The sequence below is a fragment of the Prinia subflava genome, chromosome Z (genome assembly GCF_021018805.1).
Source record: "Prinia subflava isolate CZ2003 ecotype Zambia chromosome Z, Cam_Psub_1.2, whole genome shotgun sequence".
Classification (NCBI taxonomy): Eukaryota; Metazoa; Chordata; class Aves; order Passeriformes; family Cisticolidae; genus Prinia; species Prinia subflava.
This window is the reverse complement of record NC_086283.1, coordinates 56,154,494-56,298,672: the sequence shown is the minus strand read 5'-3', so window position 1 is coordinate 56,298,672 and position 144,179 is coordinate 56,154,494. Positions and strand designations below refer to the sequence as shown.

The 144,179-nt window shown below is 40.8% G+C and overlaps 1 protein-coding gene across 4 annotated transcripts; it reads left to right on the top strand.

The window, feature by feature from the left end:
- Positions 1 to 42,203: 42,203 nt before the first annotated feature.
- On the top strand, positions 42,204 to 118,183 carry SLC44A1 (solute carrier family 44 member 1). 4 transcript variants are annotated; one of them, XM_063422090.1, is made up of 16 exons: positions 42,204 to 42,453; positions 58,154 to 58,243; positions 60,335 to 60,477; positions 68,060 to 68,196; positions 83,296 to 83,389; positions 88,179 to 88,348; positions 90,144 to 90,233; positions 92,377 to 92,504; positions 93,548 to 93,734; positions 94,970 to 95,135; positions 99,439 to 99,595; positions 100,018 to 100,101; positions 101,135 to 101,272; positions 102,977 to 103,213; positions 104,808 to 104,888; positions 117,618 to 118,183. In XM_063422090.1, exons 1-16 carry the CDS (start codon positions 42,427 to 42,429, stop codon positions 117,654 to 117,656), a joined length of 1,968 nt encoding a protein of 655 aa, XP_063278160.1. In that variant the 5' UTR covers positions 42,204 to 42,426; the 3' UTR covers positions 117,657 to 118,183. The 4 variants fall into 4 exon arrangements, with proteins under 4 accessions (XP_063278160.1, XP_063278161.1, XP_063278162.1 ...); XM_063422091.1 differs by lacking the exon at positions 117,618 to 118,183 and adding an exon at positions 113,531 to 113,857; XM_063422092.1 differs by lacking the exon at positions 117,618 to 118,183 and adding an exon at positions 107,080 to 113,857.
- Positions 118,184 to 144,179: the final 25,996 nt, after the last annotated feature.

Here is a 144,179-nt window from a genome sequence, read left to right as displayed (position 1 = left end):
TCACATACGACAGTGTCAAATACTTTGCACTGTTTCAGGTAGAATAATGTCAGTCATCCACCACCTCTGTAAAACCATCATAGAAGGCCACCAAATTTGTCAGGCACAATTTGCCCTTAAGTCATGTTGGTTGTCACAAATCACCTCTGTTTCCCTTGTACCTTAGCATAGTTTCTGGCAGGATCTGCTCCATAATCTTATGAGGCACAGAGGTGAGACTGACCACTCTGTAGTTCCCTGGATGTTCCTTCTTTCCCCTTTTGAAAAATGGGGGTCATGTTTCCTCTTTTCCAGTCAGTGGAACCTTCATCAGGCTGCCACAACTTCTCAAGTGAGATCTTCATCCATCCATTCCCTTAGTACTCACAGCTGCAACTCATCAGGTCCTGATGAGGACAAAGGACTTGTGCACCTTTTCTGACATGGTCTCAAACCTGACTTTCTTCCTACAGTTGGTGGTTCTTCATTCTCACAGCCCCTGCCTTTGCCTTCTGTGACTTGTGTGGTCTGGCTGGAGCACTTGCCAGTGCAGACCAAGGCAAAAAATTTTTTGAGTTTTTCAGCCTTTTCTACCTTCCAGGTAACCAGGTCTTCTGTTTCCTTCCAGAGAAGGCCTACATTTTTCATAGTTTTCCTTTTATCACCAACATACCTATAGAGGATTTTCTTCTAGCCCTCTGAGATACCCTGCCAGATTTGGTTTCTCCTAACCTGATCTTTGGCTGCTTGGATGGCAGTTCCTCACATTCTCCCTATCTTTGTTTCCATCCCCTGTAAATAAAAAATTAAATGAGAGGTTCTTCTGTCACCTAATCCCCCAATAATTTCATGTCTTTCTTCCAGTACCAGTGGTAAAATGTTTCTGTTTTTGTTGAATTAAAACAAGATTGCTACAAAAAATTCTGCTGAGAAATTTTTATTCTGCTTTGCTTTCTACTTTTGCTAGTAATTCTCAAATGCATAAAGAGATGACAAGTAGGTTTGATATGGTCTGAAACTGGAATGGAAGCCTTTTATGCCCTGCTCACCCAGGTGTGAAGGACAATACAAGGTACAAGTAGAAGGGCTAGTGAGCCAGGCCTTCAACTAATGTGCTTGGAAGGGACCAGGATACAGCACAGTGCTGCTGCTACTGCTGCTACCAGTTTGCTAAAAGCTGAAATGGCACAGTGCTATGAAATACAAATTAGAAACATACTCAGGTATTGGAAGTCTGTTTGTAAGTGTGACTTAGTAAAAGTTCAATGGTTTTATTACATCTGGTTAGGTTGATCTTATGTTGTTAAGATAGGTGTAGAAAGTTATGTTGCTCTGATTCTTTCTGGCTCGTTTTTTAGCTAGTATTAATACTTGTTAGCCTTTGATATCCAAGAGCAAATTCAGGCCTAGTTCTCTCAGAAGTATTGTCAGTATTGTGGACTGGACCCATGAAAAGAAGTGAGTTCATTTTGTCATAGATGAAGCTTGCAGTATTACAGAAGACAAATTGCTCAAGCAGCAGGCTTGACCTGGGATACCTTCTGTGCATCTTTCATTATCATTATCATCCTGTTTTCCAAAACAAATAAGCAGTGCAGCCTGCAGATTAATGTTCAGCTTCAATTGCAGTGGTATAGCTTTTGCCTTATCATACACAAACATCCTCATATATTTTAGCCTCAAATTAGTTCAAGGTTTTCTCATCTGTTATTAATTCAAAGGCTTTGTTACTATAGTCACTTTAATTCTCTTTCTCTTTCATCACCTGTCACTTCCACTCCCACCCTGTCAGTCTTTGCCCTACCTCCTAACTGCAGGAGAAAAAAAGCCAACAACCTTCTCCATACTAGGGAAGAACACATTTTGAATGACCTACATATTTCCAATTTATCTTGCAATATCTGTTTCTAAGGTGACTGTAATGAATACACATACAAATCAAGCAACCTCAATTTTTTCAACCTCATTTTTTTCACTTTACTTTTCTGTTTTCTGGACGTGATGAATTTTAATGTTTATGGCTCCAAGAGCCCCACAGTTATGTCAGGTCACAGCACAGGATCAGTAGTGATGAACGCTCAGCTGTTTTACTTATTGCAGCCTTTGTGTATCAGAAGCTGAGCCTCAGAGAATGGGAGGAGTGCTCTTCGGTATTCAGTGATTTGGGTGATCCCACACATTGAAAGGTTTCAGTCCCAAACTTTGACACTAGTTTCCTCTGTTTTTATGGGAAATCACCAAATCTGTCTATTGTAAAGTGATGTACCAAGTCTTGCCTATCCATTGGATCTTGCAGGATCTTTGAGATAGCCATCAGTTTTTATTACTAGTCTCTCCAATGCCAACCACAACAGAACACTTATCTAGATCTGCAAGAATTACTGTATTACAAACATTGTGAATAATTGGAAATAGCCAGTAATACTGTTTTGTGTCATGGCTCATCTCAAGTAGTTTCTGTTTTGTTGTCACAATGAAGGATCAGGTTGGGGTTAGATGTCCAAAGCTGTAAGCACAGAGAGAAAATAGCTTCACCTAAATTCCCAGTGAGGTTGTTATTTTCTGAAAACATTAAGGAGAAACAAAAGACCTGGGCTGTGCTGGAGAATGAGTTTTTGGTTCTTCCTATGCTCTGCTGTGTAGGCATGAAGAACACATACCAACACAATGGAAATTAAACCAGACAAGACTGGGGCTGTTGATTTACCAGCTTAGTAGTTCTACTGAGGCCAGTGTGTAAAAACCCAAGATATGACTCAGCTGCACTTACCAGGTAAGCATGCGAGACTTAAACAGTCATAGTACAAACTGTTGAGAGAGGAAATTCCTCGTTTAATCCCTTGAAGAAGCCACCACATCATTAACCAGCAGCTATTTACATCTTTTAGCAGCTGCCTTTCATTCATAAGTGATTAAACCACTCAGTAAGTTCTCACCAACAGTAGCTGCTAGAAATAGAGTCCTTTTAAAACAAATTTAAAAAAAAAGGCCACCAAACAAGCAGTCCAAAAGACAAAAGTAGATATTTAGTACATTGCAGTTTCAGTAGTAGATTATGAAAATGTCGGTTATGTTCATAAGCTGAGAGCAACCTCCTCCCATCAATGCTGCATCCTGTGCAGCTAAATCTACCATCCAGATCTCTGAAAATCCAGCAGACTTGAAAGAGCAGATGGCTCATCTTGAAGAAGTCTCAGGCAGACGGCATAAGGAAGCACTTTGAATAATTCACCATTCATCATCTTCCTTCTAGGCCTGTATTATACAAACACCATGCAGTTTGCCTCTTCCAGTGAAGCAGTGGCCTAAAACTGAGCTCAGTTTATCAATCAAATATAAAGAAACAAATTATTTTTCAACATCACACAATAAAGCTGATACTAAACTAACTGAATCCTTCTTCTTCCTAACTATAGTGGGGTGCTCCTTTGAGATGCTCTTCCCTTTTGTTGAAAGGCTGACAGCCATACAGGTTTTCTTGTTTCCTTACTCAAATGGCTGTTCCCTGATGATTAGCAAGAAGCCACACCCATCCTGCCAGACCCAGACTGAACTAGATTGACCTGGCACCTTTGACTGTCAAGTCTAAATACTGTCAACTGTTATGCCTCAGTACAGAACAGATGCCCCTTAAAACAGTCACAGCTGGTTTTATACACAACAGACTGTCTGTTCATGCAACACAGATGGCTAAGAACAGAGCAATTCAGGGCTTTGCTCTTTTCCCTGGCTTCAGGTCAAAATAAAAGCAGGGGTTTGATCTTCATATTATCAGAGACATGACCTGTGACAGAGGACAGCTTCTGCAACATGTGGGACAGTGTCACAGTCAGAAAAAAAGGCAGAGCAGCTGGAGAATGCTCCAGGGGACTGTACTATCTACTTGGGACATTCTTCCAGAGGAGAGCAAGATGTCCCCATAGGATACTGCTCCTCTAAGCACAGGCACAGATACAGAAACAATCTGCTTCTGAGGACCCTTGTGTCCTCAGATATAAGGAGAAGGAAATCTTTTTATGATCACTTGTTACAACATTATGAAATGCTCAGATGCCATGCTTAGTGGTATCTAAGAGAAGGATTTTAAAAAACAAGCAAGCTGCATAAATATAGAAAATAATATGGCTTCAAGGAGAATACAGACTAGGCCTAGAAATCTAGGCCTATATCTAGACTTTAATCTAGGATTTATGGCTCTAGAGTCTTGTACATCTCCTCTAACCCATAACTCATGTGGAATTCACTTAGCTGTCTGTGTTGTAATCCTCTATATTCTATTTAGAAAAACAGAGTTTGAGCAACATTGAAATGTGTTTTCTAGTATGTGGATAATCTAGATGAACTAAAGAAGATAATTTATGTGCCTAAAGCAAAGCAGACGTATCCATATGCATAAATGCCTTACTGAATAGGGATTAAAGTAATCAAGACATTTTCTACAGCTGAAAGATTTGCCACTGATATGCATGCATTGTGTTCCTGAAACACCAGGGAACATGTAAATTTTACTTCTATCTTTACAAAAAGACAGAAACTACAATTATGTAGCAAATGGATCTATCATAGAATCATTGAAAGGCTTAGATTGGAGAGGATCATAAAAATAATCTAGTTCCAACCACCCTCTCATGGGCAGGGACACCTTCCACTAGACCAGGTTGCTCCCTCAACACTGCCAGGATGGGGCATCCACAGCAACTCTGGGCAACCAGTTCCAGTGCTTCACCACCATCACAGGAAAGAATTTCTTCCCGACAGCTAATCTAAACCTATGCTCTTCCACTTCAAGTACTTTCCTCCTTGTCCTGTCACTATAAGTCCTTTTTTAATATTTTTACATCTTTCTTGTAGGCTTTCTCTCCAGTAGGTTTCCCTCCTCCCTCTTCTGTAGCAGCCCTTCCCTTACTGAAAGGCTGCAATTAGGTCTTCTCTTTTCCTGAATCATCCCAATTACATCAGTCTCTCCCTATACGAGAGGTGCTCCATCCCTCTAATCATCTCTGTGCCCCTCCTCTGGACTCACTCCAAGGTCCGTGTCCTTCCTGTGCTGGGAGCCCAGAGCTGGATGCAGGGTTCCAGGTGGGGCCTCCCCAGAGCAGAGCAGAGGGGCAGAATCCCCTCCCTCCCCTGCTGCCCACGCTGCTTTGGATGCAGCCAGGACACGTTTGGCTTTCTGGGCTGGGAGTGCCCATGGCTGGGTCATGTCCACCTCTCACCCAGCAGCACCCCCAAATGCTTCTCAGCAGGGCTGTTCTCAATCATCCCCCAGCCTGTATTGATACCTAGAGTAAATTCAAGAAAACTGTTTGATGGCTAGAAAAAAAAACCAAAAAAACCCCCAATTACATATATGCTAAATCTTTGTAATTCTCATTTGAAATAACGTAAAATTTGCTGTGAGATAATACAGACAAAAGTGTACTCTTTGCTGAATTTTCTCCTATTAATGTACGAGGCCTGCTGAGATCCTATAAAGACTGAAAATTCAAGCAGGACACGAAAAATGATCCTTATTTAAAAACTGGTGTGTAATTTATGTCTGGGTCTTAAATATTTCCCCAGAGCTGTAGATGAACTGGGCTATATGAATAGTAGTTTGAATGGAACAGGAAGGATAGACATACCAAACCATGTTCCCAGTTCCTGCTGTAAATAGCAAGCAGCTCTCAGAATATTGGCCATTTTTATATGAACTCTATTCCTATAAAAATGACTTCAGTTAGTTCTACTGTCATTTCACTTAAATGGGTAAAGCAACATGATTTACCAGAAATTAACAACCTCATCTTATGTTTAAAAAAAATGCATCCACATACTAGCGTTGAGTAACCTTGACATTCACTCTCTGAATTCACTCTTTTCTTTCCTAAACCTCAGCATGAGGCAGGTTTATGAGCTGCAGATTGAGAGTTTGCCAGTACTTTCAAAAGAATATCCTCTCCTGTTCCATTCAGGTGAATTTGGAGTTTTGTTTATTTTTAACACCCTCTGTGTTTTGCACCTCTTCATAAGTGTCCTCAGCTTACTCTAAATTAATTTTAATTTTCCACTGATCATTGTCATAACTGTAGCAAGCCAAGTCTTAATTCAAAGCCAAAGCAACACTGCAGGTTATTGATGAGTAGAAAGTGTTCTGTGAAGTGTACACAGAGAGAACACCATTCTGACTGTGAACGTTTTTCTAGAGCTACAGGAGCCCACCTGGAAAAGCCATAAATAGCATGTAGCATTGTTTTTTATTCAGTCAAGACCAGAAGTTCCTTGAGAAGTGGGTGACAAAATCTTCAATCTAGTAGCCTAGAAGATATCTGTTTATTTTTGGTACTGTAATTGAACACAAGCATCAATACCACTCCTTAGGATACGAGCGTGGGTTCTGGAAATTGAGAATTTTCTGGAAATTAATGTATTTTTAAGCTTTAAAATCACTTGTATGACCTTCATGCTTTGAGTGATCATATCTATAATTTCCTTGTCTGTTTCTGAGATGCTGGTGTGAGTCTCTTCATTCTCAAGCCACACTCACAGTATCAGAGCAGAAGATCACATAGCTCAGACACACTAGGAAGTAATCTCCCTCTCAAATGGACAGCAAAGACCTCATCACTCATTCTGCACTTATCACACATGCCATCCTTACTGATGTTGCTCTATACTTTCATGAAAAACATGAGTGGAATGTAAAGCAAGCAGAGACAGCAAAATCAAAATTATAAATTAAAAAGCAGTGGTACTGAAGTTCAAAACTGCTTATTCTTTTGCCATGGAGCTTGTCTAGATTTGCCCCATATAATCAAGGTCAGTGTCCAGATAAACAGGAGAATGACTAGGAAGAGAATCAGCACCAGCATAATGGGAAGAAAAATCATACCTGTGAATTGTAGCCCAAGTTTCAAGTATCACTATATGGTTGTTTTCTGTACACAGAGGAATTATGAAACACTCTTTGAAATTCTCTGATCTAATGAAAATGTCATTGTAACACAATGTTGCAAACAAGAAGAGTAAATGAGATCTTCAGCTGCAAGTATCTCTGCTTCGGGCCTCTAACTGCTCCTCTTAAGGCAAGAACTTCTAGAACTACAATGTCATGCTGCACCAGCCAGCATTACACATATGAATCTTGTCAGATAAATCTTGTCCAATGCAAGAAAACCCCTGAACAGATAAACTGCTGGCTTTCAATAGCATTCTTCACTGTAGTCTAAGAAGAATTTATTTTATGGAGAATTCCCATAATCAGGAATTGCTCTTTCTTAAAAATAAAACTGAAAGTTTTATATCTAGGATGCTTTGTTTTACAAATAAGGTCTGAAAATATTTTCTTTTGCTGTCTCCTTGAGTTAATGTATATTGTTTTGAACAAAAAATTCTTTGGGAAACAAGTAGACTCTTAACATGGTACTATTAAGAAACATAATGGTCCTATGAGAAACAGGCAATAACGAGAGAAGGCTGTCAATTGAGTCTTCAACTTGAGACTAAACTTTTTCTATCTCAGACTAGTGACCTAAACAAAAGCAATGAGATCTACCAACCCAGTGCCCTTCTATTCTTCAAAGAGACAGTTCCCATTGCTCTTCCTTTGCTAGACCAATGTATGTTTGCTATAGCAAGAGATGACAGTTGTTGCATCTGTTATGATCTTACTGTCTTAATTTGGTACTCTAGTCCTAAACATAGAGTTAATTTCTACTCTATGAGTGTGTTTCTCCAAGGCTAATTCTTCCAAAATTTCAGAGTACTTCATGTACTACATTGTTTGCTCCAGCTGAATATTTATTGAAATATCAAGATTTTGAATATGAAGACAAGAAGTTTCCATTGATTTCTAATAAGGTGGGGCAAGAGAAAAACACTAATACATATTATGGACAAAGTAACCCTTGAGTGACAAGTCAGCTTGGCAGAAACCCACAGACCTGCACATGGGAAGAAGGATGCAAAATTCAGGTGAGCACTCACACTGCCCTGACTGAGACTGACAAAAAATACTGGACAAACTAAGGCATTCAGTGGCAGACACTTATTTGCATAATAAACTGGCAACTGCCACTAAAAAGATACGTTGCTTAGTTAATTTGCACAGGAACGTTCTGAGAATGACCTTCTGCTTTGACTGCTTTCTAGCTAGAAAGCCAAACCTTTTTTCCCCAAACACTGCTATCATCAAGCAGTGCAGAAAAAGTGGGATTCAGAGAGCCAACAATTCAGTGAATGGATTCCACCTCTAAATACTGCAAAGGAGAAGCTGTTTCCTACAAGAGCATGTTGACTCAGTGGGCAGGTGAACAAAGTTGGCACCGGCAGAAACTTTCAAGTGTTCATCAGAGTAAGTTATGAAGCAGAATTTTCTCGACAGCCAGGACTGCGCATAAATTAATGTTCAACTGTCATTTTTAAGTTTTTGAAGAGGTGAAAGTTTAGTGCTGTTACATGAAAATGTATGTGTTTGGGCACCATAAGGTAAAATGAGATTCACCCTTTTTCAGGTTTTTAACATCCTTTTCTTTATCCATGCATTTCTTCATGGATATTCCTTCTGAATTCATAATGACATATTTGGTACTGTCAAAGGTTGTGGTAGAAATAGGTAGAAACAAATACAAATAGATGGAAAACAGAGATGGGGACACAGACATCCCAGGGATGGACATGTCTTCTTCTGCCATTTAGAGGAAATGTTGCTGTATATACAGTATATTTACTATATCCTACTATATTCAGCCAGTAACCATATCCATCAAGTAACTGGTCAGACAAACATATGTTGCTTTTAGAAAGCAACTGGAGGTGGATGATTTTAAAAATAAAATGCCTATATGGATGCTCTAATTCACTCTAAACCACTAAGGCACTAGTAGCTGCATTCTGTTCCTAGATTCCCACTATCTAATGCAAAACTTACAAAAGAACCCATATATCTGGTTTCTTCACTTCCATGAAGGCACTGGGCAGAACACAGGAGGCCTTCAGCTATGTTATGCCACGTTAATCTATTAAGAGGTTTATGAACAAGAAGAGCAAAGCAGTCAGTCATGACACAAGAAAAAATCACTTTTCTTCTTTTCCCAGTTCTCTTTCTGCTGTCTGAACTTACAGCTCTGAAGCAATTCACATTTTGTCTACTGTGCTCATATGATACTGGCCAGTCAAACCTAGCTTGTTGCTCATATTCCATCACTTGATTTAGGTATAATCAGAGGCATAAGCAATTAATTCACTATCTTCCAGTTGCAGATGAAAAGCCAGAATTATACACCCAAAAGCAATCCTGACTTTAGTTTCATACTGCAATCCCAAGACAAGGAAAATGTGTCTCTTATCTCTCTGTGAATAATTTACAGTTCTTTTTTTGCAGTGCAGTTCTTTCTCTCTATATTTTCTTGTTCATTTCCTCCTTGAGCTCTCCACTGCCAATTTCTTGTCAGACTTTTCAGTCCAAGGCTATGAATGCATTACTGGCCTTCTCTGTTTTTGAAACTGTGCAGTGAACAGGATATGCCGCAGTTACTATTAAGTGACTGTTCAGTCTTGGTCTGAATACCAGCAAAGTGAACAAGGGAAGAGAACAATAACCCAAAACACCCAGAGACAATAAAGTTAAAAGTAAGCTGTCACATTCAGGTCTTTGTCCCATTCTCCTTTTCATCAAGACCTTTGACTCAGGCATCTATAGCAGTTATAATGAGTCTACCATTATTTTCATGGCACTGATGAATGAACTCGTTTTAGATGGGGAAAATAAATATTATGATGCTTGGCACTGGACCCTACAGCTTTGATGTTATTTGAAGCTTCCTGCTGCTTCAAAGCAGAAAGAGCAGTGACTTGTGCTATTGAGATTACAAAGGCCTCCCAACAAGGGTGTAGCTCACATACTGGTCTGTTAAGGTCCTGAGTGGCACTGTCATCTGACACCCAACATTCTGCTTCATTCTTCCTCATGTTTTCACAAATAAAAAGTACTGTTGACACTTTTGGGATCTTGTTCATCCAGGGCCTGCAAAGCACTTTGCAAAAGGTCAAGGCATTCAATGTATACAATAAACCCACTAAATCCTCATCAGTTTCACTGTTGTGGGCAATAGATCATTTTACATTGTTATTATATGCTGACAGCTAGCTACTATAGACTAGCTCTAAAAATACCATCTTCCAAGAAATTATAGAGTTGGTCGCAGAATAGCTATCATGACAATTAAGAGACATTGCTATTTTGTTCTTACTCAATGGAGTTCTCCATAGCCTATTGTGAAATGGCTTCTCCTCAGTATTTTTTTGGTTTCTTGGTTTTATCAGAGAACAATGAAAACTGTTTATCAAGCCATTGTTAAAGAAGCCTTTGATTTGATCTGAAAGGCATTTATATAGCTAAAGACTTTGTTTGGTATTGATACATAGATTTAAATTCAGGTGAATATTATGCAAGTATTTCAGTGACACGCAGGAGAGCTGTTAAGATCTTTGTCCTAACTGTAGAGATGAGTTTGGATGAATGTAGCTATGAAAACAGATGAAGAGAAGCTGGATGAATGTAGCTATGAAAACAGATGAAGAGAAGCTGGATGAATGTAGCTATGAAAACAGATGAAGAAAAGCTGGACTATATGATGACAATGATGATGATGATGATAATGATAACAGCAACATTAATGTTAATAGTAATGCCAAAAACTAATGCTTTTTCATCTGAATCAAACATACAAAATATTGAGCAAAGCTGACAAAGACAATTGTTTAGAGAAGGAGACAACATTTACCATTAACTGAAATAACACACATGTAATTGGAAGAAAAACAGTTAAATCTGAAAATATTCTCTAACTCTACACAGTCACCTTTTGAATAAGTCAAACTGATTGATGACTCTTTGAAATCAGTGTAATCATAAAAGTCAAACTTGACCTACAGAATTTAATCTTATGTCTCAACTTTAATCAATGGAGACAAGAGATTAATGTATGCAAAAAATCTCAATGTCAAAACCACTGACATATATATATCTTACCGCTATAACTGCCTCTGGAGACCTCGTCTGACACCCTCAGTACCAAGCATTATGTAAAAAACATTTTCTTTGATGTAGAATTAGCAGTCAAAATTGAGGAAAAAATAGTGGAGAGAGAAAAAACAAATTTCTGAAGTCGCAATATTCTTCACAGCCATTTTGCAGTCCTGTCTTCTTTGTGGATTGTTTGTGCTTAGAACCAGATTTATCGGGAGATAAAGAATCTGGTAACAGATCATCTTCAGTCCAAACAACATTACATGAAAATCCAGAATGCTGGCTGAGAGAAGAATCATATACCCAGTCCTCAGCTTCTACTGATGATATAATCCCTGAAACATCTTGCCAGGAATAATTGCATCTAATAAACTGAGAGAAAGCACAATTGAATTTATTACAATTGGGTCATCTTAGGCAGTTTCAGTTGTATCATTCTATGCAAATTATCCCTGCATTCTGATCCACAAAACAAAACCCCCAAATAAGAAAGTAAATGCAGTGTTGTGCTGGATAAATTCCTTGGTGCTGAGAAGGACCTACCACATTCTGACAGGTTGTAGGTAGGCCTCTGTTGCATTGTGCTCTTTAGGAGTGGAGCTGAAGCCTGAACCCCAATAAGCATCTCCTGTGGAAAAGCTGCTTGGGGAGACTCAGGCAAAGCAGTCACGCTCACACACCTACACACGCCACGTGGCTAGCTCAGCACAGAGAGGCAAGAAGGCCCTTGCACTAGATCAGTTCCAGCCAGGTTTATTTCCCCCAGCTGAAGGGAAATCCAGAGCCAAAAGGGCTGAACCTGTCCCAGGCTTGGGCTTAAGTATGAGCTTCAGCAGCCACTGACCTTGAGACACGGGGGCAGTACAAAGGGCAGGTAAGGTCAGTGACCTAAAGAGAAAACAGGGGCAGTCATTGGGATCCCACCAGCAATGGAGACACAGGGGAAAGGAGAAACCAAAGGGCCAGGGGCATTGGGAAGAGGAGGACAGGGGCAAACCATCATGTACAGAGCACCACTGGGGAGTTGTCTCTCTCAGGCTGGGCAGAGATTTAAAGTATATCCTGCCAAGGCCAAACCCTGGGTATTGAGTCAAGGGGTTGCAGAGACTCCACAGGCCTCAGAGAAGCTGCAAGACACTTCAGCTTGCAGCCAGTATTTAATCAAGAAGATAGGGAACCCTTTCCCTCTTTTGGAATCCTTCCAACACTACTTCGGAGCTGGGAGCTATCAGCAAGTGCTCTCTGGCCTAGGAGTTGTATCAGCTGAATACACTAGGAAAGGCCTGCACTATTGTTGGACAAGTGAGAAGAGGCAGGAGAGGAATTCCCCCAAGCCTCTGTCTCCATGACCTCACTGACCTATGGCCATACTCTAACAGGAGCACCACAAGCATGCATTTCTGCTCTGCACAGAAGCAGTGACACTCTGAGAAGAACATGCCCTACCCACAGCATCCCTTGCAGAGAGAAATAATGAAAAGATAAGGTGTCTTCGGACTCCCCTTTTTCACATAGTCTGTCCTCAATACCTCTGACCATTTCTGGAAGAGGTAAATGTTACATGTATTGTGAAACAGGAGAATTTGGCCTAAAAAGTATCTGCAAGTTCTCTATACGAATATCTCCTGGCATTGGTGGAGACAGCTTGTTTCCAGAGTGGGTTTGTCCCCACTTCAGAAGCAAAAACAAGAAGCGTTTGTTGTGAATTGACAACTTACTTCTTCATCACTCTGTGTTGTCTGTTGACAATAATTCAGCCAATTTTAAGGGGTAGCATCTCATTCATTATCCTAAAATAATTCAAGTGTATGTCTGTATAAAGGGAAGAATTTAGCAAATTTATCCACGAAAGATTGATTTGCCTTTGAAATATGACCTTTCTTTTACATTTCACTAGTCCTTACAGCCAGAATATTATTCAGGCTTTTTGAATATGTACACATTTGCTTTCAAATGGAACAACTTCCCCACCAAATTATGCTCCAAGACAGAAAAACAGAGAAATGGGTTGCATTTACTAAAAGAAATGGGTTGCAAGTTTTGAAGCAAAGAGGTTACTCTTTATTAAATCCTAAGGAACTTGTTTTGCAGCATTTGCCATATAATGGTAAGCCTTCACAAATACTCAGTATTTCCATTTTCAAATATTGAAAAATTCATTTGCTTCAAATATTATGATACTTTAAAAATGTTGGTCCTACTTGTCTGCCTTGTAGTTTAAAGTTTTTAGGTGTTTTCTTTTTCTCCAGTTAGAATCAGTACTTTTACTTTCAAAACAAAGGTATTTGCTCCAGAAAGACTTTTCTCAGCACCTACATGGACCACATACCAATTTGAAGGAGTGTACGTGGTTTGTCTGTGTGTTCAGTCCCAGAAGCAGCAGTCTCCTGTCCTTCCTTAAAACACAGATAGTCATAACTTCATCTTTTTCTTCTCTCTGGTGGGATGAAACAAAAACTGTAAGCTGACTCTGTCTAGCAACAAAAATAACCTAGGCCACAGAGGAAACACAGAATAGTTAAAGATTTGTAGAAGAAAACTCCCAACACAAGTTCTCTTAGTAGACTCTGGGGGAGTACTTAAAGATGTTAATACATCCTTGCTTGTTCCTAAACTTCTTCCTAAACACTGTGTTTTGGCTTATTTTGAAAATATAAACCTAGAGTCTGACCAAATATGTCCCTTCTGTTCTTACAGAATAGGGCGGGGAGGAGAGAAATGCTGTGGTGCATCATTGAAAAAGGGCAGATCTATCACTGGTTTAAAATACCCACTTTCTTAACTCACTTGCACATTTTGGTGTATTCATACAGGGTCATGGAGTGCTGCTTTCTCCTGCTTTATTGCCTTGCATGCATGTCTCCTTTCTCTAGCACTCTCTAATCTGTTTACATGCTTTAGCCACCACTGCAGATAAGACTGCTTGGACTGAAGAAGATTCTCTTCATTACTAACCTCATGTGAGCTTGCCCATCAAGCAGTGCTCACTTAACTAAACATATGCAAAGGCTTTCTATGTGCTGACTTGCAAAAGCATTGCAAAATACAGGAAAGAGAGGAAAGGCAATGCAATTTTGCTGACTGCACAGAAGACAGAGCTATCAGTCCTGTCTGTGAGAGCTCCACCAATATGCATTGCTACTGAGTATTTGCAGTGCAGTAAAGCCACACGTACTGAACTGCTCTGCAAGTTCTGTCATTATTTTCAGATAAAATAATGGCAACTAGCAGGAAGCAGCAGTTCTCACGAAGAGTTCAGTGGTACTGCTATACAGAACTTCCAAAGACAAATTCCCTCCTCAGAGAAGAGAGGTCTGAGTCATCTTTTTCATTAATACTCAAAATGTCCCAAAAGGTAGAAACACTATTCACGTATTCTGAGATTATATATTTGATAGTATGTTCCAACTAGAAAACAGTCACTGAGATTAGAAGCCTGAATGAGACCACAGGCCTTTTGGCTCTTCCTTGAAGCACCAGGTTAACAGTGCACCAAGCAGACAGATAACACTACACATGTGCTTGAAGTCCATCATCATTCAGCCAAGCATTCAAGCACATGGTTGAAAATAACCACCTGTGTAAAGTGCTTTGCTAGACCACAGCGTTCCATCCACCAAGGTCTGAGACTGAGTTGTCCTACCAAGACAGGTCTGCAGGAATGTATAGCAGGAAGACTTTCTCCTACAGTTATGCCATTACTTATTAAAAGTAAATATAAAGTCACAACTTGTGGAGAGCAAAAAATCCCAAAAACTTGTGGGCAATGATTTTTGACAACAACCACCTCTGAGAAGTCATCAAAAGTTCTGAAACATGGTCAAAACCCATCAATCAAAAAAACAAAGTCATATGTTCTCTACTCTAAGCTGAAAAGTCTCCTGTTCTGCAACAACAGACATAATATTGGGATACTAAAACTTTGCCATAAAAACTATTTTTAATACAGTACTTAGCAACATTTCTGCTGACATCCAAATGCTGGATACTAAAAATACTTTCTATTTCAGAGCAGAATTTTGTATGCATAAAGAAATAGCTGCTGTCTTCTTCAAACACAGAACAGGTCTGACTTCTAAGGCTAGACAGTGAAAAAAGCAGAGTCCCAGGGTTGTGAGCTTACTCTTTTATACTAAATTAGATACACTGTTACTGCAGTGGTATGTCAAATCAGGTCTTTGAATATACAAAATGTCATGACCGCCATACCACTCCAAATTCCTAATGAGGGTAAATAATATTTTTACAACCTGTGTATATATATTGACTAAAATGTTGTAAGGTACTCTTCCATCTCAATGAGAAATAAGTAACATAAAATTTGAATACTGAAATAAGAGTCAAAGTATTTTCTTATATTATATTAAGCAATAATATTTACAAAGGCACTTATTCCCCTAGCCAGCAGAAATGGAACAATTGATTCTTCCAGTATTTCAGTCAAATTCTCTCCAGCAGCTTCCATGTATGTCACAGCCAAAAATAAACCTTTTTCCCATTTCAAATGTAGAGGGAGATGCTGGTCCTGATTCCTAATGACAGGAACAATCACAATATGACTTGAAGCACAAAGATTCTTGCCTATCTCAATGGACAGAAAAGCAAACTTCCTATACAACAGTAAGGTTTCCTTCCTTCCTTCCTTCCTTCCTTCCTTCCTTCCTTCCTTCCTTCCTTCCTTCCTTCCTTCCTTCCTTCCTTCCTTCCTTCCTTCCTTCCTTCCTTCCTTCCTTCCTTCCTTCCTTCCTTCCTTCCTTCCTTCCTTCCTTCCTTCCTTCCTTCCTTCCTTCCTTCCTTCCTTCCTTCCTTCCTTCCTTCCTTCCTTCCTTCCTTCCTTCCTTCCTTCCTTCCTTCCTTCCTTCCTTCCTTCCTTCCTTCCTTCCTTCCTTCCGCCCTTCCGCCCTTCCGCCCTTCCTTCCGCCCTTCCTTCCTTCCGCCCTTCCTTCCTTCCGCCCTTCCTTCCTTCCGCCCTTCCGCCCTTCCTTCCGCCCTTCCGCCCTTCCTTCCGCCCTTCCTTCCTTCCTTCCTTCCGCCCTTCCGCCCTTCCGCCCTTCCTTCCGCCCTTCCGCCCTTCCTTCCTTCCGCCCTTCCTTCCTTCCGCCCTTCCTTCCTTCCGCCCTTCCTTCCTTCCTTCCGCCCTTCCTTCCGCCCTTCCTTCCGCCCTTCCTTCCGCCCTTCCTTCCGCCCTTCCTTCCTTCCGCCCTTCCGCCCTTCCTTCCGCCCTTCCTTCCTTCCTTCCTCCCTCCCTCCCTCCCTCCCTCCCTCCCTCCCTCCCTCCCTCCCTCCCTTCCTTCCTTCCCTCCTTCCTTTCCTCCTTCCTTCATTCCCTCCTTCCCTCCTTCCTTCCCTTCCCCTTCCCAAACTTCCTTCCCTTCCCTTTCTTTTCCTTCAATACCTTAAGTGGTGGTTAGGAACATAACACAGGAGCTTTGCCTTGGGCTCCTTGATTAGAACAAGCGGCAGTCTGACTGTAGGGACCAGGCTACTGAAGCCAAGAAAAGCTGGTGTCTGATGTGACTAGAGCTTGAATTTCATCTTTTGCTACACATGCTTTGAATTTGGGGTGGGGGGGGGGGACAATGGCAAGTTTTCATGTGAATTTTCTTAATATAAATCAAAGATAACACTTCTATGAATGTTAGGGGCATTTAACTTGAAAAAGATGCTTAGGATCATGAACCATAAACCTAACACTGCTAGGTCCACCACTAAACCATATCCCTAAGCACCCCATTCTAAATGTCTTTTTAATATCTCTAGGGATGGAGACATAATTACTGTCCTGGGCAGTCTGTTGCAATGTTTCACAACCCTTTCTGTGAAGAAAATTTTCCTAATACCAGATCTAAACATCTCCTGGTGCAACTTGATGTGATTTCCTCTCATCATACTCCTTGTTACCTGTAACTGGCTACCAACTAGATTTACCTCCATTCACCACCACATCTTGGCCAGCCAGTGCACCTGTCCAAGGCATGAGCAGACAGCTTCTCCAGGAGAATTCAGACAGTGTCAAAGGCTTTATTAAGATCAAATGAAAAACATCCACACTCCCTTCTCCACTTCACCCTGCTGCAGAAGATGATCAGGTTGGTCAAGCAGGACCTGACTTTCCTAAACCTCTGTTGGCTGGGCTTCATCACCTGCTAGTTTTGTACATGCCACTTGATGGCACAGAAGTTGATTGCCATCTCAAGATGAATGCTGTCGCTGCTCCATAATCATCCCTGGCACTGAGGTCAGGCTGACAGGCCAGAAGTTCCCAGGATCGTCCTTCCTGCCCTTCTTGTAGATGGGCACCACACCAGGTAGCTTCCAGTCAGCTTGGGACCTCCCAGGTTAGTCAAAACTGCTGTTAATGATTGAAAGTGGCTCAGAGAGCACTCCCCCAACAATAAGTGACCTTACTATTAAACATTGCAGTAATGAAGGCATTAAATACCACAGTAATATACTTTCACATATAAGAAATCCCCTTTGTTCTTGCTATGATAAATATAGAAAAAACTCGGAGAAGAATGTTAACAGCACATTTGAGTACAAAGACCAAAGGAAGCAGGAAGGAAATAAAAAATCACTTGAATCACCACGGCAAACCATTTTCCTTCAGGGCCTTCAATACTCTTAGCTAGGGGGAATACAGCTGATGAAGTTTGAGAGCATTGAGCTGCGCATGCAGAGTAATTTTCAGTGGGCTTAAGACACTGAGTTGGAATCAGGTTTCAAGTCTGAAGACACTGAGATCTGGGAACATAGAGCAGAAGTTCATGAAGACTGTGTAATAAAGAAAATGGTACTAGGTAATACAATAACTTCTTGTTGCAGCTGAATTCCCTTCCAGAATCCAATGATTTTGTTTCAAAGCTTTGAAATCTCACCCACCTCTGTGAACACTTGAAAAGAGTTTTCATACCAGCAAGCTCTCCTTAAATGCCACTACTAATTTGATGTCTGCATATTTGGAAAAAAGTTGCAAGGGGAAACAGACATTCCTTCATAGATACATATACTGGAATATTATATAGATCTGTGTATTGGGATGTTATACTTCCTTGTGGACAAGCAGAAACTTCAGTGAATGGGTGAATTGTGCTCCTTCCTCTTTCATTCTGTTTGGGGAATTATGCAAGACTCTATCTCCAAAGTATGTAGGACAAGAAAATATGCCAATTACAGGATTAAAGAAAGTGGCAAGAGTGGTTTTTTTTCTATGCTGCATGAAAGCCCTAGTGCAGAGAAATTATTTACCCTTCCCTCAGATATTTCAGTATTTCCAGATCTACTAAGATAGGAAACAGCAGTATTATTCCAGAGATCTCTTTCTCACCACTTGCTGTTTCTTCTGACCCATGCTATGGTCAAGCACAGAAGATACAGCAACTTGAACATTCATTTCAAGTTAAGAAATTTCAAGAATCAGACTAGAAACTGATTTGATCTGGAGCTGCTTCATATTCTGCAGTTTTCCAAGTTTAAATTTTCTCCATAAAATCACAGTCCTGTTAACATATTCCCTGCATATTCTTCATTTATCAGAAGGGTGCTTGGAATAAGAAACATTATTCAAATAGTCTTTCTTTTTGTGACCTAAAGATTCAAACCAACCTAAAGCACATTGACAGAAAGAGGTTACAGTTCACCAAACTTTTAAAACCAGTTTTAAAAGTTCACCAAACCTGAATATTCCAAATGTTTTAGCTTAGCTCAAAAAATATATCTCTTATTATCCTGTAATAAACGATTAGCCAATTTTATCAATAAGAAATTTTATTGAAAATTGCAATATAGAAATCCGAGAAAACCACAAGCAAAAATCAGTGCCAAGCCCGGGGTCAGCACTGGGTGAACCTCAGCTTTGGCCTCTATTGCACCAGAGCTCCCTGAGTTCACAAATTCAGTCTCTGTGGAGTCCGTTTATATACAGGGTTTTTTTGGCTGCTCAGTGTATTGCTTCATACTTCTTTTGTTCCTCCAGTTTCTTTTTCATATTTATGTAGTCTTTTCCTCGCTGCCAGTTGGTTGAATAGGTTTCCAAGGAGAGATGAATACTTGATTCGATTTCTGGGAATCCCGTATTGGGATGAGGGAGGCCAGATCCATATCGAGTGTTAGTCCCTGGGTGGCTGTCAGACCCATCTCCAGAGAGGGCCCATCTCTTTTGGTGCCACCCTTCTTTCTATTGCAAATTTTGGTTCCTTCCCGGGTTCCTGGCAGGGGCGTTCACAATTCCTGAATACTTTTATTCCCAAGCCTGAATGACTTTACACCATATATTTTATTAAACACGAACTATTTCATACCATATGTAACAATCCCTAGTGATGTTGTCTGAGCTTTGATTTCCACTAGTGCTGTAAACTAAAAACCCTATATGACATGTCTCAGAGGCAGGTTCCTATTGATAAAAAGAGCAAATATTACTCAGCAAATACAAAACCTCCCTGGAATCAGGCTTGACCCTCCCTTGAGACCGGCAAATCAAAGTCTGAAAGACTGCATTTACAAGAGAATGTGTCAAATTTGCCCACGTCTCGAATCCAGCATAAATGCAAGTGATCCATCAGCTGCAGGACAGATCATATCCCTGAGAGGGAGTCCTGCTTGTTCCTTCACACGGCTGCCTCTACTAGGAAACACATTTACAGGAACAGAACTTAAGAAGTTTGCAAGCTTTGAAAAAAACCCAAAACAATCCTGCATGGTTTGACAACGCGAATCCTGCCACCTACTGACGACGCAAATGAACCTGCAGTTTACGCTGAGGCTGAGAAAGGCCTGTCTCACCCAGCTGCTGACGGGCGGGCACTGTCCTAACTCCACCGGCACCGCGGTTCAGCCAGGCACCCTGCCCGTATGCTCACAGCGTAAAAGGATGAGGGCGTGCAGCGCAGCAGAGCATGAGAAGGATGACCAAACCAGCACGTACAAATCCAGTTCGCTCATCAGCACACACTGGAACTTCTGCTGCCTCTGGATGTTGTCTTTAAAGCGCTCAATGAGTACATTCAGCTATTGGCTGCACAGAAGCATGGTGAAGAGGGAAAGGCAGCAGACACTGATGTTCTTTCACACAAATGTTCTTTTGTTCACACAAAGGTACACAAAGTACCTTTGGCTTACTGGAGAGAAATCAGCACTCTGCATCTTTAAAGTGTGCCAGCCACACAGTGATTCAATGAAATTTTGCAATTTCCTAAAATGTCAGATGGCTCTAAACTGAGCCATACATAAAAGGGACATAATCTGAATCAGTGAAAATCATCATCCAGTGAAAATGTATGTACTCATCTCTATCCCCAAATCTTCTTACCTTGTTTTCATTGTCCTGTGTCTTGTGCACAGGTTCTAGGAGGAGACAAAACATTTAGGGTATAGGTAGCTGTGCCTACTGTAACAAAAGAAAACAGCAAATTGTGTGATGTTTAGAAATGTGATTTCCACATTAGCTTCTACATATCTGCCCTTGTGATAAATGAAGTAGAATAATTCGTGTTATGGTGTATATAAAATGTGATGTAAAATATGTTTTGTAAAATAAAATGTACAAGCAGGTCGGGTATGAAGCCAATAAATTTTAGAATGGGCAACACCCAAGGCCCACGAACAATACCCCTGCCAGGAAATCCAGAAGCACAACATTAATACCAGAATAAAGGGTGGACAGAGAATCAGTCCTCCGGGGCGGAGAAACTGTGAAGTACCTAGCCATCAGGGGTGAAATGGATTGGGGAGAACACCTCTTCATTCATGATTTCATCCCCCATTCATACTCTGAAGGAACAAACTTAATATTCATCTTCCCTCCTATTCAACAGACCTATGGCAGAAATGAATGTGAAGAAGAAGGACCAAAGACAAAGAACTGTGGGGAAATACTCTGCCACTGGCAAAATAAACTGTATAACAGAGGACCCCCAAAAGGGCAAAATTTGTGAACAGGGGGAGTTACAGTGCGAGAGAGGCTGTAGCTAATGTTCACCCAGTGCCGATCCCGGGTCTCAACACTGAACTTCCGATTGCTGGCTTGCCCAAATTTTTGTTCTGTAATTCTTTAATTAATAAAAGATATTTTATTAATTGGAATTGGCTGGACATCTATAACACCCTGGAAGCAATAAGCTAAATAGGTATAAACTCATTGCTACCTGCCACATTTCTCAGTCCTTGCCTACAGCAGAATTGCTCTTCAAGCTTTTGAGAGGAGGGTGGCAAATGCATAGAAAACTACATTTGAAACAACAAAGAAGCAAAAAGCTATGCTGCTTAAAGGATGTGTTACTAATTAATAAAGTTTGCAATTAATCATTAAAATCTTAGCAAGGGCAGACTGCAACAGAATCCAGGCTTGCCATCTCCATCTTCCTTATTCTAATGACTTGAAAACCCTTTGCCCCTAACACAGATGTGGTAAATGATGTGGGATAATTCGTGCTTATAATGTATGTATAATATAAATCAAGTTGTGCCCTTTAAAATAAATAGTAAAAATCATTTGTGACTGGGGTAGACAGATTTGGGAATCAAAAAACAACTCGGCCGGGAACTGGGGAATGACCAAATTTACAAGAGAAAAGAGAGAAGGTCCGAGGAAGATGGGTCTTCTCTAGAGGTGGGACTGCGAACAACCCAACCATTACCACTGAATGGTAATAGACCTTGCTCCATCATGGGGGACACACATCTCAATGCACGATTCCCACAAGTCCACATCTCAATGCACGATTCCCAGAAGTCGTATCTAATATCCATCTCCCCGTGGAAGAACTATTCAACCAATCAGACGGTGAGGATGAATCTACATGAATATGAAGAAAAACTGAAGGGGCAAAGAGAGTATGAAGTAATGCTCTGTCCCGCTAAAAAACAGTATATAAACAGGACTCACAACACCAAAGATGTGAACAGGGGAGCTACAGCATGATAGAGGCTGCAGCTAAGGTTCACCTAGTGCTGATCCTGGGACTCGACACTGATTCTTTGATTGTTGACTTACCCAAAATTCTGTTCAATGATTTTTTTTTTTAATTAATAAAATAATTTATTAATTTGGACTTGGCTTTACATTTATTACACAGACAATCAACTTGACAATTTGATTACTTGACTGTGCATCAGCACTATGATATATGATGTGAAATAATTTGTGTTTGTGTGATACATGATGTGAAATAATTTGTGTTTGTAATCTGTGGTGTAAAATAATTCAGGTTTTATCAGGTATACGGTAAAAGTCACTCAGGCTTGGAAATAAAAAAAATGTTCAGGAATTGTAAACACCCTTGCCTGAAACTCAGGCAAGGACTAAAATTTGCAATAGAAAGAAGGGTAGCTCCGAGAAGAGATAGGCCCTCTCCAGATATGAACTGGACAAAGACCCAACGATTAACACTGGATATGGATCTGGCCTCCATCATCTGGGGTATGCATCCCAATACAGGGTTCCCAGAAATCGAATCAAGTATTCACCTCTCCTTGGAAACCTATTCAACCAACCAGCAGTGAGGAAAAAGGCTACATGAATATAAAAAAGAAACTGAAGGGACAAAAGAAGTATGAGGCAATGCCCTGTCCAGCTGAAGAAATTGTATATAAACAGACTCCACAGAGACTGAATTTGTGAACAGGGGAGCTCCGGTGTGATAGAGGTCGAAGCTAAGTTCACCCAGTGCCAACACCCAGACTCGGCACTGATTTTTGCTTGCGGCTTTTTCGAAATTCTATATTGTACCTTATTAAGAAAATTCTTTATTAATTTAATTTGCTACGCATTTATAACAAGTACCACAGTCAAAACATTTGTAGTCCCTCACATGTAAGAGTCACTAGGTCACAACTCAGGACTGGGTACAACTTTCGTACTCCAGAGGAGGCACACTAGAACATACAAACAGAGACATGGTAACAATAAAAAACAACCACAATACTAATGAAATAGTGCTAACGTTTGATACTTCATGCCCATCTAGTTTGGCAAATGTGATGGGATAACACCTGAAAAAGAGGACAAGTCTCTCAATCCTACCTGAAGCTATCTGAGACTATTATTTTACATCGCTCTTATTGCAATTGAGTTCTCTTGTTGTTTTGAGAAATATTTTGACTAAGCAGTTCCTCACTGAAAAATGTAAGTTCCTTGAAATGGAAACTTCTTAACAATGCAGAAATCTTTCCCTAAATCTATCAGAAATTAATTGTGATATCTGAAGGACAATGTCTGATCTGTACCAGAGTCTGTCCTTGGTCATTAATCCAAACAGAACCAACTGTTCAAGGAGTGAGGCATTCGTTTGAAAAACAAGTGAACAGCAGTGCAGTGCATCTGCATTATCTCAGTAATTAGATAATTAACTAAAAAAGTAGGGGGGGATATCTTTTTAGAAGAAAAAACATGAATTTTTTTCCTACTACAGAACAAACAGCTACTGATATCTGTCTTTGCAGCATGACTGTTTATCACTGTTAAGGTTTTGTTATGTACAATGTCTAATGTGAATTGTCTGAGAACCTGTGTTTTCTCTATCTACTCATAAATCTTCCTGCCTTTAACTGTATTCCTTAATTTGCTGTTCCTGTTTTGCAAGCAGAGACTGGCCATACCCTCCAGCTGTCTCAAATGCACAGTACATTAGGAAGAAGTGAAGGAAGCTCCTTGTAGCCAGGAGCCTTTTTACAGCTCCTGTGAGTGAGGACTTCACCAACACGGAGCTGAGATGCAGAATGGCAAGTCTTAGTCAGGATCAGGGACAGAAACAGTGATCATTTGGGACAGCATCTCCTAAGGGAGATGAGGGGCAGGCCCTCACCTCTGGCCCCCTTTAGAATAGTTCTTACTAGGGAAGTAGCTGACCTTGGGCTCAGACAGTTACACTTAACTCAGCCAACTAAACTTCTGGAATGTGGATGTGTGCTGGACCCTACCTACCAAAGATCTGAAGCAAGAAGGGAGAGGTTTCCTCATCTACCTCTAAAACAAGAGGCTTTCTAAAACTGAGCTATTGCAAGCATCTATGTCAGTAGGCTTGGCAGATAGATGACACCTGTCTAAAATGTACAATGTTCCAACAGCATTGCTAAAAAACAGTTTTCCCCATTTAAATTTTTCCATTTTCAGCTTGAAAACTGTCTCCTAAAACCTTTTGAATTTCAAAGTGACATACTTTTCACTCTTCTGCAACCCCTCCTACCAGAAATAGCTATAAAAGTGTCCATACCAGACACTGTATCCTGCCTCAGAGTTTTTCCAGTGCCATGCAAATTGATAAAAGTGCACTTTGGTACACAGAGTCTGTCAGGGACTCTGTGGTCTATGCCTAGCCTCTGTAGTCTAGCTGCCTTGGTAAGATTTCTGGAACTTGGTCAGTGAGATACCAGGGTCAGTGACAGAACAAATAACAAAAACCTCTTCAGTCAGTTATTAGCACTTTTTCCACATTATTTCACTTCCTGAGCCTGTTGCCTGTGTCCCCAGTGTCTCACTTCTGTGTCATTAACAACATGTTCATTAGTCCTGCAGCAGAAGTTAAACACTTCTGCTTGTCTGCCACAGCTGTGAAGATGCCACATCAAAAGAGCTATTTCTCAGTGTCACCTGCTCAAGAGTGATGTATCTTCAAGTGAAACAACAACGTTTGGCTTGTTAGACTAATACCTATGAGCAGACTGTTTCTGGTCTTATTTTGGAAGTATTCTCCCACTTAGAAACTTATATCAACTGTCAACAAAAGCAGTAATAACAGGAAAAGCTGGTGCAGGTGACTAGAAGCTAGAGTTAGAATGGTATCAGATAGAAGCACGTATTCTGAAATATATCTAAATAAATATTTTTGGGAAAGGCAGGGAAATATAATTCCTGCTGATAAAGCCTACCTGTTACAAAACAATTTACTTAGTGGATATTTTGACAGTATTTAGGAGGATATTTTGTCAAATGAAAGAGATGTAGCTAAAATGAAATAACATAAGCTTAAAAATAAGATTGGCTGTGGTGGTGTGGATGGTTGGACTTTCCCCATTTCAGTATGTTAAACCTCAGTTGGACTCCACAAAGAAAGTTGGGACAGTGTGAGCAGGAACAAGCAGGTGCTGTGAAGGACTGTGACAAGGGAAAGAAGGATATAGGAGAGAGGGTTTTGAGGCAGAGAGAAGTTGAAAGATATATGGGTGGTTTACCAAGTAGGAAGGATTTAGATATGTGGAAAAGATGAAAGGCTGGTGGGTCCTATATTGTATGTTCTGCACAATGTTGTATGTTCTGTACACCCCCCCTTAATTTAAATTCATAAGTTCCCCTTGGTCACATGTTACCTTTTCCCCTCTTCCCGCCACTGTGTTACCCCTCCCCTATCCCCTAACTGGTTCAAGGCTTGCAACCCTTCCCCTTATCTCCCAAGTGTCAAGGTTCCATTGGTTGCCGCAAAGAGGGACTCCCATTTCTCCTCCCCTACCCCGAAAGCATATAAGCAGGTGCATTTCTTTGTTCGGGATCCAGTTCAGCCTGGTTCCACTTCGGTCTGGACAGTGCTATGTTGGATTAAAGTTGTGGTTTCTCTGGCTGGCTGGATCCTCCTTTCTCGCTCTTAGCGCGTCGCTTCAGTTATCCTACTGCCGTTCAGGTCTCTCCCAGGGTCAAGAACCCACAGGGCTGACCCCTTCGTTCCGCTGAGGGGCGGCTCAGATTCCGCTTGCTCCGGTGCCTGGGCTGGCTCGGGGTGAAGCCAAGGGGCTTAGTAGCGGCACCGCGACAGGTGGCTGGCACCCCAGATGGGACCCTGAGGAGAAGCCTTGAGTCTCCGTGAAGGCTCTTGTCTTCCCTCTTTGTGGTCCCCGGAAGGATTGGCGGTGCTCGCACCAGGCGCGAGCACCGAAGAGTTTCAGATCCAGGGCGGTCCCACCGCTGCGAGTCGAGCAGCCTCTTCGGAGGAGCGCTCCTCGCAGATCCAGGAGGCAGCTTCGTCGGCAGCACTCCCGGCGAAGTCTTCTGTGCGCTGAGGGTTCCCCAAGACCGCAGGTAAGTACCCTCCGTCGGGGGCGCGCGATCAGGACCCCCTCTCCAAGCCACGGGGGAGGGCTCCGAGGAGAAGTCTGCGCAGGACCGGGGGGTTAACGCTTTCGTTTTCGCTCCCGGTTTGGTCGTGCCCAGGCGGTTTTTAGTTCTTTTCGTTCGGGTTTGTTTCGTTCGAGTGCTCCTGCCAGCTCTCGAGGGAGGCTCGGAGCTGGGGGAGAGTCGGGTTTTTGGGGACGTTGCGCGTGCCGCGCGCCGGGAGGATCGGTGGCTTTAGCGAGTGCAGAGTTGCCCGGTTTTTAAGTTGCGGCAGTTACGGTTTTCTGTTTGAGATTTAGTTGGTCCGGTCTTGGGTGAGGGTGGTTTTTCAACACCGGCGAGATGGGTGCCTCGCTTTCGACCACCCAGAAAGGAGTTTATTATGTTCTTGTTAGAGTTTTGGAGGAGAACAAGGTTCAGTTCTCCCGCGGTTCGTTAAAAAGGCTGGTGCGGTGGCTTTCCGTGCAGTTCAGTAACACGTCTGAGGAGCTTGTGAGGAACCCCCGTTACTGGGAGGCGATCGAAAAAAAGGCGGCCAATTCGGATAAATGTCCCCAAGATTTTATGTTTTTGATTGTCAAATTTAAAACGATCGCTAACAGCTCTCCCCTGCATGAAAAGCCAACGCGACCGCCCGCCCCAGTTTCCCGTTCCCCTTCTCCCAATCCCCGTGTTCCTCGGAAGGGAATTCTGAGGAGAGCCGCAGACCCTAGGTCTGCCAGCCCAGGCTCTCGCCAGAACTCCCGGTCCCCCAGCCTCAGCAGTCTTGTCCGGACTGCTGAGGAATCCTCGGGTCGCCCTGGACAAGCGGCCCGGGGACGCAGCCCTTCCCCTGTCTCCCCAAGTTATCGACCAAAAGTTAGATTTAATCTTGCTGCGTCACAGGAGCCACAAGATGGCGCCTGCGACGCACAAGATGGCGCCCGTTCGCGCCGTTCTCCTACCCCTCCCCCGCGTCCCCCTCCCCCGAAATTCAATCCCTTCCTTGACCCAACCCCTTCATACCCGCCCAACCCCTTTTATCTGCCCAACCCATTTTACCCCTTGGTCCCTCCCACACCCGCCCCCTCTGTTCCCTCCCTTACTCCACCCATGGCTCCTCCCACATACCCGATGTCTCCTCCCTTTGTGGCCGCCCAAACCCCGCCTTCGGTCCCTCCCTTTTCCCACGCTGACACTCCTCCCACTCCTGCCCCCTGGCCCGCCCTAGGGGCGGAGCCAGGCACTTCTCCCCACCCCGGAAGGAGGCCATCTTGGAATGGTAGTTCCCACGCTGCCTCTTCCGGTTCCCACGGTAGGGAACCGGAAGACAACAGCGATGGAAACCAGGAAGTGCATCTCTCAGCTGCACCTGTCACCTACCGAAGGGCTCGCGGGGGTGGCGACCCTAAACCGAATTGGCAGCCATTTTCACAAACTATAATTCGAGATTTATGTAAGGCACACAAAGAGTTTGGGAGAGAGAGCCCGTACTTCCGCGGCCTCCTTCAGGCAGACCTAGCAGCTGCGACAACCCTTCCTGCAGACTTAAAGCAATTATTTTCTTGCCTGATGACACCGGCTGAATTTGAATTATGGCTTGCTGCATTTAGGCAAGCCCTGCGAGAAGAGCTGCCGCACCTGCCACTCCCAGCAATTGATGAGGGAGGTAATCCCCTTACTGTTGAATTGCTGGGAGGAGAAGGTTCCTTCGAGTCCCCTCAAATTCAGGCACTGCTCATTCCACCAGCAGTTTTGCCTAGGGTGCGAGACCTGGCCTGCAAAGCCTTTTTCACGATGCAGCCTCGTGCACCCCTGCCGCCATTCACCCAGATTAGGCAAGGGGACGCAGAATCATTTGTAGATTTCGTGGACAAGATGACTAGGGCTTTGGAAATACAAGTAACGGACGGGCTTGCCCGTAAGAGAATCTTGGAGGAGATTGTTTTTGCTAATGCTAATAATGTATGCAAACAAGCGATTTTAAGTCTCCCTCCAGAACCCCCACGGACTCTACAAGTGATGCTGCAAGTTTGCCAGCAAAAGGTCCCTTTCCTGCTTCAACATATGACCACCGCAAGCAAGCAGGGAACTCGGCAGGTGCATGCTGCGGAAGATGCGACTCTTCGTCGCCCACAGGCTCGCAAGCTGGCAGCGTCGAACCCAGCCAGAGCACGGGTCGAGTGCTACCTCTGCCATGAAAAAGGGCATTTTGTGAGCCAATGCCCGCATAACTTGCTGGCAAAGCCTCGGCCGCAGCAGGAGGACTCCCAACACAATTCAAAAAACTAGGGGGGGAGTGCGGGCCCACCCGGCATGATGACCCCAACAGGGTGGGCAGTGCAGAAGAGAAGGCAGTCAACGCCTTCGGGGGTCACTGGACCAAGACAACTATCTCGGACTGGCATTTCCTTTACCCTTCCCAGGAGGGAACTTTCCCGGACTTGACGTTAACACCATTTTGTAAACCTTACAGGTTGAGGCTCACTCACAGTGCGCACCTCAGAGATACCAGCTGGTACCCAGTTCGCGTGGATTGCGAAGACCTTCTGGACTGGCCTTTTCAAAGGAAAGGTAAGTTCATTGTTGTTGGGGACTGTAAATACACTCCGCAAGACATTGAGGTATACCCGGGGACCTATAAGGGTGACCCCAGGTTCCTCAATGTCTGGCTGCGTTCCACTCATCCCCCAGCTTTCCACCCAAAGGGACAAATAGTGGCCCAGGCAATTCCACACACCAGGCCAGATCAGTATCAGGTTTACCCTGAGGAAAGGCCACTTTCAGTCAACGCAGTGCATCGGATCACAGAAGAAAAACCTATAATACAATGCACGATGTCCATTGGGGATGAGTCCGTTAATAAAGGTCTTCTTTTTGACACAGGAGCGGATGTCACGGTCATTCCCACCCGGGAGTGGCCGTCACATTGGGCCTTGGAGGACGCGCCGGCGAATATCTCCGGAGTAGGGGGTTTTCAATCGGCTAAGAGATCAGCGCGCATGGTGAAATTCACGGGGCCGAAAGGGCAATTGGCATATACGCGCCCTTTCGTTTGCAAATATGAACGGCCCCTGCTTGGTAGGGAGCTCATGTCTCAATGGGGGGTCACAATTAGTATCCCAGACCCCCCTCAGGTTTTTTGCCTAGCGGTCACTGAGGAGCGCTCAATCCTCAAACTGAATTGGAAAACGGATAATCCAGTGTGGGTTGACCAGTGGCCGCTATCCAAGGAGAAATTAAAGGCGCTCGAGGAGCTCGTGGAGGAGCAGTTACAGAAGGGTAATATCGTGGAAACGAATTCCCCCTGGAACTCGCCCGTCTTCGTCATTCGAAAGAGTGACGGAAGGCGCTGGCGCCTCCTTCACGACCTTCGACAAATTAATAACGTTATAGAGGACATGGGATCCCTCCAACCAGGAATGCCATCCCCTGCCATGCTGCCCCGAAATTGGAATCTGGCAGTTATTGATCTGAAGGATTGCTTCTTCCAAATTCCCTTACATCCGGATGACGCACCGCGTTTTGCCTTCTCGGTGCCTACCATCAACCGAGCGGCCCCAAGGAAGAGATATCACTGGAGGGCTCTTCCCCAAGGTATGAAGAACTCCCCGGTGATGTGCCAGCTGTACGTCTCTTCCTTGCTGCGTCCTGTGCGCGCAGCCGCGGAGGAGGTTATCATCCACCATTACATGGATGATATCCTCATTTGCGCCCCAACAACAAGCGAACTGGATAGAGTCCTCACACGCGTAACAGATTTGTTAGTTGCTGCAGGGTTTGAGCTGCAAGCAGAGAAGATTCAGCGGATGCCACCCTGGAAATACCTGGGGCTGGAAATCGGACGGCGGACCATTGTTCCCCAAAAATTGGCTATCCGGACATCAGTCCGGACCCTTGCGGATGTCCATCGACTCTGCGGAGAGTTGAATTGGGTGAGGCCCTGGCTGGGTCTCTCCACGGAGGATCTAGCACCCCTCTTCGATTTATTGAAGGGGGGAGATGAGCTTAGCTCTCCCAGGGCGCTCACCGCGGAGGCAAGGAAAGCACTGGAGAAGGTACAACAGGCGTTGTCATCACGCCAGGCGCACAGATGTGACCCCGGCTTACCCTTTCGGTTCGTGGTGCTGGGTAAGCTCCCGCATCTTTTTGGGGTCATTTTTCAGTGGGATTCGAACACCACACAGCATGACACCAAGGGCCACGGGGGGAGAGATCCACTGCTGATCATAGAGTGGGTCTTTCTTAGCCACCACCGGCCCAAGAGACTTACGAGGCCACAAGAAATCATGGCTGAGCTGATCCGCAAGGCACGTACGCGCCTTTGCGAGTTGGCCGGTTGTGACTTTGAGTGCATCCATCTCCCCATCAAATTATCCTCGGGCCAGATCACCAAACCCATGTTGGAAACTCTGCTTCAAAATAATGAAGCTCTACAATTCGCTCTGGACTCTTTTACGGGCCAAATTTCAATTCATCGGCCGGCCCACAAATTGTTCAATCTGGATGGAAATTTTGAATTGGCATTGAGGAGTGTCCGAAGTGTAAAACCACTCCAGGCCTTGACCGTTTTTACAGACGCGTCCGGGGCTTCTCACAGGTCAGTGATGACCTGGGAGGATCCCGAAACTCAGCAGTGGGACAGTGATGTTGAAATCGTTGAGGGTTCGCCTCAAGTCGCTGAGTTGGCCGCAGTCGTCAGGGCATTAGAGAGATTTCCCGGACCACTAAACATAGTTACCGACTCTGCCTATGTTACAGGGGTAGTGTCCAGAGCTGATCAGGCAGTATTACAGCAGGTTTCCAACGACGCGCTTTATGCGCAGCTCTCGAAGCTTATAAAGCTTGTGTCCCACCGAGAGCACCCCTTCTACGTGATGCACACAAGGTCGCACACCGATTTGCCAGGGTTTGTTGCAGAGGGCAACAGGAGAGCAGATGCTCTCGCTGCTCCTGTGACAAAGACCCCACTGCCTGACATATTTCAACAGGCACAGCTCAGTCATGCTTTGTTCCATCAGAATGCACCAGCCCTGGTCCGCCGATTTCGTATCACCCGGCAACAGGCCAGGGCGATTGTGGCTTCGTGCCCATCGTGTCAATCCCACTCTGTGCCGACCATGCACGCCGGAGTCAATCCCAGAGGGCTGGGAAGTTGTGAAATCTGGCAGACCGACGTCACCCATGTGGCGGCGTTCGGGAGACTCCGGTACGTGCATGTGTCCGTTGATACCTTCTCGGGTGTAGTCTATGCCTCCGCACACGCAGGGGAGAAGGCCTCCCACGTCATCCAACACCTCATTCAGGCCTTCTCTTTCATGGGCATCCCCAAGGAAATTAAAACAGATAATGGCCCTGCGTATATTTCCAGGGAGCTTGCAGATTTCCTGCAGCAATGGGGAGTTGAGCATAAAACGGGCATCCCTCACTCCCCCACGGGTCAGGCCATTGTTGAAAGGACCCATCAGAACGTCAAACGGGTCCTTCAACAGCAACGACCAGTCCTGAAGGTTGAAACTCCACCAATTAGATTGGCAAGGGCACTTTATGTGTTAAATTTCCTAAATTGTTCTTATGAAAAACCAGATCCGCCCGTTGTGCGGCATTTCAATAGCAACCGCGACTGGGACCTGAGTGAGCAGCATCCGCCGGTGACCGTAAGGTTTCCCGAAACAGGGAAAGTGGAGGGTCCACTGACGCTTTTGACGTGGGGGCGCGGGTACGCCTGCGTCTCCACTGATGCCGGGCCGAAGTGGATACCCTCCAGATGGGTAAAGCCTTATATCGAAAGAAAAACAAAAGTCCGAGAAAACGAAAAGCCTCAAGTCGCCTCCGCGGCTCTCCGCCGCAAAAGGCGTGAGTCCAGTGACTCAGAGGAAGAGGAGGAGCAGTCAGAAGGCTGGGAGGACCCCTTTTTCTGTGATTTCCCACTTTGTAACGATTTGTTTTTCTGAGTTTCTGTTTAGATCCGTCCAACCATGAGCGCCAAGACTGCCATCAGTTCAGCCGTCCTCTTCGCCAGTCTCCTGACCATCGCCCAGGCGTGGCTCGTCCCCCAGCCGCAACAGAACGTCTGGGCTGTCTTGGCCAAATCACTGGGCCAAGACCACATATGTCTCAACCAAGCGAGTGCCGCGAATCCCATGGCATCCTGCCTCGTGGGGATCCCATTTAAAGATCGTGAGATGCCCAAGATGCTTCTAGGTTATGCTCAAAAACTTAGACAAGAAGCTGCTAAAATGGAGCATAACCTAAAGCATGCCCATTACATCGTAGCGTGGTACAATTATATTAAAAGTCTTCCAAAGTTAGAAAACGAGCCTCAGGAGCTGGAGCTTCTAGGTTCCGCCAGAGCCGAATCTTGTTTTCATATCCGCAACGACCACGTCCAGCGTCACCACCGCCATTTTGTCTCCTCCAAAGCCCATTTTAATACTCATTGGTGTAACGCTGTGTCCTTTAGTTATCCTCCAATCCCTCCCCAAAAATCAGCCCAAGTCTTTGCCCATCCCCGCCAGCTTCCTAGGGGAACATTCTTGATTTGCGGAGACCATGCATGGGCAGGTATCCCCTCTCACCTCTCCGGAGGCCCGTGCACCTTTGGGACCCTCGGATTGTTTTCACCCAACAAATCACAAATTTTGGATTGGGTTACACAAAATTCTACAAATGGTGCACATCTATTGGCACACTCTAGAAAGAAGAGAGAAGACTACTCTCTCAAAAAATTGGCAGACAATTGCGATGAGGAAATTATCCATTGGAGCAGATCTAAAGGCATCGCAATCACAGTATTTGCGCCGTGGGTCGCCATTGCTAAGACCCTCGGAGAATTAGGCCATTTGGAATGTTGGGTAGCTAAGCAATCCCGTTTGACTTCTAGGGCCCTATCAAACCTCCTAAAAGATGAGGAAATTACGAGGCAGGCAACCCTCCAGAATCGTGCAGCCATCGATTACCTCCTGCTCCTCCACGGTCACTCGTGTGAGGAGTTTGAGGGGCTCTGCTGCTTTAATTTGACATCTAGGGCCAAGGGGACTCGCGAGGCACTCAAACAAATGGAAAACATGATAGGAGACATCAAGCAAGAATATGGGGACTGGCTCAGTAATTTGTTCAAGGGATGGGGGATCTCGGGTTGGACGGGATCGATTCTTAGAACTGTTCTGTTAATTGTTTTTGTGCTTTTTGTTGCTATTGCCAGCCTTGGACTAATGAAAAAGATGTTGCAGAATTTGATTTCTTCCTCCACATCACCACTCAAAGCTGAAGTCCACCGAGTAGCCGTTGAAGTAGGCCCAGAAGTGTTCAAGGAGGAGGAGGAAAGCTTCGTTGATGAGGACGAGCAGGCTGAACAGCTTGAAATCATCGTGGAAGAAGTGCGCAGCTTTCCTCGAGAACAATGGCCTACTCAACAGCAGTGGTTTGCAGAATCATACCCACGTTCTGAACACCTGGTGGACCCCCCTCAATTCGGATATCTGGGATAGGACTCACAGGGTCAAAAATAAAAGAAAAGGGGGAGATGTGGTGGTGTGGATGGTTGGACTTTCCCCATTTCAGTATGTTAAACCTCAGTTGGACTCCACAAAGAAAGTTGGGACAGTGTGAGCAGGAACAAGCAGGTGCTGTGAAGGACTGTGACAAGGGAAAGAAGGATATAGGAGAGAGGGTTTTGAGGCAGAGAGAAGTTGAAAGATATATGGGTGGTTTACCAAGTAGGAAGGATTTAGATATGTGGAAAAGATGAAAGGCTGGTGGGTCCTATATTGTATGTTCTGCACAATGTTGTATGTTCTGTACACCCCCCCTTAATTTAAATTCATAAGTTCCCCTTGGTCACATGTTACCTTTTCCCCTCTTCCCGCCACTGTGTTACCCCTCCCCTATCCCCTAACTGGTTCAAGGCTTGCAACCCTTCCCCTTATCTCCCAAGTGTCAAGGTTCCATTGGTTGCCGCAAAGAGGGACTCCCATTTCTCCTCCCCTACCCCGAAAGCATATAAGCAGGTGCATTTCTTTGTTCGGGATCCAGTTCAGCCTGGTTCCACTTCGGTCTGGACAGTGCTATGTTGGATTAAAGTTGTGGTTTCTCTGGCTGGCTGGATCCTCCTTTCTCGCTCTTAGCGCGTCGCTTCAGTTATCCTACTGCCGTTCAGGTCTCTCCCAGGGTCAAGAACCCACAGGGCTGACCCCTTCGTTCCGCTGAGGGGCGGCTCAGATTCCGCTTGCTCCGGTGCCTGGGCTGGCTCGGGGTGAAGCCAAGGGGCTTAGTAGCGGCACCGCGACAATTGGCTACTTGTGTTCCTGTAAAATGTTTTCTGAATTTGAATGAACAATCTGTACCTCTGTAAATTCTCCAGGTGAGCCATAGCCTCTAGATAATCAAAGACCTGCTAATCAAAGATAAAGTGCTGACAAGAAAAAATGCTCAAAGAAGTTATTAGAACCTGTTTTTCTCATGAATACTGTCAGCCAATGTTTTGTCTTTGGTGTTTATGCTACAGTGGTTATTGCAGATGGCCAAGGATTGTTTTCTTCCGTCCAATTTTTTTGTGGCCTTAGACTCCAGAGCTAGTAGTATGAGACTGCATCAACTAACACATGCCTGCCTGAGTCAAAGAACATGGGCAGCCTGACAGCTGATACTGCTCAGCAGATGGACCCTCCATTCACTGGAGAACATACACTATTCACAGTACCATCCTGATCTCCAGGACCAACAAGGATGGAAACCCTCCAACTAGGCCCACAAGGTCACACAAGCTCTACAACTTGCAATTATTTTCTTAAATAAGCAATACACTTTTTTTTTTCCCAAAAGAAACTCAAGATTTACAGGACCTAATGAATGTGTAGAACTTCTGAGAGTCCCCATATTTTCTTTAAGACAGAAAAATTAACATAACACCAAATTTTTCAAACATTCTCTTCATCACTTACAGGCTTTCACGGGCTTAAATTCATTTGCTATGAATTTAAAGATAAGCATGTCTATAAATGGAGAAAACATGCAGGCTGAAATTGTCAAATTCAAATAGATCTCAATGCCTGCTTAAATATATATATGTACTTCTGCTTGTAATTGGAGTGGTGGCCACTGTATTAAAAAAATTGCTTTTCAAATTTCTATTATCCTAATTTTAAAGGCAAATATGAGTGAATCAAAGAACAACCAAACATTGAGGCTGGGACCTTTAGAATCCATCCCAGAAAGAAAAAATCCAATGAAATTACCTTCTTTTGTTAGCTGTCACTGCCAGCTGTATTGGCTATATATATACTGTCAGCTGCAGTATGGAGCTGAATTATGCAGACCCCCTGACAGTCCTATATCTCTACCCATCTTTCTGGTTTAACTCATCCTGAAAGTCCCAAAGACTATTTTCAAGGACTCACACACAGGATACACAACAATATTTTGAGCTCTATCAGTGTCTATTCACCTACACTGAGTATATGAATGAGTGTTTGTGTCCATGGTAAAGCACTCTTTGATCTTAAGCCTGCACCTGAGTTGAATGCCACTAATGAGCCCACCGCAAACATTCAGCACAACCAATAATCCAGACATGCGCCAATCTATCAATCATTAGCTGGCAATTACTATAACTAAGCTAAAAAATTCAGCCTCTAGAGAGGGATTTCTACTCCTCTCTCATACAAAATACTATGCAAAAAGAGTATTAAAACACTTTGAATATAGCTGTCTCCTTTCTTTTACTCTCAGAAAGAGCTGAACCTTCCTTGATGAGTGATTCCTTGCATAACATTAAAGAATGTAGAATGGAACAGTAAGTACCTCCTTCTACAGCCATTCTTCACACCTTCCCTAAGAAAACAAATGGCAGGTCCCCTTAGCATAGTTTTTTTAGGCAATGACTCTTCTCCACAAGATTTACAGCAGCAGCCTTGTAAGAGATTTGTTGCAGGCAGTCCTCCATCTGTAGTCTTACATCCTCACTATGGGAGCCATAACTTTCCTGGAGTGAAAGGAAAGGAGATTGTAATAGCTCATCATGTATTATGATGGTACAGTCTCTAAGGAAGGATTGTACTTGGCTTTGTATATCTCCTTTGGGTAACACAAAACTTTCTCAAAAGGCTGAAATAAATTCTATAGTTTTGATTGCTACCATGCCATCCTTGCACACCCCATCCCCACCTCCAAGCACACACAACAGTACCATCCTAGGTATTTTAAAGAACATTTTTTGAAAAGTGGATTTTTGGGGGTCTTGCATACTGGATATGAAACATTTCAGCTGCAAATTGCTAGCATGATTCTGGCTTAGGCTGGCAACAATGTAAATGTCTGACAGGTGTTTTGCTTGCATGAAATGGTCTATTCATACAGTTCTTCATGCACAGGTGATCTGACATTAGAATGCAGTCAAACAGGTATTAAATAGGACAACCCCCCCGTGCTTTAATACACAAAGAATATCCATTTTACTTTCATTATGGCATGAATGTACTACCATAGATATAAAGCAGTACCTCAACTAAATGTTTAGAAAGCCATTTTCCTAACACACTAAAATGATGATCTTCTCATGAGTCCTGTGTAGCGGTGTGTTTTAAAGTTATTAGCTTAATTTGTGTTGGTGCTTTCTGCAACCACCCCCGCCCCCCAGGTTGTTGTTAAGATGATGGTTTGTCCCTAAGTTGTGCCCTCCCTCGAACTGTCCCTCAAGTCCTACCCTGCCCCTTTTTCCAGATTGTTCCCTGCCAATCCTTCCTGAGGCCCAGCCCCTTCCTAAAACCCCACCTGGGTATTTGCCTATTCCTCGATGCCCCATTGGTCCATGTAACCTTTCCTCCTCCCCGTATTTACCCCATTGGTCCTGGAAACATGTCAGTTTGAATTAATTTCCTCCCATCCTTGTCTCAGATTGGTTGTGCCCAAGTTTCCACCCCCCCTGATCCTCCTCCATATATAAGCCAATGTTCAGTGGTGCAGAGGGCCTCTCCTGCTTTGGTCCTTCAAGTGGATAACCTTTTGATCGCACAAGCCAGAGAGCGTCCCTCTCATTCTTGCGCAAAACCTGCACCATGACTTAGAGGATCACCATGGCTCATCCACAAGCCGCTGCTTTCATCGTCTGCTTGGAAGTAGTGGCCTCCCTTATACCAGTGCTAGGGGCCAGAGCTAGCTAGTGGACCCTGGCCCAGTGTCAGTCCTGAATGTTTCTGATAGCCTCCTACAGACAGGATCTCTACTGTACACCTCTATCCCCTCACCAGAAAGTTACATCTCTGAGAGTATAATGGACCAAATTTTTGTTTCAGGCCTGGAGAAAGAAAAATTTACCTTCCTGATTCATTCAAAAAGCTGTATGCTCTTGCTCTTTCCTTGCAGTCCCCAATTTAAATTGAAACAGACCTAATACGACTCATTTATGGGGCTCCAGTACAAAGTAGAATCACAATAGGTTTTCTGACTTTGTAAGAGAAAGAAAGTCTCTTTACTGAATTGACCTGTTCTTCTGTGGTCAGACATGAAGCAATAAGAAAATCCTAGCTTTAACTGGTGAGAGCTCAGACTTACTGAGTACTGTCCATCTTTTCTTAGTCAGCAATCAAAAAGTCTGCAAGAACCCTACTACTCTAATTCCAAAGAAGGATGCCTTGAATGTTTTCACTTTGACTGACAAAAATTCACAACTGACAGGATTTTCAGTATACAGGCTGGAGTTTGTAACATACTGTTTCAGTTCTCTGTTTTATTACTGGTGTCCTGTGTGATTTGACACAAGCCTCTATGCTGTAGTTCCACAGCACTTAAAAATGTGCAATGGCATGGTTTGACTTTTCAGAAAGATGATCAATTTCACATGGGTTCTGAGATATATAGGACCACAGGGGTCTGAGTAAGACAGTGAGCTTTATCCCCTGTTCATAGAGACAGGCTGACAGCCTATTTGCCATGTGTTTGCTGCAATTCCTTCTCATTATGTGCTTCTATTAATATTGTACTGAAATCAGCAGAATCACACCTAATCCTGCATCGATACATTGTATGAGAACTAAGTCCATTCACTGGGCATGTTATGGAGTGAATATGTGCGGTTCTGTATTTAAATAAATTTTAAAGAACATTAAACCAAAACAACCAAAAAAGCCAAAATCAAATAAAACCCCCTCAGGAATATGGAGGCTAAGCACACAGGATAGGAGTGGTTTCCAAGAACACATTGATGCAAATTTATTGGCAGGTGGAAGAAGTCAGCAGAATGATAATAAGCAGAGTTTGTCAATCAGAAGAAAGAGGCAAACACAGACTGCAACACCTTGCTGCTGCAATATTCAATTTTTAGTCTGCACAATGTATTGCTTCCCATTTCATTAATGGCAAGACCAAGTTTTGACTACCCCTTGGTTGAGGACTTAGTTCAGAACTGAGTCTGTTCAAAAATTCCCTCCCCAAATTCACATCTAAGAACATATGAAAAAGAATAGAATTTTATCTCATACTATTTTAAAGGTATTTCTCCCATTATTATGGAACAGAAAATATAGATTATACTGTACTTTGTAAAATCCTTACTTTTTTAATATGGCTGAGTAAGGTCAAGATTCTGCACCTGGTGATAAATGAAAAGGAAAGTATTACCACACAATTAATGCTTTCTTTTCAGAATAGAAGCGGTTTTGAGATAACCTACAATTTTCTCAAGTACTAAAGGCATTTCTGTCATTCTAGGGCCTTCTCTCTGTTGTTGTCTCTCTTTCTCAGTATCAGATGGTACTTAAAAAACTCTCACCTGTCATTTTGAGTGTAGCAATGAAATGAAAATACAGATAAAGCTCTTGGCCAGGGCAGAAGGGCAGATTCAAATCTGTTAGGGAAAATAGATAGATTCTGATTAACCGTAAATTTGGGCAGTTCAGATTTGCTCTTTAGCAGCTTGTGATGTAACTATGCCTTAGAGCCTATTACATTCAGATTCAGAAACGTATCCAAAAAGCACAATTCAAAAAATGCACTTAGACATATGCTTAAAGTTCAACTTCTGTACCACTGAACTAAGATTCAGCAAATCTCCTTTCAGTTCCTTCATGAAATATGAATCTAAATAAATATAAAAGCTCATATAAATATGAATAAGCCAGAATCTTTTAACTTTTCCTCTCCTTTGTGTGACTGATGAGACAAAGTACAGTAAAACTAGTGAGAGCCAGGCAACTACTGCCGTTGCTATTAGTGCATCGCTACCAAAACCATAACTAATCTCCTCAGTCCAGAGGAAGAAATTCTGATGATTATTTCTAACATTCGTATCTGTTCAAATAATTTCTACAGTTGTTATATATCTGCACTAAACCCTAGCTACCTATGCTACAGCTGGTGTGTCTTTACAAGCTTTTTCATAAAGGCTCCCCTAGCCAATGGGACTGGCATTTTTTAATCACTATAAAATTACTATTACCTTTCTGCAGCTGCATAAAGCTTTTCATTATTGGCTAGAACGTTGGTTTTTTTAAAGAGTCTACACATTTGGGGGGCAGACACTGTGTTTTAACGCATTACTCTCTTCTGATAATCATGCAGAACAAGTTTAGTCTACATGCAAAAAAGTAGGAGGCAGAATTCAATTTCCATGGCAACGTTTTGAGGTCCTAAATGAAACTATGGAAGCAAGAGTCCTAAATGAATAGACTATTTTAAAAATTTGAATCTGGTCTGTTTAAGAGGCTGGCTAAATAACATCTATGGCACAGACCTAATGCTTTTGATACCCAAGCAAATGGAAAAGAGAAACACTGGGACAAAAGCCAATTTTATAAATGGCAAAATGGAGGAACAGAGATTCTGATGGCTCCAAAGTTACACAAGAATTGGCTACAAATTTCTTCTTATCAATTACTGTGTCAATCACAGAATAATCATTCCTTCTAGAGAGTGTTCCTGCAACACAGTTCTTCAATGACTGCATATTTGAACCCCACAGAAATATTTGGATAGAATGAGGTGGAACAATGAATATAGTAGCAATATACATGTAAATGGTAAAACACTATTTTAACCAGATACTATAAAATCTGAAAATTGTGATGTTACTTATGAGTCACCAACTTGGAAGTATTTAAAGGCTATGTAGATGTGGCATTAAGGGATATGTTTTAGCAGTGGACTTCGGAGTGCTGGTTTATGATTAGGCTCAATGATCTTGAGAGGTCTCTTCCAGCCAAGATGATTCTGTGATTCTATTTGCCATTTAACTGACAAGAGCTAAAAAAACCCAGTGTGATTCACAACTCACCCACATGTCAGTTTCTGGGTTTTTTTGGAAGCCTAACAAAACTGGTTCTATAGTCACAAGGTCTCTTTTGCCTCATCTTGCCTGTCATAGGATCATTTTATATTTAAGTAATTGCAATGCTATTCTTAATCATGGATATTCTACTATCTTGATAGAATAGTAGATAACTCTGCTACTGAGTTAAGATTCAGCAAAAACAAATTATACAGAGTATTGCTTCATATATTTAGATTGTGTTCAAACACAACTGCTGGGCCAGTAAACATACCTTAAAAGGGACTGAGGTTAGCCAGTGTGGCACTCAACTACAAGGACAGTACAGAGGATCTGGGAAACTACAGGTCATATTAGTATGACCTCAGTGCCCAGGAAGGTTGTGGAACAAATCATTTTCAGTTTGATCATAGAAAATGCGCAGGACAATCAGGGGATCAGGCCGAGCCAGCACGGGGTTAGGAAAGTCAGATCCTCATTGACCAACATGATCTCCTTCTATGACAAAGTGATCCACTTACTGCATGAGGGAAAGGCTGTGGGTGTTGTCTATCTAGATCTGAGCAAAGCCTTTGTCTCTGTCTACGACAGTATTCTCCTAGGGAATCTGGCTGCTCACAGCTTGGATGTGTGTGTTGGTTGCTGGATAAAAACTCGTTTGGATGGCTGTGCCCAATGAATGGTGGTGAATGGCACTACATTCAGTTGGCAACTGGTCACTCGTGGTGTTCCCCCTGGGCTAAGTACTGGGGCTTGTGTAATATATTTACCAATGACTTGGACAAGGGGATCCAGTGCCCCTTTAGTCAGTGTGCAGATGACCCCAAATTGAGTGGGAATGTTGACACGCTGTCTGCAGAAGGATGTGGACGTGCTGGATTGGTGGGCCAAGGCCAGTGTCAAGAGGTTCAACAAGGCCAAGTGCCAGGGGTTATTGGATCACAATAACTCCAGGCAGTGCTGCAGGCTAGGGAAAAAGTGGCTGAAAGCTGGTGGAAGAGGGCTCAGGGATGCTGAACATGAACAGAGCCTGAACACGATTGAGCAGTATGCCCAGGAGGACAAGAAGGCCAATGACATCTCAGCCTGTATCAGCAATAGGGTGGCCAGCAGGACCATGGATCATCCCCTTGTACTCAGCACTGGTGAGGCCACACCTCAAGTTCTCTGTCCAGCTCTAGGCCCTGCAGGACGACATTGAGGTGCTGTAGTATGTCCAGAGAAGGGCAATGGAGCTGGTGAAGAAGCTTGTCTGGAACACGTTTTGTGAGGAGGGGCTGAAGGGAGCTGGGATTGTTTAGCCTGGAGCAAAGGAGGCTCAGGGGTGATCATATCCCTCTCTACAACTCCCTGAAAGGAGGCTGCACCCCGGTGGGGTCGGCCTTTTCTCCCAGGTAACAAGAACTGGCCTCAGGCTGCACCAAGGGAGGTCTACATTGGATATTACAAAACATTCTTCCACCATACGGCTGGTCAGGCGTTGGAACAGGCTGGCCAGGAAAGTGGTTGAGTCACCATCCCTGGAAGTTAAAATAAGTGTAGAAGTGGTGAACTGTAGAAATGGTGTTTGATTCTACTCCAAATTCTTGGCTGCAAATGCGTATGTACTACAGGGTCATAGGAGCGGCTCTTTTCTTCCTCTCAGGGGGCGGCCTCTCAGACTCTCGGGAAGCCCTGTGGAGCAGAGCTTGGTTTCCACAGGCAGCTGCCCGTGCTCCGGCGCGCACCTTGCCTTGGGGCGAGCGGTGAATGAAAGATAAGATCTGAGCTGGGCCAGCTCCGGAGCGTCGCCACCCGCGCCGCCATTGCCACACCGGAAGCGGCGGCGGCGCGCGGGGGGCGGGGCGGGGGCGGGGCCGCGGGCCGGGCAGGTACCCCCGCGCCGCAGGGCGCTGGCCACGCCCACACGCAGGGCCCCGCCCCGTCGGGCCCCGCCCCTTCCCCGATCGGCCGCTGCGGGGGAGGAGGATGAGGGGACGCGGCGGCGGTGCTTGTGGTGCTGCCGCGCTCGCCTGACCGGGCTCCCCGTCCCTGCCGCTTCGCCGGCGCTACCTCCGTGCCGCCCTCCGTGCGCCCCGCACCGCACCGCCGTCCGGGGCGGGGGAGTCGCGGAGAGTGGATGCCTAGCGGGCACCTCCGGGGCAGAGACCCGCGGACGACATGGGTTGCTGCAGCTCCGCCGCACAGGTGAGTGGCCTGTGTCCCCCTCCCTTTTCCGACCCCGCCGCCCTCCGCTGCAGGGCCCCGGCACGCTCGCCCGCGGCCCCGCAGCCCGCCCCGCAGTTGTACTCCCTCTGGCCCCGGGTCTGCCCCTGTCGCTGTCCTGTGGCTGCGCAGCCGCTTGTCGTCTCCACGGCCGCGCTCTCTGGCGGCCGTGATCCCCTTGTGCCCCTTGCAGCAGAGCTTCCCTCAGGCTAAGCACCGCTTTGCTGCCTCCCACCACGGAGCCCCGCTTTCCTGTGGCGGTGCATCCCCCTAGATGCACCTGTAGCGCCGTTCTCCCGTGGCTACGCACTCTCCTGCGTCCCAGTCTGTAATGGCTGGGAGCCCATTGCTTTCCCTTCCCATTTCACGCTCCTCCACCAACAGCTGTGCCCTCCCGTGACTGCGACCACCTTGCTTTTCCCTCCTGTAGTCTTGCTGTTTCGTGACTGGGTACAACCGCCTTACATCCACTCGCCCCAAGCCTTCATGCACACGAACGGTGCACGTTTTTGTTCCCTCTGTAGCTGTGCTTTTCCCGCTCGTGGTTGTGCACCCCCGTGTTCACACACACCCCCACCCCCAGCCTTGCTCCTTACCAGGCTGCGCACTTCTACCCTCTGCTCTGCGTACTGTTCTGTGTGCTGCTTCTCCCGTGGATCATCTTCACCTTGCCCCTTCTTCCCCAGCCTTCCTTTGGCTTTGCGGTCTGTGGCATAGCCTGCTTCACTTCCCTGCTATGGCTGCAGCCGCAGACCTCCAATTCTCTCTACCTGCCATCCTCGTAGTGCCTTGCACCACTGTCCTGCGATCCCCATCCCACCTTCCCCCCGGCCAGTACATCTCCCTAGATAGCTCTGCATGCCCTGCCCTTCCCTGCAGCATGTTCTGTGGGGCCCCCACTGCCCCACCAGACACAGAGTAGCTGTTCCGTGGGAGGAAAGTCAGGGCATCCCTCAAGTCCGCTGCATCGGGAAAGCGAGACAGTCCTAATCCCAGCCTCCTTCCTCATTCTATGGCCAAGGGTTCAGGTGCCTCCCTACATCCATTTCCCTGTGTGTGATTGGTCCCGTACTCAGCTCTTGTTTCTGAGGTCGGTTTTTCTTTCCTCCCCCTCCCCCTTCGCTCCGCTTTGCCCTTACTGACTCCTTTTTTTCCCCCAGAGTGGTGCTGCCAGGCAAGGCACAATCGGGAGCTCCACCCAACGCTCCAGTTTGCGGTTCTGCTTCCCATTTTAACTTTGCCTTTGAACAACACGGCCAAAGCTGTGCTGGTTTTTTGTGTGGCTCTTTTCTGAAGGCTGTAGTACAAACGATCACGACTGATGCTGTGGCTGTGCTTCGCTCACTTGTAAATGTTAGTTTGGCTGTATCACTTGCAGTGGCTGAATCCAGCTTCCAGCAGACTGCTTATGTGGGAAAGTCCATTTTAGCTGTCCCAGATGACTCATCACAGAGATGAGTTTTTGTAGCTCATCCATTCAGGCAGACTTTTTTCTTTTATATAACAGCTCTGTCCTTCCAATGCAGAACACTGCAGAGAGCTGTCCAGTTGCAATAGGAAACATCCTTTCTCTGTATTGCAAATATGCTGCAAAGAGGAAGGCAATCAGCTTTATGGTGCATGAACAAATGGTTTGAATTAAGAGAGTGAAATATATGCTAAATGTTAGGGGCACATTTTGAAATTGTTCAGTCACTGCAGTAGACTGCCAGAGGATATTGTGAAGTCTGTATTGTTTGAGGTTTGCAGAAAAACCCCGAACGTGTTAGATAAACATCTGTCAGGAGTGTCTTAAGGAAAGCTGATACAGACTTGGAGCATTGAGAGTGAAGCTGATGTTTTGAAGTAATGTTTTGAAGTCTTTTCCAACCTTATTTTCTGTGATTCCTATCCAAATTGCTTAAGTGTTTTGTAGGCCCTTTCCAGCTCTTCTGTATGAATTTGAGTTGCAGTTCACTATTCTTTTCTTAAAGGAAAATGCACAATTCTTTTCTTAAAGGAAAATTTTTTGTGGGTAGTGTTAGAGGACGAGTTGGTTTGCATATCTGGCCTCTTCATGGGTTTCAGCTGACTGATTGTGGGTTTTACTGAAATTTGTGTTCTGTTGCCAGGCTGTATCATGGTAATAGTATTGTACTAAACTTTTCATTTGCCTTCCTTATGCGTGGCAAGATACAGTACAACAGTTGAGCTTTGTACCCCATAAACATATGACTGAAGGGTAAAGAATGGCAGTTTATTTAATTTCCTAACGGTAAGCAATGGTGTGTCTCCTCAGGAAATCCAAATCAAAGGCCAGTTGCTGAATATTTTATTAGAAGTTTTGCCTGGTATATGGATTACAGAAACTTTGCTATATACAGTACTACATTAGGTCCTAATGTCTCTCCTATCATCCTTTTTATCATTAAAAATAATTGTTGTGTTCCTCATCTACCACGGTCTTTGCACTTCCTCCTCTTATATTTTTCCTGAGCAGGGTTCCATCAGACATTCCTTCGTGTTTCCTCACCTACTTTTTGCTTCTCCCTTCATAGCTTCATATTTGTCTTTGACATTCTCTCTCCTCTTATCATGAACGCCTTCATTCCTTATGACTTTGTTTTTCAAGTAGATTTCTCATTATGTTTGTTTTTCAGCTCTCTAGCCTATTTGATCTTCATCTGCTAATCCCAGTTTCTGTTTCTGACAGAAATTATTACTTCTGTTTTGATTCTGCCAACCGTTTTATCTGATTACTGCATCTCCCAGTTGTTTTCTCATGACTGCCACTCTTTCCCCTCATTTCTGATAACGCATCTACCTGTGACTGATTGTTGAACTGGACAGATTTCTTTGTAGTTTTATTCATAACTTTTATTTCATACTCAGTTACCCATTTTCCCCCCTAGATATGTTTCCCAGTTCCTTTGCTTTGCAGGCTGTCTAAAGGCCTCTGTCTTAGGCCTTTTCCTATGCCTGTTCCCCCAGCAGAATCTAAATGTTTCCAGAGAAAAACTGATTAGAATTGACATGTTTACCTTTATTCAGCACTATTGATTGCTATTTACAGTGGTGTAGTCTCATGTTTATTTTCTGGTTTTTTCCTTTTTAACTACCCAAAGCCCAATTCATTCAGTTTTTCTTCTGTTTTAATTTAAAATTTCAGGTCTTTACCTCCTGCTGCCATCTTATTCCCTTCCTAATTTTATTCTGAGTTGCTGTTCTCCATCCTTAAAAATAACAGCACTCTAGTCTGTTTCCCTTCTTCTCCCAATTCCTGAACAGAGTCATATATGTTTGTTGTCACACATTCTTTTCTCTTTCTTCATACTAAATTAATTCCAGTCCACATTCCGTGTTGTGCTGAAATTGTCCTCAGTTAGTATCTCTACAGGCTTCTTGTGCCCAGGTTGCAAGGATTCCTTGTCTTTCTTACCCTCCTTGGTCTCTTGCTTTCAATAGCATATGTAATCCTCTACCACATGGTGTTTTATTCTCCCTGGGATGTCTGTAGTGTCACAGAATTTTCTGAGTTGGAAGGAACCCACAAGAATCACTGAATGCAGCTCTTAAGTGAATGGTCCATACAGGGATAGTAGTGTTGTTTTGCAATTATTTGCTGCCTTCTACTCTCTGATTATTGTTTATTTGCCACTACCTCTGTCTGTGGTTATACTTCCAGGCTTCCCCCCTCCCCAGTTTGTTAGCTTCCTATTTTACCAAATTTATCAGCTTTATCTGTTAAGAGTCATGTTAAATTAAACTTAATGCAACCATACCAGACTTTCTTCCAGGTAAGCTAATTCTTCCTGTTGCTTGACTGCTGTTTTGCCTGCTGAGGCAATTAGAACTAGAGTACTTCTTTTCCAGTTTCTCATATTTTCATTTTAGTTTTCCATGTTCACACAAAGTTCTTTCACTTTGCCTGGTGAAGCATCTTCTGTGATCTCCACTATTTCTTGATCATCACAACTAGAATTCTTGTCTACATCTTGTTCCTTTTCACTGTTAGTTGTTGTTTCTCCTTGGTCTTACAAGGCTGTTGTCATCTTTTTTTCTTTAGGGTCTTGTGCAATTCTGTACTTATTTAGGATCACTGAGCTGTCATTTGTTTGTGCTTGCCATCTCTTTACTATCACCATCTTGAAGCTTGTAGAGAAAAGCTTGTGCAATGTCGGCTACATTTTAACAGTTGTCTTAAAGCAGTCTTGTTTAGTTATTGTTAGTTATCATGAACAGATCTTTCTAACATTTCTTTGAATTGTAGTTTAGCCAAAGTGTACTGTCCTACATGACATAAAAAACTGTAAAGGAAGGGACAAATACTGAAGTGGGATTTCTGTCTCCTGTCTGGTATTGTTGGTACTTGTGAGTACTTCGTTCATGTTGTTTCAGCTCACTGTCCTCTATTGGCCATATCTTTATCACGAGATGGGTATTTTTACAAGAAGGATGCTTTCTGGATGTGTCTCTTTTGTCATGGATCTGCTGTGCAACAAAGCTTAAATTTCTTCTTACTTTTGATGGAGGTAACTCTAGTTTGAGTTTGTGGGGGCTTTTTTGTATGTTTGTGCTGTTTTGGAAATGATCTCTACCTAAATGCAGGGATCTTTTGAGCTAATGGTACAGAGGTTCTGAGTTGTTAAAATAATTGCGTTTCTTTCAAATTTTTAGTTTTACTGAGGAAAAAAAATGGAGTTGAGTGCTGGTATTCTATTCTCTTGCTTTTCATTCTTCTCCTTTCCCAGTGATATTTTCTTCTTATGTCACAGCATCAATCCATTTTAAAACTAGATTTTCAGGAATTGTTGGAGTTCTTCACTCATATGTTGCCACAACTGTTAGGCTGTGCTGTAAATGTGTTTGTTTAAGCTAATCTGTACAGGTTTTTTGTTTGTTTGTTTTTAAGCAAGAAAACTTAATTTTGCAGTGTAACCCAAATTGCTCCACTGATCTAGTCTATAGCACAATTCTGTAAAGTTTGCATTGTAATATCTGAGGGGACAGAAATTCATAGATAGTGAAAGAGAATGAGCTGTGGGGAGAAACAGACCTTAAGCTACTTTCTCGTGGAACAGTTGTAACACATAATCTGTTCTCCCTTCCTGCTGTTCTGCAGTGGAAGTAGCTGATAGTAGTTAAAAGGTGTTTGCTTTGGCAACATGTTATAGGAAACAAGGCAATTTATTGAAATGTTAGTGTTTGTGTTGCAATTGGGAAATACTGTGTCTGCTTAAAATAAACTTACAACTTTTTACATTAGTGACTTAATCTATGATATGTGTGAGAGAAGCTTGAAATATTGCTGGGAACTGGAGGCATGACTAGGGAAAACAAAGCACATGTTATTCTTGGTGGTTTTAGTGGTGGCCTTGGTTTTTAAAAGACTGTGAAAACTTCCCTTTATAAGAGGAGATGAAGACATATCATCCCTTGACTTTCCCTTGAGCATCTGCTATCAAAACAACGTTGAATAAATATGGAGTTCGTAATTTTTTGAAAAAATGAGTAGTTCTGATGGAATATCTCTTCCATCAGAAGAGAGAATTAGTAATAGTCTTTAGTATTATAATAGTGGGCAATACAGATTACTAATTGTACATCAGCCATGTATTGTCAGAGGTTCTCGCCGTCAAATGAGTGTGAGGAGCATCCAAACATGCCTATGTCATTTGGGCATGGGTACCATCATGGAAGAAGATCAGACAAATAATGGTGGTGATGAAGGGAAACAGCATGAGTTGTGATTTCTCCTTCCAGGAGATAGGAAGCTTGATTTCCTGTACAATATATTGACCATAGATGAGGCTTCTGTTCTAGCCTCTGGTAAGCAGATATAGTATGACGCGTACAAGCAGGATCCAAGAACATGCTAATGATAAGGCATCTCATGGAATTGCTCCTGTATTTCTGGTCTGTAAGCTCTGTTAGTTTCCTGTGAAGCATGAGATGTCCTTTTATAAATGCTGTCACAAGCAACTGCACAACCTGTGCAAATAATTCCTTTTGATCTTAACATAGAAATTTTTCAACTGCATAGATACTTGTGAGTATTCTATAAAATTCATTGAGTTTTTCCTACTGAGGACTAGCTGATTTTAGGTTCAGACTACCCTTCTTAAAATTACCACTTCTTAAAATTTGTAGGTAGCAAGTTATTTCCTTTACTTTCTCAAATAATTCAAACATTGGCATTTTAAGAGCCCCAAGAAGTGATAGTTTGTACTAGGAACAAGCATGGGATATAGCATCCTTATGGATTTTTTTTTTTTTATGAAATGAGAACAGATTTGGAGAAGACTAATTATCTTGCAGTATTAATAGTAAATGCTTAGTCCAAAGCTTATGTTATTGTAATCTATTTGACATCGAGACTGCTGTCAGCCACCAGAGTTTTAGGTTAATAATTGTGAGGGTTTGTTAAGTATCACCCAACTGATGGCTTTTCTTTGCAGTTATGAAGAAATGAGAGTGTTTGTTAAGTACTGAAGTTGTCAACTGTCTTTATGCTGCTTACTCTGAGGGCAGCCTTTGGCAGTAACTTCGCAAGCCTTTTCTGTATTTGGGTGGGCTATAATTCTTGTTACTATGAACTTACCTTAGTGATTTCTTTGTGAAAAGTAGAACTTGCAAACCAGAAACCGTGTCTTTGATATTTTGTATTTGTATCTTTTCCCCTTTGGAGCAGCTTTTAGAAAATGGTGTAATATTTATGCTTACCTTTTAGAACATGATTATGCAGTATTGTTAAGCTACTTCTACCTGTTGACTAAACTGATTGCTAATTCTTCCCTTTATTTTATGAAGCTATACTGAAAGTTTGGTTATAATTTTTAGAGAAATAGTTTGTGTTGGTGAATATCTAATAGGGTTCTTTTAGGTCATTCAACCACTTGACATTTCCCAGACTTATGCAGTAAATAAATGTCATTGCATTCATTAGCCTGCTTTTGTTAGGCACCTTCTTGTTGGGTTATTTGTTTGGGTTTTTGTGTTTGTTTGTTTTATTTGTTTGTTGTCTTTTAAATCTTCTATGTAAGCAATTCCCTATTGTGGAGTAGAAGTGTATAAATGTATGATAACAGCCTCTAGAGCATCTGTATATATATTAAGAAGAGAGAAGTGTCAACTTCATTTAGAAGTTCAGCTGTACAGTCCAAAAATTTAGTCTTTTTCTGCTTTAATATGATTTCAACACCCAGTATGCAATGCACTATAAGAATATAAGATGATTGCTGCTATATTGGAAAGCTGATTCCATATTGCATTTTTACATGCTAGTTTCTAGCAGCTGCTATTTTTATCAATAGGGTTGCTAGACTATGATGGAAAGCATGATGAGCAGAACTTGGTGACTTGTACGTGATAACACACGTAGTGCCTGCTTCTTAATTAGTGTAGTTGAGCAGCTGTCTACAGCAGAACTGGCCCGTTTTGTTTTGATTTTGTTTTAAATTGAAACCACTCTTGCTGCTCTCCAGATGTATTATTTGACTGAGGAAGAAACCTCTTAATGCTGTATACAGATCTACAGAAACAAAACAGGAAACCCATTTAAGTACTTTGTTCAAGGTCACAATAACCATGTCCTGCAAATGCTTTGTCAGACTTCCCATAGTTTGCAGTGAAAAACTGCGAAATTATTGCTTAGTTATAAGGAAGTATGCTTATGTAATAAGGTAAGGACTTGACATATTGTTTCCTTTTCCATTCTCCTCCCACTTTTTCTTACATAAATCAGATAGAGCTTTCTTAGTATTAGTTCCTGTTAATCTAATATACTTTCAGTGTCCTCAAGTGATGCCGTCTTATTGTAATCCAGAGTGGTTTTTCTTTCTTGTTATGCCTGAATTTTGAACCTATAAGTCGGGAGTTTGTATTAAAGCAGCTGTGATTTTCACTTAGCAAACACATTGGAATATAGGATGTATGTTGAGGGAATGTGTATTGAACTGCTATGAATGTCCCTGTGGGTGGCAACGCTGTTAGTTCCCACAGCAATGCTGTGCAGGCCATGAGCTCCTAATGAGCTGTGATGTCTTTGGTCTTGCATTTCCATGAAAACAGTGCAAAGAACAGAGGCAGCATTTTCTATAAAATGTCCTCCACATCTCATGTGGAGACCAGTACCTGGGGAGTTCTGCCGTGGGATTCCTGGTGAGTTTTTTGGACGTATCTCAATGTCCTGCGATAACATTTGAAAGCAGAGTGTGTTTTTAATTGCATGTTTTACTAGTCCTGAGTTAGAAAATATTTTGTAATTTGGGATTTGCAGTCTGTAGAAGCAACAAAATTTGAAATTCTGTGAAACGGGTTGATGAACAAGTAGAAAATACAAGTGTTGCGCAGTAATTTGGTATGTGCAAAATGTCTTCGGAAGCAAAGAAATGTTTTGATTTTTTGGTTTTGTGGGTTTTGTGGGGGGTTATCATATTTTGGCAGGTTTTGTAGTTTGTTTTGGTTTTGTTGCATTGGGTTTTTATTGTTATTGTTTTGGTTTTGTTTGCATGACTGAATTTTATTAATGATTAAGAACCATGGAAATACCAACATTGTATAGAAGTAAATGTTTTAAGCCCCTGAAAAATATTACTGTGACATTTGTGAAGTATCCTTATTTATGGCTCATTTGAAATAAATATTTAATAATGTATAATGAAAAAAGAAACAATAACTAAATATTTCTGAGACTTTAAAACAGGGCTTTTGTCTGCAGATGGCCTGATATCTAAACTTCAAAACTGCAGCAGGTGTGCTGATCATGTCAGCTTTATTTAATCAGCTGTGTTATGTTTCAAGATAAATATTTAAGTTGTTGATTGAGGTGGAGGTATGTAATCAAGGAGTTTTGAAGCAATGTTTAATATGAGTTGACTGTAAAGATGAATGGAAGATGATCTACAACACAACATATGCTACATTCAAAGGTTAAGTCCCCATGTATGAGTTTTCAGGGCAAACATCCTTGTATTACACCATTAGTAACACTGTAAGTGATACCTTATGTGATCTCAATTTTGTTTACCTTATGTTAAAAACTTATAAATACTCTTGGTGCAGTCAGAGAACATTAGTGAAATAGAACATATGGACATATTGAATTGGTGGTTTTCTTCATATCTGCAATGAAACAAAGTACAAATTCATTACCTTTTTGTTGGATGAAGCAGTATTAAATCTAGCATTATTTCTGAGTTTCGTACTTAAAACGGGCAGGTGCATCTTTTCTGTGGACAGGGCATTGGAGAACAAGTAGTGAAATGTGAAGTCGTTAGGAAAATAAAGATGTGGGTGCCTATGTGTAAAATACTGTTACATGGCTCTAGGTCCAAAGTGTCAGTAGTGTCTGCTTTGCAATAAATTGAAAAATACAGTTTTGTAATGAGATTGAAGCAGAAATTCCACAAAAATTCATATTGGACTCCACAGTGAGTTGCATGTCCTATTACGCAGTCCCTTTTGGAATTGCCCAAGGTGTTTTGGCTTCTTTCTGGAGGTGGCTGGGACATGCTGCAGTAGTGTTACAGTGACAAGCTCTTTAGTCCCTGTACTTGGGAGATGTTGCTTTGGTTTTCAATGTCTGCAGGAACTCAACTTATGTCTCCCATGAGTATGCAACCATTAGCAGTCTCTTCAGGATTGGAGCAATACTACTCTTCCCCAGCAGTAAATCCAGCCCAAGTCTACACTAGCAAACATTTTAGTGTGTTTATGGAGGTATTTTAATTGATACAATATAGTTCATTTTTCCAGGGAGCTGGTATAATTTAGTAGAGTAAAAGTTTGCACTTCCTGGTGCATGCTCCTGCTCTAGTAGTAATGGAAGTGTACCAATAATATGCTGTATAATAAACAGATTTTATTGTGAACCTGAGACATTGTCTGAACTCATGATGGAGTGCTGTAAGCCGCTGTTCAGTGCTTTGTCTGAAAACCTTATAGGTCATGCACAGGAAGTCTGTATGTAATGATGAACATTTTAACTAAGTTAGCTGTGTACAGTGTTCTTAGACTTCTTGGTGGAGTAAGCAAAGAGTTTTTGTGTAACATGATAGGTAATGTCATGAACTGAAAATAGGTTTAATTCTTCAAGACTTTGTTCTGCATACTTAAACAGTGGATTTGCCACATGATGGTTTATAGAGAGAAATAACTTAATTGAGTTATACTTTTGTTCTCAGAAGTGTACTTGTGTGGGGAATTGAGTGTCATGCTTGAGGTCAGGACTTGTGGTCTCTCTCTTTAGGCACTAGGATCGATGTCTGTTCAGAGCTGGAAGAAGTTTCATTAGGATAATATGCAGCTGCTGCTAGTTCTTTTAAACAACTGCATAGTGTAGAAAAGTCTATCATGTCTTGGACAGAAAAATGGCATATCTGTTAAACCTGGAGAATTACTCTCTTGCATTGGAAGCAGTTTGGTAAACTAGTAAATTATGGCTCATCTTATTTGTAGGTGGAATGCTTCACAGTAAAGGTCAGTGTGATTAGTACTGTTCTGTAGCTTGTAAAGATGTAAAATGGACAAAATACCATCTCCTTGAATGGCCATTAGGAATCATTTATAAATGTTTCACGAACTGTCTTTTTCTTCTGTGTGGTTATGTGTCAATAGCATTTGAAGGTGCAGAGTTAAACTTGGCTTGCAGGACAGCTTCTGAACTGGATGACTTCTTGGTCATCAGCTTTTTAACCTACCTTGTCCATTTCGAGGAGCCATGCCCTTACATGTCATTTGGTGGTATGCACAGTATTGCCAATGGACCCTCCCATTCTGAAGGGTTGGACTTGCATAGTGAGTGTAAAGTTTATGTAGTCTATACTCACAATGCTACTAGAATAAATAAAATGCTATTTATATGATCAGTTAAATCTCTGGTACGTTATCAGAATGAGTTTGCCTTCTAGGAAAGGTGGATGTTGCAGTAGTTTCCACAGAAGATGCCAATCAAGATGAGAATCCTTTTTTTTGCCTCTAAAGGTCATTTATTAATGCTGTGCGCACACTGTGGCTGTTTGTCTTCTATAAGCATAGTTAGCTATGCAATAATTTCTGAATTCTAATTTAAATAAACAGAGAGCAGTTGTGTCTATTTACTCTTCTGTATTGAATTACATTGTATATATTTTGAGTCGGGGATGTTACACCAAGGTGATGAAACAGAGAATTTAAGGGTGTAGTTGGATGAATACAGTTCCTGGGGTAGGGTTTTGTAACAAATTATCTCAGCATCAGTATACTTAACTATCTGAATGAAGTTGTGACTTTATTCTTACAACCTTTGTGTTCATATGCAAATTTGAATAATCCGATACTCTCCGGCTGCTAACTTTACACTCACAAGCAAAGTAGACCCTAGAGTCTAACCTCTAGGCTCTGACGTGCAACTCATTTTTATCCAGTAACTCATGCCAGTTATTCACTGGTTTGTCCTTAATTCAGCCCACCTGCCTCACTAGCACCTGAATTTTCTTCTTCTTGAAATGTGTCATCTGACCACCGCAAAACTTTTTCCTTTCTGCTTCTGTACCATCTTGAAGTTGCAACATCATCAGTTGATGGCAGATTCCATCTTTATCCTTATCTTATTCACATCTTTTCTACTTATCTGAAGCTTGGTTATCTGTGTATATTGTGCTGCAGATGTTGTTTAATAGGCTTCTTGCTTCAGTCTCATCACTCCCAAATTTTACATTGCATGAGACATGTTGTGTTCAAAATTAATTCTCCATAGTCTTCTGTTGAAATGCTGTGTTTTTCATCTTTTTATGCGTTTATATGTGTTTCTCTCTAGTTACAGCACATGAGTACTTGTATGGCAGCACCCAGTACTGCTATTACAGTTAACAGTGAAAGTAGTTTTGGCTATGCTTATGTACAGGAATTCTGGCAATTCCTGTACAGAAGTATATTGCAGTATGCAGAAGAGACCTATTCTTTGGTGCTGCAAAGGTATATTTTGGAAGTGGCAACAAGAAAGAAATCTGGAAAAGGGATTTCTGTTTTTGTTTTGGAGTGATTGGATGCAATGAATACCAAGAAAATAACCTCTTTTTATTTTGTGTTTGCATGCAAGTACTTTTAGTCTTGAGAATGTGTTGGTCTGAATTCAACTAGGAAAAGTCAGTTAATGTCCAGACATTCTTCCCACTTCCTCTTCTGCAAAAGAAGTCTTAATTGTAGACATCCAATATTCTAGGTGTGTAGTACTAAAGCAGGATTGTAAGACTGCAGCACCCAACAGTTCTGATTTGGTTTTGAGTTTGCTAAATCTTCTGCAAAATGGACAGATGTAAACTTCTGAACTCACTCATTTGGGTTCTTGAGTAAATAACTCAAAATCAGCACAGAAAAGCTGTTGTGAGCAGGACATGTTCCCAACCTGTGTTGCTTTGATTTTTTCAGCCTTCTGATGTTTTCATTGTTTCTGAATTCTTTCTCACACAAGTGTTATAAATAGAAGTAATGTTTATATTAATACAAGTATGTTTTTCATTCCTCTCTTGAGGAGGGCACATATTGATGAACTTCTGATTTGACCAGTGTGGTTCGAGAGGTGACAACCTTATCCTCCAATCCATGGTCTGAGTGAAAATACTATATATGCTGGAGTCAGATAATAAACCTTCTTCTTCTTCTTTTGTCCTGGAACTGTACAGAATTCGTAGTGTTCATTTTGTGTCCTATTGCAACAAGCCTGCAAGTTTGTCTCAGAAGAAACACTGGTTTACCAGCCTTCTAGCACTTCTGACTGAGTGCTTCAGATTCTCTGTGCTCTCTCTGGAGAGTACATGCTTTGTTAATGGCAAGAACATCCTTAGAGGGCATAGTGTAAATTATGAAATTTACTCTAATTTCCCTCTGTTTTAGGGGAAAACTTGAAATTAATCAAATAATTTCCACTTTTTTTTCCTCTAGCTTTCTTGCATAAGCAAATGGTGCAGGCTCCCAATCTATCAGGAAGAAAAGCTAAAATAAGTAGAAGTGCTAACTTAGGATTTCAGGCAAAGCATGTCTGCTAAACTGTTATGCAGTTCAGTCACAATGGAGACAAAGCATAGTTTACAGGTTGTAGAACAAGCAACATTTGTTAGACCTTGTGTTGACCATGGATTAACAATTTATGTTGCCAAATCATGGAAATCACAGTCTGAGTAAATGCCCAGGAGGGTAGAGTAGACAGGGAGCAATCACTGGAGAGACACCAACATCAAAGACAAGGATAAAGGACTGTGAAGCAATCGAAGAGTATTCATTGGGAATCCAGAATACAAGGAAGCAACCAGGAAGAAAATAATAGATGGATAATGGTAGCTAGCTTGGATTTTAGTGAGGGCTGAGGACAAAAAAGATTGGACAGGCTACAGAAGTGGGTGTTGTTTTAAACATATATAATTTCATATCTTGTTACCATGCTAGGTGGTTAAATTATAAGTTAGTAAGTATCTTGTACATGTTGAGTTTCCTTCAAGGATACTTTTTGTTTAGAATATCTTCCTAGTGTTTTTTGGTTTTATTTTGGTTTTTTTTTTTTAAGTTTTGTTTTGTTAAATTTTTTTGAAGTTATCTTTTTAAGCAGAGTAAGAACCATAGAGAATGAATTTATCTGTGTAACTTTCTGACTATGTTCTACATTATGGCATTTCAAGTTTCTTTTCGACATATAAATTGCAGTCCTCTTAGTAAGTAAAATGGATTACTTATGGTAACTGTTACTTATGGTAACTGTGACTAGTCAGACAACTGAAATCCTTGCCAGAGCTATTCTAGAGGCATTTAAAAATCCTATTAAAAGATTTTGTATGCAGATGGTAGAGAGAGGATTAAAAAAAACCCCAACAAAACAAACAAAGCACATTCTGCAGTGCATTTTGCTACTCCCTCTTTGCCAAGGGCAGTTTGCTCTTAAGACAGCAGCTGTAGCTGAAATTTGTCTCTGCTGTTTGTAAATAAAAATGAATTTCTAAGAAGCTAGAGTTCTTGGAGTGAATTTAGGAATAGGAAGCACGGAGCATTCTATATTTTATGCAATTATGATTATGCTAATTATAACAACATAAATGTCACAATCTTGTTGTAAATGTTAAGTTTGAAGAACGTGTTAGTTTTAAGTGTGAACTGCCAGGATCAGAAGATTCTGTTTTGTTGAATGTGGGTTGTAGAGTGCATAATATGACCTTTCAGCAACTCTCACTGCTGATTGAGTAAAATCTGAAGAAGTTTGTTCAGAACCTACAATGAATTTGCATCATGAATTAAAACAGTATTTACCACACCTATAAAACCATATTTATCACATCTGTAACTGGAACTTCTGTAATAAAAGATTGCAAAATTAGCATGGAATTCCCTAATGCAAAGTTGGACCACTTAGAAAACTGCATTTTTGGAGTGTGATGCATACAGGACTTCATTTGTTTACCCAGTTTTTAGATTTCTGATGATAGTATTTTAAAAGGTTGCTTTGTGCTTGTGAACTAAAAAAAGTTAGTCATGAATAGCAAAAAACTCACCTTGCTAATATCATGTAAGTTACATGCTGTTGCCTTTTTTAAAATTAAAAATATGCAAAATACATACTGTAAATAAAAGATGTTGACATTTTTCTAGCCATTCTATTTAATTCAGTATTGACATTTGCTACCTTGTCTTCAAAGTCTTGAAGGTTCTTGAGAGTCTTAAGAGAAAAAAAATAAATTCAGACTTTGAATAGGTTGTCCCCATGGCTCTGTCTCTGGAGAGAACAGTTGTCTGTGTAGTCTCTTTTATCAATCTCCTTTTCTTCCTCATGAATTAAAACAGTGTCTGCAGTTTTTGGGTCTCAGTCAATATATCTGAAGGTTCAGTATTTGTGAGCCTGTTGAAAAAACTTGGCTGTGTAAATGTGTATTTTTAAAAGTAGCTGTAATCAGTATTTTTGTTATTACAAATTCTGATTTGGTGGTTAGTTTTGTATTACAGCTAGTGCTTATTCTTTTCCTGAAACCTTTTTGCCTAAATGACTGTTTATATGACTCTAGTTATCTTAGTAATGTATACATACTTGAGAATTTTTACCACATGAGCAGCAAACTATTTGAATTGCTCCATCATTGAGTATTTCAACCTTTAACTGTACAACTTTCCTTTCTGGCACCGTAGCAATACAGATGAAGGATTTCTTCACTGAAGTGTTAGGCTCAGCTGCCTTATGGCAGGTAAAAACTGTTCCTTAAAGAGCAATTTATTGGCTCTTTTCTACATGCATAGCTCGTGTTCAGCCTGCCAATAGTATTTGAAAACTTGGGTGTTTTTGAAAAGTTTAATCCTTTCTCTTTCCTGGAAATCAGATTACTGAAAAGTAGCTGTGGAAAACTGCAATAGAAGATATTGTCAATTTCATACCATTAATTTCTGTTTGCTGTTAATAAAAAGACAAGGGAAAATAACTCATTTTTTGAATAAATATTTGTAAATTTCTGGATAAATTAACTGTTTCCTGGGTAAATAATTTTTGGTGATCTAGCTCCTGTGGAGGCACTTCTTTTGGAATCATTCATGAACCTTACTCTTTAAGTCTTTCAACCAAGTTTCTTAAACTATCTTGGCATTTAAAAATGGCTCCTGCTGTAGGTAAATCACCTGTGAAATTTTCTATCTTTTTGTATTATGAACAGACAGTTTAAATGTTTTTAACCTCATCTCTGTCTTCTTACACAAGAGTTCTAAGCGAGAGTGGAAGCCTCTGGAAGACCACAGCTGCACAGATGTACCATGGCTGCTCTTATTCATCCTCTTCTGCATAGGAATGGTGAGTAAAACTCAGAGGATTTTGTAAATGTTACATAGTTGAAGAGTTTGCATTTATAAGTCAGGAATTTTAGAAACTGTCAGTAGCCTAATCACTGGCGAAGATCAGGATATATTTACATGGGAGCTATCAGCTGTAGAACAGAAATAAGTACTATGTACATATCAATGGCCTTTGGTAGAGATCCATAATTTACATAATTTAGTGTTGGTGCCAGTTCTCGCTCCAGCTTCTCTTCCCCTGAAACTTCAGTCTCAGTGGTAAGTGATTTTCAGTATGGTGAATTATTGCTTGATTCATGTTCCCTATGGGCATCTGCATATCCCAGAAATGATAGCTGTGAGTCTGGTAAACAATTCCGTGCATCACAGTAAACTTTTTTGTGACAAACAAAGATTCTGACTATCAGAGAATTAATTGGGTTTTTGTTTATTTGTTAATTTATTTTTTTTTATTGTATACTTAGTAGAAGCAGTTATAGTTAACAACCATATTACTAATGATAAGATCTCTTGTTCACAGTTTTAACAGTTCTGTCCTCTGTGATGAAACCATCACCTTTTTCAAGTCACTGTACCCTACACTTTTTATTAAAGCACCAAACCTCCAAAAGCTGTAGATTAAAAACTAGAAAACTAGAAGCACGTTCTTTCCATCTTGTTTTGTTTCATGGACCTATGTTTGCTACTCTTCTTAAATAGAGAATGTCCACTGCTGTGTTGTACTGCTGTGTTGCAAATAGGTGTCCTTAGAAGGGTTTGGGACTTACATGCTCTCAGCTTTCTTTTCTGCTCTCCCTTGAACTCTGGTGTTTGGAATAATTCCACTGAAAATTTTCTTCTACTTTCCACAGGGTGTTTTTCAGTGATTTGGCTTCACATGTAAAAATTATAATGATTATTCAAAATAATATGAATTATGGTGACACTGTAATGTGAATATCTTAAAATTGCAAAAAGCACAGCACTTCCTGAAACAAGTAGCTTTCTTTTGCATTTGTTTTTTTTTCTGGTTTTGTTGATGTTCCCTGATTATTTGATTATACTTACCTGTTCCCCCAATTATAAATTATTTTTCTGTGCACGAATGTCCCAAATTTTCCTGTCTAAGCAACGTAATAGAGCAATCATCTGACTGGGTCACATAGTTACTGTTATAGGAGACTTCACTTGCAGTGCGAACTACCCACATTTTCTCTGTTCTATGCCAATGTCATTACCTGTTCCCATAATTTCATCTGATCCTGCCACTGCCATCTGTTGCTCCATGCGCTTGTCTCAACTGTTTATTCTACTTCCACTTCTCTAATCTTAGCCTGTCTTACATGTAAAGTCAGTTCCTTGGTGGTAGTAGACTGAGCTGATGGTTCATTTCTCCCTGTTAGTGATTTGCTGATGAAGCTTTTGGGCCAGTCTCTTGTTTGCACAATTATTGCATTAATCTTGGTTTTGCCTGTGAAATATCTCTGGAAGTTCACAGCAAAACCTGCCTACTTAGGGTATTTTCCACATTACTTGGTCTGAACCATTTTGCTTTGCATCTGTTTCTTTCTTGCATTTAAAACCAGCATCTGAAATCACAGTGGCCTTGACCTGGTCACATACTTCAAGGGGATTTCCTTAAAAGAAACTTGTGTTAGATAGGCCTCCTCATTCTAGCTCCTCTTTGAAAGTACTGAATTTAAAGGAAAGGAAAAAAAATCTGTAAGCAAGAAAATCTGGATTGTGTGGAATTGCATAGCAATCCTTGACAACTCCATCTCTGCTTGTAGCTCTCCTTCACTGCCTGCCCTTGCCCACTTGCTGACTTCTCCCTTCTGCTTCATGCCCACTTGCTGACAATATGACTTTCAAATAAACCACATACAGGAGTCTTAACTGTGCTTGTATAATGCCCAGTGTTAGTCTGAATCCTCTTTTAGCTTGCAGTTTTATTATTGCACAACAGTTCTCTGTGGTAATCCTTGTCTTTCCTTTTCCAGTCTGAAAGAATTTTTAGACAACCTCTGCTTAGAAATAAATTAATAAAACTGACTTTTCTCAGCTATCAAATGGAGTATTGCTAAACTGTGGGGATTTTTTATTCCTCCAGGGTTTTGTCTGTGGCTTTTCAATAGCTACAGGAGCAGCTGCAAGACTGCTTTCAGGATATGACAGTTATGGAAATATTTGTGGACAGAAAAATGTCAAGGTGGAGGGAATAGTCAACAGTGGTCTGGACCTCACACACAAGAAGTAAGTATGTGATACAATTTTTGCATTCTGTAAACCGGGAAAGGCAAACCGTTCTTTCTTTGAGAGTGGTTGTAAGTAAAGTGGGAAAAGGGATATGCTAACTCATTCCTACTTGTCCTTTGACACTTTTCTCACTTAGAGGACAGCAATCTTTTGTAACAACCAGCAACGTTAGACTATATGTTGACAGATATGCAATATGAATACAGCTAAGACATTAATTAATTATTTTTTCTCAGTATCAGTTTCATGTAGGATATTGTACTAGGCTGCTGAAAAGTCTTGTTTGTTAGAGTTTGAGGTGTAACAAGTATCCTCAGATTTGGGAGTAGGCTTTGATATCAGTGTTTGCTTTTGATGTTGTATGTTCGGTTTCTGCCACTAGGTCTAAGGGGAGATGAGGTGTATCTGGCACATCAGAATAAGATAGATAGATAATAGAATAATACAGTTTTAACATTTAAACTGTAGACAGAATGTATGTATGTGACTTGTGGATAAAATACACAAAACTTGAGAGATGCACACAGCTTTGATTAAGCAGTATCCTGTTAAAACCCATACTCAAAGTTCAGGTGCTTCCTATCTGTTGTACAGGAAGACATCACACTGCAGTAGTGGTACTGGAGCAGTGGCAAGAATTCTGCACTGACAGGTTGAATACCTGTGAATGTCTGTTGAGGTCTGTCTTGTCAGTCAGGCAAGCTCGGAGTCCTTCTGTACAACTTGGGTAAGAAAGTGAATTGTTTAGCTTAGTACAGTAATATTAACTGACAAAAAAAGTGATTTTTCACTATCAGTTACTTCAAGGAGCTAAAAAGTTACTAATTTCTGAGTGTGATAGCCTTTTGCTTCACACTTTCAGACTAACAGAGAATTGATGATTTTGATAAGTATTTTGGAAGCATGCTTTCCTGAGATCATCTTATTTTGAGTTGCTATTCTAAAGACTTCTAAAAATCTTATTTAAGATTTAATGTAGATAGATAATTGGTGGTTACCAGAAAGATTTGAGAGAAATAAAGTGTCTGGAACTTTTTACAGGTATCTTCTGTCAGAAAAATAATTTCTTCACCTAATCCCATCTTTCAAGAAGGTTGAAAGTCTTAAAGCTTATGCTGAATAATTTTCCTATTTTTTACATAAACATTTTAACACTTTCTAAGCCTATGTGTCTGCAGTACAAAATTGTGATTCTAGTGTCTGAGAAAAAAATGCAAATGTCAAAATCATAATTTTAAGTTTGCCTTTAAAAAGAAATGGTGTCTGAGTTAGTGTGAAAGTAGAGAAACTGTGACACATTATTGAAATGTAATAATTAATATTGTGATAGTCTTCTACATGTTACATAAGTCAGACCATCATGTGGGGAAACATCTACCACTAAGTAAATTCCTCTTGTAAATGCAAGCTCAAAATACAGCAGATAAAAAGAGAGACTGTTTTTAACACAGCTAATTGACAGACCCTGTTGTTTGTCAAGAGGTCTTAATGAGGTTCAAAAGAATTATGCTTTTTTAACAAAGATGTTGTGGCTTGAGGCATGATCTAAGCAAATTAATAGATACACATATGAGTTATAGTCATCTCTATTTGTTTAGAAAGAGAGAAAACCCTCTGCTAAGGCAGATTATTCTTTTAACTGTTCATGTGAAATGCCTGGTACAGTCCAGGATATCCAGGTTTGGAAGAGATTGGTTCTTGTATAAATGAGTGATCCTTCCTTCTCTCACACTCCATAGTTTCTTCTGAAAAATTGCCAAGCAAATTTAAAAAGCTATCTGCTTTGCATCTGTCTCTAGCAGATGGAGTTCCTACAGTGTCTGAGGTGGAGTTCATGGGAATATTTAATGCTATTTTTATAGAAGCACTTTGCAGGCAGACTGTAAAAATAAGCTCTTTTTCCTGCCTGTACATTTCAGTTTGTTTAGAGAAAGAAAAGACTTTTAAGCACCACAAATGGGGCTCTAGAAACATGAAGTTATTCTCATTTCATTTTGCTTGCAGGGTAATTCCATTTTCATTTCCTAGTCCAAGGGCTGAAAAGCTAAATCATCTGTAAAAATAACATTTTCTTCCTTGTATATGACAGCAACCCATAGGCACTGTCATGTGGAACTGAAATTGATGTGGTCTGTGAGGATCTGGAAATCTGGGTGCTAAGGGTGAAGAGCAGAGTTCTCACAGGGATATGATTTGCTCTGTGAACATCAGATATGCTGAAACCAGTGAGATGAAATACTGAGAAGGAGGATTTTATAGCCTGGTGTCATGAACAAAGAGTGGATCAGGCATCCTTTTATTTTTACAAAATAATCACAACACACTTTATTAGTCTGTTTTCTAGAGTCAGACATAGATTTATACTCTAGATCTGGCAGTGAATTCTAATTAAACCTATTTGCTTAAAGTAAGCTTTACAAGGGGTTAAAAATGACCTTTTATTTGCAAATAAATGATAATCACAGCTGAATATAAGTCTCTGAAATGCTAGTTCAGTCTGGTTTTCGATCACAAATAAGTTATTATTTGGACAGAATTGGACAGAGTTTGTGCTGTCTACTCAAATACTAGGAGATGTGCATATGATGAGAACAGTTAGGGTGAGCACATGCCTTTGACTCCAGGAAATACTTGAAGTTTAGGCAACTGGAAAACCCAGGGATGGTTTGCAGCATGTGCACAGAGAATTTGGTTAAGTGAAACTGTATATGAACTGTATATGAACCCCTACTGCTGAAGAAATTTTTGACACTAGACTCTCATCTCTGTTAGATAGCACAGATCAATTATGATATCTGGTAGCTCAGTCTGTATGCCTTGAAGAAAGAGAACCTGAACAAAGAAATACGTGGGGAATTATTTCCCTTGCAATCTAAATTCCCTCTCTCTTACATGATAGCCTGGACCAACAGCACTATTAGGGCCTGGAGTGGTCATGCGTTTGATTGATTTGCTGTTGTGCTACCAAGTGGTTGCCATGTGGTCATCTTCATACCCTCTGAGGCTAGCTTTTGTAGGGGTTTAGCTTGGTTCTGTACTCCATGTTGCAATATGGTTATTACAGCTCCTGTAACATGCCATATGGGCTGTACCCTCTAAGTTGTTATTTTTTAGGTAATATTTCAGATGTTAGCTATGTCTAAATGTTATTCATGTTCAGATTACTAGCTCTCAGTTTCACCTTATTGCTCTACATCTATCTGAAAGAATGGGGGAATCAATCTCCTCTTCCAGGTAACAAGTCACAGGATGAGAGGAAATGGTCTCACACTGTGCAAGGGGAGGTTTAGATTGGACATTATGACAATTTTTTTTTTGCCAAAAATTTTACCAAGCCCAGGGAAGTGGTGGAGTCACCATTCCTGGAGGTATTTAAAAGATGTGTAGATTTGGCGCTTAGGGACATGGTTTAGTGGTGGACTTGGCAGTGCATTCACAGTTAAAGTAGATGATGTGAAGGGTCTTTGTAAACAAAAATGATTGTCATTCTAATTCTGCCTTCTTTTAGTTTAAAACCATTCCCCCTTGTCCTTTCACTATTTGCCTCTGTGAAAAGTCACTCTGTCTTGTACAGAAACCCCCTATAACTACTGGAAAGCTGCCAGAAAGTATTTCCACAGCCTTCTCTTCTCCAGGATATACAGCCCCAACTCTCTTACCATCTTTATATGCTCCAGCCCTCTCATCATTTTCATGGGTCTTCTCTGCAGTTGTAATGGGTTCATGTCTTTCCTGTACTGGGCATCCCAGAGCTGGGTGTAGTGTACCAGCTGGAGGATCCTCCTGAGGGCAGAGTAAAACTTGCCTTGCTAGTCATGCTTCTTTTTATGAAGCCCCAGTACAGCTGGCTTTCTGGGCTGCAGGTGTACATTGCCAAGTCATGTCGAATTTTTCCTGTACCAGTACCTCCAAGTCCTTCTCTACAGATCTGGTAAAGATGCATAAAGATGCATAAACGTGCATATGTTGTAAGTCTACTATATTGATTTTCAAATAGCAAACATATTTTCATTTGTAGTGTTAAAGCATCTCTAACAATATGATTACTTCGTTTGCGTCAGTCTTTGTATTGCTGATGTAAGTTATTCCTTCATTAGAAAATTAGTCTATTGCCGATTGTAAATAACTGAAATTGCAGCACAAAGCATGTAATGATATTCTTCTAGAGAGAAACAAAACCTGTCCTGTGGTGACACAGCATGAAATTTTCTGCAGTAAAATCATTTATTTTCTACACGTAAGCTTTATAAACAAAAAAAATTAACTTATCTTCGCTAATGCTGGTTCCTAGAATTTTGGTTTTTGTTTTAGCTGCGATGAAGTAAAAATAGTTTTACTTATCTTGCTTGTGTCTTCCAAGGCCATAGATGGAAGCCATAGGTTTGATAGCCTGGAGTTTTCTGTGTAGTTCCCTTACTGCTGTCAGAACTGTCTCTGTACCATACAATGCAGTGTGTGAATTGCATTACATGTTTGCATACAAGTTCGAATTACCTGTGCTGTGTAAGGCAATGTCCACACTTTTGTCAAAACTGCATATGCTGTTATTACATTGTATTTCTAAACTTTCAGGTTTGAGTCAGAATTGTAGTGTTTATTTAACAAAATATTTAGGCAATTGAAATGATGGCTTGACCCTTGAATTGAAATTACTGTAGAAGTGGGATGAGTTCTAGCTTGCTAATGGTGACATTCCTGATTTGATTTCCTAAGGGAAGTTCAGAGGACTGTCCTGTCGAGGAACTGGAATCCAGTCCTACAGCTCCCAGAACCCAGGGTCTTGGCATAGGCTGAGGGATGTGGATGGACAGTAACATATGGGACACTGACACAGCTGGTTACACAGACTGGCAGTGATGAGGTCCTGCCTTCAATAGTGGTACTCACAAGCACAGCCAACCATGTCGCCTCCTCCTCGTGGGCTGATAGAGGCAGAAGGTCACTAGTGTAAGCACACGGGTGACACATACCTTTTCTGAATTTTTCGAGTACCAGCACAGCACTTTATCCACTTTATGGGTTCCCCCCAGTCAGCAGCTGATCCAGTTTGGTGCTAAGTGTCAAACAAGCACTCATTCCACAAGTACCCCAGACTCACAGTTTCCTCCAAATAATACCACAGACCCTCTGCCCACCCAACGCCTCTCACCTAGAGCTCCCTGCTCACCCTCTGATATGGCTTGGAGTTTGCTAAGGAGTTCAGTTATACCAGGAGCTGGACTCAGTGATCCGTGTGGGTCCCTTCCAACTCAGGATTTTCTATGATTCTGTAATTTGTGTAGATTTGTTCTGGAGAAGGTACAGGTGCTCATTCCCATTGACAGTCAGCACCACAAGGGCTGTAACCACCTATGCTGAGTCTATCAGTTCTGTAGCTGCTTTTTTTTGTGGGCACACATTGTTCCCACCCCAGCAGCTCATTGCCAAGTCCCCTTTCTGCCACTGGCACTGAGACTCCACTCACTCCAGTAGCTGACACCACAGTCGTGTGGCACCCAAACCCCTGGTCTGATTCCAGTTGCTGGCACTAAATCCCTCACACCCATGTCAGTCCCTCAAGTAGCTGGCACCCAATCCCTGCAGCACTTGCAGCATCCATGCACATGGGATAGAGACTAGAATTACGCAGAGAGAGTTACAAGTTTCAGTCATAGGATGAGGTAGACTGCTGTGATCAGGTGCTGACGTCAGATGATATACTGGCCAACATCAACTTGCAAGTAAAACTGTTCCCTTTTACACCCCTGTCTGCTACCCTGACCCATGCAGGTTGCCTCAGATGCTGGCAGGGTCCCACTGACCCCTCCTACATTCTGCACTTACAAGTTTGCATCCCTATCTGTCAAAGTCCCAGTCAGCAGCTTCTTGATAGCCCATTAATTACTGTCATTGACTTGGTTTGTTTCTGATTGTTATTTTTATTAAGCGGACAAGTTTTATGTCTGTCTCCCTCCTTTTATCTCAATTTGGCAAGGTCCTTAACCAGATAGTCGTACTGAAAAATCACCATTTTCATAATTCACATATCCTTACCAATTAGTGAGGCTTAGAAGGTTTGTTCCCGTCCTAGCCTCCCTTGCCATATCAGTCAAGTTTGACTCTGTAGGTTCTGTGTTGCAGCTCCTTTGACCAAATACCCTCAAAGAAGTAGACACTCTCCTGCCATGTACCCTTATTTTATGGGATAACAACTGGAGGAACTTGAATTAAAACAGCTATTGTATGTCTTGGTTCCAACTCAGAAGTATTTTCTTTGAAATAAGGGAAAACTGTGGTTTATTGCTTGCATGCAGTTACTTTTCTGTGTCTGCATGACAAAATTTTCATGTTTACACTTGTTTCTCAGAATCCAGTGGTCTGTCTGTGAAGACCCAAGATGTGCAATGTGTAATAACTAAAAAAGTAGAGGTGGATGATTTCACCAAGATGTTGACAAAGAATGGAATCTTTTAAGAATGCAAGGAATCTATTACCATGTTACAGTTGATTTAGATAACATGAGTTTTGATGGACTTCAAAGGAAGACTGTACTACATAGCATTCATTCTTGTAGACTGACACTGGGTAATAGAACAGTAGAGAGCAATTAGCATATAGACAGAAGGTGTTCAGGGAGGACCTAAATGCTTTTTAGGAGCAAAAGAAATTTTTACTGGTTACAAATGAATTCTCATCACTGCGGACTGCAAAAATGGAAATGGTATTTTGTATGGCAGAATTCTGGTGTTTTTATATGATGATGTTAGGTAATATGAAGAGAATATTTCAATGCTTAGTACATCACCAGAATTGTAGGGATTTAAGAATTGTTCAACTTTCAAAGAAAAAAGCATCTTTATTATACTATCAGTGGAAATTCTATAGGGTTAGTGTTTGTCATGAAGCGTACATAGCCAGGAGATGTTAGCTAAAAATGAATAATTTGTACTTCATTGATCAGATTTTTAAATCACATTCATTGTGAAAAATTAGCAGGTAGACTCTCTTTAAAATACTGCACTTAAATGTTAGATAATTGTACTTGAAGTATCTAAAGGAATTTTATTTCTAAGTAAATACAAAAGTAATCAGTTCAGTCATGGCATGGAAAATCAATCTATACTAAAAAGCTGTTCTTAATTACTGGTACCATGTGTATTCATTAATATAGTCGTGGACCTTTTCTTTTTGCAGAGTAAGAATGACTTTATTTGGTTTTGGGTCTTTTCGGAAAAAAAATTAATTCTCTAAGTCAAGTTTAAAGTTGTGTAAAGCTTTGTGAATGTCTGGACTCATTTCTGTGAAGAGGCATGGTAGGACTACTGCTATTTTTATGAGTAGCACCATTTGAATGGACTTGAATTAGGTAGAGTTAAACATCCTGTCTGTGTGATCCAGAGGTGTATAAATACCCATAGCTTTGTTGTGCATATGTTGGGTACATAAGTTCTTTTGATCCACAAAGCTACAATAATATCAAATTTCCTGTGTTTCTGGACAGACTGAATCACTCAGTCTTGACTGAATCCCATAGTTTGAAACTTTGTTCAGTGTAATTGTTAATTAAAATAGAAATAATTTACTTTTTTTCTTTCCATAGGTATGTATTCTTCTTGGATCCATGCAACATTGATATAGTACATCAGAAGATTAAGTCTATTGCCTTGTGTGTATCAGCTTGTCCAAGAAAAGAACTGAAAACTTTGGCTGATATACAGAAATTTGCAGAAACTAATGGTATGAAAAAAATAGGTTTGTTTTTGTTCATATTTTTGTAGGATCTGAAAAAAACTCAGTTATTAGCTGAGCTAAAAATGAAATATTATTAAGAAATATGAATAGAAGTAATGTGCTTTTTTCATTAAGCTAAAACATTGCTGTATCTTATAGTATGATGGTATTCCACTGGGTCTTGGGCAGTTTGGAAGGCTTATTTTTAAAATAGGAGTACAAAATATACCAAGCATTTGAGGGAATGTCTGACTATATGAGATGTTTTCAGTTCCTAAGGAAATATTCTGACATTGCTGCTTAACAGTAAAGCTGTTGAAAAGTTCTCATGCACAGGGGGTTAGTGAGAGCCATGCTACTGTTTAATAGGACTTGTGGCACTGAGTATGGCTGTGTGTGTGAAGGTATTCCTGCTTTTATTCAGTGCTCCAGTGCAGTTCTTTTTGGGTTTTGTTTTCTTATGCTTTCTTTAAAAAAGAAGTGTGAAGGAAACTAATTGCATTTACAAAGGAAATATTATACCTCGAAGAGCAGTACTCTTTCTCTCTAGTCGTAATACTGACGTTACTAGCTTAGTTCCTATTTTAGCAGTCTTTGGAATAAAGTGCATGAGAAGTAACCAACCTTTGGGCATACGAAATGAAGATATTAAATTAATTTGAGGAAATGTCAGCATTTTTTAGTTATGCAAGTGGGAACATTTTCCTAATGCGTGGGCACAGTCCTAAAGTTATCTTTTAAAATTATGCAGTAATAGTTCTTTGCAAGGTCCTTGACTAAAAATATCTCAGTCTGGATGACCCAGTTCAAAGCAGTGGAACTGATTACTTTTCATAAAAGAAACTGAAATGTTTACTGCTGTACTAGCATAGGTTATGTGAGTACTCCTGCTTGAAAGCAGAGTGAGTTGAAGTGGCACTGGGGCACTGTCAGTGCCCTTGGTCTCCTGCTGCACTGTACCTGCATGCCTGTGTGTCTGATATCTGAATCTGGAAGCTGAACTACTATGAGGCATCACAGCTTTCATGGAGCTGCACAAACAGCTTGCTCGTGTAATCTGTGCACGATTGTCAATTACAAGTGAAAATAATCAACATCTACAATTGTGTTCTTTACTTCTTCTCTGAGCATGCTGTGTTTTCCTTAACTAATGCAGGCCAGTTCTTTTTTAGTATGAAGTGAAGGTCATTTGTGATGGAGTTTAAGCACCTCTTGAAGCAATGGGATTCAGCTTCATCTCTTTATCACCACCATTGTTTCTATAAGTCAAATATCTTATTAATTGTGCCTAACATATGTTCAGTATAACTATCTTAAAGTAGAACAAAAAACACTCTTCTCAAAACATGCTATGCTATGTCTTGTCCTCAGGGTTCTTTGTTCTATTTTCCTTAGAGCTTTAGATTTTAAAACCTAAAGATTTTTTTTTTAAATTAATATGACAGGCAGTTTTTTCAGTTTCCAGAAGCTTGGTCAAAAGTATCAAACTTGGTGCTAGAGCAGAACAAAATCATTAATAAGTTCAAGTCCTAATTTTCATTATGTATTTGGCTTATCAAAGACAAGTATTACACTAAACTGAGCTTTCTTTTTATAGATGAAGTCTGTGCATGACTGAAATCACACCATTCAGAGAAATATTGTCATCCTCATGGTTATATTTCTGCTTAATTTTTCACCAACCCATGCAAGTTCCAAAAAAAGGGTGTTTTGTAGCAAATGACAGCTTAATTGTTGATTGTCTTAACAGTTGCATATAGATAGTAAAAGTTCAAGTGTGATTGAGCCTTCTAGCAGTGCAAGAACAGTGAATTAGTACCAAAACCATAATGCTCAGAAAGCAGAACAACTTTTCCGAGACCCACTTTGTAACTATGGTTGTGGATTTAAATTAATTAATACTAGGAATAGGTTTGGCAGTCAGTTTTAAGTGACCATTGACTCCACTGTAAAAATAGTAATAGTAATAATTAAGTCTCCAGATCTTGAACATGACTGCAATGAGCTTAATTTCAATTTCTGTGTTTGTGATGATATATAGTTAGAAAATAGAGTTCAGCTGCCAAGTTCTGAAGGAGGGCAAGTTGTATTTGGTTTTGTAATAATTGGTACTGAATTTTCTCAGGCTCACAACTTCTAACATTTGAAAATAAAACCATCTCATAATGTTTTAAATTTGTAGGTAAAGAATGCAATCAGTTCTTGATTTTGATTTATTGAGCCTTTCTGAAAGCTTCCTGCATCCTGAAAATAGCAATTGTCTGGAGACAGACTGTGTAGGTTGCTGCATGTTCTTTTGTAGAGTTGGCCATTTTCACCTGTCTCATATGCTGTCCTTGAAATCACACTTTACTCGTCCATGCACCTTGAAATTCTTAGAGGAATTACTGGTTAAGAACCCTTTCTCAATCCAAAGAAATCACCTGTTGTGCCTCAGTTGCCCATGAAGAGGTGGTGTGGTAAGTTCAAATAAATGTAGTTTTTAATCTAAACATCTTTATCGAGAGCTGTGACATGTAAAACATACTGAAACATCTTTGTATTGACCAGTGATTTTATCAGTACCACATATGAATTTGCAGCTAGCTTAACATTTGTGGGAATTTTACTAAAGTGAGTCATGAGCTTGACTGCCTCAACAACACAAAAGGAAACAACTGCCAGACCCAAAGATTCAGAACATTTAGGGCAGAGCTCATGTTTGTTGTGCAGTTCTTCAGGCGAGATTATAAATAAGCATTTCGGGTAGAGAAAAGGCTTGCTTGAGGCGAAAAGCCCATTTCATCATAAAGCAGCCTTTTGGCATTCTGAATCAGTAATGATGCCCTTGCTCTTCTGCTGTAATTTGAGAAAAGGAGCTGATTTTGTGAGTAACACAGCATCATTTCAGGATTGTAACTTCACTTCCATCCCTACCTCACTTGCCCTCTCAAAGGAAGAAAAGAAGCCCATCCCTTGCAAAGCCAAGCTGATTTTAAGAAAACAAGAAAGCATGTCCCTTTAATCTCTTCCCAGTAATTGACACCCAGAAAACTGGAACCAGCTGGGACCTTTTACAGGAGGAGGAAAAAGGGAAAGAGAAAGCTGGGCACTTGACCACTCAGATCTTTGACCTGTACAGAGGTGCAAGCTGTAAAATACAGAAATATTCTGGAGCAGCTCCTGGAAGTGCCAGTGTTACCTGAGAAATGTTGCAGTGCTGTTTCAAACAGCCATGCTAGTACTTGAGTTTGTAGAGCTATCAGTTGGACACAGCTGAGAATGTTACATGTTTTGAGTTGACTGCTGTTGCTCTTCGCAGGATTTTGTAACCCAGTGGAGCAGCTCAGGCACAGAATACTTGTAATTCAATGTTTTTGTTGGTCTTGGCCCTTAAAAAGTTATGTATTTTGTGTAATGTGACTGAAAGCTGTTTTTCCCAGAAATCAAATTGATGCTTCAAAACTTAATGTCCGTGAAATACTGCAGTGAGGCTTTCAAGGGCGTGCTAAAGCATATTGAAATATCCTTGAAGATATAATTAATCTGTATGAAATGAATAATGAAATGTCATTATTAAAGCGAAACACTAGACAGCTGGCTATAATTTCTGTTGTGTTTAGTTCAGTGATAACTCTAGTGATTACTCAGTGTGGGAACTACTATTACTATTCATTGTTTAAGTAACTGGATGCATATTTAGGAACCTAAAATGAAATTTTTATTTTCCAGCATCTTGATAGGCATCTCTAGCTACAGAATTCTGTAGCTAGACTGGGCTAGTTGTGGTCTGGGTGGACATAGAGCCAGAGGGAATGCTTCATTAAGTTTGCTATAGAGACTGACCTGAAAGAGATCAATAAAGGAAATCTGTGCTAAGTCTCAGAGCCCGTGATATCTCTCAGCTATTAGAAGGAACCACGGGGGAAACAAAAAGGATTTTTCTTTTGTCTGAAGATAATGACACCTTCATGTGTCGTAAAGTACATCTTCGCAGTTCCTATTGGCACTTGCTTTAGAAATAGCTGCTACTGTGAGCTTCTGACATTTTTTATCTGCTCTTGTTCCCCTGCCTTTTTATTCAGTGAAAGTATGCTGTTCAAAACATAATCATTTGCTCATGATTTTCTTGAGGTATGATGTACTGTGTTAGTTAGATATGTTATGCATAAAGAAATTCTGCACTCACAGGTCTTTGGAAACTTGGGTATGTTAATTTTGAGTATCATTTTTTTTTAATTTTGAGTATCATTTTTTTTTTAATTTTGAGTATCATTTTTTTATTGACTAAGACTACATTATGAGCAGTTTTGAGATACAGATAGTAGTACTCTATCTTGTTACCAGAACCATCAGGTTCATCAGGTTTGTGTTGTATTGGAAATGTATCCTCTAGTTGGAATGAAACTGTTTCCTCAACAGAAAGTGACAGCATGTGGAGTCCTCCAAAAATGCTGTGTTGTGTTATTGATTACATTAATAAACCATTTAGAAAGGGGAAGAAATAGTGAGGTTATAAATCTTATTGTGGGTACAGAATTATTTAGAATTATGTGGGAAAAAGCCCTGCTATCAATTGCAGTGGAATAAAATGTCAAATCAAAGGGAATGCCCCCAGAATGAGGAGGTGGGAACTTATTGTTGTGCATATAGTGTTTTCATTTGAAGTAGTTATAGATACTTGGGAAAGAGATTGTGAAACTGCTGAGGATTAGGTTGGAGGCACAGCATTGTCTGAAAGTGTAATATTTTTGTATTGTGAAGAGGGACTGCATAGCAGGAGTGTAAACTCCTGCTATGTTAGTATCATGAAGGCTGTGTTCTGTTGCTTTCTTTACAATTTTTTTTAACTTGTACACAAACACACATGTATATTCTCAGCATGTATTCACATATTGTATATATATACACATACTGAAAATGGAAACAGGGATTATCATAATAAAAGGACCAGCGATTACCTCTGTCTGTAAAAGAGAAAACTATCAGAAAGAATAGAAAGCAGGAATATCTTAGTCAAAGTTGAAAAGTCATTATTCCTTCATCTCATAACCTGAGTATTGTGAAACTGGAGATCAAAAATGAAATCACTAAGCATCAAAAAGCTTTTTCTACACACAAGTTACGGTTAATTTAGAAAACTTATTGCTATTTTTAAAACAAAAAAGATAAACTCTTAGAATAATTTTCTTTGAATAGAACATCCAAACTCTGTTTGGATATTTAGTTACCACTGAAGAATATCCTTAAGTTCTAAGCTGTGCAGAGCTAAAGACAGTAGGAGAAACATCTGCTACTTGACTAGATGGATTCTTAATTTGATTCCAGAGAAGCTGGTTTTATTTAGCAGTGGAAGAAATACGAGTGGAGGAATAGATAAATTATTATTTTTAAACTCTCTGTACTGTTAATAAGAATAGGGAAAAGTGAAGAGTATTGTCTTGTTTTTTTAATTACAACTCAAAATACATACATGTATATATACATAAATTCTGAATCTAAGGTTTTCTTTTTTCCACACTCCTAGTTGTAACAGCATATTGTAATAGCTATCACAGTAGTTCTCTTTGTCTTTCTTCAATTCTAGAGACTTCTGAAGATCTAACTAGTGGGGTTTTGTGATGGATATTTCTTGGACTATTCTTACAGGCGTTGGAGAATGCTTAGTTTCACTTCAGTCCCATATTTATTTATAAAACCACCCGTAATTTCTCCTGTCCTTTGATGCTCATTGTTTTAAAGAAGTGATAGGATGTCTCTCTGCAACAGCTAGAAGATACATATAAACCTTACTTTTGTTCCTTTAAAATACACACTGTGCTGCCAGAAGGCAGCAACGGGTAGATGTAGAAAATGAAGCTTTTCTTTTCTGAGAACAGTTCCGTCATATTAATCTGAGAAGTCCTGACTGCAAAGTGGTCTGTCCTTTGCCTTTTTGCTCATCTTCAAGGTATCACTATTTTGCCAGGGCCCAGAAATCGGATTTCAGTGTCAAGGTTCAGTTTTATCCTTATTTAGTCTTCTGGCTGTATTCGTGCTCAATTTGCAAAAGGCATAGCTGCAATGTTTAGCTATGTTTGTGCAGTCCTCTGGTACTATCTGATACTTTTGACCACATTAAAGTCTCTAGCTAAGAGATGGAGTTCTTGTTTTCTCAATCATTTCCAGCTCGGATGCTAATATATGTGTAACTAAAAGCTACTTCATTCCTAAATGAAACATCAAATGTGTCTGCTCTTGGAATGTTTTCGTTGTTCTAAAATGGGTAAACAGGAAATTTATACAATCCTAAACTTTTGCACTTAGTGCTTGTGTTCTGAGTAGAGTTACTTCCTATAATTGTAGATGAGTTATAATTACTATTGGCAGGCCTAGCAGTGAAAGAATAAAGAAAGTCTGGTCAGCATGATGTGGTTTGTTTCATGGTGATCTGAACCCTTTTTCATTTGACAGGAGTCCACAAAGAGAAGATCGTACTATTACTTGCCATGCTTTTTCTGGGGTCATGCAGCATTGTTCTCTTTACTGACAGAGCTCAGCAAAGGAGAGTAACTACCACCTTCTGTGGAAGCAGTATTTGGCGTCCTACCAGTTCTGAGGGTTTTGGGTCTGGAATTTGTCGCAGCCAGATACATGAGTCAATGTTTTAAGCTGCGACTTTTGTAAGCTGTGTTGCTAGTCTGTAATATGCTTAGGTAACATCCAATTATTGGAAGTGTACCAAGTTGTCTCATTGCATGAAGCTTTGAATTGGTAGTATGGTTCAGATTAACAGTTTAGAGCTGATAGAGCTTCGCAGATAGATTTCAGGCAAGTTCTGGGGTGAGAAATGTAGAAAAGTGTTAAGAATTTTATCCTTGTGAGAGTCTGGGCGCCTTGTCCTTCCTGAACTCCACCTCTGACAGTATTAATATCATACACTAGCCTTTATTGCATGGGTTGGTTAGTCAAGCATAATCATCTGTGAGTCATGTATTCACAATGTTAACTAAGTTTTAGTTGGTGAACTTAGTCATAAAATACCCAGAACTCAAGAGGAAGTAGGACTGGGCTGAAATTCCAGAGGTGGGGAGTTGGGATTTTAACAGTCGCATTGCTGCTAACATTTCTGCACATTTCCGTGTCTGTTTTATTCCTGTGTCAAAGAACATAATGAAGTAATAGGATGTTACTTGTAAAGGACACAATGAAGTAAGATACTAAGTTTCCGAACTGTAAGTTCTGCTTCATCCCATGGCTTTTTAGAAGTCAGTTATCAATCTCTATAGAATATGCTGAGTTGGGGAGAGGCCCACAAGGGACCACAAAGTACACCTTCTGGCTCTGCACAGGATACCCCAAGAATCACAGGATGTACGTGACGGTGTTGTCCAGACACTACTTGAACTCTGTCAGGCTGGTGCTGTGACCACTTTCCTGCAGAACCTGTTCCAGTGCCAGACCACCCTCTGGGGGAAGAACCTTTACACAATATCTAACCTAAACCTCCCATGACACAACTTCAGGCCATTACGTCAGGTCTTGTCACTTGTCACTGCAAAGAAGAGATCAGTGCCTTCCCCTCCTTTTTCCCTCACAAGGAAGTTGCAGACTGAGATAAGTCTCCCCTCAGTCTCCTCCAGGCTGAACCAAGTGACCTCAGCCACTCCTCACAAGGCTTCCCCTCAAGTTCTTTCATCATCTTTAGTTTCTTCAAGAGCTTAATATTTTTTTTATATTGTGGCATCCAAAATTGCTCCCAGCACTCGAGGTGAGGCTGCCCCAGTGCAGAGCAGAGTGGGACAATCCCCTCTCTTGTCTGGCTGGTGATGCTGTGCCTGATGCACCCCAGGACAGGGTTGGCCCTCCTGGCTGCCAGGACACTGCTGACTCAAATTCAGCTTGCCCTTGACAGAGACCCCCAGGTCCCTTTCTGCAGCACTATTCTCCAGGATCTTATTCCCCAGTCTGTCCATACATCCAGGGTTTCCCTGTCCCAGGTGTAGAATCCAGTAGTTGTCTTTCTTAAACTTCATACAGTTGGTAATTACCCATCCCTGTCATTTGTTGATTCCCCTCTGCAAGGCCTCTGCCTTTGAGGGAGTGAATGGCTCCTCCCAATTTTGTATCAGCACAAACTTACTTTGGGTCTCTGAGTCTTGTGCCCAAGTTTTTTAAGATGCTGAAGTGCCAGGGCTAAGGATGGAGCCCTGTCGTGGTTGGGGGGGGGGAGGTGAATTTTTCCAGGGAGATGTGGGCAGTCCAATCAGTGATCAGCTTTTCTGCTGGCACCTGGGTTGGTCACTCGGAAGTTTGGACACGCCTCTGAGGACACAAAGAGTTAAAAGCAGGAGTCTGGGAGGCTCGGCCTCTTTTCGGATCCTGGTTTCAGCAGAGGGACGTGTCAGGCCTCCTTCCCCTGCCCGGGCCACGAGGCTGGGTGGGGGAGGGGAAACACGTGGTCGGCTCAGGTAAGCCGGAGCCCCCGGGGGGGGGGAGAAGAGAAGGGACAGGACTGGAACTGAGCTGCCCCGTCCAGGATGGAGGGGTGGAAAACTGTGGAAGTGCCTTCTGTGTGTGCTCACCCCCCCCTCCCCCCCAAACTCCGGGAGAAGTTGCTCAGCTACGTGGGAGTTTGCGGAGCCTGGGAATGCCTCCGCCTGCACCCTGCCGAGAAGAAACTGTTAACCCTTGCTTGGCAGAAAGAAACTTTTCTTAGACATTGATTCTCATGACTGGTAGTTTTCGGAGAGAGGGAAGCGGCCTGGGACCGAGATGATAAAGCATGATTGGAAGGAACTCGATGGAAGAATGAGAGGAGTAGCCTTGGAGCTGGACTTTTCTTGCATAATGTCAGCCATAGACTGAACTTGAGTCTCTTTTGAACATAAACTGCATTTTTGGGTGGATGCAGCTGCCCCTTGCTTTTGCTACAGTGACTGGCACTTGAAGAGTTGGAGCGAGCAGAGAAGAGAGGGGGAGGGTGAGGTGGTGCCCTCTGCCCTCAGGGCAGACCTGCTCCTGGAACCCCGGCCCCTGGGTGAAAAGGGGAGAGCTCGGCATGCAGCATCCTTAAAAAGCCCTGTATGTAGTTTTGGCCTATGAGACAGCGGTGAGAGCGCTGGACATAGGAAAAAGAGAGTGTCACCTTAGCAGACTTCTCCGGGCGGTGCTATGGGTGACATGGAAACACATAAGGGGTGGACCCGTGTTTTCTGAAGAACAGTTTGTGGTGCGAGAGAGACTCCTCTCTCCCTTGCTGAATTGAAGATTAGTTTTTTTTGAGTGGTGATTGTTTGATTTAAAACCCAAGGGTTGGTCGGTGAAGAGTGATGGGTGGGGAGGTAGAAACTGGGAGAAGAAATGTTCTAAGAAGTTTTTATTTCTGTCTCTGTGTGTGTTTAAGAGTATCTCTGTCCCTGTTCTTATGTAATTAATAAAGTTTTGGTGGGTTTTTTTTTGTTTTCAAGGTTTAAGCCTGCTCTGCTCTGTTCCTGATCACATCCCACAGGAGTTGTTAGAGAAAAAACATATATTCATGGGTGCACTAACATCTGGCCAGTGCTAACCCATGACAAGCCCTGTGGAATTTCACTAGTGACAGGTCACCAGTCTGATGCCACCCCATTCACTGTAGGCCTTTGTGCCTGACCCATGAGCCAGCTGCTCACCCACCACAGGATGTGTTTATCCAGCTGTGGGCTGGACATTTTCTCCAGAAGGGTCCTGAGAGAGACAGTATTGAAAGTTTTATGAAATCAGAAAAGATTGCATTAAGCGGCTTCTGCTGATCAGCCGGGTGGGTTACACTGTCCTAGAACGTAGTCATTTTGTACATACAGGACTTCCCTCTCATGAAACTCTGCTGGCTGTGATGATGGCTGCAGTGTCATTCAGGTGTTTTTCAGAACTCCCAGAATAATCTTCTCCTTAATTTTACCAGGCCATGAAGTGAGACTGACAGGTGTGTAGTTTACAGGGTCATCCTTCTTGTCCTCTTTGAACATTGAGACAACCTTAGCCAGCTTCCAGTCAGCTGGAAACTCCCCCGATACCCAAGACTGTTCAAAAATAATTGAGAGAGGCCTCTCAATCAACCAACTCTTTGAATATTCTTGGATGAAGAATATTCTTGTCATGAAGAAACACAGAGGATCCAGCTGGAGCAGCAGAGCCCATGCAAATTCAGGGTCAACTGGGAGTTTATCATTCACACAGCCATGGTCCTACAGCTCTGGGCACTGGGACCTTCTAAGCCTATTACCAGTATGAAAGATATAGGCAAAGAAATCATTAAACATGTCATATGTGTCATGCCACGTAAGTGCACAATACATGCACAATGTCAGACTCAGAATGGAAGTTCACACAAACTACTTTATCAAAAATTTATAGTCCCTCTGGCTGTTCTTTGCCACATGTATGTGAGAAGGGATATGCTGAGGTGCTTGGAGCTCTTTGTAACTTAAAAGAACATACTCCTAAACTCCTAAGGTGACTGTGCTGCTCCTGGTACTGAGGCTATCCCTGTTCTCTCTGCATAGTTTTGTAATTTTCTGCTTAAATCCTTGACTCTGAATGAGTCCATGTTTCTAGGTCTGAAAGTCCTGGTTTTAGTTGCTGTTAATAAGTGTTGATAGATGGTCAGACACTGCTGAGGTCCCAGAATGGAATCCAAAATCCCTGGTTTGCTTTTCACTACTGTAAGTCAGGGACTATAAATGTCACTGATATGCTCTGTGGACTGCTCCTCTTATTGGATGACTTAGGGAATCTTACTATTTCTCAAGCTGTAAGCTCTTGATAGTAATGCTGCTTTAGCAGAATTTGGTTTGTTGGTTTACAGCAAAGCAGATACAGAAAGGAAAGCTGTATTGGAGCTCTGGTCTCCAAAAGTGTTTTTACCTAACCACCTTTGGTTAGTTTGGACCTTACTGTTTACTGTACTGCTGTGGAAAGCAGGGCATTATGTCTTCTATGCACTGTGTCTTCTAAGCACACAAGACCTTCAATAATTTGCCTTCTCATTTAGAAAGAATCCTTGAAGTAAAAGTCCTGGCTTTCTACAGCATCTTTATACATAAACTTGGGCTAAATATACTTATTTTCTATGATTGCCAGAGATAATGGCTGTTTAGTTCCTTACTAATCCAAGTCTTGGCAAAAAAGAAAGGAGACTTAGAAAATAAGTTCCTACAGCTAGATTAGAAGTTTTTCTTTTGAGGTACTTTGCTCCAGTTATGGCTCCAGTATATTCTAATGGCTGGAACAATTCTATTTATTGAAAAGAAACCATGGAACAGAAACTGTGGTATGTCTTCATGATATTACTTTGTATGAAACCACGAAATACAGAATTGTGGGGTTAAAGTGGGCACACAGGTCAGGTACGCTATTGTTGCTCACCAATAGCCCAAACACTGATGTTGTGCATAGTTTAGAAGTATTTTTCTTAATGTTACAACATTAATATTGGGATCTGAAATCCAGTCCCTGTAGGACAGTTGGATGTCACTTGCCTAAGAGTTTCTCCAGAAGAAATACGTGTGTTGCTGTAGGAAACAAAGGGTGTATTATTTCAGTGATCTTTTAGTTTGTTAGCTGTATCCTGCTCATACTGGTCTCAAAACATTTATGAGTGATAATAATTCATTAATAAAATTAGTGTATTTGGTAGACTAATTATCTCAGGAAGGTAGATGACTCAAATGTTTCCTTTAACTTTTTCAGGCCTTACCAGCTTGAACAGCAACAAAAAGCTTGGCTGTGCTAGTCTCTACTAACCCAGAGTAACTAATAGAGTCAAAGGCTTGACAGTGCGGTTCATTCTTCTTTCTCACCTTAGAAAATGAGAACTTCTATTTAGTGATGCACATGGACTCTCTTGTTAAGAAATCAGTTTTAAGCTTGATGTAAAGTGACATTATTCAAGCACACATTTGAGTTCTAAAGCCCTCCTACACAGTATTAGAGAAGTCAGAGGGTTTTCAAAATATAAATAAATATTTATGGCAATAGTTTGAGGTTCTGCCTAATTATTTGGGACAAAAGGACAAATAATCTCATGGGTGTTATTTCAGCTTTGAGACAGGTAGTTTCTTTAAATACAGGGTAGTTAATGTCCTTTGTTTGACAAGCTCCATGGAAATAATTTTCTGCTTGGCTGTGACTAAAAAAGTGTGCCATGAGCTAGGCATCTGAAGGGAAAAGATCCAGCATAGCCTAAAAGCAGCTCCCAGGCAAGACATGGTAGTAGCAGCCTGAATTTATCAGGCATGACAGGAGCAAGTATACTGTTGGCTTCCAGAGGGATCTGTTAAGGTGTCTCCAGTTTGCTCTACAACCAGGAGGGTATTGGGTTACCCTACAGGTCTCTACTCGAATGGCTTGTGACTGGTATGCGTGTCAGGGTCTGGTATTTGATTTTTCTTCATTTACATTTGTGATCCAAACAGGTCTTCAGATGCACATTTGTACAAAGAGTTTCCTTTTCTCTCCGTAATAAACCCTACCCTTTTTCTCTCCTGCCTGAACTGCTAGAAGTTGAATGAGAGCATGAGCAGACAGAGACCAGCCCTGTCCTTTAGGCTTGTTTAGATGTGGGGGCCTTTGCATTAGATATTTAAACTGTATTTCACACTCGTCACTTGGCAGAATGGCCAAGCTGGCCCCAAACACTGAATCATGAATCTATATACACTTGTCCACATAACACATATCCTACTTCTTCCTATAGAGCTCCTTGTTCTCGTCATAGAATCATAACCAGAGAGTCATTTAGGCTTGACATCCTTAAGATCATCAAGTCCAGCACTAAACTTTTTACCTAAGCTCCATGTCTCAACGTCTTTTAAGTACCTCCAGGGATGAGGGCTCAACTACTTCCCTGGGCAGCCTGTTCCAGTGCTTGACAACCCTTTTGGTGAATTACTCCTGATATCCAATCTAAACTTTCTTTGGCACAGCTTGATGCCATTTCCTCTTGCCCTGTGTCTTGTTACTTGGGAAAAGAGGCCAACCTCCACCTGACTACAGCCTCCTTTCAGGCAATTGTAGAGAGTGGTAAGGTCACCCCTGACCCTTCTTTTCTCCAGGCTGAACAACCCCAGCTCCTTCAGCCACTCCTCATAAAACGTGTGTCTAGACCTGTCACCAGCTCCATTGCCCTTCTCTGGGCACGGTCCATCACCTCAGTGTCTTTCTGGCAGTGAGGCATCCAGAACTGGACAGAGAAGTGTGGCCTCCCCAGTGCTGGGTACAGAGGGACAATCCATGCCCTGGTTTTGCTGGCCACACTATTGCTGATACAAGCCAGGATGCCACTGGCGTTCTTGGCTATTTGGGCACAGCTGGCTCATGTTCAGCTGGCTGCCAGCCATCTTTATAATTTATCTTTTCACCTATATTTAAAGCAAAATAAATGTAAATATCTGCAGTCTTCTTTTTCCGTCTGCTTTTAAGATAAACCTGTAACACTCTTCTTGTGCTGGCCCTCCAAGAGATGGAGTTGTTAGTAAATGAACATGATCCAGAAGTTTTCATATCCACAAGAACAGATTAAAAATTTTTGCAGCAGTATAGAGCCTTTTGTCCAAAAAGGACAAAATATTTTAGGAACTTCATCTACAACTAAGACCTAAGGAATGTTGTTTTGTCTGATATCTGTTTATCTCATGCCATGTTTTCCTCATAAGCAAGGAGAGGCATAAGGATTCATATTAACAGTATAACTGAAAATGCATTTCAGATGTTTCACCTTGTAACTTCTCTTTGTAGGAAATCTAACTTTCTTCAGTGGTGCATTTGGTGGTTTGGACTGGCTTCCAGGAAACTATTTTGTGGAAGTGGTACTTAAATAGTGTTCCAGAGGCTGCATTAGATAGATACCAGCTGAGACAGCTAAGTAGGCTCCCTGCTCTTTCAGTCTGTGAATAGGTCTCTTCATAGAGGTAGAAATGTAGCAATGACAGATAAAATTTCTGCAAATAATATTCTACAAATTCTACAAATAATAGTTCTGTTTGGTGTAATGCAGGCCAAGATAAAGCTGTTTGTCAAAATTCTTGGTTTATTTGGGGTAATAGTATAGTATTGTCCAGATCCAGTTTGCAGAACTCTCTTCTACAAACTATTCCTGACAAGGAGACTTTAATAATGGAAAAAAATTACTATTTATATTGATGATCAAGATTAAGATAAGTTCTTATTAAGAAAAGACCTTCGTGTATTGCATAGGGGAAAAGGACACTAAAAGCTATGTTTTAAAAGCCCTTGTATGTGGAAGTAAGCAATCTATTAGGAAACAAGAGTGGAAGGAAATTCATCTTTGGATAGGTGGCTTACCTCTTTGGAGGCTTCCTTACCTCTGCAATTTCTGACATACCAGGGCTCCAATCTGATTTGGAAGTTGCTGATTTCCTAGAAGCATTGGATCAGATGTTCAGTGTCTTCATTATAGATAAATTGAAAGAAATCTCTCCTAGCTAAGGCACTTCCATTAGGCAAATGTCAGGTACAAAGGAAAACTTTGTTTATGTTTTAATTTTGTTATAGGCAACTTGATCTTTACTGGGCAGTACCAGTTTGTGGCGAGTGTTCAGCTGTTTTAGAAGCTTTGGATATATAATGGAGAACTACTGTTGTTTCTCAGCCAACTTTCTAACTTTATCAGTTTGGGTTCTTTGTTCCTCTCCCTGAAACCTATAGACCAGTTGTGTTTTGAATACTCACACACAAAAACCCCTGCAAATCCAGGAATTTTTTTCTTTCTGCCATGAATGTTGTCTTATGTAATGTCCATACATTAAAAATGATCAAGAAAAACATGGTGGTATAGCAGGGAATGGAGGACTTCAGTATTTTGTGTCCTTCCCTTTTATACTGCATTGTGAATTAGTCTTTTCCACTCAAATACCCAAACTTTGGAAAACCCAAAGCTAGATAGAGAGTGTCATTGTATTCTACTGACAACTGTGTTGGACTTGATTCACCACATTACAGGAGAAACTGTAACAAAACTTCGTGGTAATGACATGAGGAAATGCAGAATCAGCATCTGTAACAGTTTTAATGATGTTTGCAAAGAATATGAATATTTGATTTTTATCTGTTTTCCATACCAGTAATAGTTGTTTTACTTTTCAACAGGCTCCACTCTGTGTAGCTATGAACTACAGCCATCAGAATATACTACAGACCCAAGGGCTGCCAAGTTATGTCCTAAATATCCTGTTCCGGAGAGGTAATGTGATCAAGCTGTCTGATTTGGGGTGGAGGGAGCAGAAATTTGTTTTGATCATGACAGTTCTTTAGAAAATACCAATACATGTTCACTCTTACCAGGAAGATGTTTTAGTGTATTATTGTATATATTTCTAAAATTCTGGGTTTTAAAAGGTAGTGAAAGTAACAGTCAAAGAAAAACCCAAATTATCCATATATATGTTACTAAAACTATTGAGATGATATCTTTAAATTCTCTTGTCTCATGTGACTGACACTGTTCTAAGTATCAGCTGTTTTATTGCCTTTCACCCTATCTATAGCCAGCTGCCTATCAGCGATGCCAATCTGAGACAATCATGGAACATTTTTAATCTTTGGGAGGAAAAATTGTGTAGGGAGGCACAGCTCTCTGCAGCATTCACTTCTTATACCTTAGCCAGTCAAATAGATGCAAATTTCTTCATTTTTTCTCTTTCAGTCCACAAATGACTAATATAAGGATAGTCGAGTACCAAAAAGAGGGCTGTATTTTATTAACAGATCATTTTGAGGTTTATCGTTTTAAGTGTTACATTAGACTGCTGTTTGTGAAATAGAATTGGGAAGTTCATAGCTTCATAAGCTCTTCTAGCTATGTTGCTTGGACCTGTAGAAATGATCATTGCTGAGAAAAGTGATCTGTTGTACACAGCCTTTTGTCAGTAATTGTACTAACTTGAGAAGAACCATGTTGTGTTTCCTCAAAATTTAGCTTCTCAAATATACTCAGTAGTGGGTGGTAACTGCGGAGTCTTTTCTTATGCATAGTTTTCTGTTACCTTTTTTGTAAATGTTATATTTGTGTCAGTTCTACAAAGTCTGATTTTAAGTCTTTCTTGTATACATTGGGCCTCTCCACTGAATCATTCTTTTTATATTATAGTGACAATTAGTGGCAGCTGGAATATTAACTTCTTTTAAAATTTTCTCCATGTAGATTAATATTCCATCCAGCTGGCCAGCTGTTACAGCAGTAATACAAAAACAAATGAAAACTTCAGTGCCAGCTTGCATACTGAAAAGGCTTGTTAGTCCTAGTTCTTGCCAGAATTATATTGACTTCTCGTTGTGTGTACCCATGCCATTCAGTCTCAATGAATATGGCGTAGTAAGAAAACAGCAGGATAGAAAAATGTGTGAGAGCTCTAATGATGCTATGTAAATTCCTCATAAAAACTACCTCGTTATTTTTAAATACACTGTTGTGTAGGTGGAGTGTTTCCCTTTTTGATCAGCTATTACTAAAATGTATGATACGTTCGAGCATTTTTGAGATTGAACAGTCTGAACTTAATGCCCTAAGGCAAAAAAGTCCAATATTGTATCTGTAAACCACTGGTTTTCAGGTTTTTTGTAGTTAATTTATTTGAGTAAGTGTAATTTGAAGGAGAAATGGAATCATGTTGAGACGACCAAATGAAAACTCAACATCTTGTTGACTAAGGCATTCAGGAAGAACTTACCTAGCAGCCACATTTGATCTGTGTCATGGTTTAACCCCATCCAGCAACTCAGATCCCCACAGCCACTTGCTCAATTCCCCACCAGCACGACTAGGGCGCGAACTGGAAGGGTAAAAGGTAGAACGCTTGTGGGTTGATATAAAGATGGTTTAATAGCGGAAGGAAAGCTGCACACACAGGCAAAGCAAAACAAGGAATTTATGACTTCCCATGGGCAGGCAGATGTTTGGCTATCTCCAGGAGAGCAGGGCCCCATCACATGCAACAGTTATTTGGGAAGACAAACACCATCATGTCAAATGTGCCCTCCTTCCTCTTCTTTCCCTCTTTTTATATCCTGTGCATGATGCCATGTGGTGTGGAATATCCCTTTGCTCATGTGGGGTCACCTGTCCTGGCTGTGTCTCCTCCCAACCTCCCATGCACCCCCAATGTCCTTGCCAGCATGGCTGTATGAAAAGCAGAAGAGCCCTTGGCTCTGTGTGAGCCCTGCTCAGCAATAATAAAAACATCTCTATATTATCAGCCCTGTGTTCAGCACAAATCCAAAACAAGCTCCATAGCAGCCACTGTGAAGAAAATTACCCCAGCTGATACCAGTGCGATCGATCAAGGGGTTTGAACCCTCTGATTCCTGTTAGTTCCATGAGGTGGAGGTAGCATATGGTGTAAAGATTGTCCCTTGATGTTTTCTGTTTGATGATCAGGATTCTTGGCAGCCTTCAGCTGAGGCTGTTAGTGGACTCCTACCATCCATCTTCTACCATCCATGGTATTATTATGTCCAACTTTGACAGAGTGGTACAATCTAGCAGTGCAGTTAGCAATATGTGTTTCTTCAACACCCAGCCTGTATCAGCCTCTGCATGTTTAGAGGACCCTGGAGGAAAACCTGTCCAGTCCCCTGCAGCATTTATCTCTAAATCAGCTGTGCCAAGTGAACCTGCAGAGGTTATAAAGAGCAGCTAGCTGTGGCATTCCAATTGGACTCCCCCTCCCCTCACACAGGTTGCTGTACTACTCCTGTACATACACAGGGGTAGAAGTGAGAGGAAAAAACTCTTTGAAATCTAATGCTTGAGAAATCAGATAGGTCTACTAACTTCATTTGAATAATGCTTTAAAAATATAGCATCTGAGACCATCATCTGCTGGCTTGAACTTTATTCAGTCTTGTTTATGATTAAGCATCATGTTGCTATTCTTAGAAATTTGTAACTCCTTTTCAGTAGGCAATATACCAAGATATAATCAAAAGTTCATATAAAATAGCCCAGGTCATGGAGAACAGATCTATTATTGTGTTTTTTATTAGGACACTTTACCTCACCTACTCATTTAGTCAGAGCCACTGGAGCAGAAGCAGGTCTCAAAAGTGGATTCTCAGGAGTCCCATTTACTCAAGAAAGTTTGTAGGAACCACTAACCTATTTTTTTTATTATTAATTAAAACATACTTAGCAATTAATTACTGCACATGAAAATAGGTAACTTAAAATAGGTAGTGAAATAGCTTTAGGTTAAGGGATATTAGATGACTAAACTGTTGCAAAAAACGTATTTTCTTCCATTGGAATGTATTTTGGAGAATACATTAATCCCATTCGTGCCCTTTTCAAAGCTAATATTTTTGTATTTGGATGCAGGAATAACATCCTTTTCCCTACTCCCACCTCAAAACTTGGGCTTTCTTACTGATAATGACAACTTGTAAATGCTCTAGGCTCGGCATAAAGTTGTAGTGGTTAACAATTAAATAAACCTCTCCAATTTCAGTCTTTTTCAGTAATACAGCGTATAATGAGCAGTAGTATTCCAAAATAGGTTATGTTTTAAGAAGCTAAGAGGTTATATGGACCGCCTTTTAAGTAGGGCAGCCATCATTATGGGTTAATTTGTTTTTTAACAACTATGACTAATGCACAATTACTTTGCTGTGCTTAACTGCTGTATTCACTACTACCCAAAAGTAGACCATCAATATGAGCAACTCCAAATGCATTTACCTACTTAGCACAGTAATCCTAGAACCATAAAATTTGCAATCATTGGTGACTTTAAACAAAAACTTAGATCTACTAATTACCTAGAAATGTCAGGTGATCATAATTTCTCCCAGTTTCTTTACAGAATAGTTACACATTAATGGTTTTCAGCATATCATCCTTTTTCCTCAGAAAAACAATGGGTGGGAAATATGTACCTAAGGCAGCTGGTTCACTACTGTTTAAAATGGTGGGTAGAATTTTAGAAAGACATGACCTTAAAAAATAGTTATTGAGGACAGAAAATTGTTGATTTATAGGTCATTGCTGAAATGGGGAAACTGCAGAAGATTATGTTCATTGCTGCTACAGTCCACTGAAATCTTTCAAGTAAGGAAGATTGGGCAGGTGAAACAATAGAAAAGACATTTTTTTCATTGGATCCAATTACAGGAAGGAACATGTAATTCATGTCTGAAATGTAATTGGGAATTGATCAAATGATGTAATAGGCCACTTTGAGATCTGACATAGTTTATGAGCAAGACAGACTGCTACTAAATGAAAGACATTTAGAAAACAAAATCACCCACTTTTAAAGGAAAATTCTTCTGCTCTTGTCTCTTTCTCTTACAGACTTGATAGCAGGTTTTTTGGAGCATTCTGCAAAGTTTAGTGCATAGTCTCAATAGTTTTTGTGAGACTGTTTCCAAAATGATTCAAAGCAACAGAGGCATCCTGGCATGTTTTGCATAATTTTGACAAATTTACACTGTGATTATAATATTCAATACAAGAACAAGCTTAGTATGGGGAAAGACTAGGGATAAATACATTCGTTTTGCTTGGCAGCAGTTGTGAATGCTGATGTCCTTTAGCACAAAATATATACTCTCAAGAAGAGTATTGTCATTCTGCAATTTCTTTTGCTGCAAATATGGACCAATATTCCATTCTAACATGAGTGAAAGGCATTGTTTCAGCTGCTGGTTCACCACCTGACGCTTGAAAGAAGGACATTTAAGGCAGAAATAGGAACATATACTTTCTGTGCCTTGTCATTTAAGGGTGGGAGGGTAATAATGTCCTATTGGAATGTACACTCCAGCCTCACAGGGTTATTTGTAAGAATTGCATCACTTTCCATTATGATCATCCTCATTTCAGCAGCACTTGTGCATTCAACACATGGTTTCTGGTTATGATGTTATAAGGGTGGAATGATTGCATCTGTTCACCTTTCATTTGTGTGTTGATGTGGCATTTATATTAAGTAGGAGTAATTTTTTTTTCTGATTTTTTTTTCTTGTGTCACCAGTGCACCTATTCCATTCTTCCATCGCTGTGCTCCTGTGAACATTTCCTGCTATGCCAAGTTTGCAGAGGCCCTGATCACCTTTGTCAGTGACAGTAGTGTCTTACACAGGCTGATTAGTGGAGTTATGACCAGCAAAGAGATTATAATGGGACTTTGCTTGTTATCACTAGGTAATTGTTTTTCTCATTACTAGCTATTTCATAGTGTACTCCATTAGGAGATTGTTAACACACTCTAACCACAATATGAGCAAAACACAAGTATAATAGCAACAATCCCTTAGAAATTGTTCAGAATGCTTTTTTAAAATATTATTTGAGAGCTGGGTAACTAATTCATAAGTAATATACATATGCATTCCTGATTTTGTTTCTCTTACACTGATTACAAGATAGAGGATGCATGGCTGTTAATTAGCCAACATTAGTTTTGATGTAGTTAAGAGAGCATACACGTTTTCTTAATTTTTATTATAATATTCCTCTTTCCTGTTTGTAGCAGTCATCTTCTACTAACTCAAGTCCAAATAAGCGCTTTACAAATGAAAAGGATGGGTTGAGAAAGGCATAATAGCACACTCCTGTTGGATATAGGGGATTTCATTTGTTTCATTTAACATACTTGTACAAAGATATGAGAACTTTAAGAGTGAAAACAAGAAAATTAGGTGCCCATTTGTTGCATTGTATGTTATCTCCTTCTTCCACTCCCTTCAAAATTAAAAGTTTCAGGACTTTGAAAATCTCAGACTTTTCTGAAGAGCTGGAAATTGCCAACAGTACAGAGGTACTGAATTTTTCCTATAGGTGTGAGATGCCTCTAGCCTATAGAGTGACACTTTGCACTAGACTGAAGAGCTGTTTTAACAGAGTCATGTTGTTTCAGATGTAATATTGCTCACTGACATAAATAGCTTTCCTAGGGAGTCTATTTTACTTATACAAAGTATAAAATCTGAAATCCTAAAATGGGAAGATCAAGATATTAGCTATGCGCATGAGCAGTATATTGTTTAGGAAGAAATACTGCAAAGCTGTATCAGATATAGGAGTCATTTGTCTTCAGTTTGCTTTTGTGGTTAAAAAAAGGGTGGGGGCAAGGAACAGAAAAAGAAAGGAAAAAATAAGGGTGCTAGATACGATTAATCCCCCCTAAACATACTCAAAAGACCACTGTGTATATTTTCAACTGTAACTGGAAAGCTGTTTATTTTTACATTTTTACAGCTTCAGTATTTGGTAATAATGGTAGAAAATTGTTCAGAATCTGAAAGCTGGTGGCTGATTCACAGTGGTACTGCTCAATTAGAGTCAGAAGTTAGTACAGAATTTACATATAGTTAATTAAAAAAGAGGGTTTGTAATTTCGTAATTAAACAGAAATTATTTTAAAACAGTGAGCTAGACTGTGATTCAAAAAGCCAGGTTCCAGTGGCTTGCGTGTAACTGCTGAATACAAACATGTATGTGTTAAAATATGAGTATCTACTTGTACACACCATTCACTTAGCCTTAGCTGGCTGTATAGCTTCTTACTTAGGACTGGCATGACATTTTGGAATACACAGATATCATAATAACTGCACTTGTTTGACATGTGTATTTGAGTGCAGACTCTGCTCTGGTCCTCAGGAGGTGTGCTCATCAAAGTACTGTCATGTCTTGCTGTCTGTTTGGTCATTGTCTAAGTACATCTCTGTCTGTATTGCAAGCATTATGTCTTGTGTTTAATGTATCGTGTAAATGTATTTATGCTTGCTTTGTTTTAATCAACATAACCAAAGCAGAAGTTGTAGAGGTGCCTAATTTTCTTAACTACTATTCAGTGAGTTTGTAAGCCTCAAAAAATAAATCTGTCTGTAAAAATTTTGTTGGAAGGCAGTTATTTTAGCGCAGTGGGAAAATTAGGAAGGCTATATCTACTTGAAGTAATTAGTCTGCTTATTTTATTTGTCTTCTTTTACAGTGTTGTCCATGATTTTGATGGTTATAATAAGGTACATTTCAAGAGTACTTGTCTGGATTTTAACAATTCTCGTCATTCTGGGATCACTTGGTAAGTCTTGTTTGTTTCCCAGTTTGAGCGTCCAGTTCTAATCCTTGTGCTCCATGTCCTCAGCCCAGCTACATCCCACACAGATCTTGGGTCCTGCATTTCTCTTCAGCCTTTTTTTTTTGAGCCCCCTTCAAGATCATCAAAAATGCCACCTTAGTAATTGTAGATCTCTCTCAGAGAGTACATTGCTCCTTGAATATTTGCATACCCTGCTTGGCAGGCACTCTTGATGTCAGCCTACTCACTAGAGCCCATAGGTGTCAGTGCAGGAGATTCCTCACAGCTCTTATAGCACAACCCTAAATGTTGCCTGCTTCTTAACCTGTCTTCCAAACATGTCAGCAAGGCAGCTAAGCCTGGGTATGTCTGATGGCACTCCCACACTGCAGCTGGTGCCTGAAGAAATCAAAGGGAAACTATTGCTTATGCAGCTGAATGTATTTGCAACTCTGACATGTTCATCAGCCCCTCAGTTCTTTGAGTAGCTCTTTAAGACCTATTCTTGAAGAGAGGAAGTAAAGGTGGTTGTCTAGAAATTCTAATAAAATTCTTTTATTTCCATATGACTCAGGAAGACCTGCATGACCTAGATCATATGTGAAATGCAACCAGCCGTGCTATCTTGGAAATTACCTAAGGTTGTCTCTTCCAAAATGATGTAGCTTGTGTGAAAATAGCCTTATTTCATCACATTAGGTTTTAAATTCATAAAATTAAAGTTTTCTACACTTATTACTGAGTAGCTAAGCAAAAATGTCTGGGCAGATGACTGTAGGGAAGGAAAAAAATAGAATAATCATATTAGGAAGCACTAGTGATTTAATTCTTGCAGTTCATGTCTGCAATGGATGGGAAAAACCAGCAGACCGTCTATATTTTTTCAGGATCACTTTCATTTTCTGATTAATGGCCTCCTAATCTATGACCAGGGAAAAGGAAAAATACAGAAATAGAATATTTTTCATTTATATTCTCTATTGAAGCTGAGCAACCATGTTGAGTGAAAGAGTTGAATGACTTCTTACTGTCATCTGTTACTATGTTCTAAAAAGTTTCATCCATTCCATGGCTTGGATAAAAACCTGTCTTTTTTGACACATATTGCTTATTCTGTCTTGATAGTTTGTTTAGGAGATGTCAAAAGAGATTCTGCATTTTAGACCTGAACAGAGTTCAACAAAAACATGGGATCACAGAATCACAGAATGGGTAAGGTTAGAAGGGACCACAGAGGCTCATCTGGTCCAACTTCCTTACTAAGCTTATGCATTTGATTCAGAAATACCAGCAGAGCAGAGAAGGACACTTAAAAGAGAAAAGAAATGTACCAGAGAGGAGATGTTATCTTCCTGAGGGGCTGGAGACCTGTGTTTAAGAAAAGTTCTACCTTGGAAAGGCAGCTATAATAGGAGAATGTTTTTCTGGCCATAAGGGTAGAATTAACATAACAGGGTTGAGAAGATAGTACCTCACACTGTATTTGCCTCCTGTGCCTTTTACTGTTTTTTCCAGTGTCCAAGATATTGTCTGAAGCAAGTTTAGCTACGTATTGTTAAGGTGCTGTTTCCAGCATCAGGCTGATGCTTCTTGTTTTGATTCCTGTTCCTGGGAACAGTAGGCTGCTTGTTTTGTTGTTCTTATTATTTCTAATCCTAATCGAAAAGGATTAGGATTAGAAGAGACAGCTCTGTTCCTCCTCCTAAATTCTTACTCCCAGCATTATTATACCACATATACATTCATACATACAGCCTACCACAGAACTGTTTATTCTTCCTTTTTTTCTTTTATTATCTGTCTAGTGGGAGCTGTGCTATTTATTGCTAGGGTTCCCCATGCAGTAGTTCCTCAATGCAGTTTACCCTAAAACACAGAGTCAAGGTTCTGCAATCTCTTAAGTGGTCATAGTATGGTGAGACTGTGAAAGGAGTATATTCACTTGAGAAGAGGGCAACAGAGGAGAACTAGATACTTCTCCCTCCTCTCAAGTTCCTGTTGGGTTGAGCATCAGTGCTCTTGAGTATTAAGTACCAGACTAGACTTAAAAGGAAAGAACTGTTTTATTTCTCTGGGACTAGGCAGTATGTATCACACAAAAGATGGATCATTCATTTATCCTTTTTGTTTTCTCACTAAAACATAGGTGGTACAGGAGTCCTGTGGTGGCTCTATGCTAAACAACGAATATCTGCTGGTGCTGTTGAGACCCAAGTAGCCAAAGACAATCTTCAGGCTCTCTTGATCTATGCCATTGCAGCTACAGTCTTCACGGTATGTTTTGCTAATGATTGTATTATTTTCTTGTTCTTGTGTTCCTGTTGGTCTCTATTTTTTTATTCAGGTGAAAGCATTGTATTACACACATTTTGGAACAGTTTATTTCTGCCACGATTTCCATTGAAGTGATTTTCTTTCATTGTTATTTTTTTAACTTTTGGGAATTGTTCTCTAACACCTATTATGAGTCAGGGGAGACTTTCTAGGAACTGTTCTCTAATATCTGATTTTGAGTCAGGAGAGACTTTCTAACCCTGCAGCTACTTTCATCTACTGTAAAATGTCCACAGGGACTTCCAAGAATAGGTATGATACTGGACTACCAATCCAAAGAGATTTTTCTTAGGTTCTCAGTTCAGAGGTACTTAGTAATTTCAGTGTATTTAAAAGTCCTTAGCCTACTTCTGAAAGAAGTTGTTCTCAAATCATTGTGAACTGAAATACTAACACAAATTGAACCAATTTATCTTCTTTGGGCCTTGCTGGTTTTTTCAGTTACTGAATTTACTACCAAAAACTGACAATGTTTGACTAACTTCACAGGAATTGTAGACTGCCTTTTCTGTTCTTCTTGTTGCTTCATATCCTAGTGCAAAAGATCCCCTCCATTCCTTTCCCTAGATTCTTTCTTACTCCCTATATTATTATACACATATATACATACATCCTATAAGACCACGATGCCATGGTCAGATATAAATTTTAAATTACCTTTCTTAAAGGTAGCTAAAGGTTAAAACTTGCTGATTTCTCTGCTTTGTAAAACATAATTGAGGATGGAACCTAGTCTTATCTTATCAGCTTAAGATTGATGATGATTCCAAATACATAATTATGAGAATGGAATTCCCCAGAAGTATAATTTGGAAAATAATTTATCATCAGAAGAAGCTCACAGAGGTTTTACATTTTGATCTTGTGATCTTATAGATAGAGGATGTGTTAATTTAGAGCATTTGAATATCCTAGCTGTGCAAAAGAGTATCTTTATTCTGTTTCAGTACTCTAAAATGTGATTTGCAAACTTCTCCATCTAGGTTATCTTGTTCTTGATCATGCTAATTATGCGCAAAAGAGTAGCTCTCACCATTGCCTTGTTCCACGTGGCTGGCAAGGTCTTCATTCACCTGCCACTGTTAGTCTTCCAGCCATTTTGGACATTCTTTGTGCTTATCCTCTTCTGGACATACTGGATCGCAGTCCTGCTTTTTCTTGGTACTACAGGTAAGCAGTCACTTACTATAAATGTGTTCATTTTTGTATGATTTCCAAGCAGAGTGGACTAAAAAGCCTGTGGGAATCTCAAAGAAAAAAGCCCACTTGTTGTGCTTCTGTTCCTGTCTGCTTCACTGACTTCAGAACATTTGTTTCAAGAACGTTATTGTGCATTTGAGTCTTCATTCCCAGCATGGTGCTTTGTGTGTTAGGCTGGCTTTTTGATTTGATGCAAGTTGGCTTGCTGCAAACCACGAGACTCTATTAATAAAACTGCTATAGCAGGTTTTGAAATAATTCCCTCTAATTTTACACACACAAGTTAAAGACAGTGTAATCTTGGAGTCACCAAGTATTGTAGATACTTGATTGATATTGTAGTGCTCACACAGATGAGTACACAGTAAGGAAAGGGCCATTGCATACAATTACTGTCTGCCACAATGTAAATATTGCGATTTTAGTTTTCAGTTGTTTGTAACTTAGGTGTTTTATTATTCTAGATTCATTAGGGATATTTTTCTGCTGTTTTTACACTGTATTCTGAGAGCAGCCAATGTACTCGCAATTCCTGCCTGCTCTTCAGTACATAGAAGGTGAAAGCTTTGTTTGTATTCAGGGTCTGACAAGACCTTGTAGAATTAATCAAACCTGTAGGTCTAAATCTTAGTTACTTCAGCAAAAAAACCCCACAGCAGATGCTTTTTAAAAAGTATGTTATTTTACAGTACATTGTAGGCAACAGAGACTGTCATTCATTATTAAATGTGTTAAAATTTTGACATGTGTTGTTTGCTACTGATCCAAAAGTAGCAGTGTTTCAAGTCACAAAGCTATTCCACAGTAATACAAGATAAATATTTTTCTTATCTTGAGTTCTTAACAAAGGTTGCAGGCAATAGAATTCTTGTATTCTTGTTCTCATTACTGATGGATTTTTAGTTTTCATTGCATGCTGTGCTATGTGCAGAAAATGGTTACCACTGAAAGTCTCAGCCCTGTGCTTCACTTTCTGAGTCAGCCCGCTGCACAGGCACTAAATTTGTAGCAGAATGTAGTCTGATATTATAGTTAGCTGCTCTGTCTTTCTTAAGAGCAATCTTCCTGAATGTAACATTTAAAACTATGAGTAGAAACTAGAGGAGTTTCTGCTGTAACTGGTTATGAACTGCTAATACCATATGCTTCCTTCATTACGAGTTAGTGTAAGCATTGTTTTCTTTTTTACTCTTACTTATTTCTAGGTAATCCTGTCCCAAATGAAGAAGGATTTGTTGAATTTCGGATGGCAGGTCCTTTGAAATACATGTGGTGGTACCATGTAGTGGGACTCATCTGGATCAGCGAGTTTATCCTAGCCTGTCAGCAGATGACAGTAGCAGGGGCTGTTGTGACATACTATTTTACAAGGTAACTTGGATAGCTGTATCACGAATACACATTGACTTAGCAGAAATAATGAGCAACAGGGTTTCTGGGGAGAACATTTGTGTGTCCATTGTGAAAGCTGGGGAACAGTTAAATTGCCTTGACACTTTTTAAATCATGTAAAGTCCTGAACTATCTGTTTTGCCATTTATACACGGTGTTCTTGACATATAAGATGTGAAGTCTTATTTGCCTTGTAACCTGTTCACATTCTACAGACGTGGGTGGTTGTTTACAAAGTAGGATGCGCCTGGAAGGTCATCTGTTTTGCTAATAATTAATGCTGGCAAGATCTGTAGAGGTTAAAAAATTAATGAAAGCAATTGATTGTTATTTTAATTGCATAAAAGTGCCCTTTAAATTATTTACAGTGCTTCACTAATCTTCATTAATTTTTCTTCCACAGGATTACTTAAGATCTTATTAGATTCATCATTTACATATAGATTCTGACAAGATTACATACAACAAAAATTCATGTAAAATTTTAAAGTTTCACATTTCATTACTCTATTTGTGAACTAAATTGTGTATCAGTTTTTGAAAAATGTATGCAGATACTTTTCAAGTGCGTGATTCAGACCACAAATGTTTCATTGATTTGTCTTTTTATTTGAGGCTGTTACCTGAACTTACATTTGACTTCTTTTCTGCCCTACTCTTTAAACAGTATCAAAAGCAAGGAATCAGTTTACTGTGCTGTCAGAAATTTTGTTATTTTATTAATGATGAAGTTCTCCAGTACTGAATATCCTAGCTGAATGAAATGCATCTATGAAGTTATTACCAGATGTTACAGGGATGTAATCTTGTGAATAATTAAACTAGATTGAGTACGGAATGAGGGAAATAGAGAGGGAAGAGAATAATTCTGCACTGAAATAGATTGCTTAGCAATGTGTATGCTTCATCTGTAGGTTTATGTATTTCCTGTCACCTGAGGGTAAATGATTTTTGTTTTATCCATACCCTATAATTCCATAACAGCAATTTTATTTTAAGTTAGTAAATACTCATTTCTCTCTACTGTTATCTTCTTTTTGCATTTTAAGGTATAATCATAATTTGAAAAGTGACTTGTAAAAATGGAAAAGGCATTAATTTGCATTTACCCGTTATTTTGAATATGAGCAGCTTTCCAAATCAAATGAGATAAGGTTATCCATAGAGAAATGTTTTATATATGTTCACTGCTCATTCACCTTCAACTTTCAACTGAGGCAATAACAGGCCTCAGAGTGTTTTGCATTACAGACTTTGTCCTGAAAATGAGGAATTGTTTGGATTGCCTGAGCATAAGACTAAAGCAATTTATATGATTGTGCCTAACAGGGAGTAAAATCTGTCTTCCCCTGTAAGCTAATCGGAAGAAAATACACAGGGTAAACCTATTTTAATGATTAACATCTCAGGATTACATTATGCAGATATTAGTTTTATGGAATGAAGAATCTACTTTTATCTTTTCTGAATGAAATTCTCATCTCTCCCAAGCTGGAGAGATGCTTTATTTTTTGAATGTTAGCAGACATTTCTTAATGTGCTCATTTTTAAGCTCTTATTTCTAATAAAGAAGAAGGGCCATTCTTTAAATGGTTAATTAGTGCTATTCTTTGAGAGAGATCTATAAGTGAGTTTCTTGGTAGAAAAGAAAAATGGCTTGAAACCACGTGAATGTGATTATTTATCTGATAAATTAAAAATATTGTAGCTACATTGCATTAAATGTCTTGTTTTAAGGCTCAACCCTTGGTACCTTGAGGATATAATAGCTAAATCAGAAATGCAAAAACTCTGAGCAAAGTGTTTACCTGATCAATTAGTAATATCCTCTCCAAAGTCTACACAAGAATCTCCAAAAGAACAAGGGAGGAGAAGGCAAGTTTATCAGTAGTCTGATTTAAAAAGTATTAGCACAATTTCTTACTACCTTTGGAAGGTTTTCAATTGCACACCATCCAACACAGCTTTATGGGAATTGCCAGTTGTGAATAGTGGTAATGCAGCCAACTATTTGCCTAGTAAGACTGCCTGTCACCAATGAGTGTTTTTGGTTGCTCAGAGAATCACCAGCCAAGGTATTGTATATGCAGGTTAATATAGAAGTTAAAGTGTGACAGAGTTCATTGATAAGATTCACTCTACTACTTAGTAGATGATTAAAGCACACTTTAAAAAGGAAAAGTAGGACTAACATCCATTAATCTAAAGCTAAACTTAAAATCATTTATATGGAAGGTGGGGATTGGCCAAGGTTAAGAATGAGAAAGGATAAGAATATAAAGGAATGAGGGAGACTCTCTCATTGAATCACAAGGTTAAGAGTGGGCCGTCTTGCCACTCTTAGCCCCAGACTTGGCCAACAGTTTAGGTCTAAATAGTTAAACAGCACTTAATATCTTTTAGTCAAGTCAATAGCGGATTTAATGGAAGAGTCTATAAAATTTACTATATGCACAACAGTAACTCAGTGACTTAGACCTGACTGACTTATCAATTTAATGTTCATAGTACATTTGCTGTAGCACATTCACACTCACGTGTAGATACAAGCTATAGACCCGTAAAAATTCCTCTCAGGTTCAGTGAAGTGCTGAGGTCAGATGCCTCTGCACCTTCCCATGAGGTGAAGGGTTGAGGCTAGAGGAGTGGGATGTTAGCCCAGGCTCTGTCAGCAGCATTTGATGTTGGTCCTCTGAGTGTCACAAACTTGAGTGTTCAGTGGCTCAGAGAGGTCCCACTTAGAGGGAGGTGCTGGTCATAACCCGCTGTGGTCCACGAGTTTGTGGATTGTGAGAGAATTGGCTTTAGTCATAGTAATTTTCAATCCTGTCCACAATTCAGGTCTGTAACTTTCTTTGAAAGTTCAATAACAGAAATGTTGTTCTATCTAGGTTGATATTTGGGCACCAAAAGTAAGTTTACAAGGCTGTTTTTTAAAAACAGGAGCTCGTTAGACAGGACAAGTTCCTAGGAGCAGGCGATGTTTCTGATAAGTTCAAGAAACTTTTGAACTTTTTGCAGTGCTCCAGGTGCTCTTTTTCAAGATAAGGATCTAACAAACATTTTTGAGATCATAATGCAGCCCAAGGTGGGAAGGACAAAGGACATGCACCACCACACTACTCATATGTGTTATGAATCAGTTTAAACACAGAAGAGTAAACAAAACTAAGTCTCTGTGAATAAAACAGATTGAATTCAGAAAGGTTCAAAATATACTCCAAAATTTGATTAAAACCAAAGGAGATTAGTACAGCCAAAAAAACTGTTGATATATTTTATTTAATAGTAAAAGGGGCAAAGGGAAAGAAAGAAAAAAGAAAGAAAGATGTAGAAAAAGAGGAGGGAGGGGATCAGGGAGAAGGACAAGGGTTAGGTGGAAACATACCATCCTTCCAAGGGTCCCAACGATATCTTATGGCTTCTCTCTGTCTGATCTTCTTGGTGGTGAGGGTCTCCCACACCCCAAAAAGTACAGAATCCAATGGATTAATATACATTTGGGCCAGGTGGGAATGCCTAGAGAGGGCAAGTTTGACACTGTCCCTTGCAACACTGTGGACCTGTTGCATCATGTTGCAGTGCTCTAGTGCAGGATCTGGGGGCTCCTTGTAGGAGGAACTTTTGATGGGCCATGACACCCCCTTGGCTGTCATTCACATGGATGTCCTGTAGATGCAGCTTTCATGGGTGATAAGGTGACTGCATGTGGGCAGGTCTGCACAGCAGAGTATTGGCATTCCCTCCGTCTCACCAGAGGCTTTTTCATCATGCACCCAAAACCTCACCTTCCTACCCCCACCCTTTGGTGTGAGGGTCTTTTGGAGCCTGGCAACTGATAGCCCTGGGGCTGTGGTCTTCACCCCTTCCTGTGAATGTATTGTTTTCTCCCAGCCCAGAACTGAGTCACTTTATCTCCATCAACTTGCAGTCCAGGGCCTCAGTCAGGAGACTTATTCAGGGTGTGGTGGTCTTCCATGCAGCTTTTGTTATAAAGTTTTGCTATGAAGGCGAAAGTCCTTCAGAAAAATGCTTAAGCCATAAACTATAACATTTCAGTCTGTGACATTATGACATACTGCTTCCTTATTCCAGTCCTGCATTAGAGATAAATCTGTGAGTTACACAGATTGTCAGGGTGGAGTGAGCAATATATCCTGAAAGCTAGTATCAGGATAATACATTCCTTTTGCACATTATTTTATTGACAATTTGTAGCACTTCTAGATGATATCACATAAATACTGATCATTCTGCTTTATTTTTTTTCTCTTTTCAATAGGGAGAAAAGAAATCTGCCATTTACTCCTATTCTGGCATCTGTTAATCGCCTTGTTTGTTACCACTTAGGAACAGTAGCAAAGGGGTCTTTCATTATCACTCTAGTGAAGATACCACGAATGATTCTTATGTATATTCACACACAACTTAAAGGAAAGGTGAGAGAAATAGATTCCATTTTCTTACTGAAACTCAAGGCCTGATACGTTTACCTGTTTTTTTAGTCAATATGGGAGGTTGGAATAGATCAGGGGTAAGAAGAAATTCTTCACTATGAGGGTGGTGAGGCACTAGAATAGGTTACTCAGAGAAGTTGTGGATATCCCATCCCTAGAAAGTGTTCTGGGTCATGTTGGGTGAAATTTTGAGCAACCTGGTGTAGTGACAGGTGTCTCTGCCTGTGGTGTTGGGAGTTCCTTCCAACCCAAACCATCCTATTCTTCTATGAATATTTAGACTTTACAGGACCATGGGACTGATACAGATTGGTTAGGTTAGCAGGCTGAATATCAGTTACTGAAACACAAGGGACCATTGTTACCATAAAAACTTTGTTTTCCCATATTCTGGGCTTTTCTAGGAAAATGCTTGTGCTCGCTGTATGCTTAAAGCCTGCATCTGCTGCCTTTGGTGTCTAGAAAAGTGCCTGACATATTTAAATCAGGTAAGATTTCCATATTTAAGTTTTATGTAAGGGATGATATATTCCCAGAGTGCAATCTTATGCTGACACATAATGTATTGTAGTTTGGAACTGAACTTGAATGACAGTACTTCAGGGTTGTCTCCATTACTGAAATTATCCTGCAAATCACTACATTGACTTTTGGAATATAAAGAAGTACTAAAAAATAGCCCATATTCATCTTCGTGAACATGGTTTCTCAACTTTATAATAATTTGTTTAGTGGTTGGAGACATTCCCCCTTATGTCTACTCAGTCAAACTACATCTGAGTTTCAAAATATTTTTGCTATGAAAATAGAATTAAGCTTTTCTATGTGTAATATTTAGGATTCTCACAGTGCAAAAAATATACAAAACATCAAATTGTCATCATCATCTTCAAAGGGGAAAATGAGTTGGAAAGTGCAACACACTAACTGGTCCTTGTAAAAGACCACTTATATAGTGGGTTTATAGGCTGTAAGTATCATCTAAATAACTATCAGATACATAAATATCTTGTACATTATATCTCTTTTGCTATTAAGTTTTTTTGTTTGTGGAAATGTAGAAATGCTTGTTCCCTAATGTAATCCTTAAAAATTGTCCTCACTAACCTTGAATGCAGTCTAGTTAAGTATTTATAAATTGTTTTTGTTGACTTGTATGACATTCAGATTCTTTCATATTTCCAGATTTTTTTGAACTATTTAATTTCTGTAGCTATGCTACTGTTCACCTCCTCCTGCAGAGAAATTGCAAATTCTGCTTAATGAGTTTTTTTGAACAAACTTGCTAATGCATAAATTATGAGCAAGAGAGGAGAAGAATAGTAATTCTTTACCTCATATAATCTTCTGTCAGCTGGTTCATATTGCTTGATTCAACACCTCTCAAGGGAATTTTTGTTCATTAAAATCATACGATGATTGTGTCTTACTCAGAGGCTATATCTTCCCTCTCACCTTCCCCACCCTCCATCTGAGATACCTGATCATTCTATGAATAAATCTTCAATCTCCTTTTCTCAGAATGCGTATACAGCCACAGCTATCAACAGCACCAATTTCTGCACCTCAGCAAAGGATGCCTTTGTTATCCTAGTGGAAAATGCTTTGCGAGTGGCTGCCATAAACACAGTTGGGGATTTTATGCTGTTTCTAGGAAAGGTATGTCTGCTGCATACAGCTGTTACAGATCGATGTAGAAGCAATCTTTATTTAGCAATAGCTTGAACCCTAATTCAAAATGCCTTAAAAATCCTGTTTCTTAGTGTGCACTTCATTGCATCTAGCTGCACCATATTAGGAAGGGACCATCCAGGATAGGGAACATAAACAGATGGTCCACTTGAATGTAGTAAAAGTGACTAGAGAGGAATAGCTGAAATTTATGACACTTCTTGCATTATTTTTTTAGGGAGTCAACAGAAAAGTGGTTAGAAAGTCTAAGGTTTTGATTTTGTGGCTAAGACATAAAACTGTAAGGAAAGGAAGCTTTTGTTTTAAACTCTGTTTAGTATGGGCTCTTTAGGTTTATCTTGAAAATTTGACACATTATTAATCATCTTTTATGAAAAAATCAGACTGGAAGAGAACAGAAGCCTGCTGTGAGGAACTCCCAGCTTAAGCAACTAAGTTCTACTTTGAGACTTAAAAGGAGACTAGAATAATTTCTGCCATCAGTCAGCCTTTTGGGTTTCCAGCTAATGGACAGATACTGTACGGAAACATAATCCAGGGAATTATTTCTATTCTTTGAAGTGCCATAATTTACTGAAACAATTAATACCAATCTACTTAACTCACCTGTGCCTAAGTACCTGGACACTGGTTGGACTGATCTGTATTGCTTATTGCATTCCTCTGCTTCTGTTAAATCAGAGTACAAAGGGCTGAACTTTGAATCCAGTAATTAAGTGAGTAAGATGTGAGAAGGAATAAACAAACACATAAGGGAGATATAGGTGCTTGGAAGAGCCTGAAATTACATAACAAAGTTTTACTGAGGAATCTGAAAAGTGTTAGGAAACACCCGCTGAAAACATGTCTCAAATTATTACAAAAAAGTTCAGGTAACAGAAATGTTCAAATGAACAATGCATGTAAAAACTAGTATCAGCTAAAATAATGCTACACTATCAATGTCTCCCCTACCAGTTCAATGTGGCGTTTTCATAAAAGCTGACCTATTTTATGACTGTGTTTAGTTGCATTTCATAATAATACGTTCAGAAATGTTCCAAAAGTTAAGTGGCAGCACCAGTTTAGTCTTTCTGGTTTTGCCAAAACCAGACTGGTACCCAGTGGAATATCGGTTAGGGTGTTACATATAGTGTAATTCTGTAGAGACTGTTATATGAAGTGCCTCGTGTGAATTCTGATCTACTTTTCTCCTGTATGGAGAGGAAATAGATACTAAACAAGCTTGAAAGTTGTTTACATTGGCAAATTGAAAAATGTACCATTCTTGTAATACCTAACTTCTCCCTTCAACTCAAATAAAAAAATGCCAACTGCACGTTAGTTAATGCGTTGCATCTGGTTGTGGGGTTTATATAATTGACAGGATAAAGTTCTCCTTTACAGGAATGTTGTATAATACTAGAATGATGACAGCAGAATATAAATGTAATTTTCTCTGAAAAATACCCTTTGTGCAGAAGGATGTGTAACAGTTGACTTGAACCTGCTGAAAAGTGAATTAAATGTCATTTATCTTCAGGGACATGGGGAATCCAGGAGGTAAAGATCTTGTTGCCTGTAGTTCTAAGCCTGGTAGACCAAGAGGCATATTGCCTTAAAACAAACAAACCAAACAAAAAATATCAAAAGGCTTCTGCCATTAGAGTTGTGTACCATTTTCTTCCTCAGGTCCTGATTGTCTGCAGCACAGGTTTGGCCGGCGTTATGTTGCTGAATTACCAACGAGATTACACCATCTGGGTGCTACCACTCATCATTGTCTGCCTCTTTGCATTCCTGGTTGCTCACTGCTTCCTTTCCATTTATGAAATGGTTGTTGATGTCCTTTTCTTATGTTTTGCCATCGATACAAAATACAATGATGGGAGCCCTGGCAGGGAATTCTACATGGATAAAGTTCTCATGGTAAGTTTCCCCTTACTCTCAGAGTCCAAGGATCTGGTTCCATAAAATAGGTATTTTGACAATGGAATGAATGCACCAACTGAGTTCAATATGGGGGGGGCTTTTTTTGTTTGGTTGTTTGCTACTTTGTTTGTTTTTATGTTGCCATCTTTTACATTGCCATGGCTTAATCAGGAAACAGTGTCATCTGATAAGCATCAAATAAGTAATGATGCTTCTTTCCCATGGTATTGTCTTCTATTAGCTAGCTGTTAGATGAGCAGTGATCTTGCAGAATCCTACCCTTGGATATCCTGTCTTGTAAATGACACACTGCAGAATAGAAAGGAGCAAAACAAGGGGAGGAAAGTTGGTTTTTGTACTTTTCCCAAGAAGGACCTCTCTTTGGATATGAGAGGGAAAAAATATCAAAGTATTCTTCCTCATGCACAGATAGTGACCACAGTGGAGTTTTCATGTAGACATAAACCAGAATTTGACTCTGTCACACATAGAAATACCAGACGTTATGTTCTATCCTGGAGCCTGCATGCTCTGTCAAGGCCTTTTGCAAAGCCAGTTCATTTTGTCCGTTTTTATTCCATGTTATTCTCTGTTCATTATAACTAGAAACCAAGACATAAAAATTCTGCTTCTCAAGTCCTTCATTTTGTTGTTGTGTAGGAAATTTCTTGACAGTGTTTTTAAGTGGCATGTGTAGAATATGTTTCTGTAAAATGTACCCTCATGTATAGGCTAGAGGAGAAGTCTCATGACTTCTTAGCATTTTTTAAATTATTCTTATTGTGGGAAAAGGATGCCAAGAATTTAGTGCTAATTTTTTTGTAAATCCCTACAGAATATAGAGTATATAATAATAAATCAGCTGCTGGTAACTTGCTTTTTAACAGAAGAAGAGTAAAGTGCAGCAAGTTCTTTCAGAAAAAAGCACTGATAAATTGTAAAAGCATTGGGAGTTTCTTTATTCAGCAGTCAATATCACCAAACCCCAGCAGCTAAAGTTTACTGACATTTTCTGCAGAATTCTTGCTTTAAGAGAAAAAAAAGCTTAAAATTTTATAGCGTATTTTCTAATCTTCATGAAGATTTGGTGAAAAATGTAAGAGGTTGAATTGAGGGCAGGGAAATCAGCCAAACCTTTCAAGTAATTATCTCCAAGTCCTTTTGCATAATGGAGTTCTAACATTATGCACAGGATACAAGTCAATAAATGAGATTCTGGTTTGTTTGGGGTTGTTGTTGTATTTTTTTGTGTTTGGTTTTGGCACTTTTTTTGTTGTTTTTTGAAAATCAGCCTTTTACCTTCTTTCCCTGTGAAGTAGAGCGTTGTGTGGTAAATGTGAAGGTTATAAGAGCACACAAGGCAAACATCTGTCTGGCTTACAGAATTAAGTGAGGGAGACCTTTGTGGTTATTTGGCAGGCTTTTCTGATACCTTGTGGTCAAGTCTAAGCAAGAGAAGTGGGAGATGCAAATTGGCTAAGTATTTTGAGTAATTAGCTCTTAAAGTTCTGTTTTGAGATTTGATCTTTGGAGTCTGCTCTATGAAAAGCTCTATTCTGCTCTCACTTGTCATTTCATTACTGTTTTTCAGGAGTTTGTGGAGAATAGTAGGAAATCTATGAAAGAAGCTGGCCGAGGAGGTGGAGCTGAGGGCAGAGAGCTAAAACCAATGGTAGGTGCAGATGAGGAGGTGGCGATCCTCCAAGAGTTTCACTTTTACTTCTTCTCCCTCTTTGTCTTTACTGACTGCACTTCTTCAGGAGAAGTTTTTGTTCTTTGTATCACTCAAGATGTTCTGCTTTTTCTGTTTGTGAGCTTGCCTATCACCTGGATGGCAGAGTTTTTGTCACAGCTGAGACCATCTCCTGTAAAAGTAAGATGAAAGGAACTGTCTCATATGAAACAAATGCAGTGTCATTTCACTAGGATTAGTGGTGCATGCCATGTGGTATATGCAGACAGCCCAGTTGCTGAATAGTCTAAAAATAAGATGGATCTGAGATTCACTGGGCTCTTCTCAGCCCTGAGATGAACAATTTTTGCTCATCTTACATTCACTGCAAAAGCCTGAAATGAAGAACACTACTGCCTGCATCCATTGTTGCAAAGACCAGGTGTTTAAAGCCCTCACCAAATTATCTTACACAGTGCCAAGGAATTGGATACAGTGATTCCTTTCAACCTGCTCAAATGACATTTCTCCCAGTTGTTTGTTTTATTGCCAACTACTTATGTTGCTTGTCTCTTGTGTGCTCTTTCCATCTCACACTGTCAGATGCACAGACAGTGAACAATGCATCATTTATGCTTCTGCAGCCTGTTTTACTTATGGTGTGCCTGTTAGGAAGGCATTGCATGTCTGAGTAGCCTGGAATAAGAACACTATACATGGTACAGATAACAGATAGGAGGATAAATTTGGAAGGTGGAGAACAGAGGGCGTATAATGGAGAGCCAGGCTGGGCAAGGTATGATTTGTCATCGTACATTATGACTTTGTGAAATAGAATATTTTTCCATCATCACTTTCTCAGAGTGTTTGGGGTCTTATTCATTTCTGTACCATGGGGATCATTTTTAACCAAATGGAATCAATATAAGTGTGTGCTAACAGAAGAATTTCTTTTTTCAACAATGTATGTGAAGCCATGTTGCATGAGCATTTTTTGACTAAGCTGGAATGGGTTCCTGCTATACACTGGATAGATGTGTAGCTTTGCGTGTTTTGCTATTTCATTATGGCATACCAGTTTCTAGATACGCTTATGCCTAAATGCTGCTGTGTTTATACATATAAAAAACTAATTCTATGCTCATTTATTGTTTTCTTCTGGGAGTAATTCTAGCCGGTCAAGCAGATGCTAACATTGGGATTTTCAGAGCAAACTAATTGCTATAAAGGCAAATGTGCCATGAAAATTATTGGAAAGTGGGTGTGCAAACTCCTTAGTCATATGCACAAAAAAATGAGTTCAAAATTTTATGTTAAATTCTATTTCAAATAATTGGTTTACCTTAAGTGGTTTTTCACTTAAGCTGGCACACTTTTTAAGTGCTACTTACACTTTTGTACTTGACTGCCTAAAGCTTGGATGTTAAAAAGCTTTATTCCCACTCCTTGTAAACATGCAAAGTACTTGCAAACCAAAGGTGGTCTTATTTTTCAAGGAAATTTTTCCTAGGCTCTTAGCCTGGTACTGGCTGAAAGTCATCATAGGATGGCTGGAGAAGATACTGAGCACTTCAGGCTCAGAGTGGAAGTCACCTGCTGAATTACTCCTAGTTCTGCTGCTCTTGTGATTGTCTTGTTTGGAACTGTTTGGACGTTGTGATTTTCCATTTTTGGGCATTCAGCTCCAGTTGATTTGATTTTGAAATACTAGGCTCTCACTTCCTGATGACAGTGGGACACAGCAGTTAAATTTCTAATACCTTTTCCCAAAGTACTGATAGAGGGCCTCAGTTATATCTAGAATAGGTTCATTCATAAGTCTATGATTTACCAGTAGTGCCCATAGTCCCAAAATTGCATGTCTGAAAATTAGATCAATATTACTTTTTTCTCTTCTTTTACTAACAGAGTCTTTACTGGTTTGCTTCAGTTTCCTTGAAATGCAGATATTTCTTAGATATGACAATTATTTCTTAAAGTGAAATGCCCTAAGTGCAGTTGTATTTAAAGTAGATATTAGTAGCAGAGATGAGGAGACACTTTAGGAAGTCTCCTTTTTGTATCAGGGCACAACAAAAAGCCCCACCTTTTCGTGCTTCTTTCTTTATGGCTTCCAGTGACCCTTTTGACTGAGTTTCTCCTTGTCCTTTGGCATCTGTCTAAGACTGTACTGTATGACTTTGTTTTCTAGGCCTCTGGAGCAAGTTCATCTTGAAACTAGCCAGCCATATTGGAACCCATTGACATTCCAAAACAGTATATATATACATATATACATACATACATATATATATATATATAAATAAACAGCCAAAATCAGAAAAAAGGAACAGGGATTTAAAACTTTTTTTAACAATTATTTTTGTGAAACATGTACTCTTTTCATACGGGTGGCTTTTACAAGCAGCTTTATCGTTGTTCCATTTCTTAAATTATTTGTTGTGGTCATGGAAATGTTGATTCTTATCTGCTTAATATTTTAAAATCTGGAGGAAGTATCATTGTAAAGATAATCTGAAATCATGACTGGGTTTAGAGACAGATTTCCCATGACACTGCTAATCTGCTGAGAGTTGTTTAATTTCTTTTAAATTTGCATTAAATTCAGGACAGTGGCATGTACAGAAAACCTTAAAATCAAGAAAAGTCTCAAATTTATTTTTTCAAGAGGTGGTTTCAGCAAAAATTCATTCAGTTCAAATATGTTTGTAAGCAGTTATTTTACTTTACAGCCCTGGCAGGGCACAGTTTTGTTTGCCAGTATCAGATATCACAATAACCAACTCCTCAGGTATTTAGGTGTGTGGGAGCCCTTACATCTCCTATTGAACAGAGCCTACAAAATGGGGACAGATAATTTTATATGCAATTAACTTCCTGCTTACCCTACTTTTACCCCTCATACCCATTGACCTCTATCCTCCCCTTGAGTTCAGTAGCCTCCTTCACACTTCAGCAGTGTTCCTTTGAAGGGTATGGATTCTCCATACAGGCAAGTGAAATGACAGATTGTTAAAGCTCAGTCTTAGCCATACTCATGATTAATTCATGACTAGATACAAAGGTGCTGAGGATGGGAAGAGAAATGAATTGTACTGCTGTACATAAAAAAGTACTGTATGCTTCATTTCATCTAATGAGAGAGCTCTGGGAGATAGAAGGGATCATTCCTTGCCTGTTGTTTGATCCATATTTGTACATACTGTAGTGGGTGGCTAAAGCCAGAAAGGGCAGAGAAACATTCCTTTGGAAGTGTAGCTGCCAGGGTAGTTATCTAAAGTTATTAAATAATGATGAAAGAACATGCTTTATTATTATTATTAGATACATAAATATCTTTTCAGTCTGGAAGCTCACCAGATATGAATGGTAATATTCAATTATTCAGCATAGTGAAATGGTAAATGCTTAACTGTATTTGCTAAGAATTAATGATCTGTCTATGCTATATATTCCTTTTGTTAACATTTTTTTAAGAAAACTATTTTTGTTATTGTAAAGTTAATATTTCAGAGCAGAATTTTTAAACTTATTGCACTAAATACAAACTGTCTACAAATAATGATGCCTCAATGGTTCAATCACTCCATTCCAGAAAATCTTATGAAAGAGTAAGAGCCTTTCTACAGAAGCTTTATGATGGAATAAAAAGGTATGTCTAGGTAAAGACATGCACTAGTTGTGTAATCAAGGTTTAGTAAGTAAGCAGTTAACTGTGCTTCCTTTCAGACTATTACACTTTTAAATTGCTGCTGAAGGTTTTAAAAATTACGTAGTATCATTTAGCTAACTAGTGCTCTTATCTTTTGGCAATAGTAAAACGTTTCACTTTTGCTTCCAGAAGTCATTTGATGACTTAAATTTGTTACTTTTTTTTTTCTGTAAGCAAGTTAAAACAATTTACACTTTTCATATCACAAATCCCAAACGATTTGAAAGGTACAAAAATAAAGATACATTTAGAAAGGATAGCTGTTGGGAAGGCAAAGAGAATTATCCAGTCCTGGAAGCACTTACTCATTTAAGTGAACCATATCTGTAACTCTACTAACATCACGAGGGCTCTCTAAGTATGGAAATTGTAACATACACATCTGTGTAAGTGCTGACTAGACTAGAGCTTCAGCCTAGGTGTTCAAACTGGAACATAGGTGAGGCCTCTCAGTGCAAGTTAGAGGTCAGTCTTGCTCAGAAGAAACACTGGAGCAGCCTTACTTTTGTGGAGAGGAGACATTCCTGCAGTACAAGTGTCTAAGATAGCAGTGGTACTCAACACCAATATTTGTGTAGATTAGAGGGGCTTAGCAACACAAAATGTGAATGCTAGAAACTAGTTTTCAAGGCTAAAAGACTTGTCAAGTACCCAGTTTCTTCCAGAGAATGTAGTTTTCGTCTTGTTTGGAGGTTATTGGAAGTACTTTAATCAAAAAAGCCTTGTATTCTGCTCATTTTGATAAAAAATTTCTGCCATGACTGGTTCCACAAGTTTGTGTTCTCCGCTCACTGGAAGTCCTGAGTGGGAACTGTTCTCTGTAATTGCAACTATAGGACTGCAGTTGGTAACAAATTTTGTATTTTTGTATGACTTGACTGTGCACCATTTTTATAGCAGTTTATCCTGTCTTAAAAATAAATTTGTTTATTTACATGGTGTTTAAAATATACAGGCAACACTTTTCTATGGGTAGTTGTAACATTTAAGTGAGAAATCTATATCATGACAAAGTTCTTAATAAAAACATGTGCAGCATTTTTGAGTGTATATCCAGCATGCAGAGCTTTTCAGTCCTGCCAAAAAGGCATTTTTCCTTTTCCATCCACACACAGGCTTTCCAGTGGCCCTTTAAAGCTTTCCAATGTCCTTTGAAGTTCATTTGCAACCAAACTACAACCTGCCCTCTTCCAGCTCTGTCTTGTGCACAGAGATAAGCAGAAGACAGAATTCTGAAAAGACAACTTTTCAGGACAAATTTAGACTGCTTTCCTTTCCTAGTGAGGATAGCAGAGTGGGAGGACATTTTGGCATGTAAATTCCACATAATTTTGGAAGTAGGGGTGCTGGGGTCTGCCAGCTGTGATGGATTAAATACTTTTTTGACTGTTGGTTATTAAAACTAGTGTATGGTCTGCTTTGTTGGAAGCAGTCTAGACTAAGTAGAAAGTGATGCTGCACTGAGAATAACAATGCAGGAGAAGCAGACATGACAGCTAAAACAGAGAAATCATCCCCTCAGAAGGTCCATTGAATTGAGTAGTGCTCAAAGACTGGAGATTAAGGCAGGACAATTTGGATCTCGAAACAGTCATTGGGATTACTGCTTCCTAGCATTTGCTTTCATCATAGCCTCTGACCAACTAGATTTCAAACACAAAAAAGCATACCATTGCTTAAATTGTTAATGTTTTTTACACATTATTTTTTCTCTTTGGAAGTTGAACAGCACCATGTCATCTTTATTGCTTCTTCCAGCCCTGAGAATGTTTGATTTTTTTTGTTTGTTTGTTTTTTGTTTTGTTGGGGTTTTGTTGTTGTTGTTGTTGTTTTTGCTTTTTTTTTTTTTGTTTTGTTTTGTTTTGTTTTGTTTTTCTTTTGGGTTTCATTTCATATTACTCTCTGAGTAAAAGAGTGGCAAGTGGCAGCATATCAGCTCCCCTTTGTCCCTTGATCTTACTACATTACCTTTTACTTTCCCGGGGCAATGATTCAGGATATTACCTAGACTGCATGAGTGGGAGAGTAGGTGCTAAGCTGAAGTTCTGAGATAGGATTTTTTTTTTTCTTTTCTCTGGTATTACTCCATCACTGTGGTTAGAAGTGCAACCAATCACTTGAAGAGTTTCACTGCTGCTCCACACCTAGACTTAACACATAGGATGGCCAGCTTAGAATTGAATCTTCAGCTTTCCAATAGCTCCCAGCTGCCAGCAGCAGGCCAGGCGTCTAAATGTGGCCTTAGATTGCCATAGTAAATGAAAGACTTTCTGCATTGGGAAAGTGTGTCCTAGAATGGAAAACTAACAGCGGAAAATGCAGTTAAATATTGTGGTGGGTTGACCTTGGCTGTCACATACACTGCTATTCTGTTGCGTGCTCAGTCCCTGCAGCAGGATGGGAGAGAGCAGTGAAAGGACAAAAATATTGATCTAGGTGCAGTTCATTAAGCAAATAAGGGGGGGCGGGAAGAGCAAAGGCAGTCATTTACCAGCAGACTAATGCCCATCCAATCTCCAAGCAGCAGCTGCTTCAGAATCACACCCACCCTAGTTTGATTGCTGAGTGTTACATTATATGGCATGGAGTATTTCTTCAGTCTGTTCAGGTCAGCTGTCCTGGCTGCATGCCCTCTCATCCTCTTCCCCAACACCAAATGACTGCTGGAGTCATAGAGTGGAAAATAGAAAAGGCCTTGACCCTGTGCAAGCACTGCTCAGCAGCAGGTAAAGCTTTGTGATAGCAACACTGTTTTGGTTGCAGATCTAAAAAACAGCACCTTGCAGGTTGCTGAAAAGAAAATTAACTCCATCCAGCCTAACCCAATACACAGGCCCAGTTACCCAATAATTAATCCAAGACTTACTCCCTGCATATCTGTACAGCATCTTCTCAGGGTGGTTACTTCTTTCTGAAAGGGCTTTTTTTGCAGCAGGCAATTAGCCTGCTCCACAGTGCTCCCTTTCATGGAGGGAGCAGGGGATGTTAGCTCTTACTCTTTCAGCACATAATGGGGATATGAAGCAAAAATGAGCCCTTTCTGTATCAGTGTTCTGGCAATTGAGCAGCCAGTGTTGGAGACAATATATTTAATGTGCCCTCAGGGCATGCACTTTAGTGGTTTGCTCTGAGTGGTTATGATGTATTCTATGAATGTATGTTATAGAGTCAGAATAAAATGCATGTAGCAGACATATACTCATCACCATCTAGTTCAGTTCTAGTTCTAGTTAGTTCAGAGTGCATATTACATGCTATATTGAAAATGGCTCAGTTGTTTTAAGAAACAGTCTTAGATTTATAAGTGGATACCTAACAGCATCCTGTTTTTTAATTCATGTCTTGGCCTGTGCAGATACCGTTTACTAAACCTAAATATCGCTAGCCCATTGTTTCTTGAACAGCTTGTGTCACATTATCAACACATAAATTCTATTTCATCTTTGTGAAAAAAAACCCCAAAATGTCCCTTGTGTTTCCCAACACATACCCCAACAGGCTTATTTGAAGCATTTCTTGCACTCAGCTTCTTTGTTGGGATGATGAAAGTTTACTCTTAATATTTCATTTTTAAATGCTCTTCCAACTATTTCATCTCTGCTGTTATTTCCGTCATGTAACAAGATTACGGAGACTAGTAAATCTATATTTCTTGTGTTTCATAGCAAATACTGTTCTCAAGGTATTTTTTTCTTTTATATTTAAAGATATGAGAGAAGAGATGAAACTCGTCTCTTTTGATGTGGGTCATATATAAAAAGCAAAATTTCTGGTCTGGAATGGAGCTGTGATGAGTCTTGCAATCTGATATAATCAAGCCAAAGCTCCTCAGAGACCAAGATTATGAAAATATTTCAAAGGAGAATTGGTAGCATGAAGTGATCTGAAAATGCCTATTTGGAGGCTAAACTATCTGGCATTCATTTGACAGACGTCTGTTAAAATGGAACTCGCAGAAAACTAACAAATGCCCATCAGATTCTACTCCCCTGTCTCACTGAGGTGAAATAATCGTATTTGAATGTGTTGAGCAGAATTTGATGTTATAAGCATTTGGTAATTTTCTACAGAAACATGGGACTCCCTTAGAACCAAAGTTGCAAGAAATTTAGAGTAAAAGTACCAGCTGACTTCAACAGAAGTAGCCTAATTTCAGTAAAGCTGTGGGTTCTCTAAGTATGTGATTTATAAGGGGATACCTTACAGCATTCCTGTTTTATGCTGGCAGCACAGGTGGTTACAACTCCTCAAGTGTACCACTTCTCTGGGTTTAGGGGGAATAGGGGCAGCTTATTTCAAAAAGGTTTGGTGAAATTAGGAAGCCAACTAGTTATGAAACTCAGCAGAAGTTCTGCACTGACTGGAGTTCCCACTATAATCATGTTTTTTAACTCTCAAATACCATGTGTCCTCCATGTTAGTATTAGTTGGCTCCCTCCCTGCTGCTCAGACTGAAATGGGAGAATATCTCTAATTTGAAAAACAGCGCCACAGACAATTTCATAGTGTCTCCTAGGGGAGTTATGGAAGAGAAAACAGGAAGGTGGTTTTGTTTCTAACATAGGCCAGAAAGCAGCTGCCAGAAGTTAGGTGGAGCCACGGAGAGCAGATAGAAAATACTCTGCAAGATCTTCACAGTAGTTAAGAAAATTCAGATTCTGATTCAGACATCTCACAGCAATATCTTCCATGTCCCACTAAATTTTGCGCTGGAGCTCTTCAGAGCAAAATGAAGGTGGAATACTATATCTATAGAAAATAATTATTTCTATATAATCAATTGTGTTGCTGATTACAGAAACTATCCTAAGGTAAAAGGAAAATCTTCTGAACAGATTTTAAAGGCTTGACAGTACTTGCATTGTCATAGTCCATCAAAGCTTCATCTGGGAACGAATTTTTCATCCTCCTTTACTCATACTTCTAACAGGGCAATCAAACCCCTGGACTGGCTTGGTGATTTACATTGAATCAAGATAAACTAACAAGTGCTCCTTTTTCCAGTGGAATGCCACCTCCTTTGAGAATGGGAAAAGTAAATGTGACACTGTTTATTGTTGTCTTGAGAACCTAAACTATTTTATACTGCAAGCTGTGAATGCAGGAAAAGAAAAGAAATTAACAGTGCTGATCTAATCTTAGATTTTCTGTGTAAACTGACATTGTGCCAGGATACTGATGCAAAACTGTATTTTAGTCTAAGAAATGTATAGATTTTTTAATGTATCAAAATAAAGTTTTCCTTTTAAGTAAGAAAGAAATTTCTGTATCTTCCATGTGGTGTGTGTAAGCCATGCTCTTATAAGCAATACTATCTCATGTTCCTGAGAAGCAAGCCAAATTTTTGCTGAAGTTTAATTTTGTTCTGTGCCTGTTCTTTAGCTGAGTAGCTGCACTAACACCGGACATACTGTCCTGGTGCCAAGAAAAGCATTCTGATGCTAATGTTTTCTGAGATGGGTGCATGAATGGGGTTTGGTGGAGGAAAGGCAAGGTATTTCTGCTGTCTTTCTTCTCACTGATCCTCGGTGATCCTCTCTCTCACTGGTCCTCTCACATCTGCTCCTCGGCTTCTTTCCAGAGTGTTGGAAACTGCCCCTTTAGGCTAACAGTTTCACCCATAACCACATTCCTCAGCCTCTGATAGGCTACAAGGTGTGCTGAAGGTCAGTCACATACAGAGGCAGTTGCTAAGTTCTTCACTGTGAAAGGGGAGGTTTGGTCACACATGCAGAAGAGTCCTGCTCATACCCAGGAAGCAGGACTCTCAGGGCTCATAAGGCTGTCTGGAGTGTACTGGCTCTTACCAGGACAGCTGTGGGGGGGCATGAAGGAGATCTTGTTATGCATTATGAGCCATGCAAGTTGCGTGTCCCAGCGCAGCACCTCTTGTGGCACCATGTCCTTGTTCTTCAAGGACCTGTACACACTCGCCACTCTGCTGTTCTAACAGCTTGATGTCTAAAGATGGATGGTGAGTAGAAGCAATAACAGAGGCATATAAAGTCACAGATTTCTTCCCCTCTCATCTCTATCCCATAGGCACAGCATATCTCTGCTTTTTGCTGCCATTTTTTTTTACACTGATGCACTAATAAGCCAAGCTGAATGTCTTCTGCTTCTATTGTTCTTTACTGCAAACCACTTCAGCACTCTATTTGCATAAGATGGTTTACTTTGTCTGGAATCTACTGCTGCTTCTGAAACGGAGACTGATGCTATTGTGGCTAATCAGTCAATACCATCAGGAGGAAAAGGACTGGGCAGCTGATCAGGCAGGACCTCTGCAAACAGGCAGGGTCCATGCTGTGGACCCAAACTGTTCTGCTGCGTGTCAGTGTTCTGCAGTTCCACTGAAGGTATGTCCCCCTGGCTCAGAGTGTTTATTTCATGGTTTATTAACAGTGAAGCTGCATGGCTGGATGGGTTTAGTTGCACAGAGCAAAAGAGGCGTCAGAGATATCCTTCATCAGTAGAGGTGTTAGGGGCAGGAGGCATAGAACATACAAGCTGTATAAACCCTGGTTTCTGGTTTTGCTTGTGTCCAAACTGCAGAACAGGAGCTTTTTAGCTTTCTTTACCGTCTCTAACAATAAGGGACTGAAGCACTGTCTGCAGAGATCAATGCTCTAAAACAAGAGTTTCATGACTTCCAGGAGAAAAAAAAACAAGCACCTAAAGGTGTGCTGCAGAAGGCTAGTGAGAGAAGCATATGCTGGGACAACAAAATGGGACGTGGGACTTAGATGAAAAATTTCAGGTTACTGTGGTGGAGTGTGGAGGAAAACCCTATTCTCCTGCTGTTAACAGAGAGCTGGACACAGAGGTCCAGGAGCTGCAGAAGCAGGATTTTTCTTTCAACTACACAGCAGTTCCCACTGCCAAGACATTCTTCATTGCATTCTTCTTGGGCATGTACCTCTGACCACTTAGCCTTGGGATTGAAAATTGCAGAACAGCACAGCCTTTTTAGATTCCCACTCCCTGAAAAGCCCTGCTGTCCCACTGGAGATGAAGGACTAGTCTCCTTGGTGGCAACACAGCACACCTCCTTGGCTGCTGAAGGAGCTCTTCTGCCGTGTATAGAGGATGGGACCTGTATGCAGCATTTAGTATGCAGCAAACAGGCACCTTCTCTGAGCCAGGGACCCTAGATTCTGTGCTGCTGGAATCTGGCATGACTCCTTCCCTCCACTGTGCGCCACTGACCCAGTTTTACTCACAGGTCTAGATGTTTAATGAAGATTAGCTAGTGCACAGGGAGCGATTATTTAGAATTTCCAATTATTCTTCAAATTATGAATATGTGAAGTGGATGCAGCTTGCACTCCTGCATGCAGAAAACCTCAAAAGACTTTTTCTGACACCTACTGCCATAATCTTCATCTAGTGCTTATTCTTGTTTACCTTAGATACACTAAAAATAAAGTGGAGGAAAAGTCTGCACCAGGGCAGATTTTCTGAGACCCTTACCAGAGCAGTCGAAGCTAGAAATAAAGTCTATGAAAGAAGCTGTTGAATTGTTGTCTCACTACCACAGCTGACAGTAATCAAGTGGGAAACAAATGAGTGAGCAGATATTTCACACTGCAGACCTCTGAAGAAGAAATCACAGACCTGAACCCTGTGCCCTAGGGGAAAGAAAAAAAAGTCTGCCACAGTCACAGAAATAGTGATGTCTCCTGTTTTTAATTACTTTTCTGATAGCTCTTACTTGTATTCTAGTTTAAATATTAAGTCCTGAATACAAACCTTGGACAAAAAAATTCGCTAGGCATTGGCAATGCTAGATGGAGCAGGGTAGTCTGGCCACTTCTGGTTGCAGGACCTGCCATGTCCCCCTGTCTTTGCTTTCAGATAGGAGAGGGATTTGGACACCTGCTTGGGGCCAACACACTGCTGCTGCACCAAAAACTTCCTCTGAGATTTCTCTCTTTCTGTCCCTATGCCTCCCTTAAAGATGGGGATGCCATAAAGGCTGAATACATTAAAGATCAGTCAGTACTGAGACATTGCAGGAGGATGGATGAATGAAATACAGGAAAGTAAAGCTATATGTGAAATTGGGATCAAAAATGCCTCTGCAACTGCAAGAGGCAATGAATTGGGTAGAATTTGCATTCTAGGCAGGAGAAATGATATAGACACGAACACCTCAGGCTCATTTCTCTTCTGATAGTTAAAATATCTGAAAACTCCAGCCTCCACTAGAAAATCACATCCAGTCCTTTAATGGGTGGGTATTGGTAGTTGACTGTGCCTGCAAGAAAAATAATCCACTTGTTGGAAGGTGTGCTGGGTGTCTCAAATCTGTCTAAATTGCAAAGCCCCGAGTAACAACAACAAACCTAACTTTAGTAGCTAATGTTGAACATTGCTGAATGAAGTAAAGGGATTTCAAAGCATGAGTTTGCTGCCTGTTCGGAAAGGTTGGGTAGGAGGTCTGCAGAGAAGTTCTTCCTTCTTATGGGCACAGAAGCCCTACTGCGCCCAGGCAAGGAGCATCACAGTTTGCTTTTGAAAACTGTGGTGTTGCATCTGCATTAGGGGACAACACAAGGACAAGAAAACCTCAGAACAATCTGTATTGCATTGCAGCAGGAGACCAGCCTGCCAGAAGAGCATATGAGGTTCACGCTGTTTATGATGAAGATGAGGCTTGACAGCTTTATAAAAATGTAATTTGCTTCCCAAAAAAAACCAGCATAAGCACTTGCAGGTCTGAATTTCCCAGAAGATGAACAGCTTGAAAAGGTATTAACCTTCTTAAAGAAATAATAAGGAATCAAAGCTTGATTGAACAGTTTAGGAGAACTATACACAAGCCTGAGTTTATGTTCACTTCATTGTGTTCATGGGCCAGGGCCCCCCACCTTTCCATAATCACCATCTGAACTTACTTTAAGAATAGCACATAACAAGGCAAGTAAGAAACACACATTGTGGTTTTGAGCCATGGGGGAAAACAAACTCTTGTTTGAAAGAAGCTAAACATTTGTATATATGGCCACAAACAGGGATTGAGCTCCAGAAGGGCTCCAGCCGTGACACAATGAAGGAAGTTGGGGGAAGGAGGGAATGGACTGATGACCTGCCAAGCCAGAGACATGACATCAATTGGGGTAAGTCCCAGCAATGACAAAACCTTCTTTGTTGGCTGTGGAGCAGCCTTGTATCTGCACCTTGTAGCTCTGCCCACCCCCATTGGGGTCCTGCAGATGTTTTCCAGCTAACCTTTCTGGGGGGATCAAGCTAAAAAAGTAGTAGGCAGGGAAAAAGCAGTGGAAAAGCCAATATGGAAAGGGCAATAAGTAGGAAATGAGGTGCCAGAACTTGGAGACCTTCCTCAGAAGTGGGCTGCTGAAAAGCTCAAAGAGGATCCAAGGGTATTATCTGTGTCATGCTTACTGGAGGGATGGCAGTGGAGTGTTTCTTTACAGGGTATTTGTGCTTGCCTTTACCAATTACAACTACTATAATGAACTCCTACTGGAAATTAAAAAAATTAAAAAGTCGTTTTGGCTAGAATTAAGCATTTATGTGGAGGTGTTTTGAAAAGTCATATGAATTCAAATGAGCCCTTGCCATCTGAGCATTGTTGGATTTGCAGCAGAAGGAGCTTTTGGACAGACCCTCCCCTGAGTGTCTTACTTTTGCGAGGGGGAAAAGCTGTCCTTGCTATCTGTTCTGGTAGTAAGAATGTTAAGAAGGTCTGGTAAGAAATGATGCAGTGCTGCAGGCCAGGACACAGAGCACTTTGGTGTGATAGTAGTAACACATCAGGCAGAGGTTACTGAGTATGTCACATATGTCCAGGTGTATCTATGGTGTGCTTGTACAGGTGAAAGCTATTAAAAATGATTAGCACTTCACACTGAAGTAGTCTACTCTTAGGGAAAAAAAGAGTAGCTGCTCCTGAGTCAAAGGGTTCATTTTTTTTTTTTTTTTTAAATCACAAAACCCAGACAAATACAAAATTTTTGTTTTCGCTCTTCCAGATGAGTCCTGCCAACTCTTTCAGCCTAAGGGCACAGCTCAGTACAAGGCATAGGCAGCATCATAAGCCTAAACAGCAATAGCTTCATCTGCTATTCTGTTCCTTCCTTTGCAGCCACAATAATGACATCCAGGGGGAATTAAAAGTATCCTGGCTGCAGAGCCCATCAGCCAACCATTGTAATGTGGCTGTGAAATACAGAGCCACAGACTAGCAAGCACAATTAGCTAGTAAGATTGGTGCTCCATCACCATCATAACCCCATTTGAAACAGGCTGCTGATAGAGTAATTTTGACACCAAAATAGCATCACAGGAAATGCATATTCACTGAAACTTGTGCCTTTTATTAAGCAACACTACAAATAAGCTAGCAATTGATTTTCACTGGGGGCTGTAAGCAGGAGCAATTTCTCTGCTCAGACCCATGCTGATGAGAAAATTTTCCATGTCCCCTTCCCCCAAGCAGAGCCAGAAGGGCATGGCCACACATACCTGCTGTGAAGGTTTTAGGCTGCCCACAGCTTCTCTAACAGACCTCAGCTGGGAGAAACACCACAGCTCTTCAGCAGCACACTGGCTCTGCCATATCCTCTGTAAATAGCTCAGCCCAACAGTGTGTGTTGAGCCATATTTATTCCTGTGTTCTTACCCCTGTGCATGAAGATCAGGAGACCAAACGAGCCATATTCAACTGTGTGAGTGAGCTCCTAGAAAATGGAGGTAGCTTGGGCTGCTGGATCTCTTCAGTAGCTCAGAGCTCATTAGGGAATGTAATTGAATGCCCTTTAATGCCCTGACAATGTACAGCTGTTTCCCACAGCATGCATGGATGCACAGCACTCTGGGTTTGGAAGCTCCCTAGCAATGATGTTTTATCTCATGGTCCCACCTAGAGACTGAGCGCAGCTCTATGAAAGGAAAAGGCAGCATTTTTTCTCCTCTAGTTTTTCCTGTAAGAAGAAACTGCTCTCTTTTACATCTAATCTAGGTTTTTAACAAACCAGCAAAAGGCAGTTCATCTCCTTAGAGCCCACAACTCTTTCAGCACAAAAATAATCCCATTGCAATGAAGTCTCCAGTCTTCAAAGGCATCTCTTGGGCCAGCTCCAGCTTTGGAAACCTGTATTCTGAGAGGAGATGTGGTGCTGGAGCTGGATGGTGTGATTTCCAGTGACCCTTCCTGAGACCTGTTCTCTCACTGCCCCCTCTGCCTTCTGAGCCTGTCCCAAGGGTGGGCTCACAATGAGCCAGAATTGCTGTGAGCTTTGCCAGCCTCTTGCCTAAAGGACTATTGCCAGCTTGATAACTTTCTGACAGATGTCAACCCTTTGTGCCCCTCCTCCCTCATCCTCCAAGGCAGGGCTGACTTGTGTCAGCAATTGTCCCCTCCACAGCCTGTGGTGCACGCACCTCGCATGATTTCTGTACTGGACACAGCCAGCCTATGAGTGCAGCCAGGAGTGTAAGCAGATGAGAAGCTCACCTCCCGACTGGCCCAGCCCAGAGTCAGGAGATGATGCACAAAGCACTGGCATTGACAGTCCCTGACCTCCCCCAGTTCCTGTCCTTGCCTCCTCCTGCTGGCTTATCAAACTGTAACCCAAGGTGATGCACCAGAGGTTACTGCTCTCCAGGACGTAGCAGAAAATTAGCGTTTGGGGCAAAGGTGATCTGCGGCCTCTGAGTTTCAGTTATGGTAAGCATAGGACAGGATTAGAACACCCTTTCACACTCCCCAGCTTCCTGTGCTTATGACGAGTTACGGCTCATGAAGCCCAAAAAGTGCTGTGGATTTCTTTTTTTTTTTTCCTGCTGTGAATCTTTTGCTGTGCAGCCAGAATTCATTGCAAGATCTGAGAAGTTAAAGGGTCAGATCCCTCATCCATTACTGCTTCCTGACACACAAATATTGTTGAAAGTCACATTTCTGCTCTTCTGTGAAGCCAACATCACCTTCACAGAAGTGCAGAAATTACTTTCAACCCTTTTATAACTCTTTTTTTCCTTGAGGATCACATCCCTGAATGACCTTTTTAACCTCACCTCAATCACTGCAGTCCTATTTTTTTCTATTCTTTACAAAGACAAAGAATATCTTCTTCTTCTTCTTGCAAAGACAAAGAATCATGATCTTCTTCATGCCACACAAAACTCACCCTGTGCTTCTGCTATCCATATGTTCAGCCACTTCCCTTCTACCTGTTTACGTCACACCCATTTTCTTCATTCACCCAAACGTTGCCCAGCTGTGCCTCCAATCAGTTCTCTGCTGTTCTCTGTGGTTTTCCAAAGCCCAGTCCTTGCCCCCAGCCTCAAGTTCCATGTATAATCTACACCTCTCCTTCACCCAGACCTTGCCTCCATGATACTCCTCTTCCAGCTCTCCTGGAACCTGAGGTGTCCCACAGTCATGGTTGTGCTCTGACTCTTGCTTCTGCCACCTGGGACAAAGCTCCCCATCTTCCCCCTCTTCTCTCTCTGCTCTTTTTCAAGCTAGATATCAAATTTTAGTGTCTCACAGTTTAAATATCCTCAAGGACAGAAAATAGAATCTGTGTGCATTCTGCAGCTCCAGCTTGCCCCAGTAACTTCAGAGAACGTAGGCAACTGGACAACAGCTTCCAGTCTCTATCCTGCCTTCTACAGGATCAGTCAATGGCCATGTAGTTCTGCTGCTATTTTAAACCTTGATTCCCTTGCTTTGTGCCTAATACTAGCAACAAGACACAGATGTGTTGCTACCTGCTTGCATGTGCACCCTACAGTTCCTCTGTCTGTGTAGGTGTAGTGCTTGGTAGACCAGGAGTTTGACTCCAATATAAAATGTTATGGTGGAATTTCAACTGCACATGGCTCTGTCCCCCCACTTATTGAACTACAAACAGAGTGGAGAGCAGATACGCACAATCAAGTGTTTTTAACCATGTCACCCTAAAATGATTTGAACAGGGACCCAAACGACTGACTTACACATGGTGTGTTTTAGTTCATTCTTCAAGAAGCATTTAAGTGGAATTTCTAGTTTGCAGGGTCCCTCGTTGGCACAGGCAGCAAATCCATAAATGCCATCTACATTTCACTCAGAGATAGAATAGATAGATAAACTCAGATCTAAAATACCTGATCTTTGCTTTAGAATGTGTTTTGTCTTGGGTCCACTTAAAATTAAAACACTATGATTTATTTGACATGCTCACTTTGAGAAGACGTGAGGAAGTTAGGCACTCCATACTTACCCCAGTAACACGGGGAGACTGGCATTGGTTTCTGTAGAATTTCACTGTACTTTTCAAATGAAAACCAAGAGCAGCATAAAGTGACTAGTGCTTTTAGTACATGACATCTTAAAATTAAAATTTCCTTCACTTAGTGGTATTAGCAGAGCATAGTGCTACGTGTTGTTACCCACTTGTCTTCCAAGATGCCACAGCTTGTCAGGTGGCACACCCCCACCTACCTGGGCACACAGACCAACATACATGATATACATGCAGGCTCTTCTAATGGCAGGTGTGACCCTGCAGCCATGGTGTCCTCTTCTGCATGGACCCTCAGCATCCCCAGGTGGGTTGGGGCTGTGGAGCTCAGGACCAGTGCAGGAACAGGCACTGAGGGACACTGGGGCATGGTGGGGACAGGAAGTGCAGAAATGAGTATGCTGGTGGTACCCAGGTCTGGGGTGCTTGTGGGGATGTGGCAGAAGCCCTGAGACAATGCAGGTCACAGCAAAACCAGCAAAAATGATTGCAAATTTATCACCTCCATCACTCTGCCTTCTCTCTGCTCTTCAAACCTTTTACAAAGTACTTCAAATGTCCCCAACAACTTCAGTAAAACTCTATTTGCCTGAGCAAAACTGCAACTACTTCAAAAGAAGATGTGCCCCCAGGAGGGTGAGGAAAAATGCTGTTAATTATGAATGCTTGTCAGTGATCAGAAAGCCACCCATTGGACCAGCTGGCTGGCAAATGGCAGGTTTTTCAAGCCAGGCATGTCCAAGTCGCAGTAGCAGTAGTCACCTGTTCCTGTGAAGGAAGGTGTACACAGTGCACAGATGCCCTCTTGAGCACTATGACAGTCTGATTTACTTTCTAGGTCTCTGGCAACAGTTAGCTTCTAGAGGAGCATGCTGTGGAGCTTCTTCACTGATGAGGGTGGCTGCCATGGGCATGGAAATTCTCCAGCTAGTTGCAGCATGGTTCATTCTCCCTCTGAAAGCAGGCAGATGCCATGAGGAAATGGAACAGGACTGCATCTCCTTATTTCCTAAAAAGTGCTGACAATGTTTCCCTGTACTCGTAGCTGGTTGTCCTAGAGAGGAAAGTGTGGGGCTGTCACCTGCTGCTCCTCAGGCTTTCATACCACCCACGTCTCCCAAAAGGAGAGCCAGGATTGCTGCTGAATAAGAATAATGTGTCTTTACAAACAGACTGTGTGAATCTACTTGTAGACAGGGCCAGGGACTTTTAGATGAGGAAGTAACAGGAGAAACTATCGGTTTCAGAAAATGCTACTAATTGACGTGGACTGCTGCTCAGACAATGTCATGCTAAACTCCTGAACTGAGAGAAGAAGAAGACTGTTAAACAGACTATTAATATAATTTCATGTACAAAAATGGGTTGCATATTAAGGAGGGCATACAGTAGACGAATCTGGAAGCCTGTACTTTGCAAGTATTTCAGGCAATGGGGAAAGGAGGAGGGTAATGCAGCCAGGAAATTAGGAAAAAAAAGGAGGCTGCATCCTCCAAAAATTTGAGAAACCTCATGGGAAAATGCTCCATGGCCTCTCCCTTTGTTCATGGATAAAGTTACAGTTTATGAATAAAAGGACAGAGTTCCTCTGTCTCATTTCTGGATATAACCTCCGCTGACATGAATTTTTCCTCACACTGTCCCTGCCACAGACTCCAGCTCTGTTGTGCCCAGGCTACAGTCTCTGCATGCACAAGAGTGTCCTCTTCTGCCAAGTTTTCAGATGCCAGCACCCCTCTTCGGTGTTAACTAGAGGGTAAAAATGGCAGGTCATGGACTATGTTTGGCACTACAGCAATCCTTTTAGTCACTGGATCACAGGCAGGTAACCCTCGGCTGTCCCCCAGACAGGCAGACTGAAGACACAGTGCCATCAGCTGGGCATTTGTAGCCACCTCTCCAGAGTCCAGGCTACTTTCCTGTCAAAAGGCAGGGGTTTCATAAAACTCACCTTTTGGTGACTACAAGCTGTTTGTGCCAGACAACAGTGCGTGCAGAGTGTATGCCTGTCACAGGTGAGGAGGGCAAGGCAGTCTGCAGTGCAAAAGCAGGATCAGAAAGTGTAGAATTAAGAGGTCAGCAGCTAATTCTTGCTAAGAAGCAGCTTTAGAGAGCCTTCTGTCCTCCATTCTGTACTTTGCCATCCACCAGCACTTACTGGCTACATGAAGGCAGGCATGGCAGCAGCAGTGCCCCTGGCGTGAGCAGCAGTGTGCCATGGGGACAAAAGCCTTTGCCTTCAATTTGAGAACCTTTTATAATGAAAGGGGAAGCAAGCTGGATGAGGAGTTCCTTAAGCTTTAACAGCTGAGGCACTGCAACTGACTGTACAGCCCAGCAAAGTGCACACGGTCCTGGAAACCTCATTAATTATGCTCCTTCTCTTCCACACTGTAACTGGTTTTTCCACTGGAGTATGCCAGCAAATCCCTTTCTGGATATGAGAGCTCATATTTCCTCCTCCCCACTACCTCCTGCCCTCTCACTCCCCACTGAAAAAAAAAACCTGGCAACTACAGAGCCTTTTTGTCGGTGTTCTTGCTTTTATGCCATGTGAAAACCTCCCTTTTCCTGCTCTTTCTCTTCCTGCTGCCTCTGATCCACCTCAGTTTGTCTCCTCACTCTGCCTGTCTTCTTTCTGGTGTTCTCTGGCTGCAGGGCATCTCAAAATCTGGTTTTAAAATATGAAGTGACTTTTGGACCGTGTGGCTCTGGGCCAAGCCTTTGTAGGCAGTGGCTGAGAAAATGCACATATTCACTGCTTTTTTGACATGGTCAAAGCTTATTCCAGTAGACACTTTGGCATGAGAGGACCAACTTAAGAAAATTACAAAATTATGTGATTTGAAGAACTCAGCCTTCATCTTCATAGAGGGATGACTCTTGAGCAATGTACTTCTTTTCCACATAATGGATCTTCCATTTCTTTCCAGCAGGTCTCATGAACGCCATTGACTCTGTTTTATTTGAGTGATGTATAGGCATCTATCATACCTGTATCAATATATCCTGTGTTCTGAAGAAATCCCTCTTGTCAGAGATGGGGAAGGAGCGGGATGTGCATGAATGGGGTAGAGAATTAAATTCACAGTAGTTAAGTGAAATTAAGGGCCAAATTCTAATTTGAAACTTACCCAACAGTAACAGTCAGTATCAGGGGAACAAAATTCACAGTGAGGCAGCGTCCCAAAGATGGCACTAGCGTGGCGATGCATTTTAATACCAGCACCATGCTCAAAGCTGCTGTAACACCATGAAGCTGCACTCCAGCTCAGTGGCTGTTTTGTGGCTGTATCTGTGTCAAACACCATCATTATAAAATTACAGTTTCCTTTCAACACTGTGGTGTTGGATTTTTTTTTTTCTTTATGTTTGTACTCTCTTTTTAGAACTTGGATTAGTGAGCTCTGTGATTAAGCAAAGTAAACGCGTATACACAACACTTAGAAAGCCTGGGGTTGGAAGGGACCTCAAAAGAACCCATGGCAGGACAGCACAGTCTCACAGCTGTGATCCCACATGACACGCAGGGTGCGGGCAGAGGCTCCCCGCTGCGGGACACCCCGGACTGACCCAGCGGCCCCACAGCAGCAGCGCCGCTCGCTGCGCATTCCCGGCGGGCATCCCGGGCGAGGGACGGCTGGAAGGGTGGACCAGCCCTCGTGTCGCAGGAGGGTGATGTGGAACGTATCAAGATCGCCGTAAATCAAAATGTGCTTTGGTGTAAGGTCTGTGTATACTTTCAAGGGTAATCAGCAAGAAAGGGGATCTAATCGGCGGAACTGGGAGCGGCTAGCATCGCCTAGCTCAGGACATCCGGGGACTGAGGAGCCTTGCGGATGCACTACCTCGGCATGTTGGTGCGGGTGTGTTGTATGCGTTGAAAACTTGGCAATACACTCAAGGTCTGTGTATCCTATAGCTGAACTATGTGCGTTATAATGCTTAAAATCACGCCTGTAGAGCAAAAAAGCCCTGACCAGGTGAAGACCCTCCCCTTGAGCTTGCGTAGGAGTCATCTGGGGTATGTAGCGTATGGAAATTTCCGAACTAATCGCGGCGGCGGGGCTGTGCTTGGGCAGTCACTGACGGCGAACTGGTGCGTGTAAACAATGAGGCGGGAAGGCCGGCAGGGCGCGCTCCGTCCCTGGAGCACCACCCGGCTTGCGCAGCTCCAGAATAAACAACCAATACCTCTCCTGAGTGCGTGATTGCCGGCTTGCGGAGAGGAACCCGATTCTGTGGAGAGCGCTCCCGCGGCTGGGGAGTGAGATGAGAAGGGGAAGTGCATTCTCAGACTGTAGAAGCAAGCGTAAGAAAAACCACAAACTCACACCTTCCCATCTGCTGCAGGTCAGGATTGTTGTGTTTCCCCAGCTTGCTGTGAAAAAGCTCAGTTGTTGAAAGTTCCTGGCATTTTCGTTTTTCCCTGTTAGAATGGTAGGAAGATAGAGATATGTATTCATAACAGCTGGCTTGTTTTGCTTCTGCTCTGAGTAGATGACTGTGTTAAACTGCGACCTTTTGGATTTTGGGTGCCATCCTGCCTGTCCCCCTTAAGCCTCCTTCCAGCACAGCACACATCTAAGAAGGATGTTTTTCAAGGTCTCGATTCAGATTGGTGGGTGCCACTCTCTTGCAACGATGACTTAAATCTGGAATTTATCAATGCCAGCCACAAGATTAGTCTGGTTCTTGGCTTTATCAGCAAATTATGGAAGATTCACCCATAGGGGACAAGCGGTGAGATGACATCCCATGCTGAATGTCCCAACCAATGCAAGGGTTTTTTTCCCCAAAATTAACTGCTGAAAATTTCCCCACAAAGGAAAAATCTGGGGTGCTTGTAATCATCTCCAAAAGGCCCCTGATCCCAATATCGCACCATAGCCTTCTGCTTAGGAAGTAGATGTTCTGCTAGGCCTGTTAATGCCACCACTGCGTACAGTGTTCTTGGGACCCCAGGGGCATGATCAATATCTTATTTTAACCCATGAGTTTTATGGGTTTTTTTCCTCCTGATTCTCCTTGCTCTCCCACTAGAGTGGTGGGAGGGTTAAGAGGGTGAGCAGCTGTGTGGTGCTCAGCTGCTGGCTGTGGTTAAACTATGATGCCTTGTTATTTTGTGTTCTTGGTACGGAGGACCGTCCTTGTAAACACAGCAGATGAAACAACTGCTGGCTGAAAGAACTCTTTCTGGGCTTAATATTCCCCTCCTGCTTGCAGTCAGACTTTAAACTAACAAATAATGCAGTTCTAAAATAAAAGAGAAATGTTTGAAATAATGGCTCTAAATTATTCTAAAATCCAGAGGCAAGAACAAGTGATGGGACAGCCCATCCTGCACAGACATGGATCCTGGGATTTCTAGGGTAATGCAAAGGTTGTCATTAACCCCCTAGTTAATCAAGGGAAGGCAGTTAATGTGATCTTTTTGGATTTCAGTAGAGCTTTCTATACTGTCTCGCTCAGGACCCTTCTGGAGAAAATGTCCAGCCCACAGCTGGATAAACACATCCTGTGGTGGGTGAGCAGCTGGCTCATGGGTCAGGCACAAAGGCCTACAGTGAATGGGGTGACATCAGACTGGTGACCTGTCCCTTGTGGGGTTCCACAGAGCCATATTCACAGCCCTGGGCTCTTCAACATCATCATTAATAACCTGGACATTTGAAGAGATGCTGAGTAAGTTTGTTAGTGATACTAAAATAGAAGGAGCCATTGACTCTCTGGAAGGCAGAGAGGTCCTGCAGGGAGACCTTGACAAATCAGGGGTCTGGGCAATCACAAGCTGTGTGAAGTTTAATAAGGGAAAGTGCTGGATTTTGCACCTGGGATGGGGCAACTCTGGATGTATTTATAGACTGGGAAATGAGCTTCTGGAGAGCAGTGCCATGGAAAGGGAGCGGGAAGTCCTTTTTGAAGGCAAGTTGAACACGAGTCAGCAGTGCCCTGGCAGCCTGGAGGGCCAACCCTGTCCTGGGGTGCATCAGGCACAGCATCACCAGCCAGACAAGAGAGGGGATTGTCCCACTCTGCTCTGCACTGGGGCAGCCTCACCTCGAGTGCTGGGGGAAGTTATGGGTTATAGAATGTGAAAAAAAATACATAGCTGCTGAAGGGTGTCCAAAGGAGACCTATGAAGATGATGAAGGGTTCAGAGGGGAAGCCCTTCAAGAGCTGCTGAGGTTACTTTCTTATATCAGCCAAGAGAATAGGACACAGCAGAATACAACTTCCTCATGAGGAGAAGAGGAGGAGCAAGCACTGGTCACTTCTGTCTGGTGCCCAGTGACAGGACTAGAGGGAATGGCCTGAAGTTGTGTCAGGGGAGGTTTAGGTTATATACCAGGAAAAGGTTCTTCACCCAGTGGGTGGCTGGGCACTGTGACAGGGTCTCCAGGGAAGTGGTCACAGCACCAACCTGATACAGCTCAGTAAGTGTTTGGACAATGCTCTCATGCAGAGAGTGTGATTCCGGGGGTGTCTTGTGCAGGGCCAGGAGTTGGACTCAGTCATTGTGGTCCCCTTTTAACACAGGATATCCTAGAATCCTTTTAGAACTTTAGGAGTCATAAATGTCCTGTATATCTAATCTAACTTTGCCTTCTGTCAGTGTGAAGCCATTCCCCCATGTTCTGTCTCTACATGCCCACGTAAAAATTTCCTCCCCACCTTTCTTGTAGGTACCCTTTAGGTACTGGAAAGCTGTTCTAAGGTTTCCCTGGAGCCTTCTCTTCTCCATACTGAAGAACCACAGCTCTCTCAATCTTTCTTCATAGGAAAGATATTTCATCCCTCTCATCAATTTTGTGGCACTTCTCTGGACTTGTGGAAGAAGTCTGTGTCAATGAGTATCATGCTTACTGCTGGCACTAGGTTTGTGGGGTTTTTTGTTTGGATGAGGAGAGGTACCTGGTAACTGCAGCAGTGGCCTGGTTAGCCAATATGGCTTCTATTGAGAATGGATTCAGACCCCTGGTTCTCTGAGTGGTCAGCTGTCTTGGTTTGAGAGACAGGTATCTGCTAGGAAGGGGGCAGGACCTCCCTAGAGATGGAGAATTCAAATCCCCTCCCTCCAAATTATTCTAATTTAGAAAATTAAAGGGGCTTTCAGGCAGAGGTATGGGGATAGGAATAACAGTTCTTTACTAGTATATATGACAAAACAACAAACAAACAACAACTACAGCATCAATAATAAACAGAACCAAGAACCTTGAGGGCTTTCTTTCACAAAGCCCGGGGCAGTTTGATCTTGGTGCCCCTGCAGGACTCCGAGAGGCCGAGCTGGAAGGGAGGAAAGTCCCGGGCTGGTGGATGAGATGAGGAGCTCTGCGCTGGCAGCTGGAGCAGCAGGGGTGTCCCAGCAGGGCTGGGCAGGGCAGGGCTACAGAGTAGCAGGGGAACCTTAAAGCTCCGAAGGAGCAGCGGCGGTGGGGGGAGGCTGGAGAAAGCGAGTTCAGGATTCCCGGGTACACAGCAGATGACGATAGATTTCCCAGCACGAGGCAGAGGCAGAGTGATGGCCGTGAACTCTTCCTGCAGCGAGGGGCAGCTTGACTGTCTTCCTCGATGCTGAGAGCAAGAGTGAGGCCCCCTCCCCCAGCTCTGTCTTTTTACCTTTCCCAAAACTGGTGTTATCTCCCCTCTGAGGGAAACTCCTGGAGACTTGAAAACAATAGGTGTAGCCTTGTGCTGCCATCTCCTTCAGACACTTCCTTTGTTTTGGTTAAGCACTGTCATTAAGTTTTCCTAGCAATTAATGGGAAAAAATTCTGTAAGTGAAAAAAAGCAAATCTAAACATCAGTTGAAGGACCAGGGACCACAGCTCTACAATAGGGAGTTTTGACTTCAGGTGGGAAAGAAATTTTCAAACCAGAAATGTGTCTCATTCAAAGTAGTTGCAAAGTACGGCTTCCCATTAGAGTGCATCTTCAGAGATGATGTACTTGGTAGTGGAAGTTATCAGTGACAAGACTTTTCACTGCCTTTGAAAAAATCTGAACCAATCTCCGTCCAGCAACCCAAGGGCAGCACATGTTCCAAGAGCTGATGGCATTGCTTTTCCTAATTTCTGTCTCACTTCCAATCACTTGTTTCCCAGCAGTCCAGTGGCATCTCGCCTGAGCAGTGCAGCTGACCAGACATCCATTTTAATGGAGTAACATAACAAAAGCCTCAGTCAGGGTAACTGTATTTTGGAGATGGAGAACTTAATGGTATCAATCTACAGCTCTGCATATTCAATTGATGCAAAAGATAAATCAAAGATTTCTGCAGGTTAAGTACTTTTAATTTATGTATATAAATAAATTAATACCTTTTTCATACAGAGAGATTCACCAAGATTTGTTCCTTTTAAATTTTTTGTTATTTTTGGTTTTAGAATTTTTACATTCGACTTCCCACTGCATTGTGCAGGGAAGTGAAACAGGCAGTGATGGCACAAGGACTGTAGCTATTGCAGTGGGTCTGTAAGTTTAGGTTCTTGTTAACATACAACCTGGTCCTGCAGCCTCACATGGTTATTTCTTAACCTTAGCCTAGATTGTGGTCATGATCCTAAACCTTTTGTTTGGGATTATCTTGCCCAACTCACTTTTTTAAGTGAAATTTGAATCTCTTCAAAACAGATATTAAAAAAAATCACAACTTAAAAAAAAATCTATCCCATGGGAAGAGAAAAATGATGTCATCTTATGACTGGCTCATCACAAACACCATCCACTGCTCATATAATAAAGAACTACATAAATAAATGTCAAATGTCATTTTATGTTTATATGAATATATATAATAAATAAAGTGTGTAAGCAGATATAGGAAGCAATGTCAATCTTTGCAGTAAAAACCCGAGAAACATACTCATATGCACACAATAGAGCAGTACAACTCATAAGAAGTTGAATCCATAAACTCCCTGTCATCTGTCCTGCATAGCCTGCCAGGGAAGACAAGGCTAAACCTTGAAAGAACAAGGATCAGTTAAAACAAATATAAATAACCGCCCACCCTACCAACGGACTGCAGTCCCTAAACAGAGCACAGGACTGTGGAATTCTACGCTGCCTTTCTTTTCCTGTGCCCCACGAGATCAGTCGCAGTGCAGGGCATTGGGGCCCAGGCTGCCCGCTGCTGTAGCCCAGCACGGTATCCAGGCGGCCGCGGCACTGCCAGACAGGGGTGCCAACAGCCGAGCGCTGCCCGCACAGCCCGCGCTCCTCAGGAGGGCTGACCAGCGTCGCTCGGCTCTATCACTCGGGCCACAGCACCCCGGGCTCCTTGAAACAGTACACCAGGAAGTGGTGACCAGCCATGCTGACTGACCCACCCCTCGCCCGGGTAGCACAGATTTACCCTTACCACCGAAATCCTTTGAAAACACGCAGCAGGCTAAGGCCGGTTGTGCCTGCACTTGTCTGTGCAGACCGCAGGGTTGTTTTCTTCCCCTTCTCCTGACTCATTTCAGCTGCTTTCTGTAAAAAATCCCTCGTGTATCTCCAAGGAAGAGCAAGTCACATAGTTTTTAAGAGGAACAGTGGAAGAAGGTAGCTATTTTTCGCATAAGGCCAAGTGAAGACTTCAGGGCAGCCTTTGTTGGCCCTTCATACTTGATTAATTCATATTTACACTGCTTTGCTTCATTTGAATGGGGCTTGTTGTGATTTATTTCTAATATGTTTTCAGAAACGTAACCCAGGCCTGCCAACACGGACAGGAATTACAAAGGCTGTGTTTCCATTACAAGTGTTTGTTTACTATTGCTGTATTAAACAGCTGGTTACATTGTGATGCTTTTTGCTCTGTGTGTGTTGGTATGAAAGCAGAGCCTGCACGCTGGGGGCTTCGACGAACAGCCCCGGTGCGGGTAGCTCGGTGTGCAAGGTGTGAGCTGCAGGCCGTGCCCTGGGTGGGAGGGAGCCAGCCGGGAATCGGGGAGGACTCTGCGTCTAATGAAGAGCACGGCTCCTGTGGAGTGGGGATGAGAGGGAAATCATCCCGAGACTCTGCAGGAGCCAGCGAACACAAAGTGACCTCAGACTAAACAGCGTTGGAATGCGCGCCGCAGCTCAGGCCGTCCTCGTGTCGCTGCAGCATGATTAAAAACGCTCCAGAATAGGAGAGGTCTGGGAATGTGCTGTGGAAAACCCACGGCCGAGCCGGTGAGAGGAGCTGGTCTGACCGGGGGGGTGTGGGGTGTGCAGGGAGCCAAGCGGGACACCCATCGGGTCACTGGAGCCGCTCCCTGCGAAGCGGCTGGGTCCCAGCTGCGACAGTCTCCACTTCACCTGGGATCCTCGAAGCAGAGAGGAGCCAAAGTGTGCTTGTTGAAATTCCCTGAGCAGATCCAGTATCAGGCCTAAGGGTGGATGCCTCTGCCGGGGCAGCATTTTTTCAGATTTGGTGGCACTCCTGCGGGGCAGTGTCTGTGTGTGTGTATGTGCGTGTGTGAAGCCCCTCAGAAGGCGCACGCAGAAAGGGGGAAGTGGTTTTTGTCCTTTGTCCGCTGTCCCAGCGTTCTGCCAGGAGCCGCAGCCCCGCGGTGCCATCAGGGAACTGCCGATCACACCGATTCCCTTTCCTGTGGAGATGTGTGCCGGGCGATTCCCGTCTCCCAGGGCTTGCGGCCAAGGGACAGCACCGGGGGCTAATTGAAAGGTAGCTTACCACCGTACATCTCGTCAGTACTAATTAATAAATATTTACACCTTCTTTTAAAGGAGGTAAAAATCATTTAAAAAAAAAAAATCAAACCAAAACATTTTAAAAAAACACCCCACGAACAAAATTTAAAAAAAAAAAAATGAAGTCCCTCCTCGGGATGGGAGAGTGGTTGGTGGAAAGATGTCTTGAGGAAAAATTCATCCTAATCAAAAGAGACAAACAAAAATAAGAAATTCCCATGCAAAAGTAGATACAGGGTAAAATCGGTCTTGAAGTTTTCCAGCAGACCTCATGTAGGCTCTTTCTAATATGACTTGCAGCCGTGGTTAATTGGGTTTGTGAAAAACAGACACACTGAAAGTCATTTTTCTGAACCTCTGACTTTAGAAGAAACGCAGAGGCCCAGCGACAATGACACAAAGGACTGACATTCCCTGTGGCTCCAAGACAGTATTTTTCACTTGATTTTGGCTGAGTTAATTTGTTGTTTGCAGAAAGACATTAGGAAGAGGTTTTTAAGTCTGTGCAGGGAATTATTTAATTTTTGCATTACTTCTGCTCTGTTATGTTGATGAGCTCTTGTATCTGTTTTGGGTCTTCTGGTTGGTTTTTTTGTTGTTGTTGTTTCCGCCCCCCCCCAATTCTATATAGAAAAGCCTGACTTTATGAAAGGAACCTGTATTCGTAATACATTTTAAATAATTATTAGCTTTTAACTAAACTTTTAATATTATTATTGCAAGTTTTTAGGTAGTTACCAAGAAAAAAAACTCATGCTAGCCATTAAATTTGAAACAGTCTTGCTTGGGTAATGGTGGAACGCTATTGCCACCTGGCAGCTACCCCGTGTTTGTGTGAAATGACTGGGTCGTCCAAGTGTGCTTTGAATCACAACTGTTGCCAAAGGAGAGTACGCAGTGGGAAACTTAATAGCAGGCTGAGCTCAGGAGCCAAAACCTAAATTATCAGGGTACGGGGGAAATTGGAATAGCAGTGTGAAGAGGAAATCAGGCATGTTACAGATCAAGAGAGAGAACTGCTAAACCATGGCTTGTTTCAGCATGAGAATAAAATTAAGTGTTTGCTATGTTGAAAACATTGTAAAAGTGGTAACAATGCCTGAGAACATTCTGGGTTGAACTTTTCCCTAAAGGTAAGCCACATTTTAAATTAGATTATTTTATATCCACTTCTGCTCCTAGACACTGACTATTGTGTGCAGACAACATGCTCATGAACTGGCACTTGAAAAACTGCCGTGCAGCAATTGCTTGCACAGCATTATTTTACATTTATCACTGATATGAATTATTTTTGTCTAGGCCACCAGAATCTTAAGTTAGCTGGATATTTTGCTCCTTTAATTCATAATAGTGATTCTGCTTTTAAACTGCATAAATTATTTGATTAATAATGTCCTAGGCATTAACAAAATACAAAACATGCAGCCAGAAATATAACCAAAATACTGCACAAGCACTGCATATAGACTACTGTTCAATGTTTGTTAATTATATGATGTAATATTTAATCACAATATTTTATGTAATGCTGAGTATCAGATTTTTTGTGGAAAATAAACATTCAATGTAAAAGTACAGTTGTAGCATTTACTGATCATTATTTTCCACAACTTAGACCAGAATTAACATGGATAAATTGTTTGCAAAGATTCATCAATCCTGGCACAAAATTTCCTCCTTTTCTTATCAGTTGCTATATTGCTGAAATAGAGTTCTCATGAGAACTGGACTGAAATGACTGTAAGTTTCAGCCTTTTCTGGAAGTAAACACCTAGGCACTGTTAAAAGGTTCTATAAAACGGTGCAGGAATAAGCAGATCAGAGAACATTAGCACAGCTGCTGGATGTACTTTACTGCACATATCTGATTGCATTTAAAAATTAAACAACTCCACACTTATGTGAGGGGAAACTGATCTGCTCAGTATTCTACTGTGTTTTTCCCCGAATTCATATGATCTTTTGTCCAGATGGATAAAATAGGTATCGTATTAACCTAGTTCTTGCCTCATTTGGAGACCATTTTGCAGAGGTGTTTCGTTAGCTATTTCCCTAGGATGAGACTTACGATCTCTTGGTTTTCAGTCTGTGCTGTCACTACTAGTGCTAATACTGCCACTGTTGTCATAATGCATTGGAACACCATTAATAATAATAATAATAATAATAATAATGACTAATAGTACCTTTACTTAGGGTACATTCACATCTCACATGGGGTACAAGGCTTCTGAATTTGGAGTGAGGTTTTAAAAGAACAATATTTGTTACATAATCCATATAAATTTACTAATCTCCAGAATCAATGAGTCCAATTCCCTGTTCCTTGCAAGCCTATCTAAACCATATGAATAAGAGCATAATGGAGATGCTTTTCTAATTATTTGTTGCAAATTAACTAAACTAAACCTAATCTACTGAAAGAAATTACTTTGATAGTACTGAGGAACAACAAAAGCCCTTTGAAATCTTGTTTCAGAAGGTGTGTGGACACTGGATGTAATTACCATGCGGGTAAGGAGTTTCAAAGCACAGTCAGTATGCTCAGTCATTTCAGTCATTACCACCACAAGGTGGTAGCATTTCTGAACATTACTCATACTGGCTACCTTCTATAGTACTTCCATGCACAGATTTCTATAAAACAGCAGCAGCCTGATTTTTAATCACAGAATGGTTGAGGTTAGAATGCTCTGGATGTCTTCTGGTCCAATCCCTCAACCCAGCAGAAACACCTAGAGCCAGCTACCCAGATGTGTTTTGATTATCTCCAGAGAGACTCAACACCACTCTGAGCAACCTGCACAAGTGTTTGGTCACCCTCAGATTAAAAAAAAAAAAAAAAACAAACCTAAACATTTTCCTCATGTTGTTATTGTTAATATTAACATATTAATGTTCAGGGACCTCCTGTGTCTCAGTGTGTGCCCATTGCTTCTTGTTCTGTCACTGGGTACTACTGATAATATCACAGCTCCACTTTCTGTACACACTGCGTTCAGGTATTTGTAGACAGTGAGGTGATTCCCCTTGAGCTTTTACTTTTTCAGACTAAACAGCCCCAGCATATCCAGCTTTTCCTCATAGGAAATAAATATCCATAAAAATCTTCATGCTGGCTTGAACTCTCCCCAGTACACAAAATACTCTCCATGTGGTCACAACTAGATGCAACATTACAGGTGTGCATTAACAGTGCTGGAGAAGAGGAAGGAAAACCTCCTTTGGCCTGCTGGCAAGACTGCCCCTAGTGCAGTCCAGGAAATAATTATTTTCTAAAAATAAGGATAATATTAGAGAGCTCCAGGAAGCCCATAGAAAAGTCTGGTCACTGATCTGGCTTTATGCTCACTATGAGGATGTATTACAGTATGCTTCTGCACATAACTGTCACCGTTCTTCCTCACCCTTTTCCTCCATATTCAATTCTTTTCCAACACTTAGGCTTCAGAAAAAGTTAAAATAAAGAAGAACACAAGAATTCTGCTCCTGGCTTCACAACTAAAAGCCAGTAGTTTATTCCTCTGCATATGTGAAGAACAAATTATGTCCTACTTCACCTGAAAGTGTTTATCCATAATGTTTTCAAAATGCCTTTAAAAAGGCATTGCATCTCTTTTGTTTACAGTTCAGTTCAAAATTGTATTTTAATTTCTGGTTTAAGGAAAAAAAGATATGCTAATAAATTCCTTTCCATCAATGGTAAAGCTACCCAGTCTGTATTTTAAGGCACCAGTACTTTTTTTTTGCTACCAGTACAAATGTCTTGATAAACTAGGGAAACAGTAAGATGGAAAGCACGTAAGAAACTAAGTGCAATAAGGAAGGAATTGTACCTACACAAGAAGAAAACAAATAATCAGCAACTCTGTGAACAGAAAGCTGCATTGGGTAGAGTGATCAAATCCAAGGACATGACTTCCAAAGTCAGCACATACAAGCCAAGGCTGTTTGTTCTCCAGCAGGCTGAATAAAGCAAGCTCTCACTGAGGTTACCCTGGGTATGAAGCACAATGTCCAAGATGATTTTACCTGCACAAAACCTGGTTCTTTCTGCAAGTCTAAGAGCTTCCAGAATAATGTAGAGCATAGAGAGGAATTCAGCTGTGTTTGCATTCCTCCATGGAGATACAACCAAAAATGCTGACAGGTAATTTTAATTGCCTCTAGCAGAAACAATGCATACCACCCACCTAATTAAGCATGGCAACTGGCTCTGGAAGTGCCAGTCTCTTCCTACCAATAATAAAGTTTTCAAACATGAGTGCTTTGAGTTGCACCTTTGTCAGATGTACAGACAAGAGTGAAGTAAAAGTCCTCAAAAAGGACTTCATTTGCACATGAGTCTACCTTCACTCTCTCCTGGGCCTGCAAAGGCAGAGAATGAGCAAACACTTTTGTGAGCAGCAGAGTGTGCTTCAGCATACAAGTGTCTCTGGGTGAAGAGCTCTCAGTGCCCAAACAGTGAACCAAATTATACTTCCAAGATTAGGAGAGCTGGGCATTGTGAAACACTGTCATACTCCAGTAGAAACTCTTGGACTGCTGAGGAGGCTGTGAAGTAGATGTCGTTCAAGGTTTCAAAAAATTTATCTCAGATATGCCCTAAGCTTCTAGACACTGTATAGATTGTTACGGAGTTACATGAGAACATTTTACTGTACTTCAAAGAGAGCAGTGATCCAGCAATGTCCAGCATTCACAGGAAACCACATTTCACACAGCACAGGGATTGGTTGCATATGTTGTTCTCACAAGCTGTATGTGTTGGTGAAATAAATATCAGGTATATACTTTGTTTACTTTTCAATTTCTTTTAAAGTGAAGATGTACCAGATGACTTCTTTTTGCCTCTCCCCAGCCTATGTTACGTATTTTTGTTCAAAAACAGGAGGAATTTTATCTCAGGACTAAAAGTAATCTCCTCTGTATGCATCAAAAAGGTCTAGGTGACCTGCCAAAACTCAAGATATGTAAGGTTATTGTGGTAAGAATAGAAACAGATTGCAGAGTCGGGTATTTTTCCATACACTTTCATCTGCTTCACAGGTCAAAGCTTTCAGTCACCTCCCAGTGTTAATCTTTCTTTCATGTTTTTTCTTTCTGCTTTGGTACTTTCTATAATGGTATCAGACTTCAGCATCTTGTCTGGGTTTTTTGCATTGTTTCTTTCTTGTATCAGCAAATACCCAGTTCAAAACAGTTATCAGTAACATATCTTCATTTGTTATTTCAAATTTGATAACTTTGGTTTTGTTTTGGAGCAAGACATGCATTCAGTTTTGAAAATCATATTACTTAAGAAACTTATTTTCATAATGAAATTCTGTCATGGGTTGTAAAAAAGCCTTAAACAAATTACCATAGTTGAAATTTTGTGTTTAAACCAGAGTCAAATCACCATTACAACAATTAATTATTATAATAAGAATTTTTAGTGCTGAAAAGCTTTAAATATATAATTTAGTAGCCCATGTCACAGATGGGTGTGAAACAACATTACCCTATCAAATAAGAAGACCCTTATAGAAATTGAGGGAGTTAATATTTCATTTGCAGACCACAACATTTCTAGCAATAGGAAAAAAGTTCTATAAAAGACAAAAAATCCTTCACATATTAATAATTTCAACAATAAATAGAGAGGGCACTAATTTCTCTGTTCAAAGCCTGAAAGCCTTTTAGGTGCAAGGATACTAGGACTTTAATCTGCTAATAATGCTGAGTCTTTTTTTGAGATCTGAAGAAGGAGGGTGATACATGCTTTCACCCTGCCAAGAGCTCAAAAAATCACCTCTGGAAAGAAGTTTGGAAGTAATTTTTTAAATATCTGAATATATGAACTACAGCAGTATTTACATAAGTGTCTATACATACCACAAGCAATTTAGTCTTTCACCTTAATACTGCCTTGTATTAAGCTTCAGAAGGAAGCTTATTCTGCCTCAGAAGGACAGAAAGAGATAGCCACAGTTTGAAGGCTAGCAAACTATTTGGCAAAGACATGTCTTGCCATTTTTCTCAAGATATAATTCTAGGATTTAGAGCTTGTTCTTGCCACTGATCACTTTTACCTATATAACACCTCAGTGCTGGTCAGGTTCTGTGGTCTGTCCCACTCAGCAGCTGGATGCATTTCCTACCATCAGTGTTCCTCTCAAGTTGGTGTCATCACACAGGAGTCCTGCAGCCTCCAGAGAATCCAGTATTTGGGCTGATGTGCATGCAGCACCACAAATTCACTATTCTACTTTTCCCTGTACATGTGCAGTGATGGTTCATGTGCATTTAACTTGCACATGAACCATCACTGCCTATGAATAAATCTTTTCTGAGTTGAAAACAAGTTAAATATTCAAAATGTTCTCTGGGAGATAAACTTCAAGAGAGAATATTACATAAGGGAGGGAAGGCATTAAAAGAAAAACCAGCCCTCCCACTTATTCCTCTAGAAGATACTGAAGTAGAAGTTTCTTAATATCTAGCCTAAAATATCTGGAGTTTTGACAGCTAAGCAGCACCTGAAAACCTTGCACACCCAGAAACTTGAGAAATTTTTAACCTATGGAGATATTAGGCAGTGCAGGAGCTCCAAGCCTCAAGCAGGTAAACAAGCTGCCAAAAAACAGGCTAATGTTAAAAAAGTTCAAGGACAACTGGTGGGTTGCATGGCATTCTAATCCCCATTCTATGTGCTGATTTCAAAACATTCTAACAGTTTTATGTGGCATTGCTAATTTTATCTGGCATTGCCTATGTTCCCTCAGGCCTAAAAACAATTGTTATTTTGTTTCCTTTGCTTGGACTAGATTAACTGTAAAATTTTTACACATGTCAGAAAAGTTTGACTTCTTCCAAAGCTTTCTACAAGTAGGGCTTTAATTAAAAGAACAGTTACAGAAATCAAATGAGAATTCTGTTACTGTTGGTGTATTATAGAGAATGTGCTATTTTAAGTCAAAAGCAATACAAATATAGGTGGTTTCAAAAGCTTTAAAGAAAAATTGTCTCTTAGGAGCAACAAAATATATTTATATTGAGAAGAAAAAACCTAAAATGTTCCTTTACTTCTTGATAAAAGGAAAATTATATGCTGTTTTGAAGAGGCACATTTTACCACCTGCATCATGATAAAACTTTGACAATCAAAGGAAGCTACTGGGAATGTATTAATGTCCTTCACACACAGCAGAGAGGAATAAGGATGAGCAAATTTGCTGGTACTGATCTGTTAGTACTTAAATATACTGAAATAGTATGAAAAAAAGATTTAAAAGTTTTAAGATGAGAGATCTTCCCTTAACTGCAGATAGCCTAATCACAAACAGACGTAAAGAAAATAATTTCAAAGTAAAGTGTTTGATATTTCTTTACTTTACCAAAGCCTCTATTCAAGAATCATATTTATACTATCCTTAGATGTGCTACAGATACATCTAAATTTTGAAACTCTTTAAGTCAAAGAGAAAGGTTAATGTGACTTTTAAACTGATACATGTTTCTCGGTATGCAGACTTAACATTCAAAACTTTAAAAATATGGGGATATTTTAAATATTGGAGTGTATTTAATGCTGGATAATGCTTTCTTTAGTGTTTATTTTAACAACTTTTTTGTTGTTTTTCCTTGAGTTTTAATTTTGCTTGGAGTATATACTTGAATTTTATCAAGTTCAATGTAATTCACCAAAGACTTCTTTCAAAAGCCTTGAAAGAACATATTTAAATTAAACCGTGTTGGCATTCTGCATTGTAAATAACTACACACAGAGTTAGGTTTAAGCTAGATTGCCCTGGAACATGGAGTAATGAGTAAAGCAGTGTTTATAAATTCATTCATAGCCTTCTAGATACCAGAAACCTGATAGCAACATGGCTCTTATTACTATTTTACTACACAGGTATATTGTCATATTCTTTTTCCTCCACATAGGAATTTAAAAATTTCCACAAAACTTTTTCTGAAAGCAAAAGTGTCATCAAGTTTAGAAAGTCTTCCAAAATAACCAATTTTTTTTTCTTTTTTTTCTTGTTAAAAATAACAATTGCCATATGAAGTTTTGGGCCCATTTCATAACAGATACTGATTTTGTCTTTGATATTTTCTGCATCTTAGAGCTCACACATTTCTGCATATGGTGACAGTTGTAGCTCTTGAAATGAAAGTGCTGAAGAAATGTAGATTATGTTCTAAAACAATCTCCAGTAGACTGTTTCTTCCTTTAAGGCACATAATATCATACAGTCCTGACTTTAAATTATAAACAGAATTGCAAGGATTAGAAGTACAAAACTTGCTATATTGACAAAAACTACTATTATTTACTTGTACAAATCAGATTATATAAAACTCTTGCTCTGTGTAGAAGCTTATTTTCTATATACTTTTTACTTCCTGCTAGTTGGACAACTACATTGCCACACAGGTATGAACAATACATATGCATTTTATATAGATTACAGTAAAGAGAATCTTCATCAAAAAGCTTCAGTGCTTTTACCTCTGAAGGATAAGAAAGCCAAAACTGCAGCATGGATCTACTTATCTGAATAAGAAAATCAGGAAAACAAGAAAATAATAATGAGGAAAACCATCAATATCAATATTAATAAACTAGGAGTCTTGCCACATTGGGCCAAAAATTTTAAATATATTGTATTGACAAGGACACAGTAAAAATGAGCAGAGTTAGATAACCTTAACACAAGTACCACTTCCATTTCAAAACCTCCTACTCATTTTATAGTTTGCCTTGAAGCCTGAGATATTTTTCAGAAAGAAGAGAAACAACAGTATAGAAAGAGGTTAAAGGCTTTCAGAGACAGAGATACCAGCCTTACAGTGGGATTTGTGAGAAACATGCTGGGGATGATTATATGTGGCTTATTCTGCTTCTGAGTGTTAGAGACAGTAAATTAACAGTTGAAGTCTGCCTGTTGGAAAGAGGAAAGGAAAATAATTCTATTTAGCAATAAGTCTGTATTGTCTTCTGCCAGGCCTTTCAAATGTCTCTTCTACACCCGCAGCAGTATTTAGCAATTTCAACCGACAATACCTTAAAATTATGCACCGTGTAGAAAAGCTGTTTAACTGAACTGTGCATTGTGGAACGCTTAATAGAGAAGCATGTTAAATGGATGATCCTTTACCCAGATTATATTTAGAGATACTTCACACATAATTTTTCTGCTTTTGAAACTTCAAGATGATTCTGGAATTTTTACTAAAATTTACTATGGAAACCTTCTTCAAAATACTTAACTAACCACTAGTTTACAAATATGGTATTCGCAAAACCACACAAATGAAATAGTTTTGTTATTAAATAAACACAAACAAAGATGGAGTAACCAAATTATGAGTAGACTCAAAACTCCTTTAGAAAAGGATTTTTAGCGACTTCCAGACACAACCTTTTTCACATTCCAAGGCAAGAGCCCAAAATTAATAATAAGGCACTGAAGCCCTTCAGAAAAATTGAGGCAAACAAATACTTTTTTTCTGAAGTATATAGGCATAGTAAAGACTTCTGAACTTTAATTTCAGGCAAACAAATATTCAGTATGAAATTTGGAATAACTCTCAGGCCATATGGTGTAACTATGGTATGTTGTGTCTGTCCTTGCCACCACTGCCCTTCCTTGAGTTCTCACAATGCAAAGAGCCTATAGCCAACATTTGGAAAGTAATGTAATGCTGAGGGACAGGGCACAGGAAAGGGGACAGGATGTGCAGCACATCATTGGTCTCTCTGTCCTTCCTCCTGCACTTTTCCCCTTTATCTTCATTCTTTCTTGCCCTCATTGTCAGCAGATGTCTAAAAGAGAAAAAAAAAAAGAAAAAAAAAAGAAAAAAAAAGAAAAAAAAGAAAGAAAGGGAAAAAAAAGGTCCAGCTCTTGCTGTTTTAACAGGTGAGAGATCTTCACTGAGCTACTTACAGAAAAGAGTGCATGACAGAAGAGACTTATTGCTACACCCGAGCCTGCGCTGTCTAGGCAGAGTGCCGTAGTCACTGCCATCACAAAAGTGAAACTCTTCTGCAGTTTGTGTTTTTTGTTTTTTCTTGCTCCAGCTAGGCAATTGTCTGCTTTAATTATTACACAAGCTAGTTAGGCAAAAACTTTCCTGCCTTGGCACAATATTGCAATTGCAAAAGCACCTTGTGTGTCAGGTGATTTCCCCAGGCTGTTAGTTTTCAGTTATCATGGTTTGCAGATAAATGAAAATGTAGGAAGACATATTAACAACAAATTATTCCAGTGAGACCATTTTGGCTGGTCATTTTTGTACATCGTTCCATGATCAGCTGACCTTGAGCAATCTTCCAGAATTCCTTTTTGCTTTGGGAAGTAGAGCTCACTACCTTATGTCAAAAACACTTTCAATGCTGTTGACACTGTGGTACCTGAGCAAACAGTTATCTAGTGGAGAGAAGATGAAACAGGATTATATGGACATTTATTAGTATCTGTCTCACTGACCATTCCTAACACTCATGCTGCAAGTGGTCTGTTAACACCGTTGAGACAGGACTATGAAGCTGCAAATAGCCAATAGGCCAATTATTTTTAGGTGGTTAAGGGACTAGCATACAACACAGGCTACTAATGTAGATTTCAGAAGTAATTTATTAAAAAAATGGTCCCTGCACACAGATATATCCTTAAAAATTTCTTTTTCAGCACGATTTCTTTTTCTTGGCATGAAATCATTTTGTAACAAGATCATTCATATAGATATAAGAAGTTACTCAACTCCATCCAGATGAAGTCCTTGGCAAGAAAGCCCTTTCCAGAAATGAAAGCATACTTATTTACTCACATCATGCTAACTTTAAAAGTGTCTATACTTGTCTTGTGGTTACCATGCTCTTTTTTCTTTTATTGCCAGACTAGTATTTGAAGATACCTACATACTTACCTCCTCATTTTTAAGATAACCACTTAATAATACAGACACACCCCAGGCAGTTAGAAACTAAGAAAATGGCCAATTTGTCTGAAATGTTCATTGCTTAAATATTACAAACACCACAAAATGACACATACAAAAGATTTTTTTTTTGCATGTAGTAGAGACAGTATCACTAAATGTAAAGTTAATGATATTAAAGTATGTGATTGAGTCACCTTATTTGTTCCTCATTAACTTTTTCCCTACATTTATTTCCCATTAGCCTCATGAGGTTTTTCAGTCAAGGTGATTGAATATGACAGATTTCATCTGCAGTGCATATTACAAGTTATGAATGAACAACTGAAGGAGATGAAGAAGGTTTTTTTCAGAAACACTTCCTAGAAGACTGCTAAAGATATGAGGCTCCACCAACTTCTTAGAACATGCAGGAATCAAGTAACAGGTAGTGACATAAATTTGCTCTAATGGCCCTGACCAGCAATCATGTGGGATCCTCTCTACCCAAAGGCTCCAATGGATCTAAGTCCAGGTCTGGGCAACCACACTTAACTAAGCTGTGCTGCCCTATGGATGGACATTGTTGTATGATTGTCTCTAGTCCTACCTCTGGCCTCATCTTCTACGCTGGAGCTGATCCATTACCATGCCACCCTTGTCTGGGACTGCTGGCAGCTCCTATATTGAAGTACCTCAGACCTTGGTGTGTGTTCAGGT

Excerpts from the sequence above, each read along its gene's own strand:
- SLC44A1 (XM_063422089.1), top strand. The coding sequence starts at position 42,427 with ATGGGTTGCTGCAGCTCCGCCGCACAG. Across the intron at positions 68,197-83,295 it reads GAAATTTGCAGAAACTAATG|GCTCCACTCTGTGTAGCTAT; the intron begins GTATGAAAAAAA and ends ACTTTTCAACAG. Across the intron at positions 88,349-90,143 it reads ACTTTGCTTGTTATCACTAG|TGTTGTCCATGATTTTGATG; the intron begins GTAATTGTTTTT and ends CTTCTTTTACAG.